At 41.7% G+C, this 144,179-nt stretch overlaps 4 protein-coding genes across 6 annotated transcripts; 1 reads left to right on the forward strand and 3 right to left on the reverse strand.

Moving 5' to 3' along the window:
• Positions 1 to 13,131: 13,131 nt before the first annotated feature.
• Positions 13,132 to 19,688, reverse strand: LOC106587839 (BTB/POZ domain-containing protein 1). 2 transcript variants are annotated; one of them, XM_014176492.3, is made up of 8 exons: positions 19,132 to 19,688; positions 18,275 to 18,431; positions 17,179 to 17,284; positions 16,055 to 16,252; positions 15,485 to 15,614; positions 14,638 to 14,725; positions 14,077 to 14,223; positions 13,132 to 13,637 (listed from the first exon to the last, which is right to left on the reverse strand). In XM_014176492.3, exons 1-8 carry the CDS (start codon positions 19,548 to 19,550, stop codon positions 13,479 to 13,481), a joined length of 1,404 nt encoding a protein of 467 aa, XP_014031967.1. In that variant the 5' UTR covers positions 19,551 to 19,688; the 3' UTR covers positions 13,132 to 13,478. The 2 variants fall into 2 exon arrangements, with proteins under 2 accessions (XP_014031967.1, XP_014031966.1); XM_014176491.3 differs by having other exon boundaries at positions 15,485 to 15,677.
• Positions 19,689 to 26,096: 6,408 nt separating this feature from the next.
• On the forward strand, positions 26,097 to 34,128 carry LOC106587710 (transmembrane 6 superfamily member 1-like; the record flags this gene model as incomplete). Its single annotated transcript, XM_082969898.1, has 3 exons — positions 26,097 to 26,243; positions 31,224 to 31,343; positions 33,292 to 34,128. Coding segments are annotated over 3 exons (462 nt in total), but the record flags the coding sequence as incomplete, so codon positions are not given.
• Positions 34,129 to 35,693: 1,565 nt separating this feature from the next.
• LOC106587711 (hepatoma-derived growth factor-related protein 3) lies at positions 35,694 to 76,499 on the reverse strand. Of its 2 annotated transcripts, none has more exons than XM_045708739.2 (6): positions 75,682 to 76,499; positions 74,724 to 74,800; positions 44,681 to 44,819; positions 43,984 to 44,151; positions 37,538 to 37,666; positions 35,694 to 36,913 (listed from the first exon to the last, which is right to left on the reverse strand). In XM_045708739.2, the coding sequence occupies exons 1-6, from the start codon at positions 75,763 to 75,765 to the stop codon at positions 36,887 to 36,889; spliced, it is 624 nt and encodes a 207-aa protein (XP_045564695.1). In that variant the 5' UTR covers positions 75,766 to 76,499; the 3' UTR covers positions 35,694 to 36,886. The 2 variants fall into 2 exon arrangements, with proteins under 2 accessions (XP_045564695.1, XP_082825801.1); XM_082969675.1 differs by having other exon boundaries at positions 37,538 to 37,669; positions 75,682 to 76,495.
• Positions 76,500 to 79,426: 2,927 nt separating this feature from the next.
• On the reverse strand, positions 79,427 to 113,737 carry LOC106592271 (zinc finger protein basonuclin-1). The gene is made up of 5 exons (XM_045708605.2): positions 113,339 to 113,737; positions 96,003 to 96,105; positions 93,333 to 93,568; positions 90,026 to 92,169; positions 79,427 to 88,241 (listed from the first exon to the last, which is right to left on the reverse strand). The coding sequence occupies exons 1-5, from the start codon at positions 113,351 to 113,353 to the stop codon at positions 87,443 to 87,445; spliced, it is 3,297 nt and encodes a 1,098-aa protein (XP_045564561.1). The 5' UTR covers positions 113,354 to 113,737; the 3' UTR covers positions 79,427 to 87,442.
• Positions 113,738 to 144,179: the final 30,442 nt, after the last annotated feature.

Genomic DNA, 144,179 nt, shown 5'->3' on the forward strand with positions numbered 1-144,179 from the left:
TTCTCTCACTAAAAAAGAAAGATGGAGAACTGAAGTGTGCGAGAGTAGGAAAGATACAGATTAAACCTGCGGTTTCTTATTTGTTCAAAAATCAAAGCATTTATTTCAGAAACAGGCACTTTTGTTATTTTTTTGTTAAGATGCAGCCTTGTTTTGCTTGAGACGAGAACATTTGTGATAGGCCTACTTTTATTTATGATTTGGCTGCATATTTATTTTACCTCATGTTTAATGTGTCTGCATTGAAAATGTGCAATAAATATTGTTGAAATGTTATTGAAATGTAATACTTTGTTTATTAGCTATACAGCTATAAGAACTACATATGTCCCCAAATCATAGCGCACGTTAGACATTTCAATGGTTTGGACCTTTGGGGGAGAAAATGTTAGGGTTCTGGTCAGTAGTTGGCCTAGTGCACTATATAGGGAATAGGGTCCTGGTCTAAAGTAGTGCACTATATAGGGAATAGGGTCCTGGTCTAAAGTAGTGCACTATATAGGGAATAGGGTCCTGGTCTAAAGTAGTGCACTATATAGACAATAGGTTGTCATTTCGTGATGGAGATAAAGGCCATGGGTTAAGCTCTGTTGGGAAAACCCTCAGTCCTCTCCCCCTCTGGAGCTCCAAACATGAAAGGGTACTTTAATCTTTCAGAGCACAAATTAATTGTCTGACCCCATTTGGCTTCTCTGACACTCCATCCTTACCCATCCTCCTTACAAGCCTATTTAGCCAGCGCTAACATCCAAGCATAGCACATGAATCATCACTCAGTGTGACTTTTATATCTTTTTCGAGCTACCCGTGCTCCTCAGCTCATTGTTTTCTCTGCACTGGAGACAGGTTACTCATGACTTCAATTGCCCAGAACCTTGTTCTTGATGTGGCTGTGTCGCTGTGTGGAGGTGATTACTGCTCTACAGCAACGGCAGTATGGCTCCGCGGTGACCCATTTCTCAGGCCGATAAGCGTGTATGATTAGGAATCTTTCCGAGGTGCAGCATCATTCTGGGTGTGAGTCGCAAATCCACTTCTACGGAGACGTCTCGCCCCATATAGGGAGGGAGGGAAGAAGGGGATAGACGTTTCCTTTTGATGGACCTCCCTGTCTTTCCAGAATAATAACAAAAGTGTAGAACAGTGTGATATCAGAGAAGATTGGTTTCTGTTGCAAAAGTGCTTTGTCTAGACATGAAAACCACTATATAGTTCAGAATCTGACTGATCACATCAGTTCTTTCTGTGTACTGACACCTTATGTACCAATCTGTTGAAGACTACCTGACTGCTAGTATGATGAATAGCTTAATTTGACCTCACACACTCTTAAAACAGTAAAACACTAAAAACACTCTCTTTGGACTTGATAAAGGCGTGATAGCCTTGTGCAGGGCTTTCTCCTATAGAGCTAAATATTTTTTTTTATGGAATGGTCTGCCGATCTATGTGACAGATCTATGTGACAGATTCAGATTCGGTCTCAAACTTTAAAGGGATACTTCAGGATTTTGGCAATTAAGCCCTTTATGTATACTTAACAAAAATATAGATGCAACATGTAAAGTGTTGGCGCCATGTTTCATGAGCTGAAATAAAAGACCCCAGATATTTTCCATACGCACCGAAAGCTTATTTCTCTCAAATGTTGTGCACACATTTGTTTACATCCCTGTTAGTGAGCATTTCTCCTTTGCCAAGATAATCAATTCACCTGATAGCTGTGGCATATCAAGAAGCTGATGAAACAGCATGATCATTACACAGGTGCACCTTGTGCTAGGGACAATAAAAGGCAACTCTAAAATGTATAGTTGTGTCACACAACACATTGCCACAGATGTCCCAAGTTTTGAGGGCGCCTGCAATTGGTATGCTGACTGCAGAAATGTCCACCAGAGCTGTTGCCAGAGAATTGAATGTTAATTTCTCTACCATAAGCCGTTTCCAATGTCGTTTTAGAGAATTTGGCAGTACGTCCAACCGGCCTCACAACCACAGACACGTGTAGCCACACCAGCTCAGGACCTTCACATCCTTCTTCTTCACCTGCAAGATCGTCTGAGACGAGTCACCTAGACAACTAATGAAACAGTTTGTTTGTACAACCGAGGTATTTCTGCACAAATTGTCAGAAACCGTCTCAGGGAAGGTCATCTGCATGCTCGTTGTCCTCACCAGGGTCTTGACCTGACTCCAGTTCGGCATTGTAAACCCACTTCAGTGGGCAAATGCTTACCTTCGATGGCTGCTGGCACGCTGGAGAAGTGTGCTCTTCACGGAGTAATTCCGGTTTCAACTGTACCAGGCAGATGACAGACAGTGTGTATGGTGTCGTGTGGGTGAGCGGTTTGCTGATGTCAACGTTGTGAACAGAGTGCCCCATGGTGGGGGTGGGGTTATGGTATGGGCAGGCATAAGCTACGACAAAGAACGCAATTGCATTTTATCAATGGCAATTTGAATGCACAGAGATACCGTGACGAGATCCTGAGGCCCATTGTTGTGCCGTTCATCCACAACCATCACCTTATGTTTCAGCATGATAATGCATGGCCCCATGTCGGAAATATCTGTACACAATTCCTGGAAGCTGAAAATGTCCCAGTTCTTTCATGTCCTGCATACTCACCAGAAATGTCACCCACAGAGCATGTTTGGGATGCTCTGGATCTATTTGTAGGACAGCGCGTTCCAGTTCCTGCCAAGATCCAGCAATTTTGCACAGCCATTGAAGAGAAGAGGGACAACATTTCACAGGCCACAATCAACAGCCTGATCAACTCTATGCGAAGGAGATGTGTCACACTGCATGAGGTAAATGGTGGTCACACCAGATACTGACTGGTTTTCTGATCCATGTCCCTACCTTATTTTTAAGGTATCTGTGCCCAACAGATGCATATCTCTATTCCCAGTCATGTGAAATCCATAGATTAGGGCCTCATTTATTTATTTAAATTGACTGATTTCCTTATATGAACTCTTAGAAAATGTTTCATGTTGCGTTTATATTTTCTTTCAGTGGACTTCCCCAGAGTCAGATGAACTCATGGATACCATTTATGTCTCTGCGTCCAGTATGAAAAAAGATAGAGGTAGTTTCTTGAACCAATGCTAACCAGCGTTAGCGCAATGACTGGAAGTCTATGGGAAACACTAGTTAGGAATTTCGCTAACACTAGTTAGCAACTTCCTTCAACCTGCTCGCAGAGACATAAAAATGTGTTCATATGACTATGGGGAAGTAGATGAAGGGCTTCATTGCCAAAATCCTGAAGTATCCCATTAAATCTTTAGTGAAGACTAATCTCTTCAGTAGGTCCTATGATTGAGTGTAGTCTGGCCCAGGGGTCTGAAGGTGAACGGAAAGCACGAACCACCCTTGCTGTCTCTGCCTGGTAGGCTCACCTCTCTCCACTGGGATTCTCTGCCTCTGACCCTATCACGGGGGCTGAATCACTGGTTTGCTCATGCTCTCCCATGCCGTCCTTAGGAGGGGTACATCACGTCTAGCCAGGCTTTTTTCACTATACTTGACCTGAGTGGGTTAAGTCACTGACGTGTCCTCAGGCTTGTGTAGTGGGGAAGATCTTTGTGGGCTATACACGGCCTTGTCTCAGGGTAGTAAGTTAGTGGTCTGTTGATATCCCTTTGGTGGTGTGGGTGCTGTGCTTTGGCATCGTTGGTGGGGTTATATCCTGCCTGGTTGGCCCTGTCCGTGAGTAACTTTGGACGGGGCCACAGCATCCCCCAACCCACCCTGTCTCAGTCCCCAGTATCTTTGCTTCAATAGTCTATGTGCCGAGGGGCTAGTGCCAGCCTGTTCTATCTGGTGTAACTCTGCTGTTTTATCTGGTGTCCTGTGTGATCTTAGGTATGCTAAATCTACCCCCCCCCCCCCTCTCTCTCTCTCTCTCTCTCTCTCTCTCTCTCTCTCTCTCTCTCTCTCTCTCTCTCTCTCTCTCTCTCCCTCCCTCCCTCCCTCCCTCTCAGAGGACCTGAGCCCCAAGACCATGCCTCAGAACTTCCTGGCCTGATGACTCCTGATGTCTCCAGTCCAGCTGGTCATGCTGCTGATCCAGTTTTTGCTGTTCTGCCTGCAGCTATGGAATCCTAACCTGTTCACCGGTCGTGCTACCCTGACCCGGGCCTGCTGTTTCGACTCTCTCTCGTCTCTCTCTCACTCTCTCTCTACCGCACATGCTGTCTCGGCCTTTGACTGCTTGGCTATGAAAAGCTAACTGACATTTACTACTGAGGTGTTGACCTGTTGCACCCTCTATAACCACTGTGATTATTATTTGACCCTGCTGGTCATCTATATGAACGTTTGAATATCTTGAAATATGATCCAGCCTTAATGGCCACCCAGCACAGCCATAACAGGACTGGCCACCCCACAGCCTAGTTCCACTCTAGGTTTCTTCCTAGGTTCCAGCCTTTCTAGGGAGTTTTTCCTAGCCACCGTGCTTCAATATCTGCGTTGCTTGCTCTCTGGGGTTTTAGGGTGGGTTTCTGTACAAGCACTTTGTGACAACTGCTGATAAATATAAATACATTTGATTGATTGATTGATTGATTGGTTCAGGTGCATCATTCAAGTCCCCCACATACACAAGGTAAGTAGCTTTGTAAGTTATGAGACTCTGCTATCTCTCTCTGAGATGTCCTCCTCTTCTTCACAGTCTGACTTTCCATTCCAGCCTCTTCTCTCGCTCACGTATGAATCAACTGGAACTTTCAAATCCCCCTCAGTGAACCCTCGGAAGCAGATAACCATTTGAAGGAAGAAAAAGACCAGCGATGTGGAGAGCTGTGCTGAATTCTACAGAGCTATAGCGTATATGCTGGAGACACACACTCACATGTACATGCTCACACCCACACACACACAGGTGGAATTAGATCCCCCCAAGCCAGACTGAGATCTGAGTCTGTGGGTACCTCAGGTTATCACCTACCAGCAGGAAGGGGTAGTTGGAGCTATCGCTCATGCTCCCAGGAGGGGAAGTACTCAAGACAAGTCGAACAAGGCAAACGTGGGCTTAGCCTGATAACAATAACTAAGGCGGTTAAGTTTTGAAGAATTAAACTTTGGAGAAAGTAACGTTATGTGACGTTATCTGGAGAGATGGATTCCAAAGTTGCTAAACAAGATAGCAGTGGTGTAGTAATAGTGTAATATGGTAATTTAGCAGATTATGCTATTCAAAGTGATTTACAGTTGACACATGGTATTCAGTACAGTATTTGTACGGCACCTGCCTGTGGGCATTGCTTGGAGATAGGGATGGGGAAATCTAGTCCTCAGGGTCTGAAGTACTGCTGTTTTTCTGACTGATTCGTGTCACTGATTGGCCAGAGAGTTTTCTCACCTGGGACATGTTCAGAAGGAAAACGTTGTTGAACGTTGCAGATAGAAATGTCATGAATAAGAGACAAAATGATTCATCATTCTACATGTCATAGTCAGGCATGTTTGTTCTACAGTATATATTTCTACCCGAACATTATGCCCCTGATGTCCCAGGTCTCTGACGCAATGGGAAGGGTGAACACCAGCAATGCTGGCAACTTCGACATCTAAATTAGTGTACCCCTGGCTTATGTGATAGCCTACCATACCTTTAGGCTCACCTCTATTTCCCTCCTACCGGCAAGTTGTAAAGATCCCATCCTCTTTTGTTCTGTCCAGTCTCACAGTCCCAAAGGAGGCGCGAAGACACTGTGCCTTCTGAAGCAATTCACAGAAAAACCACAGTGCAGAAAAACCCATTACCTTTGGAAAATAAGACGCCGCTGGTCCACAGAGCAGAAATTGCTTGAACAATCCGCCCTGATCTCAGCCCCAGAAAATAAGTAAAGACGATTCTGAAAGTCAAGAAGATCCATACCAGGTAAATAATAATGTGAGAAAAGGGCGAGGAGAATGCCAGCCAGGCAGTCCCCATGTGTCCATGGGCTTTAGACCTTACACACTCCAACAGGTCGGGGATTTAACTCATCCTGTCTGTGAGTGGCACAGTATTACAGGCTTTTGGGCCTGGAGAGAGAAACATGATTGAGCCTCACTCACAGCGAGAGACATCAAGTCTTTAAATATTTCAATAGCTGTTTGGTGAAAACGGCCCTTGGCTTTGGATTCCATGTGTATCTCAGTCGGAATAAACTGTCTCCCTGGGATCTAATAGTCTTACTGCAAGATGCCACCAAACATGAAAAGCAATATCCACCTGGTCTGTAAGCAATGTCAGCTTATGGAAATATCAATGTTTTAAAAGGGGGGGGGGGGGGCATGCAGAGATCAATGCATTTAATTTACAAATGTCCTGGATTTTTTCTGTATCTGGATATGTCTCAGTTATGGATAGCCAACATTCTCTACTAATATTCTTATTTGGATTGCTGAGAATTTGGTAATAAAAGGAATACAAAGGCTAATTACCTCATGCATAATCATCTTTCAAACCATAGGTGGCTGTTATTGTCTTCTGAATATAACAAGTGCAAACAAAAGGTCAGAAATACGCATACATTACTTCCTACATTTGGTTATTGCTTTTAATAGTCTTTGAAGACTCATCACAAACCCCAAATGTGCACACATCTGTTTCAAAATAGCTATTCAGGGAATCACTGTTCAACCATAGTGCTAACTTATTCAGAGATAGCACACTGAATATTCATTAGGAAGAACACAAGTTGGTTGGCTTTTGGTGGTTTTATCATTTTGATCAAATAAGTAATAGTTTGTCTATGGATATTTGTCTTCAATAAGTATACTGCTACTTACCTCTCTGCTACTGTCCATGTAGTGACAATTTGTTTGTAAAATAATTTATATTGATATTTAATAGGTCTACTATTCAACAATAGCTGCCTGGAATCAGTCTACTATAACTATTACTTATCTGCCTTATTCAAGAGCTATGTTGTGTTTAGATGTTTGTAAGAGACAGTAAGATGTTTTATCTTCGCAGATTCAGAGAATTCAGCATGGTGGAATGGGAACATTTCTTCACCAGCCCAGTCAAAACCCTCTCAAACCCAGCCCCAAGTATGATTCTGGAAAATATTGCATATTTTTACACCGTTTGGCAAATTATTTTTCACAACATTTATTTTGCACTAAATATATTTATTTCAATAAGATTATTTCCCGAGCTTGACAATTGAACACATATTTCTTCCCAGTAAACTATGCCTAATGTGAAAGGCCAATGTCCTTGCCGGAGTGGCATTCCGCATTTAACAACAACAAAAAACAGCCGCTGCATCTTTGAGTCTAGCAAGCAACCAAAGCAATTCAGCATATGAAACAAAAACAAGCATATACCTTTCTCTCTCCTCCATTATCTACAAGGCAGGCCAACTTGTCTAGCATGTTATCTGATGTATATTACCTTTGATATTGTAGAAAATCAAATAAGTGGACATTTGAAAAAAAACATATTTCCATAGCATGGACAAGAGACCAGGGGTGGTTGGTTTTAGATCTGTACCTCATGCGGATACAGAGTTATTTAAAAGTATGACTAGAAGCACAACACTTGTTTCAGCTAATCAACTATTAATCAAAGCCTTTGGTTGATTGAATCAAGTATTAATGCTGGGATGGAACAAAAGCCTGCAACACAGCGAGTGGGTCCAGGGTCCCTATGAACTGGTTTGAAGATAGGTTGGAGCAGGTGTTGTTGGAGCGCCATTGAGTTAACTTGGAGCTCCACCTAGAGGAACTATTGTAGTATTACAACTACTTATTACATTGCCATTCTCCCCCATCTTTCTGTATAGTCCTACATTATGTATGAGAGCATTACAGTTTTTCTCCATTGGTTTGGCTCATTTCTTGAAACAGAAATTACATTCTCAAAACTATAAGATCATTTGGCAAAACAGTCTTACAGTTCAGCACAACACTATAGCTCACTTGCAAAAGCTCATATCTCTCCTAAAACTGTTCACTCATGCTTCAAAACTAAATTCCTTTCCCATATAAAGAGTCAGTGCCACGAAAATGGCAAAGATCCTTCTCAATTGCTTTGGCTCATTTCTTGAAACAGACCGGACGTTCTCAACACTCTTGGTGCTTTAACCAAAACTACATTTCCTTCTCATTTAAACAGTCAGTGCCCCCAAAATGCTTCGTCCCTTTGGCATTGTGTAAGCACTGCAAGTCAAAATGTTTAGATGTTTTGTCACTATGGCAGAGGACCATTGAAATATCCCTCATGTCCACCTTTCAGTCTTAGCCCAGTCCTTCATTGACAATGGTTACTGTACTGTTTTTTGTCCAGCTAACAGAATACAATTGTGTATAAAACTGAAAAAAAGAAATAGGATTTTAGGCTAAGAGTAGCCTCCAAGGTTTGACATCACACATTGCACTCATACTGCCAAGGAAATTGTAACCATTATCATTCACACACAAAGTAACTTCCATACATCAGAGTAAAAAGAAAATGTATACAGCATAATATACTGTAATATAAACACACAAACAAAAAACAATGAAAATTATATGCAGCCTACAGTGCTGTAAATAAAGCTGGAGTTTCACAACTAACAGTTCTTCACTGGTCGCTGTCCTCACCCTCCCTCTCCTGGCCACCATCCTCACCCTCCTGGCCATCCACATGCTGCTGTCTGTCTGGCCACAGATTCTCGTCCACATCACAGCGTATATGCTCCCTTGCGATGCAACGAGGGAAGAAACGGCGTGCATGTCGCAACCATCCCCTACACTGATCTCCTGTAATATCCTCACACGCAGCGTCCATTGCATGGAGCAGGGACCTCTGATCTTGAGCCTGATGCTCATACACTCTCCACCTCCAAGCGGAGAAATACTCCTCAATAGGATTGAGGAAAGGAGAGTAAGGTGGTAGGAACACCATGACCATCCTTGGATGAGTAGTGAACCAGGCCCTGATGAGCGGGCCACGGTGGAAATTCACATTGTCCCATACAATGACATATTGTGGTAGGTGAGGCCCTACGAGACCTCTCTCATTTTCAGGGATCAAATCAAAATGAAGGCGGTCCAAGAAGATGAGGAGCTTCTGTGTATTGTATGGGCCAAGACTGGGGATGTGAGTGGCCACACCATTCTCAGATATGGCAGCACACATAGTTATATTGCCCCCTCGCTGGCCTGGGACATCCGCCGTGGCCCGGTGGCCAATAATATTACGGCCACGTCTTCGGCCCTTGGCCAGGTTGAAGCCAGCTTCATCCACAAACACGAGGATGTGATGGGTCTCGTTTCCTTCCAATGCCATTATTCTCTACAATAGCGTAAAAAAAGAAAACATCAAATCAGTCATACAGAAGAGTCATACACTACAGTTACAGACAATTACATAGGAATGGTCTATGTTCTCCACAAGTTCAATATACTACTGGCCACTACTGCAGTGGTGCCAAACCTGGGGTACATGTACCCCTATGCAGAGGTACTACAGGGGGTACTTGACAGAAAGGGGAGGGGGGAAATCATCAATGACTAGACTTACTGAAATGTTAAAGTAAAACCCACAGTATTAGATAGATTTACATGGGAGGCACTAATTGCAGCTCTTTGACCCCTTTTCTTATTGTATGTTATATTCTTCAAAATAAGGATTATAATGATAATTACATCATACAGTAAGCTGCAGTTTTTAGGCGAAATGTTGAAGTCAGATAAATCAAATACTTCCATACCTGGTTTACCTGGATACACAAATCAGGTAAAGTGGGTACTGAAGCCAAAAAGGTTTGGGAACCACTGCTTAATTGTAAAAAGGTTATAATGATGGACAACCAGTAACTGACTTACATGTACATACTGGTACCGCAGCTCTTTCACTCTATCAGAGTTCCTCTCAAATGGTACCCTGTAAATTTGCTTCATTGTCATCTGATGCTTCTTCAATATCCAGTCTATTGTGGAGTTGCTTATAGAGTTGACATTTTGGAATATGGCATTGTCTTGTAGGATTGCAGCGTGGATCTGTCTCAATGTGATGCCATTATTTGCCATCACCATGTTACAGATCTCTTGTTCTTGTTGTTCATTGAGAAGTTTTCCTCTGCCACCCGTGCAAGGTTGTCGTCCAATCCTAGATATAGAAGTCAAAGGACAACACTCCATTCGTAATGTATACCTTATGTATTCCTTACAGAATGAGTTACCTATGTAATTGCATTGTTGTTTTACTTACAGTAACTTTACCACAATTCTAATGCATCACTGCACAGTGACTGGAATACTACTGTAAACTGTATCATCAATACTGTAGAAAATAAACTATTCCATAGTTTATTTTCTCCAATGTTTTTCTTGTAATTTTTAGTATCATAACATCCCATTGAGGTAAGATATTACTGTAGGCCTATCACACACACACACACACACACACACACACACACACACACACACACACACACACACACACACACACACACACACACACACACACACACACACACACACACACACACACACACACACACACACTAAATGAATAGGTAAATGTGTAAATAAATATATTTCTTGCTCTATGCAGTGTCCTGTCCTATACAACATATAATTCCATCATTGACTGACTACATACCTGTTTTCCCTTCGAAAGGTTTGGATGATGGAGGAGACTGTTGAGCGAGGCACATTAGGCTGCACTCAGCGACCTGCCTCCGCCATTGTGAGGCCATGGTTGATGACATGGTCTATAATTGTGGCCCGAATTTCATCCGGGACAGCATGGTGTCTTCGTGCTCCTCGGCCTCTTCCCCCTATTCCACCACCACGCACCCTTACTCCTCCTCCTCCTCTTCTTCTTCCTCTTCCTCTTCCTCGAGCAGGCAGTTGCCCTTGTTCATTTACTTGGCCAGGTGCCTCCATGTTCAGAAATTGTACTGGTCCTGCATGGTCAAGCTCTTTACATACATGTTTGGCAGCATTCACAGTCATGGACAGCACCTGTCAGGTAACTAAACATACTGTTTGATTGGTCATCTGAGATGTGTGAAACTCCTCCTTCGTTAGTCTAGTTTCACCTGACTGTCAATTGCTGTAATACATTTATCAAATGTTCCAAGGGATTCATATATGGTATTCATGGTATTATGTTCTTGACTAATTTTGACAATTGAACAGACTATTGTGCATGTGATGACTTATACAATGAAATGACGCTGACACGTTTTGGAGCGAACAACCATTAGAATGAGAATCAACAATCAGTTTAGATCGATAAGATCTATTCACTTGGAAATTGTGCTAAATGTAGGCTACATGTACTTAATCATTTGCGAAGATGTACTTAGACATTTGCAATTTGATGAAATGAATGAGAAATTCAATTCTGTTGTGAACAATTGCCAAGTGGTTTGGAGGTTTGTCCATGTAGTTTTGAGAATGTAATTTCTGTTTCAAGAAATGAGCCAAACCAATGGAGAAAAACTGTAAATCTGTGATGGATTGTTGAAGTTTCCCAGATTATAGGTGTTTTTGAGAGAATTAAATCTGTGACGTATTGAACAGTTTCCCAGATTATGGTGTGTTTGAGAGAATTAAATCTGTGACGTATTGAACAGTTTCCCAGATTATGGTGTGTTTGAGAGAATTAAATCTGTGACGTATTGAACAGTTTCCCAGATTATGGTGTGTTTGAGAGAATTAAATCTGTGACGTATTGAACAGTTTCCCAGATTATGGTGTGTTTGAGAGAATTAAATCTGTGACGTATTGAACAGTTTCCCAGATTATGGTGTGTTTGAGAGAATTAAATCTGTGAGAGAATTAAATCTGTGATGTATTGTTGAACAGCTTCACAGATCCCAGACTGTAGCTTTAATGACACACTACACTGAATCATTTCAGAAGGTATCAGACAAATACATCATTGGTATCAACATACTTTATTGCCGAGAGATAAAAATATACATTTCCACTTGTTTCAGCAATTAACAGTCACAATATTATCTTGTCTTACTCTTAGATGACATGCTAAGGAAACAAATTAAAGCATGTAACGTACATTGGCAAACTTTCACATACGCACAAATACTCTGACGTCACTAGTTAAGATTGTATTTGCACATGAAAAATCCCACCTGCAAATATAATCAATGAAGGTTATGCACGAAAACGGTGGAACGTTTACCACGTCAGCATTCAAACTACGAAATTAAATTGATCGAACAGTGAAGGGCACTCTGCGATATTACACTACATGGGGTGTATTCATAAGTGCACACCATAGCTAAACGTTTTGCAACGAAAACGAGTTTCTTTCCGGACAAGTTCAGGTAGTCCCTTCTCATTTCAGTGTCTAGTGAATACACTCCAGACAACAGCACTGTAGTGGGTGATTCCCTGATGAAGGTACGGACCACAGAAAGCCAGTAGTAGAATATAAAACATTTCCAACTGTGTCATTGTCTACCATCACCCGGATTCCAGCCAGTCCACAGTCCTATTTATTATACATCTCTGCATGTAACAGTCCATTTAGAGTTCCAGTTCTATTACGTCAAATGTCTCACACAGTGGAGGCTGGTGGGAAGAGCTATAGGAGGACAGGCTCATTGCAATGGCTGGAATGGAATAAATTAAACAGTATCAAACATATGGAAACCACATCTGACTTCTTACCATTTATTCCATTCCAGCCATTACAATGAGCCTGTCCTCCTATAGTTCCTCCCACCAGCCTCCACTGGTCTCGCACACATCCGAGTTCACAAACCAGCAGACTAGACCTACACTACTCCACTCCTTTTGGTTTCCAAAAGTCTTTGTATCCACTCCTGAACAGCAGAAGGCACAATCCCTCTAGCCTGGGTGTCGGTCTGTTTCTGCCCTCTTGCCAACTCCTTATGGAATCGTCTTGGACAACAACGGCAATGGACTCAGCCAGAGCACAAACAGATCTGGGATCAGGCTACAATCCTTCCTGAAGTCCGCCATTCCATTCCACTCTCAGGCTTACCCAACCTTATAGGCAGTGCTCATTAGAGCACACCATAGCAAAACATTTTGTAACAGAAAAGAAGCGTTTCTTATTGGACAAGCTCAGGTAGTACCTCCCTGTTGCACTCCGCTTTCCTCCATTCTATGCCTACAAAACATGGCCCAATGTTTAGGTGTGGTAGATTGTGTCTACCTGATCCAGGGCATTGTTCAGCAGAGCACAACATTGTGGAACGTTTCGATAGATATACATTATCTAGAAAAAATATGCCGCAATGAGGCATCACGTCATCTCTATTCATGACGTTTCTAGCTGCAACATTCCAAGTTTGCCTACTGAACACAACCCAGTCGTGTTTACTAGGGAGTCATGTTTAATAGTGCAAGCAACGCAAAACATTTTTTTTTTTAAGTTCTGCAACAGAAACCAAAATGCAAAAATGCAAAAATGTTTCATGGACGAGTTGGGGTAGGACCGCCCCAGTTTCTACAGGACCCAGGTGTGGTGAGGAGTTGTCTAGGTGTAGTAGATGATCTCTGGTATCTGTCCGTCCTCCACTGACGTGCCGTTGTTGTTCCCAGGAGAGCTGAAAAAGAAAAAGGTGGTCTTGGTCCCCGTGGCGGACTCCTGGCTCACTTTCTTTAACCCTTTAGTGCCGTAGTGAGAGTCCGGGCCCTACAGGAGACAAGTGGATTGTTAGGAAGGAGAATTTATGCACAAAACTCCGTTTTTGCTATGTACTGAAATGATCCACTTTGAAAGCTTGACATAAAACATTCCCATTAAATTGTAACAGTGGACTAATAGACACAATATAAAAATACTTGTTTATAGTTTTGTTTTGTGTGAACAATCCCTTTAAGATGAGCTGACGATTAAAATGTTCATTACAAAGTCTCAACTGTGGTCACACACAGGGTTGATGATCTAGTAGAATACAGACCAAAACTAGTTGCAATAACAACAATTGATTCAAGTCTATAATAAACATGCTGCTGTTCGCAGCAGAGGCAAAGTTCAAACTCAGAAAAATAAAACACAATTGCCTATTTGTTTGTAAACATGCACTTGAGTAGTCAGTCTCATGTCTCATGTCGTTATGGGGTGAGCGTACCTTTAAGGTTGCACAAGCGGTGTAGCTAACGTTGGGTAAAATCTCCACAGGCTCCTTGAACATGACTCTGAACGTGTTGGCTGTTCCGTCACAGCTGAAGCCCGTGTCGTTTGTTGCTAGCGTTAGGCTTTTGTCACTCTCTATAATCTGAAAAAAATGATGGATACAATTATTGTCAATTACTGTTTGCACTATAGCTTAAAAAAATATGTATATGTAACCAACATTTTTTTTTTTTTTTTTTTTAAAAGGTTTTCTGAACAAATTCACTATAATGGCCTGGATCGTGTTCAGTTGGCACCAAACGGGAAAAAACATTTTGAAACAGAAAGGTACTACCTGAACTTGTCTAATAACAACCCAGGATTTTGGTTTTCCATTGCAAAACGTTTTGTTACCATGTGCCCTACTCGACACAACCCTGGTAACCAGATCTCTTAGTGCTTCATACACAGTAAGGAACATTGGAGAAGTTATCGTGTGGCTGAAGCACTAACAGGACACATTTGGTCTGGCTACCAGGCTGATAACATCCTTAGCTCATCATTATTAAATGCTTACCTGAATATTAACCTGATAGTCCGTAGGTCCGTGGATCGAGCCATACAGTCCGAACCCCACCACTGATATTCTTCTATTTACATTAAATCTACAGGAGATGGAAATTACAAGATACTTTTAAAAACCTCAAAGGAACGAACACAGCCTTTATTAAAACACATGCAATAGAATCTCCACCAATGGGGGTGTGGTGAAGAGGTATGAGGCTGGAGAAAGACCATCGTTCAAATTCAACTGGTTGACTCCTTTAACAGCACACGTTGCAACAGAAGAACCATCTCAAACTTTTTTGGGGTGTTGATTTGCATTCAAATGTTCCACCACTGTAAAACAGTGATGTGGCCGTTTTTTTATGGCTCTGCCAGAAGAAAACCCCCTCCAAAAATGTGTTGAACCGACTTATTTTTACATTTTGTCATTCATCAGACGCTCTTATCCAGAGCGACTTACAGGAGCAATTAGGGTTAGGTGCCATGCTCAAGGGCACATCGACAGAACCTTGTCTTCTCTGGGTTTCGAAACAGCAACCTTTGTTACTGGCCCAACGCTCTAACCACTAGGTCACCTGCCACTCATAAGTGTTCCTCTCCACCGAGGTCTGTAGAAAAAGGCTTATAGGTTATTGAAGGACAAACCAGAGTTGTACTGAGGCTGCTTTTGACACACCATCATCTGAATTAGAATTAATAGTTTATATTTTTCCGGCTGAATAATTTGTATGTCCAAAAAACAAATACGAGCCAAATACAAAGTCATTTCTGTGCAAGGGCTTTTAGTCATTCTAATTGTATAGTGTGGGGCCGGTAGGACATTGTCACGGTGTAGACAAGCAGGTACACAGTCTCACCTGATCCTGTCACTGGTGCCACTGTATCCCCAGCGACTTTCAACCTGCTGGAACCTACTAATGCTGCCCTCCTTTCCTCGGAGGCAGCAGCGCGGCCTGTCAATGTAGTCTACCCGCGGCTTGGGGTTTACTGTAAAGTGTAAAAACAGATTTACCACCTCCCGATCGAACAATATTCCAGACTGGGCAGGCCCTGTTGCACAAGAAAGAATATCAAACTGGTTTCAGACTGGGAAGGCCCTGTTGCACAATAATTAATATCAAACTGGTTTCTAGGGCTGGGTTCATTGGACAGCAGAAACACATTTATAAAATGATTATACACCGATATGTTCAATATGAATTCTAAGTTACAAGTATGTTCAAGTATTTACATTTTACAAAACTGAGCTTGATGAAAAGCAGTGCTTACTCGTATTAAAAAGTGATAATTTAGGATATGTGAAATCTGACAAAGCAGAGTCCTAACTTATTTAGCATTTTAAACTACAACTTTAGATAGTGTGTGTTTGTCTTTCTGTTTACGTGCGTCTGTCTCTGTGTGTATGTCTCAGACAGAGAGATGCCCACCCGCAGCAAACTCCTCCACAGTCATGAGTGGGAAGCGGATGAGGGTTAGGGCCTTGCCCAGAACCTTCTGTTTGTTCTCAGAGGTGAGGGGAAGCTGTTGCCTGTAACACTCGGCATCCGCCCAGCGCACCACCGCACCAAATAGACGGTTTTCGCGAATCCCCAGGGTGTCTCTCTCCAGCACAGCACACAGAGTATCTAAAAACACAGGCTCAGTGTTAGGCCTAGTCTACACAGTATGACAAAAAGGGAAGGGGTTAGGGTCAAAGGTTAAACTCAATTGCCTCCAGAATGCACCCAGAAACAAACATACACTTAAAGTAGTCCATTTGTTCTACTACCTCTATGATGGGGATCCTAATAAAATACTGATGGATTGTATTAAAACGTAACATGTTTCAAGTTAAACTGTAGTTTGTATCCTGTGTAGTGAATGATTACTGTGAGTATTAATGGAGTTTAGGTCATGAAACTGTGTGGATGCTCATTTAGAAACCATGACCTAATGAGCAGGGCCAGGCCCAGAACAGAAGATGGACGGGGTGTGATTCTGACATCTGGCTAAACAAAGAGGACCATGGACATTCCACAGGGGAGCCAGAGGGAAACTCATTGGGGTCAGAAAATGTATAGCTGGGGAGGTGACACCTACAAGGGAAGAGTATAAAATGTGTTGTGAGCTTTCTAAATGTATGCACTCAGCTGACTGTATCCTTGGTATTAAACACTTGAAACTTCCCTTGAGCTTTTGGTCTCAATTCCTTATTGCAAAGAGGTTGCAATAGCATTTTTCTTTTTAACAACACCATAAGTCTATTGGCGGTTCATAAATAAAGTGAAAAGGTGCATAGCACCACATACTGTGCTGAGTGTGTTGGTCTTAACAGGTATAAAGCCACGGTGGGTGACGTAGCTACTACCACCTGCAGTTATGGAATGTTTGCTCAGGAGTTGAATTAATTTGCTGACCCCTCCTGTTGTCCTGGAAGGAATTATGTTCTTCCCACCCAGTTGACTACATCAGAAGCACGCATGATGGTTAACCCTCATCGGTTACCCAAATCATCCACTGTATATCATTGGGATATGTTCCTGTGTGAATAATAAGCCATACTGATGCATACCTAGGTCAATGTCAGTGAATCCTTCTGCGTTTATGGCATCACCGGTGCTTTTGTCTATTGTTTCCAAACAGAGGCTGGCAAGCTGCGGCTCATCGAATAGTCTGGCCTGCAGAAAGAATGAGCAGAAAGATGACACATCAGCATGAGACACATGGGGAAGTTGTCTGTTCAAGCACCACCCCGGGAATTTCCACTTGATTTGATAAAGGCATAACTTGATATAGAACGTTCTAGGATCAAAGTTGCTCGCTAAACAGAACAAAAACAGGAAACGAGAACTCTTGAATATACCTTACACTTTTAAAAAACTTTGGACAGTGGACATGGGCAGTGTGGGATGTGACCTGTGTTTAAGCGAGTTATTCTGTAGTACTACCTAAATCATCTAGGCCAGTGGATTATCTTCAGTCATGCCTTAGTTTTTGTATACCCTGTTCTGAATTGTTACCCAAGAGGAATTGGCAGAGATGCCATCCTGGCTATTCTTTCTATGTGATGCACTACAGTAGTCTATTGTATTTAGTGAAGAGCTGGCATATTCTCTAGAACCCACATGAGGGTTTTATGTATTATAGCTAATGCTACCAGTTCTATATACTACCTGAGTGAGTAGTAGTATTATAGCTAATGCTACCAGTTCTATATACTACCTGAATGAGTAGTAGTATTATAGCTAATGCTACCAGTTCTATATACTACCTGAATGAGTAGTAGTATTATAGCTAATGCTACCAGTTCTATATACTACCTGAATGAGTAGTAGTATTATAGTTAATGCTACCAGTTCTATATACTACCTGAGTGAGTAGTAGTATTATAGTTAATGCTACCAGTTCTATATACTACCTGAATGAGTAGTAGTATTATAGCTAATGCTACCAGTTCTATATACTACCTGAGTGAGTAGTAGTATTAGGTAGAATAGTATATGCAATAGGAGTTATATTACCAGCCCTATATACCTGAGTGAGTAGTAGTATTAGGTAGAATAGTATATGCAATAGGAGTTATATTACCAGCCCTATATACCTGAGTGAGTAGTAGTATTAGGTAGAATAGTATATGCAATAGGAGTTATATTACCAGCCCTACATACCTGAGTGAGTAACATGAATGCGTTGTCTGCCCTGAGGTGTTTGGTAAGGAACTCCACACACTGAGTCTCTAGAGCAGGGACGGCATATTTCTTCGCCGTGTACAGAGTGGTCATCACCGTCTCTGGTCCTATGTGGACCTCGTCAGAGTACAGGAACCTGCAAGCGCGCACACACACACACACACACACACACACACACACACACTAAGTGGTCAAAGAAGGTGGGAGGGACAGGCTTCCAGAATACCAAAATGTCTGTCTTCTAAAACAAAGGCTTGACATTGCATATAGAAGATTTTTTTTAAGAAGAGGTCATTAGGAATAGCTCAGCAGGAGCCTTGTTTGATATCAGTTCCATCAACTCACATCAAATCAAATTTGATTGGTAACATACACGTAATTAGCAGATGTTATAGCAGGTGTCACAAAACGCTTGAGCTTCTAGCTCCAACAGCGCAGTAATATCTAACAAATTACACAACATATACCCAATACACGCAAATCTAAGTAGGAATCAATTAAGACTATATACATATGGATGAGCGATGACAGAGCAGAACGGACTAAGATACAGTAGAATAAATAGTATAGAATACTGTATATACATATGAGATGAGAAATGCCAGATATGTAAACATTATTAAAGTAACTAGTGTTCCATTCCTTAAAGTGGCCAGTGATTTCTAGTCTGTGTCTATAGGCAGCAGCCTCTAATGTGTTAATAATACATTAATATTATCATACAGCAAATGCAACTCATAATATAAGGGCAACAATATAACTAACGTACTAGGGTAACAACACCTCTCTATAAATATATTATATCGCAATGCAGTGCATTGGTCAATAGATGTTACCTTAGCAAGGCTAGGAAGGCTGCAGGTTCCACATCAGGTAACTCTATCTCGGCCGAGGTGGTGGCCATTCCCCCGTTGAACATGGCGTCAAATACTGCACTACCAGCAGCTAGGACGAATTTATGCGCTGGTATCCTCTGCGCCTGTCTACCTTTACCGACAATAAACCTAACGTCACTGAGCAGTTCGTTATTGAAGAGAAACGCGAAGCGCTCTTTTACTGAGCTCTTCGTGGCCTGCCAGTTGTACATAGGCTCCCGGTGAAGGCCACCCGACGGGGGTGAGATTGGTGCTGCGACCACGGGGACTGGCATATTCGAGGCCACTCCAGCATTTCTTCCCGCTCCAGAATGGGCGAAATTGGATGCTCGTCCTTCAAGATTGGACGGTGGGCCGATGCCACCACCCCCAGTCGCCATTTCGTAACGTTGTCCTTACTGGCTTTTACGATTGATAACCGTGGAAAATATCAATGACGCATATTTGCGTTTTATTGCGAATTTTTCACAGACGAATGGGCCAGTGTTTGTTACTGCTTTCTTTCTCGCTCTCCAGGAATGACGCACACTTCCGCGGTTTACGTCTCTTCCTGTGAATCCTTCTTGTTGTTTTCTTTTAACCCATTAGGTGGCACTGTTTTATGCTGTCACGTCAAGCAGACAGCATCGCTGAATACCTTTATTTTGGAATTACCACAAATCTGTCTGCACCATGCATATTAGACACTAGACACGAAACACGACAACACACAGTTGATCATTTCCACACAATCCGAATGCGGCAGAGCAAAACTGCTTTGCAACAAGCCAAGCATTCTTGAATAGTTTATATAGTCCTTTTTTTAGTTAATACTTTCCAGCTAACTTCTGGAGAATTGTCAAATCTTTGAAACAAAGCTCCACCCCCTCCTTGCCCCCGCGGGTTTTGACAGCCTCTGGTCCCATACTAGACAAAATGTAAATTTGTAGTGCTTTTAATAAGCGTTAGGCTTCAGCTGGTCACCTGCTTGAAAGGATAGTCTCTGAAAGAGATAGTCCTTTAGTCACATTAACCGATTGTAAAGAATATGCTCTAACAGACTCATATAGTTTATTTTCATTTCAACCATTTGATGTCTGTGATGTACTAAGTGACTTGCTAAAGATCGATGTAAAATACATCCACAGGGGCTGATTCACTTGACCCCTTCTTATTACAGCTCTCTGTCCATAGTCGAGAGAAGTAGGGTTGCTGAGGGTGTTGCAGCTCCCCCTGAAAAATCTGAACAAATATATATATATATATTCATGTAATATTCATCTCTCTCTCTCTCTCCCTCTCTCTCTCTCTCATATATATAGATTAATACATAAAGGCGGAGATCCTTATGCTAATTACCGCCAATCTCCAAGTTATCTTGCCTAGCCAAGGTACTAGAATCCCTGACCAACTCCCAGCTACACATTTTTTTTAACATCTCACTCTATTCTAAATATGCACTAGTCTGGTTTTAGAGCTGGACATAGAACTGTTTCAGCTACTATGCTTGTTTTAGATTATGGGATTGCCTAGATCATAAAAAGCATTGTGCTGCCTGATTTATAGACCTTTCTAAGGCATTCAACACCGTTGACATTCCCTACTCATTCAAAAACTGTCAGAAATGGGCCTGGACAATAAGTATTTCAAATGGTTTAAGAGCGATCTGACAGACAGTACACAATGTGTGCTTTGTGATGGTGTCAAGTCTCATTTTCTCAATATTACGAAAGGTGAACAGCAGGGGTCGGTATTGGGACCTGTTCTTTTTAATGTTTATATAAATAATATTGGTCTATGTATTAAATCCTGTAATATTCATCTGTATGCAGACGATATGGTTATGTATGCCATTGCACCGACTGTTGACCAGAGCTGCGATCTGATTTTGTTGCATTACAGAAAGCCCTTGTTGATTTAAAACTTGAACTTAATGCAGGCAAAACTAAATATATGTTGTTCTCTAATTCACTGAAAAATGGATTGATAAAGATTTAACGTTTTAAAGCATACTGAGGTTAGTTAAAAGCTAAGATTTAAAGTGGGCTTCTTTTTTAGAAATAGATCTTGCCTCTCCATGAACAGCAGGAAGCAGATTATACAGTCAACTTTCCTGACAGTTCTTGATTATGGTGACACCATTTACCTGATTGCAGCAGCCAATACTCTTAGTCTTAAACCTTTGGATGCCGTCTACCATAACGCCCTTCACTTTATTACAGGTGACAGTTTTAATACTCATCACTCCATCCTTTATCAGAAGGTCATCTAGACCTCACTAAAATCCCGTACATCACTTCATTACTCCCTTCTTGTTCACAAAGCTCTGCTTCATAAGCTTCCAACATACCTCACTTCCCTGTTGAAATATAAAATTATGAGATACCAAATCCATTTGCAACTCGAGGTCCCACTTGTCTCCGCAAAGTTTGGTAAATCTGCCTTTAATTTGAACGTACCACAGTTATGGAATAACTTACAAAACAAATTCCACTGCTGTTGGATTCCCTGCTACCAATAGGGCAGTTTAAAAGTCTGTTGTTAAATGAGTTCACTGAAGTGTGCGATTGTTTCAATTGACTATTATAAGTTGTTGTAATAACCTAATGTCATGTATTTATATCTGTCTTGTAGTTCATTTTTTTATTTTTTAAGTTGTGTTGATGGATATTTTGTCCTCAGGGCACCATTGCAAATGAGTCACTGGTCTCAATTGGGCTCTCCTGATTAAATAAAAGTTTTAAAAACATTGTAGGACATGGAAAAATGTTGTCTGATGGATTTATATTGTACTACATAGAGTAGGCCTATGGCATTTAAATAGCCTAAATTCAAGATGGCCTTATAGTTCATCATCACTTTGCTCAGTGGTTTCCAACCTTTTTCAGTTACTCTACCAACAACTGAATTTTGCTCTGCCAGGACCAGGGGTCCTAATACCCCTGGTTGGGAACCACTGATCTTTGTGTGACGTGGTGAGGTTGGACCCAGGTGCAGAGAAGAAACCAGACGAGGGATCAGGGGTTAAGGATAAACATATTACTTTACTGAGAAACGGTAGCCGCAGGATCACAGTACACTTGAAAAACAACAAACAATATATCTCGCAAACTCACTCAGGAAACAACCGCACATGGTAACCAATTCAAGCTTCTGCAAAGGGACAACAGAAAACACACCTCTTTTAACTCTTTAGGGATAGGGGGCAGCATTGGGAAGTTTGGATGAAAAGCGTGCCCAGGGTAAACTGCCTGTTACTCAGGCCCAGAAGCTAGAATATGCATATAATTAGTAGATTTGGATAGAAAACACTCTAAAGTTTCCAAAAATGTTAAAATAATGTCTGTGAGTATAACAGAACTCATATGGTAGGCAAAAACCTGAGAAAAATCCAACCAGGAAGTGGGAATTCTGAGGATTGTAGTTTTCAAATGAATGCCTATCGAATATTCAGTGTCTGTGGGATCAGATTGCACTTCCTAAGGCTTCCACTAGATGTCAACAGTCTTTAGAAGTTGTTTCAGGCTTCTATTGTGAAAGGGGAGCGATAAGACCAGTCAAAGTAGTGGCTCAGCTGAAAGCCTTTAGTTTAGTCACGAGCGTGGCCGTGAGCGTGAGCTCCGTTCCCTTTCCTTTCTAATGAAAACAATGTTGTCCGGTTGAAACATTATTGAATATTTATGATAAAAACACCCTAAGGATTGATTAGAAACATCGTTTGACATGTTTCTACAAACTCAAATGGAACCTTTTTGAGTTTTCATCTAGACTTTGTGCCCGCGATTTGTGCATTTGGATTACTGGACTAAACGCACGAACAAAAAGGAGGTATTTGGACATAAAGATGAACTTTATTGAACAAAACAAACATTTATTGTCTAACATGGAGACCTGGGAGTGCCATCAGATGAAGATCATCAAAGGTAAGTGATTCATTTTAACGCTATTTCTGACTTTTGTGACACCTCTCCTTGGTTGGAAAATGGTTGTATGGTTTTTGTGGCTAGGCGCTGACCTAACATAATCGCATGGTGTGCTTTAGCCGTAAAGCCTTTTTGAAGTTAAGGCCATTTTTCTGGGATTAAAGGTCAAAAACGAAAATAGAGCGCTAATTTGACCGCTTCACGTCAAAGTACATTGTTAAGCTCGTCGTTTGAATGAGGAGACCAAGGTGGAGCGTGGTAGGCGTACATCATTTCCTTTAACAGGGAAACATAACAAGTAAATAGGACACCCCTGAGTGTTGTTAATGTCTCTAGGATGGTCTCTGTCAGTGCTTATCAGCCATTGGACATAAACAAGTTGGAAATCGCAAATTCAACAATGAGAGGTTTGGAAGGAATCAGTGACAGTGGCTAACGTTAACTGCAAGCATTGCAAAGAAATCACTAGCCTGCTATTCAGTGGAGTGGCTGTGTGGTCCCAAATCTGGGATTAAGAGGCTCTTTTCCAAGTTTAAAATGATAAACATTCAACATTGGCCATGCTGTCAATGAAACATGATTTGTGCCACGCTCAAAACAAGAGTTAACTCGGAATTGCGAAAAACTTGACTTCAGTGAGTTCAAGACACCTGGGAAATCAGGAATAAATGAGCTCCGACTGGGAAAATACGTTTTGAACGGTCATCCAACTTGGAATTGTGAATCTGGCCTTTTTCTACAGCTACGACCTTAAGATCAATGACATCAACATGATTCAATCGTTTTTTTCAGAGTTCCCAGTTGTTTTGAAAGCACCATAAATCCAGAGAATGCCAGACTTTGATGACAAAATTTGCCCACGAAGGACCATCGCACCACCTTTCTGTTCAAGTGAGCACAGCACAACAAGGTGAGTCAAAAAATGTATTGTATGCTGCTGCATAAATGATGTAATATGCCAGGGAGATATGTATACTGTAGCTAAGAAAGTAATACTAAGTGTTTGTTGTGTAGTAAGATGTTAGTAGCCCCTGTGCCCCACCCTAATTATTTGGTCTATTTACCCCTCTTAATTTCGCCTACTGTTCTGACTTGGTGGTGCACATGTGGCCTATAACCTGTTTTAGAGAAATGTAATCATAGAATGTTGTAAGAGCTTTCATTGTCTGCTTATATGCCTCCTTTATTAATCCTAAGGTTCTGACTTGGTGTACAGGGAGAACACAGCATCCCACTTTCTTTTTTTTCTCCCCCCATCCAAGATTTACATGATAAAATCACCATTGATCACGTGTCATGTTCAGGGATGTGAACTCCACTTGTGGGATCACGCGTCAACGACAGCAGTCAGAATAGACACCTTAGCGCCATAGGAAAGGGGATCTCAATGCTCTGCAGTCGCTTCCTCTCCTTGCTTCCTTCTCTTCATCCATACTGACCTGTGACACCTGGACAGGTAAAAGCAGATAGCCTGAGCCTTGGTTTCCCGACTTCTGCATTGTCAGTTAGGGAGGGAGAGAAGTGAGCCTTATTTTACGATTGAGATGCGCACAGGGTGCTGGCAGAATAGTAGTTCGCACCCAAGAAAATATATATTTGCTAGTTCTCTGAACATTTTCCTATATTACATGGTCTGAATGGAGAAACATGTTCTAATGTTTTTTAACAGATATAATTTTGTGTTTTATTTTCAGAAACAAATAATTATTTATGCGCGTCGACAGTGTAAGTAGAGCAATGAACGCGTCTGCTGGGACGGGAGTTTTTATCTTGTCCTTGACATCAATACCCATTTCCTTGTTCTTCAACTCTCTGATCTACACTAACAGGTGAGTAGGGATATTGTCGATAATATAGTTGTCATGTGTTTTGTGTTTTATTGTAGCCGTTAATAAACCTTATTATGCTAGATAGTGGATGATGCTATAGCCTAGTAGTTTTGTATGCAGTCTTGTATGCAATCTAGTTTAAAGGCATTAGTAATGTGTATCCTAGTTGATTTGATTCTTAGCAGTTTAGGCCTAATTAATTGAGCATTTTTTATTTCTAGCATTGAGACAGTCTTTTCGCTGGATCTACAACTGTTCTTATCTTGGCTGTATCTGCATGCTTTTTATTCAAGAAGAAGGCACCCAAAGACCCTTTATTCTATGGTGAGAGTTTACACTGTTTTCCTATACATTCACCAGTGTTTTCCTATGCAGGTATTGTCTATTTTAACTTAGACTTGTAGGTTTAGGCTAGTTTTATATACATACAGTATATCCAAAGTGACTTACAGTAGTGTATGCATACATTTTGATATGGGTGGCCCCAGTGGGAATCGAAAACCGACGATCCTGGACCTGGTGTTACAGGCGCTATGCTCTACCAACTGAGCCACAACGGGCTCTAACTTCGCTGTTGTACTCTTTGCTACACACACTAGACCAATGATTTTGCTGATTTTTGAAGAAGGTTTTACTTTGCTATGATTTTGTTATGTGTTTGTTAATTGAAGGAACTGATTGTAAGAGCATCTGCTAAATGACTATAATAACTCAAATAAGTCAAAGTAAAATGTAACTGTATTATTCAGTGTTCTCTTGTTCTGCCAGTGTTTGCAGTGTATGCATTCTTGAGTGTGGTAAACCTGATCATTGGTCTGGAGCAGGACATTATCATCGATGGTTTCATCACCTTCTATCTCAAAAATGCAAGTAAACATCCCTGTGGCGCACGCACGGGCGGACGGACACACATGGACCTAATGGACGCATGTATGGACACACACACACACACACACACACACACACACACACACACACACCCACACACACACACACACACACACACACACACACACACACACACACACACACACACACACACACACACACACACACACACACACACACACACACACACACACACACTACCTACAGTCCATGCCAATGAATACAGAAATGAAAACTGAAAACTGACCCATGCACTGAAGAACCCAATGAAAGCAGACTTTAACAGTGTTATGATAATATATCTTAATCATGTTCATTACAGGCAGACCCCTACATTAACACGGCCCATGGACACATGATCTCCTATTGGGATGGATGTGTCCACTATCTCATGTACCTGCTCATGGTTGCAGCTATAACCTGGGGGTATGTGCTTTACATTGACTTTATAGCCGTTTAGGAGACACATCCAAAGAGGTTTAGAAAAATAACATTTAAGTGAGTTTGTTAAGACTGTATAAGTAAGTTCAATGGAGTCTATTAAGACCGTATAACTAACTAAGTTCAATGGAGTCTGTTAAGACTTATATGTAAATTCAATGGAATCTGTTAAGACTATATAAGTAAGTTCAATGGAGTCTATTAAGACCATATAACTAAGTTCAATGGAATTGTTAAGACTATATAAGTAAGTTCAATGGAGTTTGTTTAAGCAATAAGGCTTGAGGAGGTGTGGTATATGGCCAATATACCACGGCTAAGGGCTGTTCTTAAGCACAACGCATTGCAGAGTGCCTGGGCACAGCCCTTAGCCGTGGTATACTGGCCATATACCACAAACCCCCAAGGTGCCTTATTGCTTTTATAAACTGGTTACCAACGTAATTAGAGCAGTAAAAATAATTGTTTTGTCATACCCGTGGTATACGGTCTGATATACCACGGCTGTCAGTAGGTGGATAAACAGCGATGGGTTCAACATCAGTAGGTGGATTAACAGCGATGGGTTTAACATCATTAGGTGGATTAACAGCGATGGGTTTAACATCATTAGGTGGATTAACAGCGATGGGTTTAACATCAGTAGGTGGATTAACAGCGATGGGTTTAACATCAGTAGGTGGATAAACAACGTTGGGTCTATTATCAGTAGATGGATTAACAGCGATGGGTTTAACATCAGTAGGTGGATCAACAGCGATGGGTTTAACATCAGTAGGTGGATTAACAGCGATGGATTTAACATCAGTAGGTGGATTAACAGCGATGGGTTTAACATCAGTAGGTGGATTAACAGCGATGGGTTTAACATCAGTAGGTGGATTAACAGCGATGGGTTTAACATCAGTAGGTGGATTAACAGCGATGGGTTTAACATCAGAAGGTGGATTAACAGCGATGGGTTTAACATCAGTAGGTGGATTAACAGCGATAGGTTTAACATCAGTAGGTGGATTAACAGCGATGGGTTTAACATCAGTAGGTGGAATAACAGCGATGGGTTTAACATCAGTAGGTGGATTAACAGCGATGGGTTTAACATCAGTAGGTGGATTAACAGCGATAGGTTTAACATCAGTAGGTGGATTAACAGCGATGGGTTTAACATCAGTAGGTGGATTAACAGCGATAGGTTTAACATCAGTAGGTGGATTAACAGCGATAGGTTTAACATCAGTAGGTGGATCAACAGCGATGGGTTTAACATCAGTAGGTGGATTAACAGCGATGGGTTTAACATCAGTAGGTGGATTAACAGCGATGGGTTTAACATCAGTAGGTGGATTAACAGCGATGGGTTTAACATCAGTAGGTGGATTAACAGCGATGGGTTTAACATCAGTAGGTGGATTAACAGCGATGGGTTTAACATCAGTAGGTGGATTAACAGCGATAGGTTTAACATCAGTAGGTGGATTAACAGCGATGGGCTTAACATCAGTAGGTGGATTAACAGCGATGTGTGTAACATCATTAGGTGGATTAACAGCGATAGGTTTAACATCATTAGGTGGATTAACAGCGATAGGTTTAACATCAGTAGGTGGATTAACAGCGATGGGTTTAACATCAGTAGGTGGATTAACAGCGATGGGTTTAACATCAGTAGGTGGATTAACAGCGATGGGTTTAACATCATTAGGTGGATTAACAGCGATAGGTTTAACATCATTAGGTGGATTAACAGTGATGGGTTTAACATCAGTAGGTGGATTAACAGCGATGGGTTTAACATCATTAGGTGGATTAACAGCGATAGGTTTAACATCATTAGGTGGATTAACAGCGATAGGTTTAACATCAGTAGGTGGATTAACAGCGATGGGTTTAACATCATTAGGTGGATTAACAGCGATAGGTTTAACATCATTAGGTGGATTAACAGCGATAGGTTTAACATCATTAGGTGGATTAACAGCGATGGGTTTAACATCAGTAGGTGGATTAACAGCGATGGGTTTAACATCAGTAGGTGGATTAACAGCGATGGGTTTAACATCAGTAGGTGGATTAACAGCGATGGGTTTAACATCAGTAGGTGGATTAACAGCGATGGGTTTAACATCAGTAGGTGGAATAACAGCGATGGGTTTAACATCAGTAGGTGGATCAACAGCGATGGGTTTAACATCAGTAGGTGGATTAACAGCGATGCGTGTAACATCAGTAGGTGGATTAACAGCGATAGGTTTAACATTAGGTGGATTAACAGCGATGGGCTTAACATCAGTAGGTGGATTAACAGCGATGGTTTTAACATCAGTAGGTGGATTAACAGCGATAGGTTTAACATCAGTAGGTGGATTAACAGCGATGGGTTTAACATCAGTAGGTGGATTAACAGCGATGGGTTTAACATCAGTAGGTGGATTAACAGCGATAGGTTTAACATCAGTAGGTGGATTAACAGCGATAGGTTTAACATCAGTAGATGGATTAACAGCGATGGGTTTAACATCCGTAGGTGGATTAACAGCGATGGGCTTAACATCAGTAGGTGGATTAACAGCGATGGGTTTAACATCAGTAGGTGGATTAACAGCGATAGGTTTAACATCAGTAGGTGGATTAACAGCGATAGGTTTAACATCAGTAGGTGGATTAACAGCGATGGGCTTAACATCAGTAGGTGGATTAACAGCGATGTGTGTAACATCATTAGGTGGATTAACAGCGATAGGTTTAACATCATTAGGTGGATTAACAGCGATAGGTTTAACATTAGGTGGATTAACAGCGATGGGTTTAACATCAGTAGGTGGATTAACAGCGATGGGCTTAACATCAGTAGGTGGATTAACAGCGATGGGTTTAACATCATTAGGTGGATTAACAGCGATAGGTTTAACATCATTAGGTGGATTAACAGCGATGGGTTTAACATCAGTAGGTGGATTAACAGCGATGGGTTTAACATCATTAGGTGGATTAACAGCGATAGGTTTAACATCATTAGGTGGATTAACAGCGATAGGTTTAACATCAGTAGGTGGATTAACAGCGATGGGTTTAACATCATTAGGTGGATTAACAGCGATAGGTTTAACATCATTAGGTGGATTAACAGCGATAGGTTTAACATCATTAGGTGGATTAACAGCGATAGGTTTAACATCAGTAGGTGGATTAACAGCGATGGGTTTAACATCAGTAGGTGGATTAACAGCGATGGGTTTAACATCAGTAGGTGGATTAACAGCGATGGGTTTAACATCAGTAGGTGGATTAACAGCGATGGGTTTAACATCAGTAGGTGGATTAACAGCGATGGGTTTAACATCAGTAGGTGGAATAACAGCGATGGGTTTAACATCAGTAGGTGGATCAACAGCGATGGGTTTAACATCAGCAGGTGGATTAACAGCGATGCGTGTAACATCAGTAGGTGGATTAACAGCGATAGGTTTAACATTAGGTGGATTAACAGCGATAGGTTTAACATCAGTAGGTGGATTAACAGCGATAGGTTTAACATCAGTAGGTGGATTAACAGCGATGGGTTTAACATCAGTAGGTGGATTAACAGCGATGGATTTAACATCAGTAGGTGGATTAACAGCGATGCGTGTAACATCAGTAGGTGGATCAACAGCGATGGGTTTAACATCAGTAGGTGGATTAACAGCGATGGATTTAACATCAGTAGGTGGATTAACAGCGATGCATGTAACATCAGTGCTCCATTATCGGTTAGACCGGCCATAGCCAGGTGTACCGCGGGTCAGAGAACTAACGTAGCAGGTTAGGAGAATTAACATAGCAGGTTAGGATAATTAACCTAGCAAGTTAGGATAATTAACATAGCAGGTTAGGATAATTAACCTAGCAGGTTAGGATAATTAACATAGCAGGTTAGGATAATTAACATAGCAGGTTAGGATAAATAACCTAGGAGGTTAGGAGAATTAACATAGCAGGTTAGGATAAATAACCTAGCAGGTTAGAATAATTAACGTAGCAGGTTAGGAGAATTAATGTGGCAAATTAGGAGAATTAACGTGGCAGGTTAGGAGAATTAAAGTGGCAGGTTACGAGAATTAACGTAGCAGGTTAGGAGAATTAATGTGGCAGGTTAGGATAATTAACGTAGCAGGTTAGGATAACTAACGTGGCAGGTTAGGAGAATTAACGTGGCAGGTTATGAGAATTAATGTAGCAAATTAGGAGAATTAACGTGGTAGGTTAGGAGAATTAAAGTGGCAGGTTACGAGAATTAATGTAGCAGGTTAGGAGAATTAATGTGTCAGGTTAGGATAATTAATGTAGCAGGTTAGGATAATTAATGTGGCAGGTTAGGAGAATTAACGAAGCAGGTAAGGATAATTAACTTGGCAGATTAGCAGAATTAACGTGGCAGGTTAGGAGAATTAACGTAGCAGGTTAGGAGAATTAACGTGGCAGGTTAGGATAATTAACGTAGCAGGTTAGGAGAATGAATATAGTATGTTAGGATAATTAACGTGTCAGGTTAGGAGAATGAGGTTAAGGTTAGGAAAAGGGTTAGGTTTAGCTAAAATGCTACAGTTGTCAACAATCGACTCGTCGTGCCGCCCAATCAGCCACACAAAACGGTCTTGAGTGGCAACAAATCTACCCTATTTGCTGATTCGCTTTCCACACACCCACTTCTGTTAATCCTCCCACTTCTGTTGACACGCCCACTTTCAGACACGCCATGTATGCAGTTACCCATGACTCACTACTTACCTCAAACTATATAGTAGGACCCCTTTTAACCTCTATAGCTGCGTTTACACAGGCAGCCCAATTCTGATCTATTTTCCACTAATTGTTTTTTTTAACCATTCACATCAAATCTTTTCACATATTTTTCAGAGCTGATCTGATTGGTCAAAAGGCCAATTAGTGGAAAACAGATCAGAATTGTGCTGCCTGTGTAAACGCAGCCTATTATGTCTCTGCTGTGTCCTAGATGATAGTGAACATGCTTTACTCCGGTCCGTACTACATCATTGCGCTCTACGGGCTGCTCGTGCCTGGGTGTGAGTGGATGCCTGACCTCACTCTGGTCCACTCTGGGGCAATAGCACAGGTGAGTGGGGAGCATAGAAATATAACTGGAATGAAATTACTATTTTTATTCTAGTCATTCTATTTCTATGGTGGGGGAGTAGACCTGGTTTAAAACAGTATTTGTTTGCTTTTAAAATTGCTTTCAGAGTTTGATTGAGCCTACCTTGAGTGCTAGATGGGTGAGATTTGCACTTATGGGACTGTGGCATTGGTTTCATTGTCAGGGAAGTTCAATGAAGCTCAGTTTAAGTTTGACAGGTGATACAAATACTATTTGAACCCAGGTCCTATGGTAACTAATTGCAGCTTTGAATATTAGCCAGTTTTTCTCTCTCTGGCACAGAAAGCAGTGACAATTGCCCGCTGATTGCTATAAAAAGAAGTAAGGTGAAGTTCCCCTTCCTATATGCTGATCTTGGGTCAGTTGTGCATTTTCCCCACTATAGGTCAAAGTTAGGGTTGGGGGAGAGGATCCTAGATCTATACCTAGGGAATATTACAGCTATACAAATTCCAGTGTGGTTGTAGATAAATTATGTGAATGACTGTTGCTCTGCACATGGTTAACTCATCTGTATTCCTGTGGACAAGCTGTAGTACTGCAGAGGCCAGTGCGCGCGTGCACACACACACACACACACACACACACACACACACACACACACACACACACACACACACACACACACACACACACACACACACACACACACACACACACACACACACACACACACACACACACCACACACGCACACACGCACACACACACAAATACACACACAGTCTGATTAGTGCTATAAATACTTGGGTTTCTAAGGTACTCTCCCTAACAAGGGCTCAGGGAGCGCTCTGTGTATGGCCAGTATTGATGCATCCCCAAGGACCGGTGATATTTGCTAAAGCAACTGACCCACAGTGTGCAGGCTTTTGTTCCATTATTGTGCTAAACAACACACCTGATTCAACTGATCAACAAATCATCACACCGTGTCTTGATGAATTGAATCAGCTTTTAGTCACACACAGATAGACATTGGACTGACACATTCTTTCTCAGGTGGATTTACCTTGCTTGCAGACCTATTTCCCTTTGGGTACAATACATTTTGGTTGATTGATTGGTTGATCGGTCAAAATGTGTGTATGTGTACCACTAAAAGCTTATTTAAAGATCACGTGTGTAGTTGGAAGCAGCAAACGAAACAGTGAGCGGCTGCCTTTGCTTTGTTGTGAAGCCAGTAGGCTGTCCTGTGCCATCAGTCCCAAGAGAGACAAAAGCTGGGGCCATCTTTAGACACAGCAGGCACGTTGCCTAACCAGGCTAAATATAGAGGTAGAGAGAGGCCGAGTGGACGGACAGACAGACAGACAGACAGACAGACAGACAGACAGACAGACAGACAGACAGACAGACAGACAGACAGACAGACAGACAGACAGACAGACAGACAGACAGACAGACAAGCAGGAAAACAGGCATGTAGACAAGCAGGAAAACAGGCAGACAGACAGACAGGCAGACAGACAAGCAGACAGACAGACAGGCTCATACATCTTGTTTCAATGCCTCTCCATGCTAGGAATGACAGCAGTAGGCTACAGGGAAATAGGCCCAGTACAGAGATTGATAGTGTAGAGATATTCCACGCATGATACTGACAGAATATGACAGTGAACAGCTCAGGAGAGTGTAGGTCTATGCTATGGTACAGGGTTCATAGAAGACGTATGGTATGCTTGTACAGTATATAGAAGAAAAGTTTCTGAATTTATTCAACACCAGATGCGTACCAAGAAATCCAGCTATTCTAGTGTATCTTCCAGCTTTCATGTTGAGATTGTCAAAGCGGATCCTTCATTTTTTAAAATTCTTTCTCCTCCTCATCTTCTACCTCTTTCTTTCTCCCTCTCCACTTCTTGTTCTTATACTCTCTCTGTCTTATCTTGTCTTCTCTTCTCCTCAGGCCCAGTTGTCCCACATCGGTGCATCTCTCCACACGCGGACGTGGTTCTCCTACAGAGTACCAGTTGACAGCCAGATTGTCTTTCTATTAGTCAACGCCCTGTATGCCATCGTACCCCAAGCCCTCTGCTACCGCTGTGTCACTAGCCCTGCCTTCTTCCTCAGAGACCAACAAAATGACAAGAAGACTGACTGAAGGAACTGGTGGACTGACCGACTGGCTGGCTGGCTGACCGACTCAGGCCCTGACTACACAGAAACCAGTCCAAAAGTATCTCTCTGCCTAGCATAATCTGGTGGCCAGTCTGTTTCATGTTCTGCACTGGCCAACTCCAAGTGTAGTATATTCAATACTCACAACTGTACTCTTTAGTGTATACTACTGTAGTCTCACTGCTGTACTCTACTGGCAGCAACACAACAGTAATGAGACTTAAAAACAGCATCCAAGCATATCTTGCTCAGTGGTACATTCCTTTACATAGAAAGAAAACTTGATACCTTTACTCTTCATTTCTGTTTGTCAGTGACTAGTCTTAGCCTATTATGGGACTGATTTAGGATCAGTGTAGCCTTTTAGATTGCAATGAATAACAGGTTTGTTGTCATAAAATGCGATATGGTGAATCAAAATAGATTGTGTTATGTTTAAAGGTGTTTGGAGAGGATTCAAGGACTAGTTTTGTGGACGCAATATTTGGATATTTGTGTCTAATTTATATTTTCAAGTGTTAAAAACCTGAAATAAATCTTGATTTGTAGAATCTGATTTGTGTTTTCTGGCTCTGTTGGTGCTCTTGCATGTGAGATGTCCGTGTTATCCAAATAATACGTGTTTGCAAACACTGAGTGCATTCCAATGAGTTTATTCTGTAAAAGTCTTGTCCATAAACAGCAAAAAACAGTTTACTATAAACTACAAACCTTTAAAATGTAAAACATGTTCTAATTCCGAGCATTAACAAAGATTGAAATGTTTAAATAAAAAAAATGAAAATGTAGGAGTTTACATTTCACACAGTATTATAATCAACTATCATCAAAAAAATAAATAGAATATATTTTTCATAAAGACATAGGAAGGAGAGCAGGCTACTGGCATACCATTGATGGGAGTGTGTAACAGTAAGTTTGGAAGCTGAACCAAGGCAGAAAACACAATTTTCCAGTATGCCAGACGCCAACTTTACACCAAACACTAAAGCTGCATTCATGACAAGTCGGAAACTCTGAAAATATGACTTGTGAACTCGGAGCAACGAGTTGTGTGCATTTACGTGCCTTGAACTCGTTGAGAACGCTGATAGCTTAATGGCAAACAAGCTGCGTCAATAATTTTGTAAACAAATTATAGTGTTAAAAAAAACATAAATAGCCCGTTTTTTAATAATAATTAGTGGTTTGTTGTTGCATTTAACTGCCAAAAATGTCATTATCGAGGTACTTTCCTTAGTAGGTGATGTCAGAGGTCAGCACAGGAATGATACCCGAATTTCCCACTTGTAAATAGTTCGAGGGCAGTTCAAATGTTTTTTTCACTCGGAAGCTTGTATTTCTGAGTTTCCAACATGTCATAAATGCCTCAGGATGAAAACCAATATATCGTCTGAGAAAGGTGCTTGCAAACATGGTTGTGTTATGTCTTTTTTTCTCCTTCACTGCACTGTGGAAGAAGTGTGAATGGAAAAACAGCAGGTATACTGAACAAATATATAAACGCAACATGCAACAATTTCAAAGATTTTACTGAGTTTATATAAACGCAACATGCAACAATTTCAAAGATGTTACTGAGTTACAGTTCATATAAGGAAATCAGTCAATTTAAATGCATTAATTAGGCCCTAATCTATGGATTTCACATGAGTGGGCAGGGGCGCAGCCATGAGACCAGCCACCTGGACAGCCAATCAGAATGAGTTTTTCCCCACAAAAGGGCTTTTTTACAGACAGAAATACACCTCAGTTTCATCAGCTGTCCAGGTGGCTGGTCTCAGATGATCCCGCAGGTGAAGAAGCTGGATGTGGAGGTCCTGGGCTGGTGTGGTTACACACGGTCTGCGGTTGTGAGGCTGGTTGGACGTACTGCCAAATTCTCTAAAATGACGTTGGAGGCGGCTTATGGTAGAGAAATTAACATTCAATTCTCTGGCAACAGCTCTGTGGACATTCCTGCAGTCAGCATGCCAATTGCACGCTCCCTCAAAACTTGCGACATCTGTGACATTGTGTTGTGTGACAAACTTTTATTGTCCCTAGCACAAGGAGCACCTGTGTAACGCTAATTTAATCAGCTTCTTGATATGCCACACCTGTCAGGTGGATGGATTATCTTGGCAATGGAGAAATGCTCACTAACAGGGATGTAAACAAATTTGTGCACCAAATTTGAGAGAAATAATGTTTTTGTGCGTATGAAACATTTCTGGGATCTTTTATTTCAGCTCATGAAACATTTTACATGTTGCGCTTACCTTTTTGTTCAGTATAATTGAAAACGTTAAGAAAATAACTAGGTAGTTGTGTACAACAGTTAAGCATGCCACTATAGAAAGCTTTTAAAATATACCATAACCCATTCTACTGACACACGTTAAAACCGATTCATCACTTCCCATAGAAAGATGAAGGCAGTGTAGTGCACTACAGTATGTAGGTGGTATGGTTCCATTTGGGATGCGGACGAGTAGTTAGCTAGATCAGTCAGGTAGAATACTGGCCCTATACTCTACAGCCAAAGTCAAATATATAGATAGAGAGTCGGTTTGTGCACAACACTTCCTACATTTATCTATGTCTTTTTCCATTCATCTTTTGCGGGTTACATAAAAGAGCAACATACAGTGCTGAGTGATATGGATATGTTATACAGTCAGTTAAACACACATTTCAAATTTCCAGTAACTTTCCCCAAATTCTCAGGTTTCCCATGAATTCCAGTCGTATGACCACCGGATTTCCTGCTTATTCCCTCCTGAATTTAGGAATATTCCAACCAGGATTTCTGGAAAACTGGACATTTTTGAAAATGTTCTGGAATTTTGCAACCCTAAGCTAGTCCCTCCCCTTAAACCATTGTTTTATAAAAGCAAATCCAAGATACAACTATTATGATCAGAACACTGCAATACCCAACATATATCAATCATCATAGACCACAAGGGAGTATATTATACTGTATATTCATACAAGTTTTATCAAACATTAGCTAACATGTTTACCTATATGACATCATTGATGGATTAATCAGAGAGTGGAGGCTAAGGGTCAATATAAATATCAATTGATGCTTATTTTACACTGTTTAGATATGAAATGTGGTGTTCTGATTTTGAAAGAGACGGGGACACAAGTGTGTGTGTATGTTGTTTTGAAGCTAGTTACTTTGGCTCTAGTCTAGCCTGGGCGTCTACTGGCTGAAGCATAGTTGTACACATGTAGTGATATACTGTAGTGTTGTTTCTACATAGAGATAGACGTGAATCGCCCATTACAGGTAGTGCTAGAGGTGGTGATTATGGGAGTTTGACCATTCCAATATGACGTGACAGCAATATATATATACCTTCCCTTCCCTCTGCAGCTGTCCTCAGCACCTAATGTTCTTCTCTCAGCAACTGGTTCTGGAACAGAAGACATACAAATATTCTAATTGAAAAATATCCTATTAAACAATTAGAATACACATCAGAAACATAAGTATCTGACAGTGACACAGGACACAATGCAGTGATATAATAATGCTGTTTGAATGATACAACAGAATCAGAACAATTATTTAGCTACCATGCCCCCTGGTGTCAGTATTTATGCATTGAATGAACAATATCTGCAACATTTTCACCTCCATTTTAATCTTTGCTAAATCAAATAAATTAGTAATCAAGTGTTGATCTTGCAACACTAACACTTTGCGGTACTAAGGAAGGAATAAACATACCTGTGACTGAAATGTGTCAGCAATGTCCTGTCAACTAGGTCAATGTCACGCCAAGCTTACAAACAGATCTGGGATCAGGCTACATCCACCATGGTTGGGGTCAATTCAAATTGAAGACAGTCAATTCAAGAAGTAGACCGAAATTCTGACTTAATTGTTGTAAAAATGATATATTTTCAATAAACTGAAAAGGAGAACCTATTTATTTTAAATAAATAAAATGTTATTTTAAATTGAAATCCTTTCCTGATTTAACTGACTTTAATTAGAATTGTCCCCAACCCTGACCCCCCCCCGGGCAGCTCACCTTGCTGTCGGCAGTGTTCTGGATGATGCCGTTATCGGGGTCTCCCCCCTCCGATCCGCTCTTCTGATCCTCCTCTTTCCCGTCCTCCAGATCCTCCTCTCCAGACGAGATCCTGGACAGCTTGGACGACTTCTGGGGACAACACACACAGATCAGCACTATTTATTCATTCAGTGAATGCAAAAAAATGTGGTGCATTGTTTTCTCCACCCCACAGGCCATAGGGGGCTTGCTTTTATGCCCCATCGCTGGAGGTTGGCGGGGCATGGGCCGTGGCCAGTTATGAACCTATTGAGGACCGCTACTTCCTGAGGACGTTGAAACCAGGAAGTTGTTGTGTGCAGGTAGTGATGAGGTGCTTATTTGTCAGAACAGCACTCATGCAACACTAAATGGACGTGCTTGTCATTGCTACGCAGACGACACAATTAATCTTCTCCTTTCCCCCTTCTGATAACCAGACATGCAGAGATGCGAATCGCATCTCTGCATGTCTGGCAGACATATCAGTGTGGATGACGGATCACCACCTCAAGCTGAACCTCAGCAAGACGGAGCTGCTCTTCCTCCCGGGGAAGGACTGCCCTTTCCATGATCTCGCCATCACGGTGGACAACTCCATTGTGTCCTCCTCCCAGAGTGCTAAGAGCCTTGGCGTGACCCTGGACAACACCCTGTTGTTCTCCGCTAACATCAAGGCAGTGACCTGGTCCTGTAGGTTCATGCTCTACAACATTCGCAGAGTACGACCCTGTTTTACACACGAAGCGGCGCAGGTCCTAATCCAGGCACTTGTCATCTCCCGTCTGGATTACTGCAACTCGCTGCTGGCGGGGCCCCCTGCCTGTGCCATTAAACCCCTACAACTCATCCAGAACGCCGCAGCCCGTCTGGTGTTCAACCTTCCCAAGTTCTCTCACGTCACCCCGCTCCTCCGCACACTCCACTGGCTTCCAGTTGAAGCTCGCATCTGCTACAAGACCATGGTGCTTGCCTACGGAGCTGTGAGGGGAACGGCACCTCTGTACCTTCAGGCTCTGATCAGTCCCTACACCCAAAGAAGGGCACTGCGTTCATCCACCTCTGGCCTGCTCGCCTCCCTACCTCTGCGGAAGCACAGTTCCCGCTCAGCCCAGTCAAAACTGTTCACTGCTCTGGCACCCCAATGGTGGAACAAGCTCCTTCACGACGCCAGGACAGCGGAGTCAATCACCACCTTCCGGAGACACCTGAAATCCCACCTCTTTAAGGAATACCTGGGATAGGATTAAGTAATCCTTCTAACCCCCCCCCCCCAAAAAAATAGATATAGATGTACTATTGTAAAGTGGTTGTTCCACTGGATATCATAAGGTGAATGCACCAATTTATAAGTCGCTCTGGATAAGAGCGTCTGCTAAATGATGTAAATGTAAATGTAAATGTGCTTTGCTAGTGGATAGCTAGAGTCCATGATACTGTATCAATAAGTATTTCATAAAATTTCACAGATATGATTTGCTGTCTTGCAATATGTGGGAAACATAGACCCTCATTGAACAATAAAGTAAGTACTTAATGAAGTTTAATGAATGCATCCATTATTCTTTGAACTGGACAATTTTTAAAATAATTTCTGGCCCCAAAATGTTCTGTAGGTATCTGAAAAAGTGAGCATGGCTAATGATGTTTCAACCAATCCCCAGTCAGGCTTCATCAGATCTGCTCCCTGTTAGAGTATCATAATGTATTAACATCCTGTTAGAGTATCATAATGTATTAACATCCCTGTTAGAGTATCATAATGTATTAACATCCCTGTTAGAGTATCATAATGTATTAACATCCCTGTTAGAGTATCATAATGTATTAACATCCCTGTTAGAATATCATAATGTATTAACATCCTGTTAGAGTATCATAATGTATTAACATCCCTGTTAGAGTATCATAATGTATTAACATCCTGTTAGAATATCATACTGTATTAACATCCCTGTTAGAGTATCATAATGTATTAACATCCCTGTTAGAGTATCATAATGTATTAACATCCCTGTTAGAGTATCATAATGTATTAACATCCCTGTTAGAGTATCATAATGTATTAACATCCCTGTTAGAGTATCATAATGTATTAACATAACATCCCTGTTAGAGTATCATAATGTATTAACATAACATCCCTGTTAGAGTATCATAATGTATTAACATAACATCCCTGTTAGAGTATCATAATGTATTAACATCCCTGTTAGAGTATCATAATGTATTAACATCCTGTTAGAGTATCATAATGTATTAACATCCCTGTTAGAGTATCATAATGTATTAACATCCCTGTTAGAGTATCATAATGTATTAACATCCCTGTTAGAGTATCATAATGTATTAACATCCCTGTTAGAGTATCATAATGTATTAACATCCCTGTTAGAGTATCATAATGTATTAACATCCCTGTTAGAGTATCATAATGTATTAACATAACATCCCTGTTAGAGTATCATAATGTATTAACATCCTGTTAGAGTATCATAATGTATTAACATCCCTGTTAGAGTATCATAATGTATTAATATCCTGTTAGAGTATCATAATGTATTAACATCCTGTTAGAGTATCATAATCTATTAACATTCCTGTTAGAGTATCATAATGTATTAACATCCTGTTAGAGTATCATAATGTATTAACATCCCTGTTAGAGTATCATAATGTATTAACATCCCTGTTAGAGTCTCATAATGTATTAACATCCTGTTAGAGTATCATAATGTATTACCATCCTGTTAGAGTATCATAATGTATTAACATCCCTGTTAGAGTATCATAATGTATTAACATCCCTGTTAGAGTATCATAATGTATTAACATCCCTGTTAGAGTATCATAATGTATTAACATCCTGTTAGAGTATCATAATGTATTAAATCCCTGTTAGAATATCATAATGTATTAACATCCTGTTAGAGTATCATAATGTATTAACATCCTGTTAGAATATCATAATGTATTAACATCCTGTTAGAGTATCATAATGTATTAAAATCCTGTTAGAATATCATAATGTATTAACATCCTGTTAGAGTATCATAATGTATTAATATCCTGTTAGAGTATCATAATGTATTAACATCCTGTTAGAGTATCATAATGTATTAACATCCCTGTTAGAATATCATAATGTATTAACATCCTGTTAGAGTATCATAATGTATTAACATTCCTGTTAGAGTATCATAATGTATTAACATCCTGTTAGAGTATCATAATGTATTAACATCCCTGTTAGAGTATCATAATGTATTAACATCCCTGTTAGAGTCTCATAATGTATTAACATCCTGTTAGAGTATCATAATGTATTAACATCCTGTTAGAGTATCATAATGTATTAACATCCCTGTTAGAGTATCATAATGTATTAACATCCCTGTTAGAGTATCATAATGTATTAACATCCCTGTTAGAGTATCATAATGTATTAACATCCTGTTAGAGTATCATAATGTATTAAATCCCTGTTAGAATATCATAATGTATTAACATCCTGTTAGAGTATCATAATGTATTAACATAACATCCCTGTTAGAGTATCATAATGTATTAACATAACATCCCTGTTAGAGTATCATAATGTATTAACATCCCTGTTAGAGTATCATAATGTATTAACATCCTGTTAGAGTATCATAATGTATTAACATCCCTGTTAGAGTATCATAATGTATTAACATAACATCCCTGTTAGAGTATCATAATGTATTAACATCCTGTTAGAGTATCATAATGTATTAACATAACATCCCTGTTAGAGTATCATAATGTATTAACATAACATCCCTGTTAAAGTATCATAATGTATTAACATCCCTGTTAGAGTATCATAATGTATTAACATCCCTGTTAGAGTATCATAATGTATTAACATCCCTGTTAGAGTATCATAATGTATTGACATCCTGTTAGAGTATCATAATGTATTAACATCCCTGTTAGAGTATCATAATGTATTAACATCCCTGTTAGAGTATCATAATGTATTAACATCCTGTTAGAGTATCATAATGTATTAAATCCCTGTTAGAATATCATAATGTATTAACATCCTGTTAGAGTATCATAATGTATTAACATCCTGTTAGAATATCATAATGTATTAACATCCTGTTAGAGTATCATAATGTATTAAATCCCTGTTAGAATATCATAATGTATTAACATCCTGTTAGAGTATCATAATGTATTAATATCCTGTTAGAGTATCATAATGTATTAACATCCTGTTAGAGTATCATAATGTATTAACATAACATCCCTGTTAGAGTATCATAATGTATTAACATCCCTGTTAGAGTATCATAATGTATTAACATCCTGTTAGAGTACCATAATGTATTAACATCCCTGTTAGAGTATCATAATGTATTAACATCCCTGTTAGAGTATCATAATGTATTAACATCCCTGTTAGAGTATCATAATGTATTAACATCCCTGTTAGAGTATCATAATGTATTAACATAACATCCCTGTTAGAGTATCATAATGTATTAACATCCTGTTAGAGTATCATAATGTATTAACATCCCTGTTAGAGTATCATAATGTATTAACATCCCTGTTAGAGTATCATAATGTATTAACATCCCTGTTAGAGTATCATAATGTATTAACATCCTGTTAGAGTATCATAATGTATTAAATCCCTGTTAGAATATCATAATGTATTAACATCCTGTTAGAGTATCATAATGTATTAACATCCTGTTAGAATATCATAATGTATTAACATCCTGTTAGAGTATCATAATGTATTAAATCCCTGTTAGAATATCATAATGTATTAACATCCTGTTAGAGTATCATAATGTATTAATATCCTGTTAGAGTATCATAATGTATTAACATCCTGTTAGAGTATCATAATCTATTAACATTCCTGTTAGAGTATCATAATGTATTAACATCCTGTTAGAGTATCATAATGTATTAACATCCCTGTTAGAGTATCATAATGTATTAACATCCCTGTTAGAGTATCATAATGTATTAACATCCCTGTTAGAGTCTCATAATGTATTAACATCCTGTTAGAGTATCATAATGTATTAACATCCTGTTAGAGTATCATAATGTATTAACATCCCTGTTAGAGTATCATAATGTATTAACATCCCTGTTAGAGTATCATAATGTATTAACATCCCTGTTAGAGTATCATAATGTATTAACATCCCTGTTAGAGTATCATAATGTATTAACATAACATCTGCTCTGCATAGCTCAGTTCAACTCTGTGTGTGATGCTGATCTGTTCAACTTTCACTACACCACACTACACGTATAAAGAACACAGGTCAAATGCTATGTGCGCTTAAACAAAACAGCTGTATTTGCACTGAGAAACAAAACAGTAAAAGTATAGCCAGCACTTTGAAGGACAAAAGCAAGAAAATGTTAATCTGTGTAATGCAAGCATGAGTTAGACTATTCCAATTTGAGAGGCTGAGGTCGGTCTTCTGGAATGCTACATTCCATCGAATAGATGTGCGTAATAGAGCCCAGTTGCTAGGCAACAGTGGTTGCTAAGCGAGGACGGGGTGGAGGGGGCTGTGGGTGACTTTTTTCAGCCCAGGCCTCAATGGACACCACAGTAACATTACCTATAACCCCCCTGCCTCTGTATGGGCCCATAGGCTTTGTGTTGTCCTGATGAAGGAAATACCATTCAAATTGAACTATCCGGGTTTCTCAACCCTCCTAGTTCACTTCATAATCATTCTTTTTCAAGATATGCTGACGACCTGGAATGTAATGTATCAGTAGGCTTGTGATAGCCCCTCCCCATTGCTCCCCTGAACATACGCACCTGCACTCTGACCTCTCACCTTTAACCTATAGGTTAGCTATAGCTCCGGAGAGACTTGAGATAGATCTCAATAGTCTCACGTGGCTTCCTCTCATCTTATCGTTTGCTTCATTTAGCTGACATTGCTAAACAGGGGAAGACAGATACCTGGTTGGAAGGCATCCGTCATATTGCTTTCACCTTGTCCGGTCAGTGCAGATGAAGGAGAGGAGGCAAGGAGAGGAAGCCTCTTGAAAGTTTTTAGACGCACTTTAGAGATGCCCCTGAAATGACCCTGTTGGCAACCATCTCATACAAAAAAATCAAAAAACACACCCAAGACCATTGTGACACTTATGTTAAGCCAGTTTTCTTCAACCCTGTTCCTGGGTTCCCACAGGCTGTGCAGGCTTTTTTTAATAGCCCAGCAGTAACACAACTGACCAAACTAATCATTTATCAAGTCTTTGAACCAGGTGCGTTAATGCTGGGTTGGAACAAACATCTGCACACCCTGTGGGTCTCCAGGACTATGGTTGAGTTCTACAGGTTTACAGTGTGATAGAGTGTAATAACAGGTTGAGTCTGATAACTAGTTTGTGATAACCTGTACCTTAGAGGAGGCGGTCTTTTTCCGTTTGGACCCGGCCCTGTCTTCCTTCAGTTTGCCTTTGTCATCTTCCACCTCCTCTATGGAATCTCTCTCCTCTCCTTCACTGCTCCCGTCTGCCACGTCTCCTCCTTCTCCCGCCGTCTTGGAAAAGCTCTGCTGCTGGATGGCCTGAGAACATAGGATAGAGTAGAATAGAATAGAGTACAACTTTATTATCCACACAGAGTGGCAAATCTACCTTTGGCTTCATAGTGACATGAGAAAAATCTACAGAACAGTACAGTGAGCAGACACTATTCACTGATGTGCTATTGAGATCAACTGAGAAAATATTGAGAGCAAAACAAATAAAATAGAAGTCTCTTCTATAAGGAACTCTCCAGGAGAGGACTGCACCAAGGTCAAGCAGCAGCCCATAATATGTGGACACTGGACTATGACAAGCAGTTATGAGACATCAGCAACTAAGATACAACTCTCGTGTGTGTGTGTGTGTGTGTGTGTGTGTGTGTGTGTGTGTGTGTATGTGTGTGTGTGTGTGTCCTTGTTGCTCATGGCTTAGAAGTTATTAGTTATGAGTTTGGCTTATAAGTTATAACTGCTATTCAGAATGCCCTGTCCACATATCTTGATTACTTTTGTATACTTCTGTATGTGCCGACCAATCCACAAAAATGGACTGAGGAGCACGACGGACCTGATAGCCGGTGAATTTGACGCCTGCATTGTTCTCGATCTCCCACAGACCCTCGTTGAAACCTTTCCTCTTGTTGGACTTGCCAAACTTGTCCTTGTACTCCTTGTATGGTAGGAGATCCCTGGGGCCCAGGAAGGCACTGTGGTGGGACAGAGATGGTGAGCAGTACTGCCAACATGACCAGAACCAAATCACTAACATTCATCTGTCATCACAAAAATGTAACTTACACTGAGTGTACAAAACATTAAGAAAAGCTTCCTAATAATATGTACAACACAACACGGAGTGCCTGGGCACAGCCCTTAGCCGTGGCATATTGGCCATATACCACAAACCCCTGAGGTGCCTTATTGCTATTATAAACTGCTTAACAATGTAATTAGTTAGAGCAGTAAAAATAAATATGTTGTCATACCCGTGGTATACGGTTTGATATACCATGGCTGTCAATCAGCATTCAGGGCTCAAACCTTCCAGTTTATAATAGGCCTATATTATCTGCTGATCACTATAATACAGTGTTATAACGAGCTCCCGAGTGGCGCAGTGGTCTAAGGCACTGAATCGCAGTGCTAGCTGTGCCACTAGGGATTCTGGGTCTGAGTCCAGGCTCTGCCACAGCTGGCCGCAACCAGGAAACGTGGTGCACAATTGGCCCAGCGTTGTCCAGGTTAGGGGAGGGTTTGGCCGGCAGGGATTTCCTTGTCTCATCGCGCACTAGCGACTCCTGTGGCAGACCGAGCACAGTGCACGCTGTCACAGTCGCCAGGTGCATGGTGTTTTCTCCGACACATTGGTGCTGCTGGCTTCTGGGTTAAGTTGGCATTGTGTCAAGAAGCAGTGCGGCTTGGTTGGGTTGCGTTTCGGAGGACGCACGCTCTCGACCTTCGCCTCTCCCGAGTCTGTACGGGAGTTGCAGCGATGAGACAAGACCTTAACTACCAATTGGATACCATGAAATTGGGGAGAGAAAGGAGTAAAAGTAACAAAAAAAAAGCAACAAAAAAAAAGCAGGGCTATAACAGTGTAATACCATAGACCTCAGTGTAATAACATAGACCTCAGTGTAATACCATAGGTCTCAGTGTAATAACATAGACCTCAGTGTAATACCATAGGTCTCAGTGTAATAACATAGACCTCAGTGTAATAACATAGGTCTCAGTGTAATAACATAGACCTCAGTGTAATAACATAGGTCTCAGTGTAATATCATAGGTCTCAGTGTAATACCATAGACCTCAGTGTAATACCATAGACCTCAGTGTAATAACATAGACCTCAGTGTAATACCATAGGTCTCAGTGTAATAACATAGACCTCAGTGTAATACCATAGGTCTCAGTGTAATAACATAGACCTCAGTGTAATAACATAGGTCTCAGTGTAATATCATAGACCACAGTGTAATAACATGGGTCTCAGTGTAATAACATAGACCTCAGTGTAATAACATAGGTCTCAGTGTAATAACATAGGTCTCAGTGTAATACCATAGACCTCAGTGTAATAACATAGACCTCAGTGTAATACCATAGGTCTCAGTGTAATAACATAGACCTCAGTGTAATACCATAGGCCTCAGTGTAATAACATAGACCTCAGTGTAATAACATAGGTCTCAGTGTAATAACATAGACCTCAGTGTAATAACATAGGTCTCAGTGTAATATCATAGACCTCAGTGTAATAACATAGGTCTCAGTGTAATAACATAGACCTCAGTGTAATAACATAGGTCTCAGTGTAATACCATAGGTCTCAGTGTAATAACATAGACCTCAGTGTAATAACATAGGTCTCAGTGTAATATCATAGACCTCAGTGTAATAACATAGGTCTCAGTGTAATAACATAGGTCTCAGTGTAATAACATAGGTCTCAGTGTAATACCATAGACCTCAGTGTAATAACATAGACCTCAGTGTAATATCATAGGTCTCAGTGTAATAACATAGGTCTCAGTGTAATACCATAGACCTCAGTGTAATAACATAGACCTCAGTGTAATAACATAGGTCTCAGTGTAATACCATAGACCTCAGTGTAATAACATAGACCTCAGTGTAATAACATAGGTCTCAGTGTAATATCATAGGTCTCAGTGTAATACCATAGACCTCAGTGTAATATCATAGGTCTCAGTGTAATAACATAGACCTCAGTGTAATAACATAGACCTCAGTGTAATACCATAGACCTCAGTGTAATAACATAGGTCTCAGTGTAATAACATAGACCTCAGTGTAATATCATAGGTCTCAGTGTAATAACATAGACCTCAGTGTAATAACATAGGTCTCAGTGTAATACCATAGACCTCAGTGTAATACCATAGACCTCAGTGTAATACCATAGACCTCAGTGTAATAACATAGACCTCAGTGTAATAACATAGACCTCAGTGTAATAACATAGACCTCAGTGTAATAACATAGACCTCAGTGTAATAACATAGACCTCAGTGTAATACCATAGACCTCAGTGTAATAACATAGACCTCAGTGTAATAACATAGACCTCAGTGTAATAACATAGGTCTCAGTGTAATAACATAGACCTCAGTGTAATAACATAGGTCTCAGTGTAATAACATAGGTCTCAGTGTAATAACATAGGTCTCAGTGTAATAACACTCAGTGTAATAACATAGACCTCAGTGTAATAACATAGGTCTCAGTGTAATACCATAGACCTCAGTGTAATATCATAGGTCTCAGTGTAATAACATAGGTCTCAGTGTAATAACATAGGTCTCAGTGTAATAACATAGACCTCAGTGTAATAACATAGGCCTCAGTGTAATAACATAGACCTCAGTGTAATAACATAGACCTCAGTGTAATAACATAGACCTCAGTGTAATAACATAGGTCTCAGTGTAATAACATAGGTCTCAGTGTAATAACATAGACCTCAGTGTAATAACATAGGTCTCAGTGTAATAACATAGACCTCAGTGTAATAACATAGACCTCAGTGTAATACCATAGACCTCAGTGTAATACCATAGACCTCAGTGTAATAACATAGACCTCAGTGTAATAACATAGACCTCAGTGTAATAACATAGACCTCAGTGTAATAACATAGACCTCAGTGTAATAACATAGACCTCAGTGTAATATCATAGATCTCAGTGTAATAACATAGGTCTCAGTGTAATACCATAGACCTCAGTGTAATAACATAGACCTCAGTGTAATACCATAGACCTCAGTGTAATATCATAGATCTCAGTGTAATAACATAGGTCTCAGTGTAATATCATAGGTCTCAGTGTAATAACATAGGTCTCAGTGTAATAACATAGGTCTCAGTGTAATAACATAGGTCTCAGTGTAATAACATAGGTCTCAGTGTAATAACATAGGTCTCAGTGTAATAACATAGACCTCAGTGTAATATCATAGGTCTCAGTGTAATAACATAGGTCTCAGTGTAATAACATAGACCTCAGTGTAATATCATAGGTCTCAGTGTAATAACATAGGTCTCAGTGTAATAACATAGACCTCAGTGTAATAACATAGACCTCAGTGTAATAACATAGGTCTCAGTGTAATAACATAGACCTCAGTGTAATAACATAGGTCTCAGTGTAATATCATAGACCTCAGTGTAATATCATAGGTCTCAGTGTAATAACATAGACCTCAGTGTAATAACATAGACCTCAGTGTAATAACATAGGTCTCAGTGTAATAACATAGGTCTCAGTGTAATACCATAGACCTCAGTGTAATAACATAGACCTCAGTGTAATAACATAGGTCTCAGTGTAATAACATAGACCTCAGTGTAATATCATAGGTCTCAGTGTAATAACATAGGCCTCAGTGTAATACCATAGACCTCAGTGTAATAACATAGACCTCAGTGTAATAACATAGGCCTCAGTGTAATAACATAGACCTCAGTGTAATAACATAGACCTCAGTGTAATAACATAGACCTCAGTGTAATACCATAGACCTCAGTGTAATACCATAGACCTCAGTGTAATAACATAGGTCTCAGTGTAATAACATAGACCTCAGTGTAATAACATAGGTCTCAGTGTAATACCATAGACCTCAGTGTAATATCATAGGTCTCAGTGTAATAACATAGGTCTCAGTGTAATAACATAGACCTCAGTGTAATAACATAGACCTCAGTGTAATAACATAGGTCTCAGTGTAATAACATAGACCTCAGTGTAATAACATAGACCTCAGTGTAATACCATAGACCTCAGTGTAATACCATAGACCTCAGTGTAATAACATAGACCTCAGTGTAATAACATAGACCTCAGTGTAATAACATAGACCTCAGTGTAATAACATAGACCTCAGTGTAATAACATAGGTCTCAGTGTAATACCATAGACCTCAGTGTAATAACATAGACCTCAGTGTAATAACATAGACCTCAGTGTAATACCATAGACCTCAGTGTAATACCATAGACCTCAGTGTAATAACATAGGTCTCAGTGTAATAACATAGACCTCAGTGTAATAACATAGGTCTCAGTGTAATACCATAGACCTCAGTGTAATATCATAGGTCTCAGTGTAATAACATAGGTCTCAGTGTAATAACATAGACCTCAGTGTAATAACATAGACCTCAGTGTAATAACATAGACCTCAGTGTAATAACATAGACCTCAGTGTAATACCATAGACCTCAGTGTAATAACATAGACCTCAGTGTAATAACATAGACCTCAGTGTAATAACATAGACCTCAGTGTAATAACATAGACCTCAGTGTAATAACATAGACCTCAGTGTAATACCATAGACCTCAGTGTAATAACATAGACCTCAGTGTAATAACATAGGTCTCAGTGTAATAACATAGACCTCAGTGTAATAACATAGGTCTCAGTGTAATACCATAGACCTCAGTGTAATATCATAGGTCTCAGTGTAATAACATAGGTCTCAGTGTAATAACATAGACCTCAGTGTAATATCATAGGTCTCAGTGTAATAACATAGGTCTCAGTGTAATAACATAGGTCTCAGTGTAATACCATAGACCTCAGTGTAATATCATAGGTCTCAGTGTAATAACATAGGTCTCAGTGTAATACCATAGACCTCAGTGTAATATCATAGGTCTCAGTGTAATAACATAGGTCTCAGTGTAATAACATAGACCTCAGTGTAATAACATAGGTCTCAGTGTAATAACATAGGTCTCAGTGTAATACCATAGACCTCAGTGTAATAACATAGACCTCAGTGTAATAACATAGGTCTCAGTGTAATACCATAGACCTCAGTGTAATATCATAGGTCTCAGTGTAATACCATAGGCCTCAGTGTAATAACATAGACCTCAGTGTAATACCATAGACCTCAGTGTAATAACATAGACCTCAGTGTAATAACATAGGTCTCAGTGTAATACCATAGGCCTCAGTGTAATAACATAGGTCTCAGTGTAATAACATAGGTCTCAGTGTAATACCATAGACCTCAGTGTAATAACATAGACCTCAGTGTAATAACATAGGTCTCAGTGTAATACCATAGACCTCAGTGTAATACCATAGGTCTCAGTGTAATAACATAGACCTCAGTGTAATACCATAGACCTCAGTGTAATACCATAGACCTCAGTGTAATAACATAGACCTCAGTGTAATAACATAGACCTCAGTGTAATAACATAGACCTCAGTGTAATAACATAGACCTCAGTGTAATACCATAGACCTCAGTGTAATACCATAGACCTCAGTGTAATAACATAGACCTCAGTGTAATAACATAGACCTCAGTGTAATAACATCGGTCTCAGTGTAATACCATAGACCTCAGTGTAATATCATAGGTCTCAGTGTAATAACATAGGTCTCAGTGTAATAACATAGACCTCAGTGTAATAACATAGACCTCAGTGTAATAACATAGGTCTCAGTGTAATACCATAGACCTCAGTGTAATAACATAGACCTCAGTGTAATACCATAGACCTCAGTGTAATACCATAGACCTCAGTGTAATAACATAGACCTCAGTGTAATAACATAGACCTCAGTGTAATAACATAGACCTCAGTGTAATAACATAGACCTCAGTGTAATACCATAGACCTCAGTGTAATACCATAGACCTCAGTGTAATAACATAGACCTCAGTGTAATAACATAGACCTCAGTGTAATAACATCGGTCTCAGTGTAATACCATAGACCTCAGTGTAATATCATAGGTCTCAGTGTAATAACATAGGCCTCAGTGTAATAACATAGACCTCAGTGTAATACCATAGACCTCAGTGTAATAACATAGACCTCAGTGTAATAACATAGGTCTCAGTGTAATACCATAGACCTCAGTGTAATATCATAGGTCTCAGTGTAATAACATAGACCTCAGTGTAATAACATAGGTCTCAGTGTAATACCATAGACCTCAGTGTAATAACATAGGTCTCAGTGTAATAACATAGGTCTCAGTGTAATACCATAGACCTCAGTGTAATAACATAGACCTCAGTGTAATAACATAGGTCTCAGTGTAATAACATAGACCTCAGTGTAATATCATAGGTCTCAGTGTAATAACATAGACCTCAGTGTAATAACATAGACCTCAGTGTAATAACATAGACCTCAGTGTAATACCATAGACCTCAGTGTAATATCATAGGTCTCAGTGTAATAACATAGACCTCAGTGTAATAACATAGGTCTCAGTGTAATAACATAGACCTCAGTGTAATAACATAGGTCTCAGTGTAATAACATAGGTCTCAGTGTAATAACATAGACCTCAGTGTAATAACATAGGTCTCAGTGTAATAACATAGACCTCAGTGTAATAACATAGGTCTCAGTGTAATAACATAGACCTCAGTGTAATATCATAGGTCTCAGTGTAATAACATAGACCTCAGTGTAATAACATAGGTCTCAGTGTAATAACATAGACCTCAGTGTAATAACATAGGTCTCAGTGTAATACCATAGACCTCAGTGTAATATCATAGGTCTCAGTGTAATAACATAGACCTCAGTGTAATAACATAGACCTCAGTGTAATACCATAGACCTCAGTGTAATACCATAGACCTCAGTGTAATAACATAGGTCTCAGTGTAATACCATAGACCTCAGTGTAATAACATAGGTCTCAGTGTAATAACATAGACCTCAGTGTAATACCATAGACCTCAGTGTAATAACATAGACCTCAGTGTAATACCATAGACCTCAGTGTAATACCATAGACCTCAGTGTAATACCATAGACCTCAGTGTAATAACATAGACCTCAGTGTAATAACATAGACCTCAGTGTAATAACATAGGTCTCAGTGTAATACCATAGACCTCAGTGTAATATCATAGGTCTCAGTGTAATAACATAGGTCTCAGTGTAATAACATAGACCTCAGTGTAATAACATAGACCTCAGTGTAATAACATAGGTCTCAGTGTAATACCATAGACCTCAGTGTAATATCATAGGTCTCAGTGTAATATCATAGACCTCAGTGTAATATCATAGACCTCAGTGTAATACCATAGACCTCAGTGTAATAACATAGACCTCAGTGTAATAACATAGGTCTCAGTGTAATACCATAGACCTCAGTGTAATATCATAGGTCTCAGTGTAATAACATAGGTCTCAGTGTAATACCATAGACCTCAGTGTAATAACATAGACCTCAGTGTAATAACATAGGTCTCAGTGTAATACCATAGACCTCAGTGTAATATCATAGGTCTCAGTGTAATAACATAGGTCTCAGTGTAATAACATAGACCTCAGTGTAATAACATAGACCTCAGTGTAATAACATAGGTCTCAGTGTAATAACATAGGTCTCAGTGTAATAACATAGACCTCAGTGTAATAACATAGGTCTCAGTGTAATAACATAGGTCTCAGTGTAATACCATAGTCTCAGTGTAATAACATAGGTCTCAGTGTAATATCATAGGTCTCAGTGTAATAACATAGGTCTCAGTGTAATAACATAGGTCTCAGTGTAATACCATAGACCTCAGTGTAATATCATAGGTCTCAGTGTAATATCATAGACCTCAGTGTAATAACATAGACCTCAGTGTAATACCATAGACCTCAGTGTAATAACATAGACCTCAGTGTAATAACATAGGTCTCAGTGTAATACCATAGACCTCAGTGTAATATCATAGGTCTCAGTGTAATAACATAGGTCTCAGTGTAATACCATAGACCTCAGTGTAATAACATAGACCTCAGTGTAATAACATAGGTCTCAGTGTAATACCATAGACCTCAGTGTAATATCATAGGTCTCAGTGTAATAACATAGGTCTCAGTGTAATACCATAGACCTCAGTGTAATAACATAGACCTCAGTGTAATAACATGGTCTCAGTGTAATACCATAGACCTCAGTGTAATATCATAGGTCTCAGTGTAATAACATAGGTCTCAGTGTAATAACATAGACCTCAGTGTAATAACATAGACCTCAGTGTAATAACATAGACCTCAGTGTAATAACATAGGTCTCAGTGTAATACCATAGACCTCAGTGTAATATCATAGACCTCAGTGTAATAACATAGACCTCAGTGTAATAACATAGGTCTCAGTGTAATACCATAGACCTCAGTGTAATATCATAGACCTCAGTGTAATAACATAGGTCTCAGTGTAATACCATAGACCTCAGTGTAATAACATAGACCTCAGTGTAATAACATAGGTCTCAGTGTAATACCATAGACCTCAGTGTAATAACATAGACCTCAGTGTAATAACATAGACCTCAGTGTAATAACATAGACCTCAGTGTAATAACATAGGTCTCAGTGTAATACCATAGACCTCAGTGTAATATCATAGGTCTCAGTGTAATAACATAGGTCTCAGTGTAATACCATAGACCTCAGTGTAATATCATAGGTCTCAGTGTAATAACATAGGTCTCAGTGTAATAACATAGGTCTCAGTGTAATACCATAGACCTCAGTGTAATATCATAGGTCTCAGTGTAATAACATAGGTCTCAGTGTAATACCATAGACCTCAGTGTAATATCATATGTCTCAGTGTAATAACATAGGTCTCAGTGTAATAACATAGACCTCAGTGTAATAACATAGGTCTCAGTGTAATAACATAGGTCTCAGTGTAATACCATAGACCTCAGTGTAATAACATAGACCTCAGTGTAATACCATAGACCTCAGTGTAATACCATAGACCTCAGTGTAATAACATAGACCTCAGTGTAATAACATAGACCTCAGTGTAATAACATCGGTCTCAGTGTAATACCATAGACCTCAGTGTAATATCATAGGTCTCAGTGTAATAACATAGGTCTCAGTGTAATAACATAGACCTCAGTGTAATAACATAGACCTCAGTGTAATAACATAGGTCTCAGTGTAATACCATAGACCTCAGTGTAATATCATAGGTCTCAGTGTAATATCATAGACCTCAGTGTAATATCATAGACCTCAGTGTAATACCATAGACCTCAGTGTAATAACATAGACCTCAGTGTAATAACATAGGTCTCAGTGTAATACCATAGACCTCAGTGTAATATCATAGGTCTCAGTGTAATAACATAGGTCTCAGTGTAATACCATAGACCTCAGTGTAATAACATAGACCTCAGTGTAATAACATAGGTCTCAGTGTAATACCATAGACCTCAGTGTAATATCATAGGTCTCAGTGTAATAACATAGGTCTCAGTGTAATACCATAGACCTCAGTGTAATAACATAGACCTCAGTGTAATACCATAGACCTCAGTGTAATACCATAGACCTCAGTGTAATAACATAGACCTCAGTGTAATAACATAGACCTCAGTGTAATAACATCGGTCTCAGTGTAATAACATAGACCTCAGTGTAATAACATAGGTCTCAGTGTAATACCATAGACCTCAGTGTAATATCATAGGTCTCAGTGTAATATCATAGACCTCAGTGTAATACATAGACCTCAGTGTAATACCATAGACCTCAGTGTAATAACATAGACCTCAGTGTAATAACATAGACCTCAGTGTAATATCATAGGTCTCAGTGTAATAACATAGGTCTCAGTGTAATACCATAGACCTCAGTGTAATAACATAGACCTCAGTGTAATAACATAGGTCTCAGTGTAATACCATAGACCTCAGTGTAATATCATAGGTCTCAGTGTAATAACATAGGTCTCAGTGTAATACCATAGACCTCAGTGTAATAACATAGACCTCAGTGTAATAACATCGGTCTCAGTGTAATACCATAGACCTCAGTGTAATATCATAGGTCTCAGTGTAATAACATAGACCTCAGTGTAATACCATAGACCTCAGTGTAATAACATAGACCTCAGTGTAATAACATAGGTCTCAGTGTAATACCATAGACCTCAGTGTAATATCATAGGTCTCAGTGTAATAACATAGGTCTCAGTGTAATACCATAGACCTCAGTGTAATAACATAGACCTCAGTGTAATACCATAGACCTCAGTGTAATACCATAGACCTCAGTGTAATACCATAGACCTCAGTGTAATATCATAGGTCTCAGTGTAATAACATAGGTCTCAGTGTAATACCATAGACCTCAGTGTAATATCATAGGTCTCAGTGTAATAACATAGGTCTCAGTGTAATAACATAGACCTCAGTGTAATAACATAGACCTCAGTGTAATAACATAGGTCTCAGTGTAATACCATAGACCTCAGTGTAATAACATAGACCTCAGTGTAATAACATAGACCTCAGTGTAATAACATAGACCTCAGTGTAATAACATAGACCTCAGTGTAATAACATAGGTCTCAGTGTAATACCATAGACCTCAGTGTAATATCATAGGTCTCAGTGTAATAACATAGGTCTCAGTGTAATACCATAGACCTCAGTGTAATAACATAGACCTCAGTGTAATAACATAGGTCTCAGTGTAATACCATAGACCTCAGTGTAATATCATAGGTCTCAGTGTAATAACATAGGTCTCAGTGTAATACCATAGACCTCAGTGTAATAACATAGACCTCAGTGTAATAACATCGGTCTCAGTGTAATACCATAGACCTCAGTGTAATATCATAGGTCTCAGTGTAATAACATAGGTCTCAGTGTAATAACATAGACCTCAGTGTAATAACATAGGTCTCAGTGTAATAACATAGACCTCAGTGTAATAACATAGGTCTCAGTGTAATACCATAGACCTCAGTGTAATATCATAGGTCTCAGTGTAATAACATAGGTCTCAGTGTAATACCATAGACCTCAGTGTAATATCATAGGTCTCAGTGTAATAACATAGGTCTCAGTGTAATAACATAGGTCTCAGTGTAATACCATAGACCTCAGTGTAATATCATAGGTCTCAGTGTAATATCATAGACCTCAGTGTAATATCATAGACCTCAGTGTAATACCATAGACCTCAGTGTAATAACATAGACCTCAGTGTAATAACATAGGTCTCAGTGTAATACCATAGACCTCAGTGTAATATCATAGGTCTCAGTGTAATAACATAGGTCTCAGTGTAATACCATAGACCTCAGTGTAATAACATAGACCTCAGTGTAATAACATAGGTCTCAGTGTAATACCATAGACCTCAGTGTAATATCATAGGTCTCAGTGTAATAACATAGGTCTCAGTGTAATACCATAGACCTCAGTGTAATAACATAGACCTCAGTGTAATAACATCGGTCTCAGTGTAATACCATAGACCTCAGTGTAATATCATAGGTCTCAGTGTAATAACATAGGTCTCAGTGTAATAACATAGACCTCAGTGTAATAACATAGGTCTCAGTGTAATAACATAGACCTCAGTGTAATAACATAGGTCTCAGTGTAATACCATAGACCTCAGTGTAATAACATAGGTCTCAGTGTAATACCATAGACCTCAGTGTAATAACATAGGTCTCAGTGTAATACCATAGACCTCAGTGTAATAACATAGACCTCAGTGTAATAACATAGGTCTCAGTGTAATACCATAGACCTCAGTGTAATATCATAGGTCTCAGTGTAATAACATAGGTCTCAGTGTAATACCATAGACCTCAGTGTAATAACATAGACCTCAGTGTAATAACATAGGTCTCAGTGTAATACCATAGACCTCAGTGTAATATCATAGGTCTCAGTGTAATAACATAGACCTCAGTGTAATAACATAGGTCTCAGTGTAATAACATAGACCTCAGTGTAATAACATAGGTCTCAGTGTAATACCATAGACCTCAGTGTAATATCATAGGTCTCAGTGTAATAACATAGGTCTCAGTGTAATACCATAGACCTCAGTGTAATATCATAGGTCTCAGTGTAATAACATAGGTCTCAGTGTAATAACATAGGTCTCAGTGTAATACCATAGACCTCAGTGTAATATCATAGGTCTCAGTGTAATAACATAGGTCTCAGTGTAATACCATAGACCTCAGTGTAATAACATAGACCTCAGTGTAATAACATAGACCTCAGTGTAATAACATAGGTCTCAGTGTAATAACATAGGTCTCAGTGTAATACCATAGACCTCAGTGTAATAACATAGACCTCAGTGTAATACCATAGACCTCAGTGTAATACCATAGACCTCAGTGTAATAACATAGACCTCAGTGTAATAACATAGACCTCAGTGTAATAACATCGGTCTCAGTGTAATACCATAGACCTCAGTGTAATATCATAGGTCTCAGTGTAATAACATAGGTCTCAGTGTAATAACATAGACCTCAGTGTAATAACATAGACCTCAGTGTAATAACATAGGTCTCAGTGTAATACCATAGACCTCAGTGTAATATCATAGGTCTCAGTGTAATACCATAGACCTCAGTGTAATAACATAGACCTCAGTGTAATACCATAGACCTCAGTGTAATATCATAGGTCTCAGTGTAATAACATAGGTCTCAGTGTAATACCATAGACCTCAGTGTAATAACATAGACCTCAGTGTAATAACATAGGTCTCAGTGTAATACCATAGACCTCAGTGTAATATCATAGGTCTCAGTGTAATAACATAGGTCTCAGTGTAATACCATAGACCTCAGTGTAATAACATAGACCTCAGTGTAATAACATAGGTCTCAGTGTAATACCATAGACCTCAGTGTAATATCATAGGTCTCAGTGTAATAACATAGGTCTCAGTGTAATAACATAGACCTCAGTGTAATAACATAGGTCTCAGTGTAATAACATAGACCTCAGTGTAATAACATAGGTCTCAGTGTAATACCATAGACCTCAGTGTAATATCATAGGTCTCAGTGTAATAACATAGGTCTCAGTGTAATACCATAGACCTCAGTGTAATATCATAGGTCTCAGTGTAATAACATAGGTCTCAGTGTAATAACATAGGTCTCAGTGTAATACCATAGACCTCAGTGTAATATCATAGGTCTCAGTGTAATATCATAGACCTCAGTGTAATATCATAGACCTCAGTGTAATACCATAGACCTCAGTGTAATAACATAGACCTCAGTGTAATAACATAGGTCTCAGTGTAATACCATAGACCTCAGTGTAATATCATAGGTCTCAGTGTAATAACATAGGTCTCAGTGTAATACCATAGACCTCAGTGTAATAACATAGACCTCAGTGTAATAACATAGGTCTCAGTGTAATACCATAGACCTCAGTGTAATATCATAGGTCTCAGTGTAATAACATAGGTCTCAGTGTAATACCATAGACCTCAGTGTAATAACATAGACCTCAGTGTAATAACATCGGTCTCAGTGTAATACCATAGACCTCAGTGTAATATCATAGGTCTCAGTGTAATAACATAGGTCTCAGTGTAATAACATAGACCTCAGTGTAATAACATAGGTCTCAGTGTAATAACATAGACCTCAGTGTAATAACATAGGTCTCAGTGTAATAACATAGACCTCAGTGTAATAACATAGGTCTCAGTGTAATACCATAGACCTCAGTGTAATATCATAGGTCTCAGTGTAATAACATAGGTCTCAGTGTAATACCATAGACCTCAGTGTAATATCATAGGTCTCAGTGTAATAACATAGGTCTCAGTGTAATAACATAGGTCTCAGTGTAATACCATAGACCTCAGTGTAATATCATAGGTCTCAGTGTAATAACATAGGTCTCAGTGTAATAACATAGGTCTCAGTGTAATACCATAGACCTCAGTGTAATATCATAGGTCTCAGTGTAATAACATAGGTCTCAGTGTAATACATAGGTCTCAGTGTAATACATAGACCTCAGTGTAATATCATAGGTCTCAGTGTAATAACATAGGTCTCAGTGTAATAACATAGACCTCAGTGTAATAACATAGACCTCAGTGTAATAACATAGGTCTCAGTGTAATAACATAGACCTCAGTGTAATAACATAGGTCTCAGTGTAATAACATAGACCTCAGTGTAATAACATAGACCTCAGTGTAATAACATAGACCTCAGTGTAATATCATAGACCTCAGTGTAATAACATAGGTCTCAGTGTAATAACATAGGTCTCAGTGTAATAACATAGACCTCAGTGTAATAACATAGGTCTCAGTGTAATAACATAGACCTCAGTGTAATAACATAGGTCTCAGTGTAATATCATAGGTCTCAGTGTAATAACATAGGTCTCAGTGTAATAACATAGGTCTCAGTGTAATAACATAGGTCTCAGTGTAATAACATAGGTCTCAGTGTAATAACATAGGTCTCAGTGTAATACATAGACCTCAGTGTAATAACATAGGTCTCAGTGTAATAACATAGGTCTCAGTGTAATAACATAGGTCTCAGTGTAATAACATAGGTCTCAGTGTAATAACATAGGCTCAGTGTAATAACATAGGTCTCAGTGTAATAACATAGGTCTCAGTGTAATAACATAGGTCTCAGTGTAATAACATAGACCTCAGTGTAATAACATAGGTCTCAGTGTAATACCATAGGCCTCAGTGTAATAACATAGGTCTCAGTGTAATATCATAGGTCTCAGTGTAATAACATAGACCTCAGTGTAATAACATAGGTCTCAGTGTAATACCATAGACCTCAGTGTAATAACATAGGTCTCAGTGTAATATCATAGGTCTCAGTGTAATAACATAGGTCTCAGTGTAATAACATAGGTCTCAGTGTAATACCATAGACCTCAGTGTAATAACATAGACCTCAGTGTAATAACATAGGTCTCAGTGTAATACCATAGACCTCAGTGTAATAACATAGGTCTCAGTGTAATAACATAGGTCTCAGTGTAATAACATAGACCTCAGTGTAATACCATAGACCTCAGTGTAATAACATAGGTCTCAGTGTAATATCATAGGTCTCAGTGTAATAACATAGGTCTCAGTGTAATACCATAGACCTCAGTGTAATAACATAGGTCTCAGTGTAATACATAGACCTCAGTGTAATAACATAGACCTCAGTGTAATACCATAGACCTCAGTGTAATAACATAGACCTCAGTGTAATAACATAGACCTCAGTGTAATAACATAGACCTCAGTGTAATAACATAGGCCTCAGTGTAATAACATAGACCTCAGTGTAATAACATAGGTCTCAGTGTAATAACATAGGTCTCAGTGTAATAACATAGACCTCAGTGTAATAACATAGACCTCAGTGTAATAACATAGGTCTCAGTGTAATAACATAGGTCTCAGTGTAATAACATAGGTCTCAGTGTAATAACATAGGTCTCAGTGTAATAACATAGGTCTCAGTGTAATAACATAGACCTCAGTGTAATAACATAGGTCTCAGTGTAATAACATAGACCTCAGTGTAATAACATAGGTCTCAGTGTAATACCATAGACCTCAGTGTAATAACATAGGTCTCAGTGTAATAACATAGACCTCAGTGTAATAACATAGGTCTCAGTGTAATATCATAGGTCTCAGTGTAATAACATAGGTCTCAGTGTAATAACATAGGTCTCAGTGTAATACCATAGACCTCAGTGTAATAACATAGACCTCAGTGTAATAACATAGGTCTCAGTGTAATACCATAGACCTCAGTGTAATATCATAGGTCTCAGTGTAATAACATAGGTCTCAGTGTAATAACATAGGTCTCAGTGTAATACCATAGACCTCAGTGTAATAACATAGGTCTCAGTGTAATAACATAGGTCTCAGTGTAATAACATAGGTCTCAGTGTAATAACATAGACCTCAGTGTAATATCATAGGTCTCAGTGTAATAACATAGGCCTCAGTGTAATAACATAGGTCTCAGTGTAATATCATAGGTCTCAGTGTAATAACATAGGTCTCAGTGTAATATCATAGGTCTCAGTGTAATAACATAGGTCTCAGTGTAATAACATAGGCCTCAGTGTAATAACATAGGCCTCAGTGTAATAACATAGACCTCAGTGTAATAACATAGGTCTCAGTGTAATACCATAGGACTCTCAGTGTAATAACATAGACCTCAGTGTAATAACATAGACCTCAGTGTAATAACATAGGTCTCAGTGTAATACCATAGACCTCAGTGTAATAACATAGACCTCAGTGTAATAACATAGACCTCAGTGTAATAACATAGGTCTCAGTGTAATACCATAGACCTCAGTGTAATAACATAGGTCTCAGTGTAATAACATAGGTCTCAGTGTAATAACATAGGTCTCAGTGTAATACCATAGACCTCAGTGTAATAACATAGGTCTCAGTGTAATAACATAGACCTCAGTGTAATAACATAGGTCTCAGTGTAATACCATAGACCTCAGTGTAATAACATAGGTCTCAGTGTAATAACATAGGTCTCAGTGTAATAACATAGGTCTCAGTGTAATAACATAGACCTCAGTGTAATAACATAGGTCTCAGTGTAATACCATAGGTCTCAGTGTAATAACATAGGTCTCAGTGTAATATCATAGGTCTCAGTGTAATATCATAGACCTCAGTGTAATAACATAGGTCTCAGTGTAATATCATAGACCTCAGTGTAATAACATAGGTCTCAGTGTAATAACATAGGCCTCAGTGTAATAACATAGGTCTCAGTGTAATATCATAGGTCTCAGTGTAATAACATAGACCTCAGTGTAATAACATAGGCCTCAGTGTAATAACATAGGCCTCAGTGTAATAACATAGACCTCAGTGTAATATCATAGGTCTCAGTGTAATAACATAGGTCTCAGTGTAATACCATAGACCTCAGTGTAATAACATAGACCTCAGTGTAATAACATAGGTCTCAGTGTAATACCATAGACCTCAGTGTAATAACATAGGTCTCAGTGTAATAACATAGGTCTCAGTGTAATAACATAGGTCTCAGTGTAATACCATAGACCTCAGTGTAATAACATAGGTCTCAGTGTAATAACATAGGTCTCAGTGTAATAACATAGGTCTCAGTGTAATACCATAGACCTCAGTGTAATATCATAGGTCTCAGTGTAATAACATAGGTCTCAGTGTAATACCATAGAGCTCTCAGTGTAATACATAGACCTCAGTGTAATACATAGCTCAGTGTAATAACATAGGTCTCAGTGTAATACCATAGACCTCAGTGTAATATCATAGGTCTCAGTGTAATAACATAGGTCTCAGTGTAATAACATAGCTCAGTGTAATACATAGACCTCAGTGTAATATCATAGGCCTCAGTGTAATAACATAGGCCTCAGTGTAATAACATAGGTCTCAGTGTAATAACATAGGTCTCAGTGTAATAACATAGGACTCAGTGTAATACCATAGGTCTCAGTGTAATACCATAGGTCTCAGTGTAATAACATAGGTCTCAGTGTAATATCATAGACCTCAGTGTAATAACATAGGTCTCAGTGGAATATCATAGGTCTCAGTGTAATAACATAGGTCTCAGTGTAATAACATAGGCCTCAGTGTAATAACATAGGTCTCAGTGTAATATCATAGGTCTCAGTGTAATAACATAAGACTCAGTGTAATAACATAGGTCTCAGTGTAATAACATAGGTCTCAGTGTAATAACATAGACCTCAGTGTAATAACATCGGTCTCAGTGTAATATCATAGGTCTCAGTGTAATATCATAGGTCTCAGTGTAATAACATAGGTCTCAGTGTAATAACATAGGTCTCAGTGTAATAACATAGGTCTCAGTGTAATAGCATAGACCTCAGTGTAATAACATAGGTCTCAGTGTAATAACATAGGTCTCAGTGTAATAACATAGGTCTCAGTGTAATAACATAGGTCTCAGTGTAATAACATAGACCTCAGTGTAATACCATAGGTCTCAGTGTAATACCATAGGCCTCAGTGTAATAACATAGGTCTCAGTGTAATAACATAGACCTCAGTGTAATAACATAGGTCTCAGTGTAATAACATAGGTCTCAGTGTAATAACATAGACCTCAGTGTAATAACATAGACCTCAGTGTAATAACATAGACCTCAGTGTAATAACATAGGTCTCAGTGTAATATCATAGGTCTCAGTGTAATAACATAGGTCTCAGTGTAATAACATAGGTCTCAGTGTAATACCATAGACCTCAGTGTAATAACATAGACCTCAGTGTAATAACATCAGTCTCAGTGTAATATCATAGGTCTCAGTGTAATAACATAGGTCTCAGTGTAATAACATAGGTCTCAGTGTAATAACATAGGTCTCAGTGTAATATCATAGACCTCAGTGTAATAACATAGACCTCAGTGTAATAACATAGGTCTCAGTGTAATATCATAGACCTCAGTGTAATAACATAGGTCTCAGTGTAATATCATAGACCTCAGTGTAATAACATAGGTCTCAGTGTAATATCATAGGTCTCAGTGTAATAACATCGGTCTCAGTGTAATATTATAGGTCTCAGTGTAATAACATAGGTCTCAGTGTAATAACATAGGCCTCAGTGTAATATCATAGGCCTCAGTGTAATAACATAGGCCTCAGTGTAATAACATAGGTCTCAGTGTAATAACATAGGTCTCAGTGTAATACCATAGACCTCAGTGTAATAACATAGACCTCAGTGTAATAACATCGGTCTCAGTGTAATATCATAGGTCTCAGTGTAATAACATAGGTCTCAGTGTAATAACATAGGTCTCAGTGTAATAACATAGGTCTCAGTGTAATAACATAGACCTCAGTGTAATAACATAGGTCTCAGTGTAATAACATAGACCTCAGTGTAATAACATAGACCTCAGTGTAATAGCATAGACCTCAGTGTAATATCATAGACCTCAGTGTAATAACATAGGTCTCAGTGTAATACCATAGACCTCAGTGTAATATCATAGGTCTCAGTGTAATAACATAGGTCTCAGTGTAATAACATAGGTCTCAGTGTAATACCATAGACCTCAGTGTAATATCATAGGTCTCAGTGTAATAACATAGGTCTCAGTGTAATAACATAGGTCTCAGTGTAATACCATAGACCTCAGTGTAATATCATAGGTCTCAGTGTAATAACATAGGTCTCAGTGTAATATCATAGGTCTCAGTGTAATAACATAGACCTCAGTGTAATATCATAGGTCTCAGTGTAATAACATAGGTCTCAGTGTAATAACATAGACCTCAGTGTAATAACATCGGTCTCAGTGTAATATCATAGGTCTCAGTGTAATATCATAGACCTCAGTGTAATAACATAGGTCTCAGTGTAATAACATAGACCTCAGTGTAATAACATCGGTCTCAGTGTAATATCATAGGTCTCAGTGTAATATCATAGACCTCAGTGTAATAACATCGGTCTCAGTGTAATATCATAGGTCTCAGTGTAATATCATAGACCTCAGTGTAATAACATAGGTCTCAGTGTAATAACATAGACCTCAGTGTAATAACATCGGTCTCAGTGTAATATCATAGGTCTCAGTGTAATATCATAGGTCTCAGTGTAATAACATAGGTCTCAGTGAAATAACATAGGTCTCAGTGTAATAACATAGGTCTCAGTGTAATAACATAGGTCTCATTGTAATAGCATAGACCTCAGTGTAGTAACATAGGTCTCAGTGTAATAACATAGGTCTCAGTGTAATAACATAGGACTCAGTGTAATACCATAGGTCTCAGTGTAATACCATAGGTCTCAGTGTAATAACATAGGTCTCAGTGTAATATCATAGACCTCAGTGTAATAACATAGGTCTCAGTGGAATATCATAGGTCTCAGTGTAATAACATAGGTCTCAGTGTAATAACATAGGCCTCAGTGTAATAACATAGGTCTCAGTGTAATATCATAGGTCTCAGTGTAATAACATAGACCTCAGTGTAATAACATAGGTCTCAGTGTAATATCATAGACCTCAGTGTAATAACATAGGTCTCAGTGTAATATCATAGGTCTCAGTGTAATAACATAAGACTCAGTGTAATTACATAGGTCTCAGTGTAATACCATAGACCTCAGTGTAATAACATAGACCTCAGTGTAATAACATCGGTCTCAGTGTAATATCATAGGTCTCAGTGTAATAACATAGGTCTCAGTGTAATACCATAGACCTCAGTGTAATATCATAGGCCTCAGTGTAATAACATAGGCCTCAGTGTAATACATAGACCTCAGTGTAATACATAGGTCTCAGTGTAATAACATAGACCTCAGTGTAATAACATAGGTCTCAGTGTAATACCATAGACCTCAGTGTAATACCATAGGTCTCAGTGTAATAACATAGGTCTCAGTGTAATACCATAGACCTCAGTGTAATAACATAGGTCTCAGTGTAATATCATAGGTCTCAGTGTAATAACATAGACCTCAGTGTAATAACATAGGCCTCAGTGTAATAACATAGGTCTCAGTGTAATACATAGGTCTCAGTGTAATAACATAGACCTCAGTGTAATAACATAGGTCTCAGTGTAATAACATAGGTCTCAGTGTAATAACATAGACCTCAGTGTAATAACATAGGTCTCAGTGTAATATCATAGGTCTCAGTGTAATAACATAGGTCTCAGTGTAATAACATAGGTCTCAGTGTAATAACATAGACCTCAGTGTAATATCATAGGTCTCAGTGTAATACATAGACCTCAGTGTAATAACATAGGTCTCAGTGTAATAACATAGACCTCAGTGTAATAACATAGACCTCAGTGTAATACCATAGACCTCAGTGTAATAACATAGGTCTCAGTGTAATATCATAGACCTCAGTGTAATAACATAGGTCTCAGTGTAATATCATAGGTCTCAGTGTAATAACATAGGTCTCAGTGTAATATCATAGGTCTCAGTGTAATAACATAGACCTCAGTGTAATAACATAGGTCTCAGTGTAATATCATAGACCTCAGTGTAATAACATAGGTCTCAGTGTAATATCATAGGTCTCAGTGTAATAACATAGGTCTCAGTGTAATAACATAGGTCTCAGTGTAATAACATAGACCTCAGTGTAATAACATAGGTCTCAGTGTAATAACATAGGCCTCAGTGTAATAACATAGGTCTCAGTGTAATATCATAGGTCTCAGTGTAATAACATAGGTCTCAGTGTAATAACATAGGTCTCAGTGTAATAACATAGGTCTCAGTGTAATAACATAGGCCTCAGTGTAATAACATAGACCTCAGTGTAATAACATAGGTCTCAGTGTAATATCATAGGCCTCAGTGTAATAACATAGGTCTCAGTGTAATATCATAGGTCTCAGTGTAATAACATAGGACTCAGTGTAATAACATAGGTCTCAGTGTAATAACATAGGTCTCAGTGTAATAACATAGACCTCAGTGTAATAACATAGGTCTCAGTGTAATATCATAGGTCTCAGTGTAATAACATAGGTCTCAGTGTAATATCATAGGTCTCAGTGTAATAACATAGGTCTCAGTGTAATAACATAGGCCTCAGTGTAATATCATAGGCCTCAGTGTAATAACATAGGCCTCAGTGTAATAACATAGGTCTCAGTGTAATAACATAGGTCTCAGTGTAATAACATAGGCCTCAGTGTAATAACATAGACCTCAGTGTAATAACATAGGTCTCAGTGTAATATCATAGGTCTCAGTGTAATAACATAGGTCTCAGTGTAATAACATAGGTCTCAGTGTAATAACATAGGTCTCAGTGTAATAACATAGGCCTCAGTGTAATAACATAGGCCTCAGTGTAATAACATAGGCCTCAGTGTAATAACATAGGTCTCAGTGTAATAACATAGGTCTCAGTGTAATACCATAGACCTCAGTGTAATAACATAGACCTCAGTGTAATAACATAGGTCTCAGTGTAATATCATAGGTCTCAGTGTAATAACATAGGTCTCAGTGTAATAACATAGGTCTCAGTGTAATAACATAGGTCTCAGTGTAATAACATAGGTCTCAGTGTAATAACATAGGTCTCAGTGTAATAACATAGACCTCAGTGTAATATCATAGGTCTCAGTGTAATAACATAGGTCTCAGTGTAATATCATAGGTCTCAGTGTAATAACATAGGTCTCAGTGTAATAACATAGGTCTCAGTGTAATAACATAGGTCTCAGTGTAATAACATAGACCTCAGTGTAATATCATAGGTCTCAGTGTAATAACATAGGTCTCAGTGTAATATCATAGACCTCAGTGTAATAACATAGGTCTCAGTGTAATATCATAGGCCTCAGTGTAATAACATAGGTCTCAGTGTAATAACATAGGTCTCAGTGTAATAACATAGACCTCAGTGTAATAACATCGGTCTCAGTGTAATATCATAGGTCTCAGTGTAATATCATAGACCTCAGTGTAATAACATAGGTCTCAGTGTAATAACATAGACCTCAGTGTAATAACATAGGTCTCAGTGTAATAACATAGACCTCAGTGTAATAACATCGGTCTCAGTGTAATATCATAGGTCTCAGTGTAATAACATAGGTCTCAGTGAAATAACATAGGTCTCAGTGTAATAACATAGGTCTCAGTGTAATAACATAGGTCTCATTGTAATAGCATAGACCTCAGTGTAGTAACATAGGTCTCAGTGTAATAACATAGGTCTCAGTGTAATAACATAGGACTCAGTGTAATACCATAGGTCTCAGTGTAATACCATAGGTCTCAGTGTAATAACATAGGTCTCAGTGTAATATCATAGACCTCAGTGTAATAACATAGGTCTCAGTGGAATATCATAGGTCTCAGTGTAATAACATAGGTCTCAGTGTAATAACATAGGCCTCAGTGTAATAACATAGGTCTCAGTGTAATATCATAGGTCTCAGTGTAATAACATAGACCTCAGTGTAATAACATAGGTCTCAGTGTAATATCATAGACCTCAGTGTAATAACATAGGTCTCAGTGTAATATCATAGGTCTCAGTGTAATAACATAAGACTCAGTGTAATTACATAGGTCTCAGTGTAATACCATAGACCTCAGTGTAATAACATAGACCTCAGTGTAATAACATCGGTCTCAGTGTAATATCATAGGTCTCAGTGTAATAACATAGGTCTCAGTGTAATAACATAGGTCTCAGTGTAATAACATAGGTCTCAGTGTAATATCATAGACCTCAGTGTAATAACATAGGTCTCAGTGTAATATCATAGGTCTCAGTGTAATAACATAGGTCTCAGTGTAATATCATAGACCTCAGTGTAATAACATAGGTCTCAGTGTAATATCATAGGTCTCAGTGTAATAACATCGGTCTCAGTGTAATATCATAGGTCTCAGTGTAATATCATAGACCTCAGTGTAATAACATAGGTCTCAGTGTAATATCATAGACCTCAGTGTAATAACATAGGTCTCAGTGTAATATCATAGGTCTCAGTGTAATAACATCGGTCTCAGTGTAATATCATAGGTCTCAGTGTAATAACATAGGTCTCAGTGTAATATCATAGGCCTCAGTGTAATAACATAGGTCTCAGTGTAATATCATAGGTCTCAGTGTAATAACATAAGACTCAGTGTAATAACATAGGTCTCAGTGTAATAACATAGGTCTCAGTATAATAACATAGACCTCAGTGTAATAACATCGGTCAAGTGTAATAACATAGGTCTCAGTGTAATATCATAGGCCTCAGTGTAATAACATAGGTCTCAGTGTAATATCATAGGTCTCAGTGTAATAACATAAGACTCAGTGTAATAACATAGGTCTCAGTGTAATAACATAGGTCTCAGTATAATAACATAGACCTCAGTGTAATAACATCGGTCTCAGTGTAATATCATAGGTCTCAGTGTAATAACATAGGTCTCAGTGTAATAACATAGGTCTCAGTGTAATAACATAGGTCTCATTGTAATAGCATAGACCTCAGTGTAGTAACATAGGTCTCAGTGTAATAACGTAGGTCTCAGTGTAATAACGTAGGACTCAGTGTAATACCATAGCTCTCAGTGTAATACCATAGGTCTCAGTGTAATAACATAGGTCTCAGTGTAATATCATAGACCTCAGTGTAATAACATAGGTCTCAGTGGAATATCATAGGTCTCAGTGTAATAACATAGGTCTCAGTGTAATAACATAGGCCTCAGTGTAATAACATAGGTCTCAGTGTAATATCATAGGTCTCAGTGTAATAACATAGACCTCAGTGTAATAACATAGGTCTCAGTGTAATAACATAGGTCTCAGTGTAATATCATAGGTCTCAGTGTAATAACATAAGACTCAGTGTAATAACATAGGTCTCAGTGTAATAACATAGGTCTCAGTATAATAACATAGACCTCAGTGTAATAACATCGGTCTCAGTGTAATATCATAGGTCTCAGTGTAATAACATAGGTCTCAGTGTAATAACATAGGTCTCAGTGTAATAACATAGGTCTCATTGTAATAGCATAGACCTCAGTGTAGTAACATAGGTCTCAGTGTAATAACGTAGGTCTCAGTGTAATAACGTAGGACTCAGTGTAATACCATAGGTCTCAGTGTAATACCATAGGTCTCAGTGTAATAACATAGGTCTCAGTGTAATATCATAGACCTCAGTGTAATAACATAGGTCTCAGTGGAATATCATAGGTCTCAGTGTAATAACATGGGTCTCAGTGTAATAACATAGGCCTCAGTGTAATAACATAGGTCTCAGTGTAATATCATAGGTCTCAGTGTAATAACATAGACCTCAGTGTAATAACATAGGTCTCAGTGTAATATCATAGACCTCAGTGTAATAACATAGGTCTCAGTGTAATATCATAGGTCTCAGTGTAATAACATAGGTCTCAGTGTAATAACATAGGTCTCAGTGTAATACCATAGACCTCAGTGTAATAACATAGACCTCAGTGTAATAACATCGGTCTCAGTGTAATATCATAGGTCTCAGTGTAATAACATAGGTCTCAGTGTAATAACATAGGTCTCAGTGTAATAACATAGGTCTCAGTGTAATATCATAGACCTCAGTGTAATAACATAGGTCTCAGTGTAATATCATAGGTCTCAGTGTAATAACATAGGTCTCAGTGTAATATCATAGACCTCAGTGTAATAACATAGGTCTCAGTGTAATATCATAGGTCTCAGTGTAATAACATCGGTCTCAGTGTAATATCATAGGTCTCAGTGTAATATCACAGACCTCAGTGTAATAACATAGGTCTCAGTGTAATATCATAGACCTCAGTGTAATAACATAGGTCTCAGTGTAATATCATAGGTCTCAGTGTAATAACATCGGTCTCAGTGTAATATCATAGGTCTCAGTGTAATAACATAGGTCTCAGTGTAATAACATAGGCCTCAGTGTAATATCATAGGCCTCAGTGTAATAACATAGGCCTCAGTGTAATAACATAGGTCTCAGTGTAATAACATAGGTCTCAGTGTAATACCATAGACCTCAGTTTAATAACATAGACCTCAGTGTAATAACATCGGTCTCAGTGTAATATCATAGGTCTCAGTGTAATAACATAGGTCTCAGTGTAATAACATAGGTCTCAGTGTAATAACATAGGTCTCAGTGTAATAACATAGACCTCAGTGTAGTAACATAGGTCTCAGTGTAATAACATAGGTCTCATTGTAATAGCATAGACCTCAGTGTAGTAACATAGGTCTCAGTGTAATAACATAGGTCTCAGTGTAATAACATAGGACTCAGTGTAATACCATAGGTCTCAGTGTAATACCATAGGTCTCAGTGTAATAACATAGGTCTCAGTGTAATATCATAGACCTCAGTGTAATAACATAGGTCTCAGTGGAATATCATAGGTCTCAGTGTAATAACATAGGTCTCAGTGTAATAACATAGGCCTCAGTGTAATAACATAGGTCTCAGTGTAATATCATAGGTCTCAGTGTAATAACATAGACCTCAGTGTAATAACATAGGTCTCAGTGTAATATCATAGACCTCAGTGTAATAACATAGGTCTCAGTGTAATATCATAGGTCTCAGTGTAATAACATAAGACTCAGTGTAATTACATAGGTCTCAGTGTAATAACATAGACCTCAGTGTAATAACATCGGTCTCAGTGTAATATCATAGGTCTCAGTGTAATATCATAGGTCTCAGTGTAATAACATAGGTCTCAGTGTAATAACATAGGTCTCAGTGTAATAACATAGGTCTCATTGTAATAGCATAGACCTCAGTGTAGTAACATAGGTCTCAGTGTAATAACATAGGTCTCAGTGTAATAACATAGGACTCAGTGTAATAACATAGGTCTCAGTGGAATATCATAGGTCTCAGTGTAATAACATAGGTCTCAGTGTAATAACATAGGCCTCAGTGTAATAACATAGGTCTCAGTGTAATATCATAGGTCTCAGTGTAATAACATAGACCTCAGTGTAATAACATAGGTCTCAGTGTAATATCATAGACCTCAGTGTAATAACATAGGTCTCAGTGTAATATCATAGGTCTCAGTGTAATAACATAGGTCTCAGTGTAATAACATAGGTCTCAGAGTAATACCATAGACCTCAGTGTAATAACATAGACCTCAGTGTAATAACATCGGTCTCAGTGTAATATCATAGGTCTCAGTGTAATAACATAGGTCTCAGTGTAATAACATAGGTCTCAGTGTAATAACATAGGTCTCAGTGTAATATCATAGACCTCAGTGTAATAACATAGGTCTCAGTGTAATATCATAGGTCTCAGTGTAATAACATAGGTCTCAGTGTAATATCATAGACCTCAGTGTAATAACATAGGTCTCAGTGTAATATCATAGGTCTCAGTGTAATAACATCGGTCTCAGTGTAATATCATAGGTCTCAGTGTAATATCATAGACCTCAGTGTAATAACATAGGTCTCAGTGTAATATCATAGACCTCAGTGTAATAACATAGGTCTCAGTGTAATATCATAGGTCTCAGTGTAATAACATCGGTCTCAGTGTAATATCATAGGTCTCAGTGTAATAACATAGGTCTCAGTGTAATATCATAGGCCTCAGTGTAATAACATAGGTCTCAGTGTTATATCATAGGTCTCAGTGTAATAACATAAGACTCAGTGTAATAACATAGGTCTCAGTGTAATAACATAGGTCTCAGTGTAATAACATAGACCTCAGTGTAATAACATCGGTCTCAGTGTAATATCATAGGTCTCAGTGTAATATCATAGGTCTCAGTGTAATAACATAGGTCTCAGTGTAATAACATAGGTCTCAGTGTAATAACATAGGTCTCATTGTAATAGCATAGACCTCAGTGTAGTAACATAGGTCTCAGTGTAATAACATAGGTCTCAGTGTAATAACATAGGACTCAGTGTAATAACATAGGTCTCAGTGGAATATCATAGGTCTCAGTGTAATAACATAGGTCTCAGTGTAATAACATAGGCCTCAGTGTAATAACATAGGTCTCAGTGTAATATCATAGGTCTCAGTGTAATAACATAGACCTCAGTGTAATAACATAGGTCTCAGTGTAATATCATAGACCTCAGTGTAATAACATAGGTCTCAGTGTAATATCATAGGTCTCAGTGTAATAACATAGGTCTCAGTGTAATAACATAGGTCTCAGAGTAATACCATAGACCTCAGTGTAATAACATAGACCTCAGTGTAATAACATCGGTCTCAGTGTAATATCATAGGTCTCAGTGTAATAACATAGGTCTCAGTGTAATAACATAGGTCTCAGTGTAATAACATAGGTCTCAGTGTAATATCATAGACCTCAGTGTAATAACATAGGTCTCAGTGTAATATCATAGGTCTCAGTGTAATAACATAGGTCTCAGTGTAATATCATAGACCTCAGTGTAATAACATAGGTCTCAGTGTAATATCATAGGTCTCAGTGTAATAACATCGGTCTCAGTGTAATATCATAGGTCTCAGTGTAATATCATAGACCTCAGTGTAATAACATAGGTCTCAGTGTAATATCATAGGTCTCAGTGTAATAACATAGGTCTCAGTGTAATAACATAGGCCTCAGTGTAATAACATAGGTCTCAGTGTAATAACATAGACCTCAGTGTAATATCATAGGTCTCAGTGTAATAACATAGGTCTCAGTGTAATACCATAGGTCTCAGTGTAATAACATAGACCTCAGTGTAATAACATAGGTCTCAGTGTAATAACATAGGACTCAGTGTAATACCATAGGACTCAATGTAATAACATAGACCTCAGTGTAATAACATAGGTCTCAGTGTAATATCATAGGACTCAGTGTAATAACATAGGTCTCAATGTAATATCATAGACCTCAGTGTAATAACATAGGTCTCAGTGTAATACCATAGACCTCAGTGTAATATCATAGGTCTCAGTGTAATAACATAGGACTCAGTGTAATATCATAGGTCTCAGTGTAATATCATAGGACTCAGTGTAATAACATAGACCTCAGTGTAATAACATAGGTCTCAGTGTAATAACATAGGTCTCAGTGTAATATCATAGGCCTCAGTGTAATACCATAGACCTCAGTGTAATAACATAGGTCTCAGTGTAATAACATAGACCTCAGTGTAATAACATAGGTCTCAGTGTAATAACATAGGTCTCAGTGTAATACCATAGACCTCAGTGTAATAACATAGGTCTCAGTGTAATAACATAGACCTCAGTGTAATACCATAGACCTCAGTGTAATAACATAGGTCTCAATTTCAATAACATAGACCTCAGTGTAATAACATAGGTCTCAGTGTAATAACATAGGTCTCAGTGTAATAACATAGGCCTCAGTGTAATATCATAGGCCTCAGTGTAATACCATAGACCTCAGTGTAATAACATAGGTCTCAGTGTAATAACATAGACCTCAGTGTAATAACATAGACCTCAGTGTAATAACATAGGTCTCAGTGTAATAACATAGGTCTCAGTGTAATACCATAGGACTCAGTGTAATACCATAGACCTCAGTGTAATAACATAGGTCTCAGTGTAATAACATAGACCTCAGTGTAATACCATAGACCTCCGTGTAATAACATAGACCTCAGTGTAATAACATAGACCTCAGTGTAATAACATAGGTCTCAGTGTAATAACATAGACCTCAGTGTAATAACATAGGTCTCAGTGTAATAACATAGGTCTCAGTGTAATATCATAGGCCTCAGTGTAATACCATAGACCTCAGTGTAATAACATAGGTCTCAGTGTAATAACATAGACCTCAGTGTAATAACATAGACCTCAGTGTAATAACATAGGTCTCAGTGTAATAACATAGGTCTCAGTGTAATAACATAGGACTCAGTGTAATACCATAGACCTCAGTGTAATAACATAGGTCTCAGTGTAATAACATAGACCTCAGTGTAATACCATAGACCGCAGTGTAATAACATAGGTCTCAGTGTAATAACATAGACCTCAGTGTAATAACATAGGTCTCAGTGTAATAACATAGGTCTCAGTGTAACATCATAGACCTCAGTGTAATACGATAGACCTCAGTGTAATACCATAGACCTCAGTGTAATAACATAGGTCTCAGTGTAATAACATAGACCTCAGTGTAATAACATAGGTCTCAGTGTAACATCATAGACCTCAGTGTAATACCACACATAATAGTAGTGTGTTGCTTACGTTTCATGCGTGCCGAAGAAAAATATGGGATATTTATTAGCAGGTGGCTTGACAGCTCCCTCTGGAAGTTCATCAATCTAATGAGGGGGGATGTAGAGAATGAGTGTGAGAGAGAGAGAGAGAGAGAGAGAGAGAGAGAGAGAGAGAGAGAGAGAGAGAGAGAGACTGTTATAACACTCAAGTCAGATGTATCTGTTCATGGGATCTCAAAAACGAACCCATAATACAAACTGCAACAGTGTATGTGAACTGCATTGTTAACACACTTTAATATTTCAGTAAACAGTAATATCATATCTTCAATGTTGTATGTTGGCTACATATTCCAAACAACAGAAATAAGAGTGTAAAGTGTCAGTATCTTGAAACAATGTTGCAGATGCTAGAACACTTGAGGCCAACAGCGTAATCAGAAGCTTACAATGTAACATTGTTGTTGGAAAGGGCTCACACTCACCCGGTTACCTCAGGTCAAGTCTGACTGACTGTAAAGGCTAGCTCTAGTAGGCTACACCAAATCGGCGAGTTGCTACAGTAGCTAATTACTCTATAGGCCTATACAATTACAACCGCTTTGCATTCAAGGGAATTTGTGGAATGTGGAAAATGAATAGTAAAAACAGTACGTAAGGAAGAGACGGATTCAAAAATAGACGTAGTAGCACACCATTCAATAGCGCCCTCATTTCCTGACTGGGAAACACAGGGAAAATGTAAAGGATGGTAAACATAACAATGACTTGTTATTGTGGTTTGCAGCGTATAAAATAGCGAGCAGCAATAGCTGTGTATGTGATGAAGGTAGGCACACTGTGAACTGAGCACTTTGCTGCGAAAGACAGACACGCAAGGTGAAGGTGGCGGCAAGAGCCCATCGCATATATCCCAAAGCATCGGCGGTATTGTCTCAGGCAACCCCGCCTCCCTGCTTTTCAGCTCGGCTGCATCACCTACTCACCCTCGCTGGCCAGTGTGGGTATCCCTTCATCTTCGCAAAAACCAAATCTCCTGCCTTGTACTCCCGTGGCCGTGGACGAGCCATAATGACTGTGTGCCAGCCTACTCCAATTTGAGATGAAAATAAATGAAGGTGTTTTAGTTCGGCCCTCAACAGAGATGGGAATTATCGACCATCAATGTTTTGATAGCAAGACTGCAGTTTACACGTAAATAAATAATTAAAGCAAAGGATAAGGCCTGGAAACGGTGCCTCATGCACAAAAATGTGTAGATCAGCGCAAGAATACAGGTACAAAACCTAAATCCCAACGTCGAGAAGCTGTCACTGTAGTCTTTAGAGAGTGTTAATAATAATAATAATTTTAAAAAACGTCCTCAATAGTGGATGTATTAATTTAAAAAGGACAGCGGCATGGAGAACATGGACTCTCACCAAAATTAGGCTACTCCTCAAATAGAGACAGAAAATATGGGTAATTCCTAGACTACATGACCAATTTCTTGCCTGTCCTTGCAAAGAGGCACAATTTAAAATGCAGTATTGTTTTCAATTACAGCCTACATTTTGAGTAGCCTGCAGGCTACTTAAATATGCTAAATAAATTATGGCAGAAAATAGGTCTGCCAGTGCCATAGGTGTCAAACTAACCCTAATACTGCCAAAGTATATGCAGCAATATACTACCTTGTGCAAAGAACACCGCGATTAAAGAGTCTGTAAGGAACTTTTGCTTCTGGGGGAGCTATTGATCCAAAAGGGGCCACTTAAAGAAATTCTGCCCAGATTATCTCATTGGATAGAAAGGGGCACACCTTCCCATGAACATGAGCAAAAGATACAGTATATAGAGTGCCACAGTATGAGTCATAATACCCATAAAACCTAGCGGTCAAACAGGGAAATGGCTCCAATAATTTCCCCGCCATTTCTTTTTCCCTTGGGGGTATTTAGAAACATTTAAAATAAGGGCTGTGTAAATCTCTCTAGGACAAGGTATATGTGCCTGTATTTACCCCCCACAAATGAAACGCTAATTAGCTTATCATAAAGAACTACAAATGCCAAAAAGGTACGAATCTCTGGATGAACTATCTAATGTTAGCTAAGTGTAGTAATGGCTAATTTAGCTGCATTTCTTTAAATGGACAATTCTTTGAACTGTCTTGTGCAAGTTTTAAATTGACACAATACCTGTTAGCAAAGGTGTCAGCTAGAGATGACGTGCTGGAGCTTGCAGGGATTTGTAATCTTGCATGACATCTACTTTGATGCTAATTAGCATGTTCAAATCTGAGAGGAAATAGAGCCGAATAAATATATTTATAAAAGTCACCTTGTAAGCCTACACAAAACACAACCCTTATTTTTAAGTGTTTCTAACATCCCCTATGGAAAAAATGAATGGTGGAAAAACGATGTTTATTTTTATTTATTTTTTATTCCAGATTAAAATGATCCTGTGATCAGGTTGGGTTTTTGGTTAAAGCATATATTGTGTTTCGGATTTAGGCCTATTCTGAATGGTTTAAGTGCTAGAAAGAAAAGTGTTTATATGTAGAGTTTACAATGAACTATAACATATGTCCACATAGGTTGTGTTTAATGGGGAAGGCACATGTACATCTAGCCATATAAAGATTAAGAGAGGAAGTCCCACTCATCGAAAGATGTTCACTACAATCCAAGGTTGCATAAATTCATGTTCAAACTCAAGAGGCAAATCTGAATCATGTGCATATATGTTTCAACCAGCAGATGGTAGTAAAACCTAAGCAATGCCAGAGAACCAAACCCTCAAGGATCAGCCAGGGCAGGTTCCCAGGGGTGTTTCAGTTCGATTCAACATTTGTTACGTTGCGTGACGGTTTGTACTGAACGACACGTTTCCCCAAAATGTTCGTCAACTTTCTTGAACAGACTTTGAGGTATATTTGCTCAGTTTGGTGGGTGTGTCGGAGTGTGGCTTGAAACAATGAGTGACGTTTGCCTATTTAAAGGGCAGCCGTGCATTTTGAACCCACAATCCAACCACGCCCGTTTTTTAACTGGCCATACAGAACAGCACCGTTTCCGTTTAATTGAACAGTTGCACTCCGTTTTTTTGTACTGAACGCAGCCCAAATGATAACGGTGCGGTTCCCGGACACAGATTAAGCACAGTCAAAGATTGTCTATCATATTGACAAGATAGTTGATTGACCACTCTAACAATGGAAATACATGTCCTCAAATATGGAAGGCAGGTAGGCAGGAGGCGAGATCTGGTGGGACCATTCTAGCCAATGAGAGGGCAGATACGTGTGCACAGTCAATAGAGATAGAGGAAACTGAGCTGCACTTCCTAACCTCCTGCCCAATGTATGACCATATTAGAGACACATATTTCCCTCAGATTACACAGATCCACAAAGAATTCGAAAAACAAAACCGATTTTGATAAACTTCCATATCTACTGGGTGAAATACCACAGTGCGCCATCACAGCAGCAAGATTTGTGACCTGTTGCCTCAAGAAAAGGTCAACCAGTGAAGAACAAACACCATTGTAAATACAACCCATATTTATGCTTATTTATTTTCCCTTTTGTACTTTAACCATATGTACATTGTTACAACACTGTATATATACATAATATGACATTTGTAATGTCTTTATTCTTTTGGAACTTCTGTGAGTGTAATGTTTACTGTTCATTTTTATTGTTTATTTCACTTGTGTATATTATCTACTTCACTTGCTTTGGCAATGTTAACACATGTTTCCCATGCCAATAAAGCCCCTTGAATTGAATTGAGAGATAGAGGACTCATCGTTGTATCTGTGCCATTAAAGCGTCTGTGACAGCATGGGCAGCATCATTGAGGCTGTTTTCTTCTTCTTCATTGGCTGATTGCTCCCCACTCATAGGTATCCCCACCCATTTGACTAATTCAAAATGGTCGAAGCCCTCAATGGCAATGGCCATGTTAAAACAAGTTATATCTATGACGAGTCCTCTATCTATCTCTATGACAACAGACACAATTCTGATAAAAAGTTGTTTTTCTTAAAGTTGCCGAAATTCCACGTGCGTCCACTTATATCAGTGCATTCCTTGTAACAACCTAACCATTACAAAACGTATATTCGATCAAATAAGCCATACATAGCTAAATATATATATTTTAACCAAATTCGGCACTCTCTCATTGACCCCCATACAAAATTGTCTCACTTCGTGGGTTTATTTTTCGTGGACAGATTTTGGACAGAGTAAAACCTCCTCTTCCTCTCTGGCATAGTCCTGGACCCACCCTGGAAGTGTTGTTTAGTCCATAACTAGGTGTAAACTGTGACTGTGAAAACTCCTCCAAATGTTTAGCTTTATATTGAACAAAAATATTTACGTAACATGCAACAATTTCCACGATTTTACTGAGTTACAGTTCATATAAGGACATCAGTCAATTGAAATCAATTCATTAGGCCCTAATCTATGAATTTCACATGACTGGGTAGGGGCACAGCCAGTCAGAATGAGTTCTTCCCCACAAAAGGGCTTTATTACAGACAGAAATACTCCTCAGATTCATCAGCTGTCCGGGGGGCTGGTCTCAGACGATCATGCTGTTTAATCAGCTTCTTGATATGCCACACCTGTCAGGTGGATGGATTATCTTGGTAAAGGAGAAATGCTCACTAACAGGGATGTAAACAAATTTGTTCACAAAAATATAGAGAAATAAGATTTTTGCGCGTATGGAACATTTCTGGGATCTTTTATTTCAGCTCATGATACATGGGACCAACACTTTACATGTTGCGTTTATATTTTTGTTCAGTATAGTTATCACATTAAGCCTAACACATATACTGTATACCACATTCAATATTTTTTTTAATGGTTTATACTTGATAATTTAATCAAATATTTTGTTTCATGTTGTGTATGGTACATATATTTACATTTTCATACATATATGAAGACTTAAGTTAGTAAAATATTTAGGTAAGGCTCTTGGTAGGCTATAAACTGGTTAAGGTACTGGAAAGTGGAAATAATAAAATATAAAAATAAAAAAATAACATCAAAGGTGTTTTAATCTATTTGGGTTCAAAATGACTTTCCTCAAAATACGTGTTAACATGTGGATCCTTTGGATCAGGTGTTGTTACATAATAATACATTGAATTATAGGACCTCTATAGTGACAGTCTGATAAGGGTTGTCATTATAAAAAATAATACAACATAATGTAATTTGTTGATTATCAATGTAAAGCCATTTTCACAAAGAAGACAGTATTTTACCTTTAAAAAGGTTATTACTTTATGACCTCTATTCAAACAGATCGTTATTCGTTTGTTTTTCGCAGCTATACCCCTTTTTATACATATTAGTGCATACTGGCACACTGGGAGGGGTGGGAAGTGGGGTTGTTGTTCATCCAGAAGGGCTGTTTGCAATTCATACTAGGTTGGTGCTAAACCATATGGAGTTGTTAAAGGTCAATATCAAATCATTTCTGGGTAACAATTAAGTACCTTACTGTGATTGTCTTCAATTAAAATGATAAAAAAAGAAACAAAAATAGCTTCTTAGGAAAGAGCAATTTCTCAAGCATGAATTTTGATAGGACTGTCTGGAGTGGTCTGAGTGGAGAGGGGAAAACTGAAAACGATCTGTTATTGGCAGAGATGTTTGGAACTCTCTTCATTGCTGGTCTATTAACTAATTTACTGCCTGGTGATGTCACCAGGCAGGTCAAAACACCATCCCACCAAAACAGGCAGAAATTTCAGGCGGTCTTTTCAAACAGCTTTTACACTACCAGCGCATTATCACCATTTCACAGTATTATTCCAATCTTATAGTGTGGAAATATCTCAAACTGTCTTTTTAGTGGTCAAAATGTGCCATGTTTTTTACCCCCTACCCCTTTCAAATATACTAAAAAGGTTACATAATTTTTTTTATTTTGTTGTCATTACATATTTTTATTTCCTACATACAAAAGTGGCCTACTTACTCCTAATACACAAGTTTTAGAATCCTTTATCTAAAAACACTATCAATGTCTGACATTGAATTGCTGTCTTTTTACTCTCACTGTTCTGCTGGAGGTCTTGACTAGAGGACAGAGAATATGGTGCTATCCCTGAGACAGAGTGGGTGATGTAAGTTGTCCAGCACTCCAAAATGTTCCTTCTTCCTGTCTCCCCCCTCCTCCCACGCCTCCCCAGACTAGAGTATTAGTAGGAACAAAAGTCATCTGCTGTCCATCTGGCTGCAGTGCCGGGGCGGTAATACCCCCTCATATTCAACAGCTTCCCAAGCCCCTGTGGACAATCAATTTTACCCTCCTCCTTTCTCCCCCTCTCCCTCTCCCTGTCCTCCTCCTTTCTCCCCCTCTCCCTTCCCTCCTCCATCTCCCGTCTCCCCTTCTCCCTGCACTCCTCCATAGCTCAAGACTGTGAGGTGGGATCTAATGTCAGTGCCCCCAGAAAATCTCTCTCCCCCTGCTCCCCCCCCCCTCTCTCTGTGGAACATCTGAGGCTCAAAAGCAGCAGCAGTGCTCATGAGGGTCTGTTGTTACAGTGGTTGGACTCATAGTGGTGTAGTAGGCTATAGAGCTGAAGAGAGAAGGGAGAAGACTATAATCTAATCACAGGAGGCTGCTGAACGGCTCATAATACTGTCCGGAACATAGAAACCACGTGTTTGATGTATTCGATACCTTTTCACTTATTCCCGCTCCAGCCATTACCACGAGCCTGTCCTCCCCATTTAAGATGCCACCAACCTCCTATGAATCTCATGTAGAAAAAATATGTTGATTTGGTAAACAACAGTTATCTGTAGTTGTCAGTCATGCATACTATTAACTTTTCTTCTAACAAATCATTATTTGGGAACATACGTCTCTTTGTGGATATGGTTTCTGCTGCAGTGGTTCCTAAACTTATTTTGTGCCATGATTCATCACCTGAAGCTGATGCATAATTTTCATTCCAACCTCAAGATAAACAGAACAATGTTTCTAGCTATACCGCCTAACCTTCGGTTGCGACTCAGTAGGAATTGGCTACGATCCACCAGTGGGTTACATCCCACCAGTTGGGAACACAGGATACCAGAAACAAAGATTCCTCCTCAGGCTATGTAGCCAAAGAATATTACTCCATCACCACTTAAAAAGTTGGATACAAATGTTTAAATTCTGCTGTGAACAGTGTGTGGAGGGAAATAAACAAGTGATCCACCTCCTACAAGGTTTTCTATGGTTACTGTCGCCTACATACAGTGCACTGAGGGGACGGAAATAACCGTCGCACCCCCTTTGAGTGGTACTACATTCCCACACCAGCAATAAAGGATCGAGGCACTTGTCAGAACTGGGCTTTTCAGCAGCAGCCAAGTGGTAATGGCCAGCTCTGTGTAAAACATGTAAATGGAAGCTGTGGGTTGACTGAAAATGAAAAGTTACGCAATCAGCGCTTTCATCCTCGGTTTTGCAGCATTAGTTTTAACGTACACTTTGTTTCGTTGCGCAACAGATTCATCCTCCTCACCTGGGGGTGTGGACGTACCGGAACTACTCCTACCACCAGAACTACTCCTACCACCAGAACTACTCCTACCACCAGCACTACTCATACAATCAGAATTACTCCTACCACCAGAACTACTCCTACAATCAGAACTACTCCTACAATCAGAACTACTCCTACCACCAGAACTACTCCTGCCATCAGAACTACTCCTACCACCAGAACTACTCCTGCCATCAGAACTATTCCTACAATCAGAACTACTCCTACCATCAGAACTACTCCTACCATCAGAACTATTACTCCTACCACGGGGGTTACTCCTACCATCAGAACTACTACTCCTACCACCGGAACTACTCCTACTGTACCACCGGAACTACTCCTACTGTACCACCAGAACTACTCCTACCACCAGAACTACTCCGACAAACAGAACTACTCCTACCATGGGGATTACTCCTACTGTACCACCAGAACTACTTCTCCTACCACCAGAATTACTCCTACCACCAGATCTACTCCTACCACCAGAACTACTACTACCATCAGAACTACTCCTACCATCAGAACTACTCCTACCATCAGAACTACTCCTACCACGGGGATTACTCCTACTGTACCACCAGAACTACTACTCCTACCACCAGATCTACTCTTACCACCAGAACTACTCCTACCATCAGCACGACTCCTACAATCAGCACTATTCCTACCACCAGAACAAACCTCTACCAACAGAACTACTCCTACCATCAGAACTACTCCTACATCAGAAATACCGCCACCATCAGTACTACTCCTACCACCAGAACTATTACTCCTACCATCGCTGGTCCATTTCTATGTCTATACCCTCTGACAATGACGCTACACTATGGCAACACTTATCCATCTCAACATCTCTTGAATGATTAGCCTCAAGGCCTACTTGGTTACTACTGGCCCTCAGTGCTTTTTAGTTGGATTCATGTGAATGACTTGTGAGACAAGGCTCATATATACAACTCATATATTTATTGTTGTTGATGTGTGCTGCGTGTGTGTGCGAGCATGTGTGTGTGTCCAGGCTTATGCAGCTTTATATGTGTAGACTCCTCGAAAAAAAGGTGCTATCTAGAACCTAAAAAGGTTCTTTGCCTGTCCCCATAGGAGAACCCTTTGAAGAACCCTTTCTGGTTCCAGGTAGAACCCTTTTGAGTTCCATGTGGAACCATTTCCATAGAGGGTTCTACATGGAACCCGAAAGAGTTCTACCTGGTATCAAAAAGGGTTCTCTTATGGGGACAGCCGAGAGCGTGTATGCACTTGTGTCTGCCTCAGTGGTTCTGTGGTTGTTTTGTCTGGGTGGTGGGGACAGACAGCAGGCATAAGGTTAGTAGGGAAGTTTTATTTATTTAACTAGGCAAGTCAATTAAGAACAAATTCTTATTTTCAATGACGGCCTAGGAACAGTGGGTTAACTGCCTTGTTCAGGGGCAGAACGACAGATTTTTACCTTGTCAGCTCAGAGATTGGATCTTGCAACCTTTCAGTTACTAGTTCAATGCTCTAACCACTAGGCTACCTGCCACCCCAAGTTAAGGTCAGGGTTAGGTTAAAAATCCCATTTTAAGAAGATCAATTGTAGAAATAGGCGGGGTTTATGACTTTGTGGCTGTGGTAACTAGTGACGAGCCCTCAGAATCAATAACAACACACTGCACGGTGACCTCACAACAGTGATATTTTTTTTACTTTACCTTTTATTTAACTAGGCAAGTCAGTGAAGAACAAAAAGGGTGCCATTATATCCCAAATGGCACCCTATTCCCTATATAGTGCACTACTTTTGACCAGGGCCCATAGGGCTCTACTCAAAGTAGTGCACTACGTAGGGAAAATAATGCTATTTTGGACACATTCAGTGTTCTACCTGGTATGGAACACTAGTAGGCCTTAGGAGATAGACGGGGGCACAAAACGAGAGAAAATGCTTCGATTCAGAAGAGGTCCAACAAGAACACTCATTTCATTTGTACCGTTTAAAAGCTTTTTCTGTTTCTTGCCTACTGAACATGATTCTATTATGCAGTAATTTCCATTTTGTAGTTATTTATAAAACAAATACTCCTGTAAGTGTAGCTTTTATATAATTGAGGATGAAGTCGTGTTTTTAAATTCCCAGCACCACAAAGAGAAGACAATGTAATAACTGTGTGTTAATATTAGTCGAAATTGGCACTGAAAATATTGTGGCTAAAGCAGATTCATATTTTGTTACAGGTGGCTAATCGTATGATAGTATTTACTTTAAGAAAACGAAATAGATAAATATTATATATGAAATGAGACCAAAGTGTGCTAACAGATATGGCTTTTTATTGAGTAGGAACGAATATTGTAACATTAAATCAAAAAACACAGTTTATTTTTACAAATCCATACAACTTCACAAAGAAATTGATATTTTATCTAGCTCAATGTAATTAAATACATAAGGTCAAATACACACTGAGTGTACAAAACATTATGACAGACTGACCAGGTGAATCCAGGTGAAAGCTATGATCCCTTATTGATGTCACCTGTTAAATCCACTTCAAATCAGTGTTGATGAAGGGGAGGAGACAGGTTAAAGAAGGATTTTTAAGCCTTGAGACAATTGAGACATGGGTTGTGCATGTGTGCCATTCAGAGAGTGAATGGACGAGACAATACATTTAAGTGCCTTTGAGCGGTGTATGGTGGTAGGTGCTAGGCACACCGGTTTGAGAGTGTCAAGAACTGCAACGCTGATGGGTTTTTCACGCTCAACAGTTTCCCGTGTGTATCAAGGGTCCATCACCCAAAAGACATCCAGCCAACTTGACACAACTGTGGGAAGAATTGGAGTCAACATGGGCCAGCATCCCTGTGGAATGCTTTCGACACCTTGTAAAGTCCATGCCCGACAGATTGAGGCTGTTCTGAGGGCAAAAGAGGGGGGTGAAACTCAATATTAGGAAGGTTTTTTAATGTTTGTACACTCAGTGTATATGCAGAATACCTAAACCAAAAAACTATTGTGAAATAATACAAGAACGTAACTTTGGACATCTTTTTCCTCCCAATAAACATCTCTTAGGATGCAGAATGAGTCCAGTAAAATTAGCATATTTGATACAGTATACGTGTTTTGGTTTCTTTTAGATTACAAATGACTCTATTCACAAAATATACAATTCAATAATTATTTAGGTACCATATGTTTTGAAGGGTGTGCGTGGACATTGGGCCCTGGCTACTTATCTTTCAGTTAGGTTTTGTTTTTCTCAGTGTTTGACTTGTTCACAGTACAATATCATATGATCCAACTCTTGGAGACAATGACCGTCTGTATGTCTAGAATGATGCCCTCACCCACTCTAGTGCACAAGATGTGATCAGATTTGATTACAAAAGACCATGAAAATATATAAAAGTTCTTCCAATAAATGTTTTCTTCCAAGAGTTGTAATAGCTTTTTAAGAGCCCAAGTCTGAATACTGCTTTTTCTATGATGTGTTTTCAGATAAGAGCGTCAAGAGAAGGCTGTTTTAATACTGCAAGCCTCAACTATACGGTGTCCATATTAGGACAGCCTCAATCTTGGCCCAAGACTGAGGCAATCCTAATAGGGACACCGTACTGCATGAGACGGTTGGATTCGTATGCACCTCGGGACTGAGAAATCTTTGGTCAACGTTATCACAGTAGCATAATGCAACATCCAGAAACAGCAACGATAGGAGAGGAACAGAACCACACATACAACATCAAACAATAACTTATATCGATCAAGTTCACAATACTTATAAAACTATTTTTTTTTTAAACAAAGATCTTTACAGACCACAGTCCAAAGAAACTAACGTACGCCACACTTCTAGAATGTCACAGATGCTTTTGATTGGAACAATACGTGTAAACTCACAAGGAAAGTCGACGATAACTACCAAGAAGAACACCGAAAATATTGAACTTGTTATAGTTGATAACCAGTGGTGTAAAGTACTTACGTAAAAATACTTTAAAGTACTACTTAAGTCGTTTTTTGGGGGGGGGGATCTGTACCTTACTATTTATATTTTTGACAACTTTTACTTTACTACATTCCTAAAGAAAATAATGTACTTTTTACTCCATACATTTTCCCTGACACCCAAAAGTACTTGTTCAATTTTGAATGCTTAGCAGGACAGGAAAATGGTCCAATTCACGCACTTATCAAGAGAACATCCCTGGTCATCCCTACTGCCTCTGATCTGGCGGACTCACTAAACACAAATGCTTAGTTTGCAAATTATGTCTGAGCTTTGGAGTGTGCCCCTGGCTATCTGTAAATTTAAAAATCAAATGGTGCACCCTGGTTTGCTTAATATAAGGAATTTGAAATTATTTATACTTTTACATTTACTTTTGATATTTAAGTATATTTAAACCCAAATACTTTTACTCAAGTAGTATTTTCCTGGGTGACTTTCACTTTTACTCGAGTCATTTTCTATGAAGGTATCTTTACTTTTTCCAACACTGTTGATGATTGGAGATAAGTGTCACTTGAACAGTATGTGATTTAGAAACTAGCAGGTGATCCTAAACTGGATGTGAGTGAATTATACTAGACTGTAAGGCTAACTATTTAGAATTAGTGCATAGAAATAAAAGAGCTAGAGAGAGGGGTTGAGATGCACAACGTTTTAAAAGATGATGCATGATTAAGTGTTTTAAATCAAGACAAAAATACATGATAGGAAAATGACTTGTCAATTTCGTGTCCAAAATAAATTGCTGTTTTTCTACATGTACCATCAATAAATATCAATTTAAAAGAACATATTTCAAAAATGTTGGCAGGGGGAAGGAAACATAATTAGTCTAAAATGAGTGTCCAAGGAATGGAATGCAGAAGGTCTTCATGTGTACCTCAGAACAATTTGAGGTTGCTGAACTTGATGTACCTGGAGAAATCCACTCAACATTCAGGGAGATATACTGTCCTGTAACATTTGCACAAAAAAAGCAGATACAATCTGCCATAACAAAGAAAAATGCAGCTGGATTCCACAATCCCAAGCTCACTACAGACATTGCCCCCCCAAAAACAATGGATTTTTTTTCAAAAAGTGCTAACCTGCAAGCCTGTTCTGGTGTGAAATAAACAAACACTAAAGAATACAGTGAGAGTGAATCAGGGTCTGTGTGAGCTGAAGCTTGGGCAAGGCCCTACTCCTGGTCTAGAGTGGTGCCGCCGCCACTGCCAGTCAGGTTGCGGTGCAGGTTGGGGTTCTGGCTGTGTCTATTGCGGCTCCGTACTGACGAGAATGTGGTGTCACAGCCTGGGACTTTACACTTGTGCAGCAGGCGCAGGTGGACAGTCTTGTAGTGGGCTCTGAACGTCCCCTTGTTGCTGTATACCTTCTGGCACACGTGGCAGGTAATGGGTGAGCCACCTCCGCCCCCCTGCGGCCCCACCTGTCCTCCCCCCACACAGCCCAGGGTCCTCTCCCCGCCCGAACCTAATCCTTCCCCACTGGGGCCTCCAAGACCAATCCCATCGCAGCTCTCCCCATCGCTGTCCTCCTCCATTGGCAGAGGCTCCTCCTCTAGCCCTTCCCCTTCCTCACTGCCTGCCCCATCCGAGTCCCAGGAGGAACGGGCGCTGCTGCCACCACGAGGAGGTACAGACGATGACGTACTTAGGTCCAGTACCGTCCCCTCCTCCACCCCTCCTCCTCCTCCCAGCTCCTCTCCTGCATTCTCCCCTGTCCTTTCATCGGCCATCTTGCTCATGGGGAAGACCAGGCCCATGCGGTTGTGTCCTCTGAAGATGACGGACGTCTGGCTGCCTGGGTCTCTCTGGAGCTCTCTATCCCTCTGGAGGTCTCTCAGGTCCTGGCGGTAGTCCAGGCTGACAGGGTCTTTGTCCCTGCAGAGGGAGGCTGGGGAGTATAGGGAGCGGGGTGATGGGCTGTACAGGTCTTTGGTCAACAGCTTGTGGTGGAGGTTGAGGTTGGAGCTGTGCCTGGAAGACACAAAATGTAGGAAAGGTTGTTTCTTGGTTGGTGTTTTTTCAAAGGTACCTTTAGCAATTGTTCTATCTTTAATTGACCATTCATCTCTGTTAAATAAGTCTGTAACTGACGTATTTGTGGTTGCTGCCAGTTTTGTGTGGTTTTATTAGATCATTTGAAAAGACATACTAACCATATCACTTCAACAGAACCTCTGACATCATATCCTATATTGTGCTAGAGAATGACAAATCCCTTTCATAAATCACTGACAGACTATACAACTAAATGACAGACTATTAACTTATATACTTGGGATAGGGGGCAGTATTTTCACGGCCGGATAAAAAACGTACCCGATTTAATCTGGTTACTCCTCCTGCCCAGAAACTAGAATATGCATATAATTAGTAGATTTGGATAGAAAACACTCTAAAGTTCCTAAAACTGTTTGAATGGTGTCTGTGAGTATAACAGAACTCATATGGCAGGCCAAAACCTGAGAAGATTCCATATAGGAAGTGCCCTGTCTGACAATTTGTTGTCCTTCTGTTTCATCTCTATCGAAAATACAGCATCTGAGCTGTAACGTGACATTTTCTAAGGCTTCCATTGGCTCTCTAAAGCCGCCAGGAAGCGGAATGGGGTGTCTGCTGTCTCTGGGCAAAGTATAGGAGCAGAGTTTGTAAGTGGTCAGCCTGAGGACAGTGAGACTGGAGATGAGCATTCACGAGACTTCTCCATTTTTTTTCTTTCAGTCTTTGAATGAATACAACGTTGCCCGGTTGGAATATTATCGCTATTTTACGAGAAAAATAGCATAAAAATGGATTTTAAACAGCGTTTGACATGCTTCTAAGTACGGTAATGGAATATTTCGATTTTTTTTGTCACCAAATGCACTCACGCGTTACCATTCGGATAGTGACCTGAACGCACGAACAAAATGGAGGTATTTGGATATAACTATGGATTATTTGGAACCAAAACAACATTTGTTGTTGAAGTAGAAGTCCTGGGAGTGCATTCTGACGAAGAACAGCAAAGGTAATCCAATTTTTCTAATAGTAATTCTGAGTTTAGGTGACCCCGAAGTTGGCGGATGTCAAAATAGCTAGCCGTGATGGCCGAGCTATGTACTCAGAATATTGCAAAATGTGCTTTCGCCGAAAAGCTATTTTAAAATCGGACATAGCGATTGCATAAAGGAGTTCTGTATCTATAATTCTTAAAATAATTGTTATGTATTTTGTCAACGTTTATCATGAGTAATTTAGTAAATTCACCAGAAGTTTTCGGTGGGTATGCTAGTTCTGAACATCACATGCTAATGTAAAAAGCTGGTTTTTGATATAAATGTGAACTTGATTGAACAAAACATGCATGTATTGTATAACATAATGTCCTAGGAGTGTCATCTGATGAAGATCAAAGGTTAGTGCTGCATTTAGTTGTGGTTTGGGTCTATGTGACATATATGCTTGCTTGGAAAATGGCTGTGTGATTATTTGTGTCTATGTACTCTCCTAACATAATCTAATGTTTTGCTTTTGCTGTAAAGCCTTTTTGAAATCGGACAATGTGGTTAGATTAATGAGAGTCTTGTCTTTAAAATGGTGTAAAATAGTTGATTGTTTGAGAAAATTGAATTGTGGTATTTTAGTTGGTTTTGTATTTCGCGCCGTGCGATGCCATTGGCTGTTGGCTAGGGGTTCCGCAGGCGGAACGGGGTTCCGCTAGCGGAACGTCTGTCCTCAACAGGTTAACTGACTGATGTGTGTTCGTTCTCTCTCACCTGTCTCTGCTCCTGCGGGAGGGGAAGGCAGCGTTGCAGCCAGCCACCGTGCACATGTGCATCTCCTTCAGGTGCACGTTGCGGTAGTGCATCTTCACACTGTACTGGTTGTTGAACGTCTTGCTGCAGATCTCACAGTGGTGTGGAAGGTCATCCCTGTCCAGTGGCCCCTCAGAGTCCATACGAGACTGCAGGAGGCTAGAGTCGGTGTAGTCTTCCATACAGCCCTCTGGTCCATCCTTCCCTCTGTCACCTAGTCTGAACAAACCGCCGTTGGTCAGTCGGTGGTCCATGTCGTCGCACAGCTTGTCTTGGTGCCGGGAGGTTGGTTGGTCGCCCTCCTCTCCCTCTGTCTCTGTGTGGTCTCTGCTCAGAGAGAGGCTGTGGTTCTCTCTGTGGTTGAGTTTTCCATCATAGGGGGATGAGGCGCAGGTGATCATACCTGTCTCTGCCTGCTGGGATCCCTCTTCTTTTTCGTCTTTGTCCTCCTCTTGTTCCCTGCTTCCACACATCTCTCTCTCCGGGCTGTGGGACCTTTGCCGCTTCACCCCCTCCCTCTCGCCTCTCTCCCCAGCTAGAATGACTCCTCTCTCCTCTCTTTCCCTCTCCCTCTCTACACCCATCTGTCTCGTACACAAATCCCCCCCTCCTCCTACCCCTCTCTCACACTCCTCCTTGTCCCTACCCTGTATAGGGCTCATGTCCTCTGAACCGCTGTCCTCCCCCATCCCTCCCTCCCTCTCTACCACTTCCTTCTCGATCTTGATGGGCATGCTCGACTTCCGCGACTTCTTCTTGGGCACAGGGTCGATGATGGCACCGCAGGCGTCTGGGGCGGTGATGGAGGTAGGTTTGAGGGGAAGCGAGGAGGAGAGGACGGGGAGGGATGGGAGGTGTTGGCCGGGGCTGTTGGCCAGCTCGGCAGGGGTCACCAGGCTCCGGTAGAAAGGCAGCACAGGCTGCACTGTCTTCAGGTTGGGGAAGAGGATGCCGTGGCCCAGGTGCCCCATGCTGGGGAAGGAGCTGCTGTGGTGCAGCTTGGTGCTGCTGGTGGTGGAGTCCACATGGCTCACCATGTAGCTGGCAACCGACTTCTGGCTGTCGGGGGACGAGGTCAGGGACACCGGGATGGATGAGTGGGGGTACTCAGACTGCGGTTTGTCGCTTGCTTCGGAGTCTTCGTCGGCCGAAAGGCTCCCGCCGCCTCGCAGGTCCTTGTCGCGGTTGTTGCGGTTCATGGGCATGTGCAGGCGCGGGTTGGGGTTGGCGCTGTGGCGGTTGCGGCTGCGCAGCGAGCTGAACACCATGTTGCAGCCGTCGATGGTGCACTTGTGCTTGATCTTCAGGTGCACAGCGTTGTAGTGGATTTTCAGCGTGCCCTTGTCGTAGAAGGTCTTGTCACACGCACTGCAGTACACACGCCCCTTCTTGAGACTTCCTCCCCCGCCTCCCCCATTCCGGTCCATGGAGCGTTGGAGCTTGCTATCCGGGGACATCTGGGTAAAGTCAGAGTTCATCATGGAGGGGGTGCAGGGTGTGGAGCGGCCGTCTGAGTAGTTGTCGCTGGTGGGGAAGTCCTCAGCCTCCATCTTGGGCGTGGCCGAGAGGCCGTCCATAGGGTTGTCTCCACCCCTGTCCAGGTCAGAGGTGAATGAGGCGGAGCTAGAGCCCACCAGGCTGCTCTCGGTGGGAGGCGGCCCGGGGAGGGGGAGGGCGTTGGGGTTCTCGTCCCCCCGTCTCTGCCCCTGCTCCATCTGCCCCCCTTGCTGCTGCTGCAGCGCCCCCGGTGGTGACCCCAGGAGAGGCGCTGGCACGGAGCCCAACAATTGAAATGGTAGCATAAACGCCATACTATTAATAAAGTTCTCAAAGTGGTGCGCTTTGGACGAGCTCAGTTTCTCCACCTTGGGGGTCAGGACGTTGTTGGTGGTGGCAGTGCGCGGGGTGCTGCGCTCGATGAAGGTGCGGATGTCTGAGTTGGTGCGGGTGCTGGGGACCAGCACGGCCTGGCCCTCCTTGTCCTGCAGCGCCATCAGCTCCACAATGGACTTGGTCTCGCCGAAGCGGAGGAACTGCTGCAGCGTAGCAATCTCCTCCTCGAACGTCATGATGGCCCAGCGGTCCAACACCTTCCCTGCTATGTCCTGGAGAGGGTGTGAGGGAGGGAGAGGGGGGAGAGGGAGGAAAGGATAGGGGGTCGGTGGAGAGCGGGAAGGGGGGAAAGCGAGAGAGAGAGCGAAAGTGATTTATATGCAGAGAGAAAGAGAGAGAGAGCATTTCATCATTAGTATATTCACACACCAAGAAAGATATGAAGTCATCTAAAACACAGACTGACTGTGTCTAAACAGGTGTAGGGTGAACTTGCCCTTAGACACTGATCTTGGGTCAAATGAGCATTTTCCCCACTAATGGCTAAGGTGAGGATTGGGGAGTGGAAGTTGATCCTAGATCTGTACTTAGGGGAACTTCAGCCCAGAGCGTCTTAATAAAGGGTTCAGTTGTAAAGTTAATGCAGAGAGGAGGGAGTCCTCATTACAGCGCTGCCTTTCATCTTGCCTGTCATTTCTCTTCATTTAAATCACGTGGATTTTCCCTCTCTCCATCAGCATCAGAGAGGACATGTGCACACACACACATACCAATGAACGAACACACACACACACACACACACACACACACACACACACACACACCACACACACACACACACACACACACACACACACACACACACACACACACGCACACACACACGCACACACACACGCACACACACACACACACACGTCAGGGTGGAGTGAGATCAGAGAGGAAGGAGAGAGGAGAATGAGGTTCCTCCACCCGGCCCCGTAGTAATTACATAGGAGTTGTGGTGTCTGTGAAAGTCAGACCGCAGCCTCTTCATACAGTAACCATGATCAATATTTCATCACACAGCATTCGCTTGGCTCTGACTGTCGAGGATTCTGACTATGTGTTCACCATTAGAGGAGCTAACATTAAATGCAGAAAGAAAGCTGAATAGTTGATGACGGACTAATCGAAGTGAGCAGCGGCTGGCTGACAATGACTGTGTGCCGGGTGGTTCAGCCTAGCTCAAGTTTGAGAGGGAAATCATGGAACTAAATAATATTTACAAATCTCCCCTCCATCAGTCTGGAGACGTCCAGAGAGGAGGATGAGGAGAAAAGGAGCGTTCCTATAGAGAAGCTTTGTTTCTCCCCCTCTCTCCTGTGTTCCTCTCTCCTGTCCTCCTTTCTCTCCCCTCTCCTCGTACTAAAGTAAGAAAGAAGAGCCCCCCCACCTGTAGGACGTATCCTCGGATGTAGTCCTGTAGGGTCCAGTCCAATGCATTGAGGATCTGGATGACCTCCTCCTGTTTCAGGACACTGAACAGCCGGTCCAGCAGGATCTTTAGTCTGACCGGGATTGCCTGGGTCCCGTAGAGCATCAGGCTGCAGATGTCAAAGACCACGTTGGAGTGGACGATCTCCACCTGGCTGCCCTGGTACATGTGGTGCAGCTTCAGCTTGCTCAGAGCTGCAGGAAGACGGAGGGGTGGAGGACGCACAGGAGTGAGTAGAGAAAACACAGGCGAACCCACACACACACAGACATGAATATAGAAAACAGCCCCCCCCACACACAGACATGAATATAGAAAACAGCCCCCCCCCCACACACACAGACATGAATATAGAAAACAGCCCCCCCCCCACACACACAGACATGAATATAGAAAACAGCCCCCCCCACACACACAGACATGAATATAGAAAACAGCCCCCCCCCACACACAGACATGAATATAGAAAACAGCCCCCCCACACACACACAGACATGAATATAGAAAACAGCCCCCCCCACACACACACAGACATGAATATAGAAAACAGCCCCCCCCCCACACACAGACATGAATATAGAAAACAGCCCCCCCCCCACACACAGACATGAATATAGAAAACAGCCCCCCCCACACACAGATATGAATATAGAAAACAGCCCCCCCCCACACACAGACATGAATATAGAAAACAGCCCCCCCCCACACACAGACATGAATATAGAAAACAGCCCCCCCCACACACAGACATGAATATAGAAAACAGCCCCCCCCCCACACACAGACATGAATATAGAAAACAGCCCCCCCCACACACAGACATGAATATAGAAAACAGCCCCCCCCACACACAGACATGAATATAGAAAACAGCCCCCCCCACACACAGACATGAATATAGAAAACAGCCCCCCCCACACACAGACATGAATATAGAAAACAGCCCCCCCCCACACACAGACATGAATATAGAAAACAGCCCCCCCCCCACACACAGACATGAATATAGAAAACAGCCCCCCCCCACACACAGACATGAATATAGAAAACAGCCCCCCCCACACACAGATATGAATATAGAAAACAGCCCCCCCCCCACACACAGACATGAATATAGAAAACAGCCCCCCCCCCACACACAGACATGAATATAGAAAACAGCCCCCCCCCACACACACAGACATGAATATAGAAAACAGCCCCCCCCCCCCACACACACAGACATGAATATAGAAAACAGCCCCCCCCACACACACAGACATGAATATAGAAAACAGCCCCCCCCCACACACAGACATGAATATAGAAAACAGCCCCCCCCCCCCACACACACACAGACATGAATATAGAAAACAGCCCCCCCCACACACACAGACATGAATATAGAAAACAGCCCCCCCCCCACACACAGACATGAATATAGAAAACAGCCCCCCCCCACACACACAGACATGAATACAGAAAACAGCCCCCCCCACACACACAGACATGAATATAGAAAACAGCCCCCCCCCCACACACAGACATGAATATAGAAAACAGCCCCCCCCCCACACACAGACATGAATATAGAAAACAGCCCCCCCCCACACACACAGACATGAATATAGAAAACAGCCCCCCCCCCACACACAGACATGAATATAGAAAACAGCCCCCCCCCCACACACAGACATGAATATAGAAAACAGCCCCCCCCCCACACACAGACATGAATATAGAAAACAGCCCCCCCCCCACACACAGACATGAATATAGAAAACAGCCCCCCCCCCACACACAGACATGAATATAGAAAACAGCCCCCCCCCCACACACAGACATGAATATAGAAAACAGCCCCCCCCCCACACACAGACATGAATATAGAAAACAGCCCCCCCCCACACACACAGACATGAATATAGAAAACAGCCCCCCCCCCACACACACAGACATGAATATAGAAAACAGCCCCCCCCCCACACACACAGACATGAATATAGAAAACAGCCCCCCCCACACACACACAGACATGAATATAGAAAACAGCCCCCCCCACACACACAGACATGAATATAGAAAACAGCCCCCCCCCACACACAGACATGAATATAGAAAACAGCCCCCCCCCACACACACAGACATGAATATAGAAAACAGCCCCCCCCACACACACACAGACATGAATATAGAAAACAGCCCCCCCCACACACACAGACATGAATATAGAAAACAGCCCCCCCCCACACACAGATATGAATATAGAAAACAGCCCCCCCCCCCCCACACAGACATGAATATAGTAAACAGCCCCCCCCCACACACACAGACATGAATATAGAAAACAGCCCCCCCCCCACACACAGACAGGAATATAGAAAACAGACCCCCCCCACACACACAGACATGAATATAGAAAACAGCCCCCCCACACACACAGACATGAATACAGAAAACAGCCCCCCCCACACACAGACATGAATATAGAAAACAGCCCCCCCCCCACACACACAGACATGAATATAGAAAACAGCCCCCCCCCCACACACACAGACATGAATAATGACACACCTACCCCCCCACCCCCATTCCCACCCCCTGATAGAAATGTACACTGAGTAAAGTAACAATTGAATCTGTGCTTACCGTGCGCTACCCATCCATGCTTGCAGTGCTCACACAGTCTTTTCTTCAGTTTCCCAGGTTTGAAACTATCACAGGTACAGTTCACCAAGGTGCAGCAGATCGCCTGGCAGAGAGACACAGAAGTTCAGAAGGTCCAGAAACATTTAGAAGCTATATGAGGCAGGATTCGCAAATGGAATGATCGGAATACCTGGTGTTGGTAAAGTAGGGGTATAGCTTTAAAACACTGAAGTGCATTGTGGGTAACGTAGTAAGTTAACTTTTGCTTTTGATGCAAATGTGTGGAGGAGATGTAGGGAAACTGTGAGCCACGCTCTTTTTGCTCCATTAGCCTGCTATTTTATTTAGTCATTCAGACTACCTCACAAGTTTAATAAATGTCAACTACTTCAGTGGAATTCCAGACTAACTCGTCATTAGCAGCGGATAAGATCCCCAAATGGGGGAATTACCCCAGAGCATCTGTACATTTCTCTGGCCTTAGAGCTAGCAAGTGAAGGCTCCCCTGAGCCGTCCTGACTACGTTCTGGAGGTGAGGAAGTAAAGGCAACACTGGGTTCCATTATAGAGCCACACAGAACAAAATAAAACATTGTTAACTCAACTTTGATTTTCAAGTACCACTAACAACACACATTTCTGTTCAAGCTCCTCACTAGCACACCTGATTCAACAACTCAACTAATCATCACGTCCTTTAGTTAGTTGAATCAAGTGTGCTGGACTAGAACTGTTCAGGGTTCTTTCTCAACCAGAAGTTGCCAGTTGAGAAACACTGACATAAAACACAGCTCTACTCAGGAGAAAGGGAAAGTATAACAATAGATTAATCAGGAGAAGAAACCAATATGCAGTTTGATCACATGGATAACACTTCCTATCATTCACTTCTATAGTGAAATACACATTCAGCCACAACCAACGGAAACAGCTTCTCTTCCCACTTAGAGCTGAGGGAAACAGATCCACTATGTTTCACAGGGAGGGAGTTATCTTTTGTACATTAATAAATGCACAGCCTTACACCTCTCTCTCTTCTGGATGTATAGCTGCAGAGACAGAGATTGCCTGCAGTCATCTGTTCTCCCATTGTGAATAAATCATCCCTGCCCTGGGATGAGCAGTGCATGTGAGAGAGATCAGGCAAGCTTCTCACACTAACACACAGCAGTGCTGCGGGCCTGTTCTCCCCATGCAAGGATCATCTACAGCAGGCCTGCCCTGTTCTCCCCATGCTAGGATCATTATAGATCCAAGATGGCGTAGTAGTCAGACATCTTCGTCTTGTCGTGTCCCATGTATATATCTTTTTCTATATTTTTCTTCGCATATCCTTTTTTATATTTTTCTAAGCCTCAACTTCAAAATACTCTTCTGCAACCCACATCACCCAATGTGGTGTGGATCTGCATTTTCTAAAGTATTTTTCTTTACTTTGGAACTGGAATCCCCCAACAGAAGCTAGCCAGCTAACTTGCTACTAGCTAGTAGTCAGCTAACCACCGCTAGCGGTCATCAGCTAACCTTTAGCTCGGAAAACTCTCGCCAATTTGCACAACGCGATTCAAACCAGAGCATACCGGACCTATTTTCTCTCCATATCCCCAGATTCCTATCGCAAGCTCTGAACCTTTTCACCTGGATCATCGCAGCTAGCTAGCTGCAATCCGAGTGGCTACTCCCGGCTAACGTCTCTGTCCTGAAGCAAGCACCAATTAGCCTGGAGCTAACCCATGCTAGGTCCATCTCCTGACTAACTGAAGAGGTCCATCAGCCACTCTACAATACCTATTTTGCCAATTGGCCCGGACCCTTTTACTGCCGGAACGGAGGTCCTTCACAACTGGACCACCGACGTAATCTGCCCGAGGGGGTTATTCAACTGGCTCCTACGTCGCGACGTCCCCTGAATGCCCATCTGCTAGCCTGCTAGCCGCGGCCCGCTAGCTGTCTAGAGCATATCGGACTGTTAGCTGAATAGGTCCAGCGGCCAATTTCTTGGGCCACTATACCTATTTTGACAATTGTCTTGGACACCTTTTACTACAGAAAGCCCTGCTTATCCATCACAACTGGACAACCGACGTAATCTGCCTGAGGGTTTTTTTTTCCTTCTTTTTTTTCCCAACAGGCCCCTCCATCGCGACATCCCCTGAATGCCCATCTGCTAGCCTGCTAGCCGTGGCCCGCTAGCTGTCTAGAGCATATTGGACTGTTAGCTGAAGAGATCCATCGGACAATTTCTTGGGCCACTATACCTATTTTGCCAATTGGACTCAACCCCTTTGCTACACAGAACCCGAATACTCCATCACGACTGGTCTATTCGACGTAACTGCATGTGGAGGCTATAACAGACTGCCTCCATCGCAACGTCCATCTAAGGCCATTCTGCTAACTTGCTATCCCCGGCCTGCTAGCTGTCTGAATTGCTGTGTCTCCAGCCAGCCTAACTGCTCACTGGACTCCTATGATCACTCGGCAACGAATGCCTCTCCCTAATGTCAATATGCCTTGTCCATTGCGTTCTGGTTAGTGATTATTGTCTTATTTCACTGTAGAGCCTCTAGCCCTGCTCAATATGGCTTAGCCAACCCTTTAGTTCCACCTCCCACACATGCGGTGACATCAGCTGGTTTAAATGTTTCTAGAGACAATATCTCTGTCATCATCACACAATGCCTAGGTTTACCTCCAATGTATTCACATCCTACCATACATTTGTCTGTACATTTTGCCTTGAATCTATTCTATCGCGCCCATAAACCTGCTCCTTTTACTCTGTGTTCCGAACGTACTAGACGACCAGTTCTTATAGCCTTTAGCCATACCCTTATCCTACTTCTCCTCTGTTCCTTAAATGATGTGGAGGTTAATCCAGGCCCTGCAGTGCCTAGCTCCACTCCTATTCCCCAGGTGCTCTCATTTGTTGACTTCTATAATCATAAAAGCCTTGGTTCCATGCATGTTACCATTAGAAGCCTCCTCAAGTTTGTTTTAGTTACTGCTTTAGCACACTCTGCCAACCCGGATGTCCTAGCGGTGTCTGAATCCTGGCTTAGGAAGACCACCAAAAACCCTGAAATTTCCATCCCTAACTATAAAATTTTCCGACAACATAGAACTGCCAAAGGGGACGGAGTTACAATCTACTGCAGAGATAGCCTGCAAAGTTCTGTCTTACTATCCAGGTCTGTACCCAAACAATTAGAGCTTCTACTTTTTAAAATCCACCTTTCCTGAAACAAGTCTCTCACCGTTGCCGCTTGCTATAGACCACCCTCTGCCCCCAGCTGTGCCCTGGACATCATATGTGAATTTATTGTCCCCCATCTATCTTCAGAGCTCGTGCTGCTTGGTGACCTAAACTGGGACATGCTTAACACCCCGGCCATCCTACAATCTAAGCTTGATGCCCTCAATCTTACACAAATTATCAATGAACCTACCAGGTTCAACCCCAAATCCGTAAACACGGGCACCCTCATAGATATCATCCTAACCAACTTTCCCTCCAAATACACCTCTGCTGTTTTCAACCAAGATCTCAGCGATCACTGCCTCATTGCCTGCATCTGTAATGAGTCTGCGGTCAAACGACCACCCCTCATCACAGTCAAACACTCCCTAAAATACTTCAGCGAACAGGCCTTTCTAATCAACCTGGCCCGGGTATCCTGGAAGGATATTGACCTCATCCTGTCAGTAGAGGATGCCTGGTTATTCTTTAAAAGTGAGCATGCCTTTTAAGCATGCCTCAATCAAAAAATGTTGAACTAAGAACAGATATAGCCCTTGCTTCACTCCAGACCTGACTGCCCTTGACCAGCACAAAAACATCCTGTGGCGTACTGCGTTAGCATCGAATAGCCATTTTCAGGGAAGTTAGGAAACAATATACACAGGTAGTTAGGAATGCAAAGGCTAGCTTTTTCAAACAGAAATTTGCATCCTGTAGCACAAACTCAAAAACGTTCTGGGACACTGTAAAGTCCATGGAGAATAAAAGCACCTCCTCCCAGCTGCCCACTGCACTGAGGCTAGGAAACATTGTCACCACCGATAAATCCACTATAATTGAGAATTTCAATAAGCATTTTTCTACGGCTGGCCATGATTTCCACCTGGCTACCCCTACCTCGGTAAACTGCCCTGCAGCCCCCACAGCAACTCGCCCAAGCCTCCCCCATTTCTCCTTCACTCAAATCCAGATAGCTGATGTTCTGAAAGAGCTGCAAAATCTGGACCCCTACAAATCAGCCAGGCTAGACAATCTGGACCCTCTCTTTCTAAAATGATCTGCAGAAATTGTTGTAACCTCTCTTTCGTATCGTCTGAGATTCCCAAAGATTGGAAAGATGCCGCGATCATCCCCCTCTTCAAAGGGGGAGACACTCTAGACCCAAACTGCTACAGACCTATATCTATCCTACCCTGCCTTTCTAAGGTTCTTCGAAAGCCAAACAGATTACTGACCATTTCGAATCCCACCGTACCTTCTCCGCTATGCAATCTGGTTTCAGAGCTGGTCATGAGGGCACCTCAGCCACGCTCAAGGTCCTAAACGATATCATAACCTCCATCGATAAGAGACATTGCTGTGCAGCCGTATTCATTGACCTGGCCAAGGCTTTTGACTCTGTCAATCACCACATTCTTATCGGCAGACTCAACAGCCTTGGTTTCTCAAATGACTGCCTCGCCTGGTTCACCAACTACTTCTCTGATAGAGTTCAGTGTGTCAAATCGAAGGGCCTGTTGTCCGGACCTCTGGCAGTCTCTATGGGGGTGCCACAGGGTTCAATTCTCAGGCTGTATACATCAATGCTTTTGCTGCTGGTGATTCTCTGATCCACCTCTACGCAGACGACACCATTCTGTATACTTTTGGCCCTTCTTCGGACACTGTTAACTAACCTCCAGACGAGCTTCAATGCCATACAACTCTCCTTCCGTGGCCTCCAACTGCTCTTAAATGCAAGTTAAACTAAATGCATGCTCTAATACCGATCGCTGCCCGCACCGGCCCGCCCGTCCAGCATCACTACTCTGGATGGTTCTGACTTAGAATATGTGGACAACTACAAATACCTAGGTGTCTGGTTAGACTGTAAACTCTCCTTCCAGACTCACATTAAGCATCTCCAATCCAAAATTAAATCTAGAATCGGCTTCCTATTTCGCAACAAAGCATCCTTCACTCATGCTGCCAAACATACCCTCGTAAAACTGACTATCCTACCGATCCTCGACTTCGGCGATGTCGTCTACAAAATAGCCTCCAACACGCTACTCAACAGATTGGATGCAGTCTATCACAATGCCATCCGTTTTGTCACCAAAGCCCCATATACTACCCACCCCTGCGACCTGTACGCTCTCGTTGACTGGCCCTCGCGTCATACTCGTTGCCAAACCCACTGGCTCCAGGTCATCTACAAGTATTTGCTAGGTAAAGCCTCGCCTTATCTCAGCTCACTTGTCACCATAGCAGCACCCACCCATAGCACGCGCTCCAGCAGGTATATCTCACTAGTCACCCCCAAAGCCAATTCCTACTTTGGTCGCCTTTCCTTCCAGTTCTTTGCTGCCAATGACTGGAATGAACTGCAAAAATCACTGAAGCTGGAGACTCATATCTCCCTCACTAGCTTTAAGCACCAGCTGTCAGAGCAGCTAACAGATCACTGCACCTGTACATAGCCCATCTGTACATAGCCCATCCAATCTACCTCATCCCCATACGGTACTTATTTATCATGCTCCTTTGCACCTCAGTATCTCTACTTGCACATTCATCTTCTGCACATCTATTCACTCCAGTGTTTAATTGGTATATTTTAATTACTTCGCCACTATGGCCTATTTATTGCCTTACCTCCCTTATCTTACCTCATTTGCACACACTGTATATGGACTTTTTTTTACTGTATTATTGACTGTATGTTTGTTTATTCCATCTGTAACTCTGTGTTGTTGTATGTGTCGAACTGCTTTGCTTTATCTTGGCCAGGTCGCAGTTGTAAATGAGAACTTGTTCTCAACTAGCCTACCTGGTTAAATAAAGGAAAAACATTAAAAAAAAAAAATTAAATATACAGCAGGCCTGCCATGTTCGCCCCATGTTAGGATCATCTACAACAGGCCTGCCCTGTTCTCCCCATGCCAGGATAATCTACAGCAGGCGTGCCCTGTTCTCCCCATGCCAGGATAATCTACAGCAGGCTTGCCATGTTCTCCCCATGCTATGATCATCTACAGCAGGCCTGCCCTGTTCTCCCCATGTTAGGATAATCTACAGCAGGCCTGCCCTGTTTGCCCCATGTTAGGATCATCTACAACAGGCCTGCCCTGTTCTCCCCATGCCAGGATAATCTACAGCAGGCTTGCCATGTTCTCCCCATGCCAGGATCATCTACAGCAGGCCTGCCCTGTTCTCCCCACTGCCTCCACCGCCCGCCCCCCATCATCTACAGCACCAAAGAGGTGTCCTCCACACCTGGCCCACCAACTCCATGTCAGCCACTCCATGTCAGTGTAAAGGCCATAAGACCCTTTACACAACACAAAGATGATGCCTCTGTCTCTGGTTGTGGCCCAAATGGCACCATATTCCCTTTATAGTGCACTACTTTTGACCAGGGCCCATTGGAAATAAGGTGTAATTTGGGATGCAACCTCTGTTTCCCACTAATGGTCCTTATCTCTCAGGACAAGCACTCAGCAGCGAGTGTGTGTGTGTGAGAGATTCTAGTCACTGATGCTACTAGTGCTGTTGCCCTGTGTGTGTGTACAGTGTGTGATGATATCTGATGCTTTGTGTTTCCTGCTCGCTGTACAGTGCTGTGTTAAGTGGTTGGGGTGAGAGAGAGCAGTAGAGTGACTGGGCTGAAACAGAGCTCTCCAGACCACCACTACACAACACTGAGTCAATCACAGCTCTCCAGACCACCACTACACAACACTGAGTCAATCACAGCTCTCCAGACCACCACTACACAACACTGAGTCAATCACAGCTCTCCAGACCACCACTACACAACACTGAGTCAATCACAGCTCTCCAGACCACCACTACACAACACTGAGTCAATCACAGCTCTCCAGACCACCACTACACAACACTGAGTCAATCACAGCTCTCCAGACCACCACTACACAACACTGAGTCAATCACAGCTCTCCAGACCACCACTACACAACACTGAGTCAATCACAGCTCTCCAGACCAGAGTCAATCAGAGGCCCAAAACAACACTTCACACACTTTCATTCTCTGAACGAAGCATATTGTATTCCAGGGTTCTAGGGTTCCAGGGTTTTATATACAAAAGTGTGTGTGTGTGTGTGTGTGTGTGTGTACGTGCTTGTGTTGATGCTCATTAGATTGCGTTGAGAAGTTATTGTGAAAGTGATTAATTAGATTCTGTTTCACCTGACAGGAAGAATCAACATTTTATGTGTCAGAAAATAAGAGTATAAATCACAACAACAAACAGGGTTTCCGTAACATCAACAAGAACAGTATGCATGCCATTTACCACTAGCCGATGACTAACTAGCATCCCTTGAGAAGTCATCAGATTTGTGATCAAAGCAACTTGTGTTAGCACTACATGCTACCCCCCCGTGCTGCGCTAGCACCCTCTCTCTCTCTCTCTCTCTCTCTCCTGCCATCTATAATATATCAACAGCATGTGTTAGCATACATGAGTAGCATGCTTAATGGTTAGCAATTACTGCTGCTGTAGCACTAACCCCCTCAACGGGGGGGAGGAGGAGACTCTCTCTCTCTCTCAGTTAATCACACAGTCAACTCCTCCCACTGGTTTGTTAGCTGGATCTCTCTCTCTCTCGTTAGCAGGGCAGGGTTCCATTCCAAAAATATGTCCCCTTGTTCTCTTCCCTTCGGTCTGACAGGACAGGATATGCTAGAGTAAAATGGAGGAAACCGGGTAAAACATGCTTGAACTACTCAGTTATTTCAGATGTACAACGGGGAGTGAACATGGACAGATGGGAGACCACAACTTTCTGGAATGAAATACAGCCAATTAACGCTCCAATGCATCCTTCCTGTTATCTGTCCTCTTTCCATTTCTTTCCTTCTGTCTCTGTCTTTTATCGTCTCCTCCATCTCCCTCTCCTCCGTCTCCCTCTCCTCCCTCTCCCTCTCCTCCGTCGCCGTCTCCCTCTCCCCCCTCTCTCCATCTCCCTCTCCTCCCTCTCTCCGTCTCCCTCTCCTCCCTCTCTCCGTCTCCCTCTCCCCGTCCCTCTCTCCCTCTCCGCCTCCTCTGTCGCCGTCTCCCTCTCCCCCGTCTCCCTCTCCTCCTCAGTCTCCCTCGTCTCCCCCGTCTCCCTCTCCCTCTCCTCCGTCTCCATCTCCTCATCTCCTCTCCTCCTCATCTTCAGCTGATCTTCTCCTGTGGGACTGAGGTGATGTGGAAGAAACTCTTGGTCACCTCCGACCACCATAATCCCATCATTACAGGGCCCAACCAACACGGCCCAATTACACTAATCCCATCACACACAGGCACACACACACACTCTTATGTGCTCGCACACACTCAAATGAACGAAGGCACGCCTGCACACACACAAAGACAGACAACTGCACAGACACAAATGTGCACACACACACACACACACAGACACATAGCCCTTTGATGTTTCCTCTAGTGTACAACTCAATCTGTTCCTCTGGACAATCAAAGGACACACACACTTGTGCACACACACAGAAGCACACACAGCAGGCATTGCGGCGCTCAGTCCTCCCTGTCGTTCGTTTGTCTTAATTAGCTATTCATTTTATCATTAGTCCCTGAGATTAAGAAAAAAAAATGTAACTTTCACAGAACACCGCTGGGCTGGCTAAGTCTGCTGCTGTGACCATGACCGAACAGACAGACAGACCAGCGCTGGGCTGGCTAAGTCTGCTGCTGTGACCATGACCGAACAGACAGACAGACCAGCGCTGGGCTGGCTAAGTCTGCTGCTGTGACCATGACCGAACGGACAGACAGACCAGCGCTGGGCTGGCTAAGTCTGCTGCTGTGACCATGACCGAATGGACAGACAGACCACCGCTGGGCTGGCTAAGTCTGCTGCTGTGACCATGACCGAATGGACAGACAGACCACCGCTGGGCTGGCTAAGTCTGCTGCCGTGACCATGACCGAACGGAATAACAGACGGACAGACGGAGTTAATGAGTTGTTAGATCAAGGCTGATCAAGGGTGATATAGTCATTGAACACAGATGCCTCTATTATTCTTAAATGGAAGATGATTGGAACCACCAAGACTCTTCCTAGAGCTGGCCGCCCAACCAAACTGAACTATCGGGGGAAAGGGCCTTGGTCAGGGAGGTGACCAAGAACCTGATGGTCACCCTGACAGCGCTCTAGAGTTCCTCTGTGGAGATGGGAGAAACTTCCAGAAGAACAACCATCTCTGCAGCACTCCACCAATCAGGCCTTTATGGTAGAGTGGCCAGACAGAAGTCACTCCACAGTAAAAGGCACCTGACAGGTTGCTTGGAGTTTCCCAAAAGGCACCTAAAGACTCTCAGACCACGAGAAACAAGATTCTCTGGATAAAACCAAGATTGAACTCTTTGGCCTGGATGCCAAGTGTCACGTCTGGAAGAAACCTGGCACCATCCCTACGGTGAAGCACGGTGGTGGCAGCATCATGCTGTGGGGATGTTTTTCAGTGGCAGGGATTGGGAGACTAGTCAGGATTGAGGCAGAGATGATTGGAGCAAAGTACAGACAGATCCTTGATGAAAACCTGCTACAGAGCCCTCAGGACCTCAGACGGGGGCGAAGGTTTGTCTTCCAACAGGACAACGACCTTAAGCACACAGACAATGCAGGAGTGGCGTCGGGAATAAGTCTCTGAATTTCCTTGAATGGCCCAGCCAGAGCCTGGACTTGAACCTGATCAACCATCTCTGGAGAGACCTGAACATAGCTGTGCAGCGATGCTCCCCATCCAACCTGACAGAGCTAGAGAGGATCTGCAGAGAAGAATGGTGTGGGCCACTCGTCATACCAAAGAAGACTCAATGCTGTTATCGCTGCAAAGGTGCTTCAACAAAGTACTGAGTAAAGGGTCTGAATACTTATGTAAATGTGAAAATTCAGTTTTTTTATTTGGATAAAATTAGCAAACATTTCTATAAACCTGTTTTTACTTTGTCATTATGGGGTATTAATTCAGACCTATGCAGGCCAGAGTGTTAAATCCTCCAGTATGTCAGTTATTCACTATATTCAGACCCATGCAGGCCAGAGTGTTAAATCCTCCAGTATGTCAGTTATTCACTATATTCAGACCCATGCAGGCCAGAGTGTTAAATCATCCAGTATGTCAGTTATTCACTATATTCATTGTCTGGGAGTTCAGGGTCTATGTCCCTAGTGGAACCTTATTCCTAATGTAGTGCACAGGGCCCTGTTCAAAAGTAGAGCTCGATCTAGGGCCCTGTTCAAAAGTAGTGCACGATCTAGGGACTCAGAAATGGTCTCCAGTCACTTCTGCGTCACAGCCATAACATCCCTGACAAACATTTAAATTGTTCCTCTCCGGCTCGTAAAATAAATCCTGCCATATGTCCATAATATCCACACTGGTTTGGTTTATAGAGTCAACAGCAGTCAGTGGTTCAGAGCAAGACGGGAGGGAAGGGAACAGCTGGGGGGTGTGACAGTGTGTATTGACTGGGCCACGTTGGAATCATTTAGTGGAAAGCAAATCAATTAGGAGAGGATTGGTGCAGATTGCCACACAATGTGAAACTAGCTGTGCCTGTGCCAAGATGGTAAAGACTGGAATGGGATAAGAAATTCAACTGGCTGGCAAGGAACTGAGTGTACTAAACATTAGGAACTTTCTTGATATTGAGTTGCACCACTTTTTGCCCTCAGAACAACCTCAATTCCTTTGTGTGGTGGACCATTCATGATACACACGGGAAACTGTTGAGCGTAAAAAAATCCAGCAGCGCTGTAGATCTTGACACACTCAAACCGGTGCGCCTGGCACCTACTACCATACCCTGTTCAAAGGCACTTCTTTAACCTGTCTCCTTCCCTTCATCTACACTGATTGAAGCGACATCAATAAGGGATCATACTGTAGCTTTTACCTGGTCAGTCTGTCATAGAAAGAGCAGTGTTCCTAATGTTTTGTACACTCAGTATATGTATGTAGTATATTTATGGAGGATCTCTCTCTCCCTCTCTCATTTCAAAAGTGATAATGCACACAGACCTAATGCCCCTTGTTGACCTTATTTATTTTTTATCTCAAATGTGCAGAATTGTTTTTAAAGTTACAAGTAAACATGAAACAACCTATATGTGTTCAGTAATAGAAATGCAGAGAGTATTAGGCAAAAACAATTAAGCAAAACTACTGCTAAAAATGAGTGTAATATTTCTGTTCAAATCTCTTCATATCATTTAATGCTTGACACCATAAAAAAATGGATAAACCACCACCTATCTGCATTAAATAAGACACACTTTTAATTTGAAAGAAATTTATTCAGATAAGATAGAAACATTGTTCTAATCTATCACGTTTATTTATACGGTGCAAAATAATCTATAAAAACTCAAGATATAGCACAGTGAAACCATCTGTAACAAACACTGACACACATTTTCCTCATATCTTCATTCCAGGCCAAAACTGCAGCCAAAATACAGAGCAGCCTGGTAGTACCAGGAACTAAGAAAGTCCTGCAGAATTCCTCTAATAAAACCACACAGACTAGCACGGAGCAGCTACAGGAAATAGGATTTAGGAATACAGCAGTCTAGGAGGTCGCTGCGTGTAAAAAAAAAACTACCTGCAGCATTAAAACAAGTTGTCAAAATCCAGGAGCTAAAACCAGAAGCTAAAACCAGGAGCTAAAACCAGGAGCTAAAACCAGGAGCTAATGGTTCACAGACAGAGGACTTCCTGCTTCTGAACATCTCAGTGTGTGTGAGTGTGTGTTACACATGCACAGAACATGGCCACATTCATAAATCATACGCCACTGAAACACATGTACGGCTGTGTGGCAGTTATAACGCTAAGCTAATTGATGACAAGTGTTGAGCTACTTAAAACAGACTGATATAAAGCTGTTATGTATGTAACACGACCCAGTGTGAACTTGAACACGAACGTCATCCCCTCTAAAATAAAAATAGCAGTAGTATTTCCGTGGAGTGTTTTTAAAGGAATGACCCTATATCACAAAGTGACTGGGAAAACTGGGAAAGTCACCCAGTTAAAGGACATCTCCTAGACATGTTCACCAGCCATTCTATCTGACACACAACTCACTTGGTACAAAATCCAATAGCCCCATTTAAAAAAAGAATTATAATAATAAAAAACATATATTTTTTTTTTTACAGGATTCTGCTGTAAAAATAGGTTCAAAGATGAAAAGTGAGAGTTTGAACTCCTGTCCTGAGAGTGAAATGCGAGAGCAAAGCATGAGAAGCTAAGGCTCTGCTTGTGCAAGTAGTGACAGGCTGTGCTTTAGCCTATTACGAGTCAATGGAGACCAAAGACAGCGTGAAAAACTCATTATTCCTCCTAATTCAGCAGTCAATCACAGAGCAAACACACACACACACACACACACACACACACACACACACACACACACACACACACACACACACACACACACACACACACACACAGCCAGTTTCAACACAATACCTGAAAACAAAAAGTTACCTGAATCTCCATGAAAAGTGGGTTAGTCTCGTCTACGTAAAAAACACAAATCACAGATGAAGAAAAAGAAAAGCCACAACTTTTATTACTGGCTCCCCAGCAGTTCTAGCCACCCGTTAGAGGAGAGGAGAGAGAGACAGCGAGAGAGAGAGAGAGAGAGAGAGAGAGAGAGAGAGAGAGAGCGAGCGAGCGAGGGAGTGTATAGTAAATGAGAGGAACATGTTAGTACACTGCGTCGGAGAGAGTTTAGCTCCCAGCTACGCTCTGATTAATATCATATCTCCCCTCTCTCTCTCGCCTGCCTCTTGACAATCTTGTCACATCTGGCTGACAAATCCTCACAAGCCTCTCGGTGGCAGCGCAGGGCTGGGGTGGAGAGGGGCTCAAGGGGGCTATAGGAGGGGGGAGGCTGGGGCGCAGAGGGGCGGATCACGCCCTGGGACTGGCTGGAGGGGGTGCAGGCTGCAGCAGAAGCCCCTCGCTGACGGACCATCATGAAGCTAATGAAGCTGACTGGGCTGGCAGGCTGCAACCGCTGCACACACACACACACACACAGCAGCCCCGCTCAGAGGAGCCCAGCCCTGCTCTGTTCTGCCCCGGGGCCCTACAGCACAGACACACACTCACACCCAGAGAGAGCGAGAGAGAGAGCGCGAGAAAGCGAGAGAGAGAGTTAAGGAGAATGGGAACCAAGGGAAGAGAGGGAGAAAGAAATAAGAGTATGAGAGACAAAGAAGGAATAGAGAGAGAGAGAGAGAGAGAGAGAGAGAGATACAGAGAGAGAAAGAGAAACAGAGAGAGACACAGAGAGAGACACAGAGAGAGAAACACAGAGAAAGAGTGAGAAATAGAGAGACAGAGAGACACAGAGAGAGACAGAGAGAAAGAGACACACGGAGAGAGGGAGAGATACAAAGAGAGAGAGTCACATTATCATCCCACTCAGTTCAGAGGGTGAGGTGGAGCCAGTTCAGAGAGAGATAAGTCAACAGCCAGCTCACTAACACAGAACCAGAAATCTGATTTCAATGGTTCCACTGAACATGTCAAGGAAACAAAAGGCATTTTCAAATACCATGGAGAGTAACTTGGTTGGTCTTGTTTTGTAATGATTAGATATGAACTCTGTTTAGAAACTATGTCTGTTTGCATACATGCCTTATTAATGCACATCCAAACATCTTATTCTGTAGACTGGAAGCATCTACCTGTGTCTACCTGGTAGTTGTACAGTATTCAGCAGTTTTATTCAAGCACATTAATTTGATGTTTTTTATTATTTATTTTACCTTTATTTAAACAGGGAGTCACCATTGAGACCAGGGTCTCTTTCACAAGGGAGCCCCGTATATACAATTCATAAGACACAATCAAATCAAAATCAGATACAATGTAAAACAAGTCATTAACATAGAGCACAACACAAATATTCAAGAAAAACAGTTACATTCCTCAGTATGAATATTCAATATTTTCAATTGCCTGAGTAGCACCAGAACATTGTAATATATTTTGTACTTGGTTCCAGCAATGAGGTGCTTTAAAACTAAAAGCGGATTTACCGAATTCGGTGGAGACCCGAGGAACCTCAACAGTTCACCAACTCTGTATCTCATGTTTTATACTTTAAAAACAAAGTTAGGTAAGTTGGAAGCTTGTGCACGAAACCTTTCTAAACAAAAAGAGAGTAATGACGTGCTCTAGGGGACTTTAATGAGGAGCAGCCAACCTTTTGATACAGGATGCAGTGGCGAGTATTAAAACTGTCACCTGTAATCAAAAATGGTATATGCTTCTATGTCGCGGCTTCAATATCATTTAGAGCAGTGATGTTTTTAATGAATAACCCATTCTTCTCTATTTAAAGTAATGTCAAACATTTCTAACAGCCAAAGGATTCTCATAGCTTTTGTGTCCTGAGTGAGTCGTATTATTAAGTTATTTTCCTCGATTTACATCAGATATGACAGGTAAAAAACTGTTACCAAAACAGGTAAATGAAAGGACGTGCCACTGTAATTGCTATGTAAATGTGGTAGCACTTAACTGTCACTTTACAAGTTGATCTAATACATTTGTTGTATAATTATGCTAGTAACAACTATGTGTTAATAACATGTTTTAGACATGTTTTATAACAAAAACGGCTCATGTTCAACAGAACACTGTACCAGTTGCAGCAACATGCTGAATTCTGGGTACAACATACATTTGAATATTAAAATGAGAAATTTTAACATAAATACAATAAACAGGCCAAAAAAATTATGTTAATCACAAAGAACTGTGGTAATGATACAATGCTGTTACTGTACAAACCAGTCTTGGATCAGGTGGGACATATTTTGTGTTAAAGAAGTCTATTGGAGAGTTAATTCTCGATCACAAAAACAACGAGGAGATAAAAAAAACACTAAGCAAGGCCATGTGAGTCAATAACAAAGATGGTTTTAAATCTGCCGAGAAGCTTGAAGGACCTCTGTTTTCAGTTCTATATTCACCTGAAAGAAGTTAATATAATCAAGATTCTATTAAATACCTGTCACCTAGATTTAAAAGGTCAGAACACAACACACACACACACACACTCTGCAGAACAAGATGTGGTTGTGGTGTGTTGTTCACACCGACAAACACAGAGAGATAGAGAGAAAGAGAGTAAGTGTTTGCTCCTAACAGCACCACACAGACACTTGTGCTAATTGTTACATTATGGCTGCAACAAAACATTAGGCTGCTCTTAAATTACATTCCACTAGTGAGTGGCCAGAAGCCAGCACACATAGAGAGGCAGACGGGGCTAAAGCAAGCATGCCTAAGCAGTCTTCTATACAGGGCTACACAGCAACAGACTGAGCATGCCTTAGCAGTCTTCTATACAGGGCTACACAGCAACAGACTGAGCATGCCTTAGCAGTCTTCTATACAGGGCTACACAGCAACAGACTGAGCATGCCTTAGCAGTCTTCTATACAGGGCTACACAGCAACAGACTGAGCATGCCTTAGCAGTCTTCTATACAGGGCTACACAGCAACAGACTGAGCATGCCTTAGCAGTCTTCTATACAGGGCTACACAGCAGCAGACTGAGCATGCCTTAGCAGTCTTCTATACAGGGCTACACAGCAACAGACTGAGCATGCCTTAGCAGTCTTCTATACAAGGCTACACAGCAACAGACTGAGCATGCCTTAGCAGTCTTCTATACAAGGCTACACAGCAACAGACTGAGCATGCCTTAGCAGTCTTCTATACAAGGCTACACAGCAACAGACTGAGCATGCCTTAGCAGTCTTCTATACAGGGCTACACAGCAACAGACTGAGCATGCCTTGGCAGTCTTCTATACAAGGCTACACAGCAACAGACTGAGCATGCCTTAGCAGTCTTCTATACAAGGCTACACAGCAACAGACTGAGCATGCCTTAGCAGTCTTCTATACAAGGCTACACAGCAACAGACTGAGCATGCCTTGGCAGTCTTCTATACAAGGCTACACAGCAACAGACTGAGCATGCCTTGGCAGTCATTCTTCTATACAGGGCTACACAGGAACAGACTGAGGGAGAGAGAGTGCTGGGAAACTCACAGTAGTAATGAAACAAATGACAGGACCACTAAATAAACCCTCCACTGGAATAGACCAAATTCCAAGCAGCACCCAGTTAGAATAGATCAGAATGGAAACGTCTGTATAAACCAGCACTAACTTGGAAAGGAATAGAAGCATCTGTATAAATCAGCAATTCATTCAAATGGAACAGAATAGCTTAGACAAATACACACAGGTCCCGTGTGGCTTAGTTGCGGGTTGTGGGTTCGATTCCAACGGGGGACCAGTATGAAAATGTACGAAAATGTATGCACTCACTACTGTAAGTTGGTCTGGGTAAGAGCATCTGCTAAATGACTAAAATGTAAAATTGAGTTTGAATAGAATAGAACCATGTGGATAACTAGCCCTGAGTTGGAATATAATAGAAACATGTGGATAACTAGCCCTGAGTTGGAATATAATAGAAACATGTGGATAACTAGCCCTGAGTTGGAATATAAGAGAAACATGTGGATAACTAGCCCTGAGTTGGAATATAATAGAACCATGTGGATAACTAGCCCTGAGTTGGAATTGAATTGAATATATAACAGAGGAGGGCCTGTAGTCATATTGTCAGGTTAAAACAACTTCCTGTCTGGTTGGCTGCTTTAAAGTTCCTCCTTTTGTTTTAAGGGAGTTGCCGCAGTAAGTAAGCAGCGTCTTATGGCAGGTAAGGACAACCTCTACCTCCCTCAGCAAGCATGGACACAGCCCGGCCAGGACGCATACATCAATCACCAAATGATTCACGTGGAAAAAAAGAGACGAGAAATGATCTAGAAGTTACTGAATGCAAACCAGGCGTATTCTGTGAATAAACATGAATAATGACGGCATCAGCAAACGCTGGGAAACGACAGCGCTACAACGATACATGTTTTTCTAATTTCTACCTCAGGAGCATGTAGCAAGATTTGGCGAAAGGAGAGAAAAGAGGAGAAGAATGTGGAAAAGAAATAAGACAAGATGTTTCTCACCTCAGCCATTGTCATTAGAGATAGGTTTCCAGGGTTACCGTGTAGTTTGCCATTCCCTGCGAGTCCTACAAAAGAACTGCCTCCAACTCTCCCGTCTGAACAAGTACTAACGCAAAAGAGCCATCACACGCCAGCACTCTGTCACACACACTCATACACACACTGTGACACACTGTCACACACATACACACACGCACAGAGACACACACACACACACACACACACACACACACTGTCCTCAACGCTCACACCACATAAAAAAAAACAATAAACGTACTACTCTTACACACACCTTTTTTCCACTCTCTCTTCCTATGTTGCTGAGGACTGTCTCTAAACTACTCAAGATGTGCTCTGTAGAGTGTGTGTGTAAGTGTGTGTGTTGAAACCGGGCACAGGGGATTGGAATGAGATCCTCCCACTCGGCATTCTCACCTCAGCTGCCTGCTCCCTCCCCAGCCAGCAGAGCAATCGCACAAACACACACACACACACACACTCCCACCCCCATAGTCACAGGGCAGCCCCCCTCACAGCTGGCTAGAAGAGGGCATGACACTCATCTTTCACAGAGATTTGATCAAAAGGAATCACAAAGGCTGGAGGCACTCCTAATGCAGTCAGGAGAGACTCTACCTCTCCCTCTCTCTTTCCTTTCCTCTCCCTCTCTCTCAGCCTGAGTAATGCTTTAAATCAATGCTGCCCCTCTCAGAGCAGAGAGCTCAGTCCAGCATGGTTGTGTGTGTTCACCTTAATGGAGCTCTGTGAACAGCCTCCATAACAAGTTGTGCCTTGTGCCGTCTGGAATGTGTCAGTCTCTGTGTTAAGTATTTCTTTAGGACAAAGTACATTCACAATACTTCTGAAACATTATTGTCCCTACTCACTGACACATTTCTTCACACACCTTTCTGACAGAACACAAGGTAGAATAACTCCAAGTATTGTTATGAAGTCTTAGTCAGTTATCAATGATACAATTGACTCGCATGCACACACAGACCTTTGTTTTGACAGCGTATTGGACCTTAAGTCCACCTTATTCAAGAACATGATCATCCAAATAAATGTGCAGGAGTAAATTTACCTTTGTGTGAATAATCAATTGCCTTTCTTTTTCCAATCATCATAATGATAAAAATAGGGACAAAATGTGTGTTCACTCATTCAGAAATGGTCCACAGTGACTGTTTCACATCAGTGTTTAGGGCTATTGTCTCATGGTGACACACTTAAACCATGTCAGAAAAAAATGCTAATGAAGCGTCGGACTGCTTCTTTTTTTGTTGCTTCAATTATGAGCCACTCACAGGGGTTAGAGGTCAGAGCACCCTGCAAAGTCTGCTATGAGCAGAGTAGCCTAATACTCTCTCTCTATCGCTCTCTCCTGTTTTTACACGTCTCTAATTCGCTCTTCCTCATTAACTCCTTCACCGTTTCAAATGTTCTCTCTCTCCTTTCTGTCTATCTCCTTTCATCTCTTTGTTCTCCTTTGCCAATGTATTTTATTTTACTTTGTCTCTCTGTCTGTGTCTCTCTGTCTCTCTCTCTCTCCCTCTCTCTGAGAAAGCTCTCTCTTCTGCAGATCTTAGCCATTAGGGGCGTCTGCTAATCCACAAATTACACAGCAAGTTTAAACAGGTATGCTGTTGCTGCGTCTGTCTGTGTGTCTGTGTGTGTGTGTGTGTGTGTGTGTGTCTGTGTGTCCTACCTGTGCTTTGTTAGCTACCAGTGGAGGAGAGGAGAGGGTTTCCACCAGGAAAATAAATCACTCAAATGCTAAACATCTCAGGCTGCATTTTTTTTTTTACAAGCATTAAGTATAAATCTAAGTATTTACAGAATTTGCAGAGAGCGTCTGGGACGGTAACTGATTAAACCTATCTAATAACCCTTGAAGTTGGATATTAACCCTCCATTACTTTCACACATGACATCAAAGCTTTTCTGATTTGTGAATAAGCCCAAATGTTATGAGGTTATTACACATGGATCAGGAGAGATAGTCAATCAGGCATGCAACGCAGGGTGGAGGCGCTTCAGTCCTTCTTCCCCATCAGGGAGATGCATATGCCTGGAACTCTTCATTTATTCCTTACCTAGGGGATGCATACCAAACAGACAGACAGACAGACAGACGGACGGATGGACACAGAGACCTGGGTTGGATTATGAGGTCCTGCTGGTTGGTTAGATTGCTGTTCTACGGTAGGCTAGAACCGCTGTTGCCGTATGCACGCCCCAAGGGCGGCGGAACAGAGGAGGCTCCCGCTAAAACCACAGTAAATAAACACCATGTGCAGAGAAAGAGGTCACGCTGTTATTTATATGTTGGCGTTTTGGTTTCCGAAAAGAATCATAATAATGCTTGAGGATGAGTTGTGTTGGTATGAATGTTTGGCTTGGACTTGGAAATATCAATGGTTTATTTGAGACAACTTGACCATAGCCTTGTTTTTGTACAAATAAAATAAAATAAACCCATAAACATTTAAATCAGTATTAGATTTAGTTTGTTAAGGTGACAGAATCTTTTTACATTTTTTCAGCGCTGGTTTTATAAACAATATTTATTTTGTTTCTCCTCATAGTGAAACATTGAAGTGGATTACCTAAGTGGCATCTTACTGTGAAAAGTTAACAAAACGTCATTTTTTTACATGGCAAAAATAGAACTAATTCGACATGAAATGTGAGGTGAAATAATCCACGTGTATGATTCAATGAAACAATGATTACTGATTATTCTCTCTGCTGTATCATAATGAACCAAAACAGAAAGGAAGTGCCTATCAGAAGACTTCTGTCTCAGGTTTTGGTCAGCTGTGCTATAGAAAGTCTACGTTGTCTGTCTCAGATGTTGAAAATCTTTCTCTTTCTCTCTGTGAAGCGCCTGCTTATGGGGCGGTCAAAACAACAACATCAGCTTGTGGGAGCTGTGTATAGAATGTATTTCCTGTCTGATTTTTACTTTTTTTATTTAACTAGGTAAGTCAGTTAACAACAAATTCTTATTTACAATGACAGTCTAGGAACAATGGGTTAACTGCCTTGTTCAGGGGCAGAACAACAGATTTTAACCTTGTCAGCTCGGGGATTCGATCTAGCAACCTTTCAGTTACTGGCCCATCACTCTAACCACTAGGCTACCTTTCCTGTCTGATTATGGGAGCTATGTATAGAATGTGTTCCCTGTCTGATTATGGGAGCTGTGTATAGAATGTGTTTCCTGTCTGATTATGGGAGCTGTGTATAGAATGTGTTTCCTGTCTGATTATGGGAGCTGTGTATAGAATGTGTTTCCTGTCTGATTATGGGAGCTGTGTATAGAATGTGTTTCCTGTCTGATTATGGGAGCTGTGTATAGAATGTGTTTCCTGTCTGATTATGGGAGCTGTGTATAGAATGTGTTTCCTGTCTGATTATGGGAGCTGTGTATAGAATATGTTTCCTGTCTGATTATGGGAGCTGTGTATAGAATGTGTTTTCTGTCTGATTATGGGAGCTGTGTATAGAATGTGTTTCCTGTCTGATTATGGGAGCTGTGTATAGAATGTGTTTCCTGTCTGATTATGGGAGCTATGTATAGAATGTGTTTCCTGTCTGATTATGGGAGCTGTGGATAGAATGTGTTTCCTGTCTAATTATGGGAGCTGTGTATAGAATTTGTTTCCTGTCTGATTATGGGCTCTGTATGTTATAAAAGGCAGGTTGTGTCCTCCAGGTAGTCACTAGATGACCATGTCTGAAGGAACTAAAACGTCAGTAGTCGTTCTATAAAAGACAAAAGTGACAATACATGAGCTACTTATACCTAAACTAGGGTTAGACTTCGGATTATTAGTAGGATGAAGGTAAATACTAGAGGAAGGGTTCTTTCATATTTGTGGTTATAAAGTGCCAAAGTACTTCCCTCCTCTCTGGAATGACCAGGTAGTGACGACCGTGTCGTCCTGACCCAGGCTGGACCTGTCCAGACACAGCCAGGTGGAACGAACTGGAGTGGCTTGTTGTGAAGAGCTGTGTGTCTGGGTTGTGTGTGTGTCCTTGTGTGTGTCTGCAGCTAACGTATCTACCTGTGTGTGTGTGCGCGTCTGCCTTTACTTTAGCTGACAGTAAAAAGGGTAGAGGAGAAGCCATTACCCACAGACACTCAGCCGGACTGGCCTCTGGCTACATCCAGCAGCCTCTGTGGTACCAGGCCCCGACCGTCACCTCCCCAAATGGCAGGCGTTTACCTGTCATGCCCGGTCATTACTCAATAAACACTCTCGCATCCACGGTCACTTTAAAATCACATTACAGAGGACAGAGAGAGGCTAAGAGAGCCTGGATGTCTCCCAAATGGCACCCTATTCCTATGGGCCCTGGTCGAAAGTAGTGCACTATATAGGGAATAGGGTGCCATTTGAGCCGCAGCCTAAGAGAGCCTGAGTTCACTTCAAATTAGGCTTTAAACAGACGTGTCAGTGGTTGGGCTGGAAGATATTTAGTGGGGAAACAGGGCATGTGTATGAGCGTGTCCAATACAGCTTAGTTTGTTGAATGTTCGGTGAGTGATAAGATGGGTTTAGTCGTTAACAATGACTCCATGTATGCAAAAGAAACAACGCAGAATTATTTTTTAGAGGGCCATTTTGACTCAAGGTAAATTATGCTAGCGCAACACACTGGTGTAGGTGTGTGTGGACGGTTTTAAAGTGTGCTTGTGTACGTGTGTGTGTGTGTGTGTGTGTGTGTGTGTGTGTGTGTGTGTGTGTGTGTGTGTGTGTGTGTGTGTTCGTTCATGGTGGTTTAATGAAGACCAGTTTAATCTAAAGCAGTGAGAGTAAAAGCATGGATGGTCTCTAAGTGCACTTCAAATGTAGGTTTAGAGCACCTGTTTTAACATTCAACTAGAGAAATATATCAACTACGTGAGTTGCTTCAGTGAAAGGGAAGAACATTCTGATAAATATTGAAATAAGTATCAGATCTTAGACTAAATGCAGCCCATTAAAACTCTCTTAAGATAAATAATACTATTGATTACTGTCAAAATGTAATTGTAACAGAAACGTAAATTACTATTAAACACTTGCTATTTAGCATCTATTCTATAGTGTCAACCACCTTGTTCACCTCGCTGCCAATCAAGGTTTTGGACTGGAACCCTCAGAGAGCTGTGGACAGCGGTCTGGCTCATATGTGAGGGTGACTGATGCAAACCATGTGTCTGTCTGTTCTATCGGCCGTTGAGAGTGTGAAGGGATCCTAACATGGGGCTCACCTGCAGGAAAACACATTAGCAGAAACAAAAACAACTCACACGCAGAGAGAGAGAAAGACAGAGTGAAGGGATATAGAGAGAGCAAGAGAGAGAAGGGATATAGAGAGAGAAAGAGAGAGAAGGGATATAGAGAGAAAGACAGAAGAGATAGAGTGTGTGTGAGAGAGAGAGAGAGAGAAAGAAAGAAAGAAGAGAGAGAGGGCTGGCTTCACTGTCTATTATTGTGTCAGATTAAAAAGCATTACTTGGCTGAAGTGGAACCATTGCGCTCCAAACCTACTGTTGCGAGAGGTAAATGGAAACTGGAGTCAGCGCTCACATTTCTCTAACATTTTATTCTAAGCATCGTTGTTTCTTTGTTTGGGGGTAATACTCACATGTGAGTGATGCCCGATCCGAAATGTAGCCCTATACCACCGATGCACCCAATGCAGTTGTTGTGATTGTTGGCTGTATGGCTGCACCTTATGTTGTTTGAAGTGCTTCCTACTCCTCTCCTCTATAGTTAGTTTGTTGTCCCATGTTAGAATCAATCTCACAGACCCCCCCCCCGATCAGATCACGAAGGAGAATAGAGAGAGATTAATAAAACTACTCCCATCCTTCTCATCCCTAATCTCTCCATCCTTCTATTTCTCCATCCCGTGAGTCTAGTATTGATCAGGCTTGTGGGGCATTAGAGGCAGGGGGAAGATGCTTTTATGATAATCTCTGTCAGGCGCAGCGAGCACCGGACAGTAATGGCTGCATTAGACCCCCATCCCCTTTCCACCCGACACCTTGCCGGTTCTCCTAGGACCGGCTGTTTGCATTACAACACTGTGTTAATGGGCTCTTTAGTGGCCGGGGGGTGGGGGGTGGTTGGACTTGTTGAGAGACATAGGAAACTTTACAGGAGTTTCCAGTACAGGAGAAGAGCAGAGAGCAAGGAGCCATTGGGAGCGTCCAGAGAGATAATGAGTGAAGTGCATTATGGGAGGGAATGTTTTGCCTGCGATGCCATTGGTTGATGGGGAAACTGGGAAGTGGATGAGTGGAGAGGGGAGGATATGTCTGGATCAGTGCAGACCCAGACAAACGGCTGATCAATATTTCCCTCCCTCCCTCCGTTCATTGCTTTCTCACTCTGCCCCATCTCTCTCTCCCACACTTTCTCTCTGTCTCTCTTGCACTCCCCCTCTCAATGCTGTCCACTCAAGACATTCCTGACTCTTTGCAATGGGGCTTTGTTTGAAGCGTTTAGAATCTGAAGGTAAAGCTAAATGGTGTCTGTGGTGGACTGTTAATAGATGAAGAATAGTCATTCTTGCTGGCTTGTTTAGTGGATTAACTTAAGATCAATAGGAGTATGAAACCTGGATGTTTGCATAAACCAATCAGAGAATTTTGGAGAAGAAAAAGGAAGTTACCCAAAAAATACAAGTTAGGAACTGGCCCTAAAAGATCTGGGCCCGATTTCATAAAGCATCGCAGAGTAGGAGAGCTGATCTAGGATCAGGTCCCCCCTGCCCATATAATCATATTCATTATGACCTAAAAGGGGAAACCGATGCTACATCAGCATTCCTACTCTGCGACTTTGAGAATACGGGCCCTGGGGATTTTTTTCTCCTTTTCACCCTCACATATTTCACCAGGCAGTTCTTAGGGGGTGAAGCCTGGGGAAACCTTCCCTGCCCTACCCTGCCTGACTGCCTGCCTGCTTGGCTGGAGGGAAAACAGACTACTGGGGGAAAAGAACGAGAGAAAAAAGACAGAAGAGAGAGACACCTGGACACCATCAGTCTCAGCCAAGGTAAACATCTCTGACATTCCTCCTGGCACACTGGCCTGCTGGGGTTAAAGGTCATGATGACAAACGAGTGACCCAGGAGCCCTGAGAGGCCGACAGAGGGGAGAGGCAGGAGAGGGGAGCCTCTGGAATCTCTCAGTAGGGGACGGCCAGGGAGGGGACGGGGGACAACAAGTAGCATTCATAGGGCCAGGGATTTAGGGGTTAGGAGCCAGGGTTAGGAACCAGGACAGGGCGACAGTCTATAGGGGCCAGCACTCAGGGGCTTAGCCTGTGACCTTCACACCTCAGACTGCCTTAGCCACCTTTATATATCTCTTTCTTCCTTACACTCTCTACTGTAAGGGCCTGTGGCCCTCAGAAAGTCTTTTTCTTTCTTTCTCTCTCTCTCTCTCTCTCTCTCACATACACACATCTCCATCTCTTTCTACCTCTGTCCTTTTTTCCTTATGTCCCAACCTTCCTCTCTCTTTCTACATCCCACACAGTGATGTGGACCTCCAGGCAGGGATGGCTCTCCCCTTGTGACATCACATACGGCCTGAGGACTGCAATGGCAAGTAGTTTAACGATGCTGGTTTCCTGCAACTTCACGTTAGGGCTCCAATTTGAACCAACGAGACACATTTCAGCCCGAGTGCTGATCTAATATGAAGTCAGCTACAGCTTGGCAGCGTGTAACGACAATATCTAATGAGAAAGGAATGGTGAATATGTGCAGGAAGGCAGGGTGGTGATAAGAACCAACTGGAAACAGACAGGCTTTCCTCCACAGCTAGCTAATCACATCTGTTAGCGTAAAGCTAAGATACAGTACTGGAATGGCTAACGGTATGAGGCTCGCATAAAGCACATGATACTGTAATAATAACTAATAGCATAAGGTTAAGGTACTGACACTTCGCATAAAACTAAGATACTGCAATTACTTTTAGCCTAAAGCTAAAAATTACTGTAGCCTAATTACTGTTAGCATGAAGCGAAGATACTGTAATAAGTGTTAGCATAAAGTGTAGCTACTATAATAACTGTTAACTTAAAGCTAAGATACTGGCAAGACTATTAGCATAAAGCTAAGATTCCGCAATTACAATTAGCATAAAGCTAAGGTCAGTGGTGTAAAGAAACTTAAGTCGTTTCTTTGTGGTATCTGTACTAGGGTTGTCACAATACCAGTCTCGTGGCAAGGAAACAAAACATGAAGTGAACTGAATTTCCTGAGGAAAACAGTCATAATGTTGGAAACAAGCAGCCTTATGTTGTCACCCAGAACCACATTTATTTTCCAAGCTGTAGCACACAATATTGTAGGAAAATCAGGCATTGTAGTATTGTGATACTGGTATCGTGACAACCCTAATCTGTACTTTACTATTTATATTTTTTTTTTTAACTTTTACTCAACTACATTCCTAAAGAAAAATTGTATTTTTTACTCAGATACATTTTCCATGACATCCAAAAGTACTTGTTGCATTTCAAATGCTTAGCAGGACAGGAAAATGGTACGCACTTATCAAGAGAACACGTGGTCATCCCTATTGCCTCTGATCTGGCAGACTCACTAAACGCCAATGCTTTGTTTGTAAATTATGTCTGAGTGTTGGAGTGTGTCCCTGGCTATCTGTAAAAATAAGAAAAATATCAAATTAATATAAGGACTATTAAATGATTTATACCATTTACTTCTACTTTTGATACTTAAATATATTTTTGAAATCACTATTACCCTTGACACTTAAGTATATTTAATACCAGATAGCAACTTTAACTCTGAGAAAGTTGCTGAGGATTTATGATATTGTAGGCAAACCCCCCCCCCCCCCCCCCCCCAATCGCAGTGACAGGAACATGGCAGGGACTAGCAGTAGTATTATCTGAATAATTTAGCCCAGATGTTCTGTAGACAGTAAAGATAAGGTATTATCAGTGAAGATGAGGTGAACAGTCCAGCTGAGTGATGAGTCAGTTGTTTAGAGTGCTCTGTGGTGAGGTATGCCCACTGACTTACAGCAGGAGTAGCGGGTGTACTGTGACCTCCCAACTTTACCCTCACGCTGAACCACACCCTGCCTCACCGCACGTACACACAGTTTCATGTATACACATTTTCCAACAAACTCTCCCCACTCATTGATATAGTTACTCACAAAGGGGCATCTGCAGCTTCTCACACACCCTCTCTCTACCTCCCTTTCCCTCATAAGATCTCTCTCTCTCTCTCTCTTCATCCATTTATTTCTCTAATCCCTCTCCCCCTTTAAACCATTCTATTACAGTATCTCTCTCTCTCAAATTGATTTATTGGAATGAGAAACATTGCATAAATACTAAAAACATGATAAAAAAAACAACAATAGAATGACAACAGTGGATAGTAATAGAAAAATAGAATAGATAATGGGGACAATACTAGACAACCTACTACTACCACCACCACCACCACCACCCCTACTATTACTACCACCATCATTAAGCTACTACCGTTACCACCACCATTAAACTACTACAGCTACCATTTTTTATTTTTATTTTTTTAATTTTTTTTTTGTATATTTTTTTAAATTATTATTTCACCTTTATTTAACCAGGTAGGCAAGTTGAGAACAAGTTCTCATTTACAATTGCGACCTGGCCAAGATAAAGCAAAGCAGTTCGACAACATACAAAAACACAGAGTTACACATGGAGTAAAACAACATACAATCAATGATACAGTAGAAAAAATTAAGATTATAAAGGCGGTAAAGGCAAAAAAGGCCATGGTGGAGAAGTAAATAAAGTATAGCAAGTAAAACACTGGAATGGTAGATTTGTTATTTGAAGAAAGTTCAAAAGTTAAAATATAAATAATATGGTACAAAGGAGCAAAATAAATAAAATAAATAAATACAGTAGGGGAAGAGGTAGTAGTTTGGGCTAAATTATAGATGGGCTATGTACAGGTGCAGTGATCTGGGAGCTGCTCTGATAGCTGGTGCTTAAAGCTAGTGAGGGAGATAAGTGTTTCCAGTTTCAGAGATTTTTGTAGTTCGTTCCAGTCATTGGCAGCAGAGAACTGGAAGGAGAGACGACCAAAGGAGGAGTTGGCTTTAGGGGTGACCAGAGAGATATACCTGCTGGAGCGCGTGCTACAGGTGGGTGCTGCTATGGTGACCAGTGAGCGGAGATAGGGAGGGACTTTACCTAGCAGGGTCTTGTAGATGACCTGGAGCCAATGTGTTTGGCGACGATTATGAAGCGAAGGCCAGCCAACGAGAGCGTACAGGTCGCAGTGGTGGGTAGTATATGGGGCTTTGGTGACAAAACGGATGGCACTGTGATAGACTGCATCCAGCTTGTTGAGTAGGGTATTGGAGGCTATTTTATAAATGACATCGCCGAAGTCGAGGATTGGTAGGATGGTCAGTTTTACGAGGGTATGTTTGGCAGCATGAGTGAAGGATGCTTTGTTGCGAAATAGGAAGCCAATTCTAGATTTAACTTTGGATTGGAGATGATTGATGTGAGTCTGGAAGGAGAGTTTACAGTCTAACCAGACACCTAGGTATTTGTAGTTGTCCACAAATTCAAATTCCATTACCCCTACTACCACTATTAAACTACTACCACTACCCCTAGCACCATTAAACTACTATCGCTGCCATTACTTCTACCACCATTAAACTACTACCACTACCCCTACTACCGCTACCATTACCCCTACTACAATCATTACCCCTACTACCACTACCCCCATTAAACTACTAACCCTACCACCATTACTGCTACTACTGCTACCATTACCCCTACTACCACCATTAAACTACTACCACTACCACTACCCCCACTACCATTACCCCCATTAAACTACTACCACTACCCCTACTACGGCTACCATTGCCCCTACTACAACCATTACCCCTACTACCACTACCCCCATTAAACTACTAACCCTACCACCATTACCACTACTACCGCTACCATTACCCATACTACCACTACCACCATTACCCCTACTACCACCATTAAACTACTACCACTACCCCTACTACCGCTACCATTACCCCCACTACCACCATTAAACTACTACCACTACCTTTACCCCCACTACCATTATCCCTACTACCTCTACCCCATTAAACTACTAACCCTACCACCATTACCCCTACCATTACCCCTACTACCATTACCCCCACTACCATTACCCCTACTACCACTTCTACCATTACCCCTACTACCACTTCTACCATTACCCCTACTACCATTACCCCTCCTGCCACTACCCCCATTCAAATACTAACCCTACCACCATTACCCCCACTACCACCACTAAACTATTACCACTATCTTTACCCCCACTACCACTACCCCTACTACCACTACTGCCATTATCCCTACTACCTCTACCCCATTAAACTACTAACCCTACCACCATTACCCCTACCATTACCCCTACTACCACTACCATTACCCCCACTACCACATTAATCTACCCTTACTGCCATTACCCCTACTACCACTACCCCCATTAAACTACTAACCCTACCACCATTACCCCTACTACTACCCCTACTACCATTACCCCTACTACTACCACCACTATCTTTACCCCACTACCACCATTAAACTACTATCACTACCCATGCTACCTTTATCCCCACTACCACTACCCCCACTACCATTACTACCACTATCACCATTAAACTACTACCACTACCCCTACTATCACTACCTTTACCCCCACTACCACTAACCCTACTACCATTACCCCTACTACCACTACCCCATTAAACTACTAACTTTACAAGCATTACCCCTACTACTGCTACCATTGCCCCATTACCCCCTACCATTACCCCTACCATTACCTCCACTACCCTTACCATTACTCCCACTACCCCTATCACCATTACACTACTACCATTACACCTACCAATACCCCAAATACCACTACCACCATTATCCCTACTACCACCATTACCCCAATACCGCTACCATTACCCCCACCATTACCCCTACTACCCCTACCATTACCCCCACTACCCTTACCATTACCCCCACTACCACAACCACTACCCCATTAAACTACCACCGCTACCATTATCCCTACTACCACCACCGTACTACCCCATTAAACTACTACCGCTACCATTATCCCTACTACCACCACCACTACCCCATTAAACTACTACCGTTACCATTATCTCTACTACCACGCCCACTACTATTTTGAGTAATCAGTAATAACAACAACAATAAAAACTACTACCATTACCCCTACTACCACTACCTTTACCCCCAATACCGCTACCCCTACTACCATTACCCCTACTACCGCTACCATTACCCCCACTAACACTACCACTACCCCTACCATTACCCCTACTACCACTACCTTTACCCCCAATACCGCTACCACTACTACCATTACCCCTACTACCGCTACCATTACCCCCACTACCATCACCCCGACTAACACTACCACTACCCCTACCATTACCCCTACTACCACTACCTTTACCCCCAATACCGCTACCCCTACTACCACTTCTACCATTACCCCTACTACCGCTACCATTACCCCCACTACTGCTACCATCACTACCATTACCCCCACTACCCCTACCATTACCCCCATCAACACTACCATTATCCCTACTACCACTACCACATTAAACTACTACCGTTACCGCTACTACCACGACCTTTACCCCCACTACCGCTACCATTACCCCTACTACCACCATTAAACTACCACCTCTACCATTATCCCTACTACCACAACCCCATTAAACTACTACCACTACCATTATCCCTACTATCACATCCACCACCCAATTAAACTACCACTGCCACCATCACCACTACCCCATTAAACTACTACCACTACCATTACCCACTTCCACGGCCACTACTATTTTGAATAATAATCACAGTAATAATAACAACAATAAAAACATTAATCTCTTCCTCTAAACAACAATAAAATTAAAAACAGTAATAACAAATCTCTCTCCCTAGACTTGATTCCCTCCATTTCTCTATCTCCTGTCTCCACCCCCATCTGATGCTGGGTTACATTCATCTACTCCCGTCTTCACCCCCATCTGATGCTGGGTTACATTCATCGACCCCCGTCTCCACCCCATCCGATACTGGGTTACATTCATCTACCCCCCTGTCTCCACCCCTATCTGATGCTGAGTTACATTCATCGACCCCCGTCTCCACCCCCATCTGATGCTGGGTTACATTCATCTACCCCCCCGTCTCCACCCCCATCTGATGCTGGGTTACATTCATCTACCCCCCCGTCTCCACCCCCATCTGATGCTGGGTTACATTAATCTACTCCCCTGTCTCCACCACCATCTGATGCTGGGTTACATTCATCTACCCCCCTGTCTCCACCCCCATCTGATGCTGGGTTACATTCATCTACCCCCCCGTCTCCACCACCATCTGATGCTGAGTTGCATTCATCTACCCCCCTGTCTCCACCCCCATCTGATGCTGGGTTACATTCATCTACCCCCCTGTCTTCACCCCCATCTGATGCTGGGTTACATTCATCTACCCCCCTGTCTCCACCCCCATCTGATGCTGGGTTACATTCATCTACCCCCCTGTCTTCACCCCCATCCGATGCTGGGTTACATTCATCTACCCCCCCGTCTCCACCACCATCTGATGCTGGGTTACATTCATCTACCCCCCTGTCTCCAACCCCATCTGATGCTGAGTTACATTCATCTACCCCCCTGTCTCCACCACCATCTGATGCTGGGTTACATTCATCTACCCCCCCGTCTCCACCACCATCTGATGCTGAGTTACATTCATCTACCCCCCTGTCTCCACCCCCATCTGATGCTGAGTTACATTCATCTACCCCCCTGTCTCCAACCCCATCTGATGCTGGGTTACATTAATCTACCCCCCTGTCTTCACCCCTATCTGATGCTGGGTTACATTCATCTACCCCCCCCCCCCCCCCTGTCTCCACCCCCATCTGATGCTGGGTTACATTCATCTACCCCCCCGTCTCCACCACCATCTGATGCTGGGTTACATTCATCTACCCCCCTGTCTCCAACCCCATCTGATGCTGAGTTACATTCATCTTTGTCCCCCCATCTGATGCTGCGTTACATTCATCTCTGTCCCTCCATCTGACAGCCATGTGATCTGCTCAGTGAAATCTAAATGTCACTACACCTGCACCTGGCAGCACTGGGCTGAGAGAAACACACAAAGGGAATAATTCAATCCCTGGAGAGCAACTTCCATATGCTCCCTCCTGTTCCATGTCATCACATCAAACCACAGCAGGGTGTTACTTCATGGGACAGCAGACCGCTCGTTTTTGCCTGAGCCTACATGGAGCGGTGAAGTATTATATATTCTTTTTTTTTTTTTTAAAAACCTTTATTGAACTTACCGTTACCGGCAAACCAGTAAAGCAACAAACCAGTAAACAATGAAGCAATGAACCAGTGAAGAAATGAAGTAAACATTGGTGAAGGCTAAAAATGGACACCTTTACTAAATTCTAGTGCTGCACACTGCAACAGCCCGTATCACAGAACCATGGCCTTGAATGAGCACAACACAAATTGTTCCATTACATTATCTAAAAAGCAAACCATTTTGTTCACTTCAAAAGGTAACTGAAAAAGAAATCAAGATTTTGGCCAAATAGTCTTATTTTGTTCCAAACCACTGCCAGTTGTTTTGAGTTCCAGCTCGTTGTCCTGTGGGGCCGTCTCTCTCTCGCCCCTCAGGTGGTGGCAGCGGTGAGGCACTGAGACTTGAGGGGTTATTTACCCAGAGGACTTTGCTGTGGTGACACAACGTGACCTCCTCTGGGCTGGGTTAGGGGTGGGCTCTGGGCGCAGGAGGAAGAGAGCAGGAACAGAGGGAATAAGTGAGGGGACAGATTAAAGAGATGAGGGCCTGGAGATTGTTGTGGGTCTGTGCGTGTCTTGGCTGTGTTTAGGTGTCATTAAGACCAACACAAACACTCACTCTGGTGGCTCTTACTCTATAGGACTCTCAGGGGTGGGTTTGTCCTCCTGTGTCCACCCTCTGACCCTGCACTGGAACACACACACACACACACACACACACACACACACACACACACACACACACACATTTAGTTGATGATGTTATTCAAAACGACTTACATTAGTGCAGTCACACAAACACCCTACTTTGAGACACTCTGACACACTCGGACACACACATTGAGACACTGACACACTCAGAGACACACATTGAGACACACTGAGACATCCACAGCGTGGCCCAGGGCTGTGTTAGGGCTTGTAGGGGCTGAGTGAGGCTTGGCTGTGGCACTACAGTAGTCTGTTTGTGGACAAACATCACTGGGTGAAAGCTCCAGTCGTCACATGTTTAAAGGAAGAGAGAGTCAAAGCTGTCTGGGTCAAACACCTGGGTCATGGTTTAACACACACACACACACACACACACACAATAGCATTTTAAAACAGAGAAGCTATTAACTGAACAAGAAATCTCATTTTTATTTTCCTTTTCAGAAGATTTTGAGCTGCACTTCGTGTTTCCTAGTAAACATAGCCTACAACCCAGCCAGGTGATTTGGAAGGAGTTTTTTATTAAATAACATCTAAAGGAAAACCTCTCTGAAAGATGTTATTCAAGTCTGATCAATGCTCACACCGCACAAAAAGCCTTCTCTGGGGCTATCCTTTTATTAACATGAGAGAAAGGTGATTCAGACATGCTTCATCTTAAAACACATTGGCTTACAACACAAAACTACACCCATCACCCAGTGGAACCTTATTCCCTATGTAGTGCACTATGTAGAGAATAGGGTACAATTTGGGACGGACCCACTGATACAAGCCCATTCAAAGCCAGTCAAATGAGAGACCTAACCCAGCCCAGTTTTCTGCCCAGTCAGCCACGGCCCAGAAACAGCACCAGCAGCCAGAAACTGTAATGTAATGAGTGTTTTCTTTCTTAAAATGGTCTTCTGTAGACAAGCCCTATCAGACAGTAATAATCACCACAGTGGTGTGTGTTGTGTGTGTGTGTGTGTGTGTTGTATGTGTGTGTGTGTGTGTGTGTGTGTGTGTGTGAGACACTCACAGCTAATAAAATACGCAATTTATTAGGCTTCCAGATGATCCACTAAACTCTTGCTGGTCGTCACACACACACAACACACACAAAATACACACACACACACACACACACAGCGCAGCACTAAAGCTGTTCAATATTTAAACAAAACAAGCATGACACGGTGTCTCACACGATCACAGACAACATGGGCCTCAACCACTGGGGTGACTTGTTTTTCCCCCCTCTCGCTTTCGCACTCTTTCTCTCCATTTCTGCCTCTTTAGTGAAATGTGAGACCCCAGCAGCGACATTCCTTTGTGAAGAGCAGGGGAGAGAAATGCTCTCTGTCTCTGTCGACTCCAACCACACAAATAAAGTTTGTTTCCAAACTGGTGAGAGAAAAAAAAAACTATTCTATTCCAGAACACTAGAACGAACACTAGAACAAACACTAGAACAAAGAGCGACATGGCTGTGTGTTGTAGTACTAGGCTAAATGACAATGTACCATCATCCACCGGCACAATGTAACGACAGGGACACAGGATTATGTCAAACAGAGTCACAAAGAAAGTACTAGGCTAGCTGACAATGTACTGTCAATGACAAGTATTTATACACAGGGACACAGATTTATGTCAAACGAAGATACACGTGTACAGGATCGGTGCTGTCTCTGAGCTACTTGACATCTCCTTGGGGACTTAGTAGTTAATCAGAGCAAGATGTTGATTTTCAGTTTTAATGATGAGAATGGGCCGATTCCACACAGACACAGACATGTTTCCTCCCCACATACATCTGTTTGTGTCACAATCAATCAGCGCTGACACACACACACACACACCACTTCCACCGGTCGGCCCGGACACACACACCGGGGCCTTCCCATCAGGCATGGGGACATAATTACCCAGCCTGCCCATGACATTCCTGTTTAAGGGTCACAGAGAATACCCTCCCACCTCCCACACACACACACTTCATCCATGGCTGGATTAACCACGTCACCAGGAGTGAGTAGTGAGTAGAGAGGGGTAACAGGGTTGGGTAGAGAGGGGCAAGGGGGGCATGGTGGGGGAGTGAGGGCGGATGAAATTGGAAAAGCATGTGGGAGATGGAGCTTTGTGTGTGAGACGGATCCAGACACTTCCAGATGCCCGTGCTGGGAGGCAGGCTGAAGCCAGGGTTGAAGGGGGGTTGAGGGGGGCTGACTGAGAGCCACCTTCCCCAGGGTCGTGATTCACCTGGAAGGAGGGCCAAGCACTGCCAGATGTGGAGGAAGCTGCCTGGGACCCACACGCTAACACTGGCCCGATTGTGCGGCAGCATATGCTTCCAGTCAAGGGTGAAAAATGCAGGCACCAGCACATGCCAGAAGTCTTTCAAGCATGGCCCAGCAGTCAGCCCCGAGCTCTAGCACACTGATCCATACACACACACAGAGATCCTCCCAGTCATCCAGTCAGTGCAGGCATGTCACCACACAGCAAGTCAAGGCTGGTTAAACTATAAAATAGCTAAGGGACCTGGTCCAGACACCCAACCCGGGCTATAGCACCACACACACACACACACACACACACACGTTGAGGGAGAGTGAGCATGAAAAGTAGAAAGACAAAGACGGATAAAGAAATAAAAGAGAGAGAGAGAGAAAGCGACAGAGCGAGGGAAGGAGTGACAGAACCACAGCTCAGAGGAGTGCAGTTTGAGGTAAAACAAGTCAAGGTGCTGATCCAAACAAACCCAGATGCCCACGGTTCAGATGCTGACTCTGAGAGATGACTTCATTTGAGAAAAACACACATCGTCTCTTTTAACACTAAAGTACATGTTCTACCAGGAGACTGGCCCCATTCACATTACCCCGGAGACTGGCCCCATTCACATTACCCCGGAGACTGGCCCCATTCACATTACCCAGGAGACTGGCCCCATTCACATTGCCCAGGAGACTGGCCCCATTCACATTACCCAGGAGACTGGCCCCATTCACATTACCCAGGAGACTGGCCCCATTCACATTACCCAGGAGACTGGCCCCATTCACATTACCCAGGAGACTGGCCCCATTCACATTACCCAGGAGACTGGCCCCATTTATATTACCCAGGAGACTGGCCCCATTCACATTACCCAGGAGACTGGCCCCATTCACATTACCCAGGAGACTGGCCCCATTTATATTACCCAGGAGACTGGCCCCATTTATATTACCCAGGAGACTGGCCCCATTTATATTACCCAGGAGACTGGCCCCATTCACATTACCCAGGAGACTGGCCCCATTCACATTACCCAGGAGACTGGCTCCATTCACATTACCCAGGAGACTGGCTCCATTCACATTACAAGAGGTTTCTTCACAGTCCCCAAGTTGATTTAAAAAAACATTAAAAAAAACACCTTATGGAACAGCGAGGACTGTGAAGCAACACAAACATAGACACAGACACATGCATACACACACGATAACATTTGCACTATACACACATATATTTAGTACTGTAGATATGTGGTAGTGGTGGAGTTGGGGCCTGAGGGCACACAGTGTTGTGAAATCTGTGAATGTATTGTCATGTTTTCAAAATTGTATTAACTGCCTTAATTCTGCCTTCGCAGCAGCTAAATGGGGATTCATAATAAATACAAATACAAGATATTACCCCGGAGACTTGTTCCATTCACATTACCCACGAGACTTGTTCCATTCACATTAGCCAAGAGACTTGTTCCATTCACATTAGCCAAGAGACTTGTTCCATTCACATTAGCCAAGAGACTTGTTCCATTCACATTAGCCAAGAGACTTGTTCCATTCACATTAGCCAAGAGACTTGTTCCATTCACATTAGCCAAGAGACTTGTTCCATTCACATTAGCCAAGAGACTTGTTCCATTCACATTACCCAAGAGACTTGTTCCATTCACATTACCCAAGAGACTTGTTCCATTCACATTACCCAAGAGACTTGTTCCATTCACATTACCCAGGAGACTTGTTCCATTCACATTACCCAGGAGACTTGTTCCATTCACATTACCCAGGAGACTTGTTCCATTCACATTACCCAGGAGACTTGTTCCATTCACATTACCCAGGAGACTTGTTCCATTCACATTACCCAGGAGACTTGTTCCATTCACATTACCCAGGAGACTTGTTCCATTCACATTACCCAGGAGACTTGTTCCATTCACATTACCCAGGAGACTTGTTCCATTCACATTACCCAGGAGACTTGTTCCATTCACAGTACCCGAGAAGACTGGCCCCATTCACAGTACCCGAGAAGACTGGCCCCATTCACATTACCCGAGAAGACTTGCTCCATTCCCACTTGGAAAAGGAATAACGTTGTAGACAAGGCCATGACATGTTCCAAAATCATTAGACTACTGAGCACTCCCATTAGCTGAGCACCATTCACTTTAGTCACAAGATGAACATTTTAAGTGTGTGTGTGTGTGTGTGTGTGTGTGTGTGTGTGTGTGTGTGTGTGTGTGTGTGAAAGAGAGAGAGAGTGAACAGGGACACACAACTGGCGAGCACACATCCCCTGTCATACTGTAAATCTCATCCAAATCCTCCTAACCTGGACACACATACACACGGACAAACACAAACAGACACACACACACACACACACACAACACACACGGACACCCACACATGCAGATGGCCACCTCCAGCCCTGTAACAGTCTGAGGCCCTTGCTGAGTGAGGAATGTGTGTGTTCCACAATGACCTCATTGTACCGTGATATGGCTTGTCTGAGCCGAGCTCTCTGTGGCAGAGTCACACCTGTTCCACCTTTGCCAAAGAGCTGACAAAGCCAGAGCTACATCAATCAGCATTTAAACACAGGCCCACACACACACACACAGAGGCACAAAACCACACGCACACACACGCATAGATACAGAGACAGACAGAGACACACACAGACACGCAGGACGGACACATAGGCACGGGCAAGCACCCACACACTCACACACTGCTAATGTGGCTGTCTGTCTGTAGCCCCAGCCCTCCTGACAGGGTGGCTCCATGACTGCAGGCAGGTATGTTGTTAACCCTTTGTGAGCACAGAGATGAAGACCGTCATTCCACTGCTCCTCTCTTCAGAGTTGTGTCCTCTCTCAGTGTTTTAATCTACACCAATGTTTCTCGACATCACTCCTAGGTACCTAGGCATCATTAACGCATCATTAAATGGGGCGGCAGCGTAGCCTAGTGGTTAGAGCGTTGGACTAGTAACTGAAAGGTTGTAAGTTCAAATGCCCGAGCTGACAAGGTACAAATCTGTCGTTCAGCCCCTGAACAAGGCAGTTAACCCACTGTTCCTAGGCCGTCATTGAAAATAAGAATTTGTTCTTAACTGACATGCCTAGTTAAATAAAGGTAAAATTAATGACAGATTTTTACTGATAAGGTGCATGTAATATGTACAGTTGAAGTCAGAAGTGTACATAAACAGTTGGGTGAATTTTGGCCCATTCCTCCTGACAGAGCTGGTGTAACTGAATCAGGATTGTAGGCCTCCTTGCTAACGGTATAAGCGGTATGACACACTTTTTCAGTTCTGCCCATAAATTTTCTATAGGATTGAGGTAAGGGCTTTGTGATGGCCACTCCAATACCTTGACTTTGTTGTCCTTAAGCCATTTTGCCACAACTTTGGAAGTATGCTTGGGTATGCATTGTCCATTTGGAAGACCCATTTGCGACCAAGCTTTAACTTCCTGACTGATGTCTTGAGATGCTACTTCAATATATCCACATAATTTTCCTTCTCATGATGCCATCTATTTTGTGAAGTGCACCAGTCCCCCCTGCAGCAAAGCACCCCCACAACATGATGCTGCCATCCCCGTGCTTCACGGTTGGGATGGTGTTCTTCGGCTTGCAAGCATCCCCCTTTATCCTCCAGACATAACGATGGTCATTATGGCCAAACAGTTCTATTTTTGTTTCATCGTGTTTCATTCTTTCATTTCTCCAAAAAGTACGAACTTTGTCCCCATGTGCAGTTGCAAACCATAGTCTGGCTTTTTTTATGGCGGATTTGGAGCAGTGGCATCTTTCTTGCTGAGCAGCCTTTCAGGTTTTGGTGATATAGGACTCGTTTTACTGTGGATATAGATACTTTTGTACCTGTTTCCTCCAGCATCTTCACAAGGTCCTTTGCTGCTGTTCTGGGATTGATTGGCACTTTTCGCATCAAAGTATGTTCATCTCTAGGAGACAGAACGCGTCTCCTTCCTGAGCGGTATGACAGCTGCGTTGTCCCATGGTGTTTATACTTGCGTACTATTGTTTGTACAGATGAACGTGGCACCTTCAGGCATTTGGAAATTGCTCCCAAGGATGAACCAGACTTGTGGAGGCCTACAATTGTTTTCTGTTTTCTGAGGTCTTGATTTCTTTAGATTTTCCCATGATGTCAAGCAAAGAGGCACTGAGTTTGAAGGTAGGCCTTGAAATACATCCACAGGTACACCTCCAATTGACTCAAATTATGTCAATTAGCCTATCAGAAGCTTCTAAAGCCATGACATAATTTTCTGGAATTTTCCAAGCTGTTTAAAGGTACAGTCAACTTAGTGTATGTAAACTTCTGACCTACTGGAATTGAGATACAGTGAAATAATCTGTCTGTAAACAGTTGTTGGAAAAATGACTTGTGTCATGCACAAAGTAGATGTCCTAACCGACTTGCCAAAACTATAGTTTGTTAACAAGAGATTTGATGAGTGGTTGAAACACTAAGGTTGGAGTCATTTAAACTCCAACCTAATGAAACAACACGATGAAACAAAAATAGAACTGTTTGGCCATAATGACCATCGGCCAGGTCTCTGACCTCCCTCCCAGGTCTCTGACCTCCTCCCATCGACCAGGTCTCTGACCTCCTCCCATCGACCAGGTCTCTGACCTCCTCCCATCGACCAGGTCTCTGACCTCCTCCCTATAGGCTGTCTCGTCGTTGTCGGTGATCAGGCCTACCACTGTTGTGTCGTCTGCAAACTTAATGATGGTGTTGGAGTCTTGCCTGACCATGCAGTTGTGGGTGAACAGGGAGTACAGGAGGGGACTGAGCACGCACCCCTGGGGAGCTCCAGTGTTGAGGGTCAGCGTGGCAGATGTGTGTGTTGCTAGTAGAGGTCGACCGATTAATCGGAATGGCCGATTAATTAGGGCCGATTTCAAGTTTTCATAACAATCGGTAATCGGTATTTTTGGCCACCGATTTGCAGATTTGTTTTTATTTATTATTATTATTATTTTTACACCTTTATTTAACTAGGCAAGTGAGATTAAGAACACATTTTTTTCAATGACGGCCTCTGAACGGGGGTTAACTGCCTTGTTCAGGGGGGATTCGTTTTTGCAACCTTCGGTTACTAGTCCAATGCTCTAACCACCTGCCTTACATTGCACTCCACGAGGAGCCTGCATGTTACGCGAGGGCAGCAAGAAGCCAAGGTACGTTGCTAGCTAGCATTAAACTTATCTTATAAAAAACTATCAAACATAATCACTAGTTAACTGCACATGGTTGATGATATTACTAGTTTATCTAACGTGTCCTGCGTTGCATATAATCGATGCGGTGCCTATTAATTTCTCCTTGAATCAGAGCCTACTTCGACAAACGGGTGTTGATTTAACAAGCGCATTTGCGAAAAAAGTAGTCGTTGCACCAATGTACCTAACCATAAACATCAATGCCTTTCTTTAAAATCAATACACAAGTATATATTTTTAAACCTGCATATTTAGTTAATATTGCCTGCTAACATGAAATTGTGTCACATCTCTAGCGGTCATTGCACGCAGAGTCAGGGTAGATGGAACAGTTTGGGCCGCCTGGCTCGTTGCGAACTAATTTGCCAGAATATTACGTAATTATGACATAACATCGAAGGTTGTGCAATGTAACAGGAATATTTAGACTTAGGGATGCCACCCGTTAGATAAAATACGGAACGGTTCCGTATTTCACTGAAAGAAAAAAACTTTTGTTTTTGAGATGATAGTTTCCGGATTCGAACATATTAATGACCTAAGGCTCGTATTTCTGTGTGTTTATTATATTATAATTAAGTCTATGATTTGATATTTGATAGAGCAGTCTGACTGAGCTGTGGTAGGCAGCAGCAGACTCGTAAGCATTCATTCAAACAGCACTTTCGTGCGTTTTGCCAGCAGCTCTTCGCTGTGCTTCAAGCATTGCGTTGTTTATGACTAAGCCGGGTGGGTATAATTTGTGGAACGTTCCAACAGGAATCATCTATTCCAAAAACTTCGTAAATAACAAGGTTGCCAAAAAACAACGCATACAAAGTTGTATTGCGGCAGAATAAGATACTGAGTAGGGAGTGGTCTATTTCATTGCGTTTTTCACTCGTCACATTTATTCCGAAAAATGTCTGTCCTCACTCTGGTTGCCTATGGACAAATATTAAGAATAAGCTACGTGGTGAGTTGACGCTAATAGCGTTTCAAACGTCACTCGAGACTTGGAGTAGTTGTTCCACTTGCTCTGCATGGGTAACGCTGCTTCGAAGGTGGCTGTTGACGATGTGTTCCTGGTTTGAGCCCAGGTAGGAGCGTGGAGAGGGACGGAAGCTATACTGTTACACTGGCAATACTAAAGTGCCTATAAGAACATCCAATAGTCAAAGGTATATGAAATACAAATCATATAGAGAAATAGTCCTATAATTCCTTTAATAACTACAACCTAAAACTTCTTACCTGGGAATATTGAAGACTCATGTTAAAAGGAACCACCAGCTTTCATATGTTCTCATGTTCTGAGCAAGGAACTTAAATGTTAGCTTTTTTACATGGCACATATTGCACTTTTACTTTCTCCTCCAACACTTTGTTTTTGCATTATTTAATTAAACCAAATTGAACGTTTCATTATTTATTTGAGGCTAAATTGATTTTATTGATGTATTATATTAAGTTAAAATAAGTGTTCATTCAGTATTGTTGTAATTGTCATTATTACAAAAAATAAAAATAATAATAATAAAAAAATATATATCATAATAATCAGCCGATTAAATCGGTATTGTTTTTTTTTGGTCCTCCAATAATCGGCATTGAAAAAGCATAATCGGCAGACCTCTAGTTGCTACCTACCCTCCCCACTAGGAGGTTTTATTTTTTTATTTTACCTTTAATTAACTAGGCATGTCAGTTAAGAACAAATTCTTATTTTCAATGACAGCCTAGGAACAGTGGGTTAACTGTCTGTTCAGGGGCAGAATGACAGATTTGTACCTTGTCAGCTCGGGGATTTAAACTTGCAACCTTTCAGTTACTAGTCCAACGCTCTAACCACTAGGCTACCCTGCCGTCAGGAAGTCGAGGATCCAGTTGCAGAGGGAGGTGTTTAGTCCCACGATCCTTAGCTCAGTTATGAGCTTTGAGGGTACTATGGTGTTGAATGCTGAGCTGTAGTCAATGAATAGCATTCTCACATAAGTGTTCCTTTTGTCCAGGTGGGAAAGGGCAGTGTGGAGTGCAATAGAGATTGCATCATCTGTGGATCTGTTTGGGCGGTATGCAAATTGGAGTGGGTTTCTGGGATAATGATGTTGATGTGAGCCATTACCAGCCTTTCAAAGCACTTCATGGCTACGGACGTGAGTGCTACGGGTCTGTAGTCATTTAGGCAGGTTGCCTACGTGTTCTTGGGCACAGGGACTATGGTGGTCTGCTTGAAACATGTTGGTATTACAGACTCAATCAAGGACATGTTGAAAATGTCAGTGAAGACACCTGCCAGTTGGTCAGCACATGCCCGGAGCACACGTCCTGGTAATCCATCTGGCCCCGCAGCCTTGTGAATGTTGACCTGTTTAAAGGTCTTACTCACGTCGGAGAGCATGATCACACAGTCGTCCGGAACAGCTGATGCTCTCATGCATGCCTCAGTGTTGCTTGCCTCGAAGCGAGCATAGAAGTCATTTAGCTCATCTGGTAGGCTCGTGTCACTGGGCAGCTCCCAGCTGTGCTTCCCTTTGTAGTCTAACAGTGAAAAATCTAAATCTTTCTCCATTTGTGTACACCCATTTGTGTATAGATTCAATACATGACGTATTCAGGTACAGAGTAAAAAAGTGTGTAAACAGCATTTACATGTACTCCACTACATACAGTGGGGCAAAAAAGTATTTAGTCAGCCACCAATTGTGCAAGTTCTCCCACTTAAAAAGATGAGAGGGGCCTGTAATTTTCATCATAGGTACACGTCAACTATGACAGACAAAATGAGAAAAAAAATCCAGAAAATCACATTGTAGGATTTTTTATGAATTTATTTGCAAATTATGGTGGAAAATAAGTATTTGGTCACCTACAAACAAGCAAGATTTCTGGCTCTCACAGACCTGTAACTTCTTCTTTAAGAGGCTCCTCTGTCTTCCACTCGTTACCTGTATTAGTGTCACCTGTTTGAACTTGTTATCAGTATAAAAGACACCTGTCCACAACCTCAAACAGTCACACTCCAAACTCCACTATGGCCAAGACCAAAGAGCTGTCAAAGGACACCAGAAACAAAATTGTAGACCTGCACCAGGCTGGGAAGACTGAATCTGCAATAGGTTTGCAGCTTGGTTTGAAGAAATCAACTGTGGGAGCAATTATTAGGAAATGGAAGACATACAAGACCACTGATAATCTCCCTCGATCTGGGGCTCCACGCAAGATCTCACCCCGTGGGGTCAAAATGATCACAAGAACAGTGAGCAGAAATCCCAGAACCACACGGGGGGACCTAGTGAATGACCTGCAGAGAGCTGGGACCAAAGTAACAAAGCCTACCATCAGTAACACACTACGCCGCCAGGGACTCAAATCCTGCAGTGCCAGACGTGTCCCCCTGCTTAAGCCAGTACATGTCCAGGCCCGTCTGAAGTTTGCTAGAGAGCATTTGGATGATCCAGAAGAGGATTGGGAGAATGTCATATGGTCAGATGAAACCAAAATCTAACTTTTTGGTAAAAACTCAACTCGTCGTGTTTGGAGGACAAAGAATGCCGAGTTGCATTCAAAGAACACCAAACCTACTGTGAAGCATGGGGGTGGAAACATCATGCTTTGGGGCTGTTTTTCTGCAAAGGGACCAGGACGACTGATCCGTGTAAAGGAAATAATGAATGGGGCCATGTATCGTGAGATTTTGAGTGAAAACCTCCTTCCATCAGCAAGGGCATTGAAGATTAAACGTGGCTGGGTCTTTCAGCATGACAATGATCCCAAACACACCGCCCGGGCAACGAAGGAGTGGCTTCGTAAGAAGCATTTCAAGGTCCTGGAGTGGCCTAGCCAGTCTCCAGATCTCAACCCATAGAAAATCTTTGGAGGGAGTTGAAAGTCCGTGTTGCCCAGCGACAGCCCCAAAACATCACTGCTCTAGAGGAGATCTGCATGGAGGAATGGGCCAAAATACCAGCAACAGTGTGTGAAAACCTTGTGAAGACTTACAGAAAACGTTTGACCTGTGTCATTGCCAACAAAGGGTATATAAGAAAGTATTGAGAAACTTTTGTTATTGACCAAATACTTATTTTCCACCATAATTTGCAAATAAATTCATAAAAAATCCTACAATGTGATTTTCTGGATTTTTTTTCTCATTTTGTCTGTCATAGTTGACGTGTACCTATGATGAAAATTACAGGCCTCTCTCATCTTTTTAAGTGGGAGAACTTGCACAATTGGTGGCTGACTAAATACTTTTTTGCCCCACTGTATGTAGTGGGGTACATGTAAATGCTGTTTACACACTTTTTTACTCTGCATATAGTTTGTTTTTCCCATATTAGAATAGTTAGCATTAAAGAAAAAAACATGCATAGCTATAGGTACAAGTAGCTGTTCAGTTCTGGGACAGGGAAGGGCAACTCCAGTCCTCAGGGGCCTGATTGGTGATACACTTTTGTCCCAGGCCTAGCTAACACACACCGGACACCAATAATTAACTTATCAAAGTCTCCAGTTTAGAATATAATAAGTTTAATCAGACGTATTAGTTAGGGCTGGGGAAAATGTATGACACCAATCAGGCCCCCTAGGATGCAGAATCACGTTATTGGAAACGAAGGCTGTTCTGATGGCAGGCCTGGTTGTGGCTAGATATGTTTGAGTTGTGTCAGAGACAATTGTAGAATTTTAGTTTAACCCTAACCCTTTTCCTAATCTTAACCTAATTCTCCTAACCTGCTACGTTAATCCTCCTAACCGGCTACGCTAATCATCCTAACCGGCTACGCTAATCATCCTAACCTGCTACGCTAATCATCCTAACCTGCTACGCTAATCATCCTAACCTGCTACGCTAATCATCCTAACCTGCTACTTTAATCATCCTAACCTGCTACTTTAATCATCCTAACCTGCTACGTCAATTCTCCTAATCTGTTACGTTAATTCTCCTAATCTGTTACGAAAAATCACTTCAGCTGTACTCCATCTAGTCAGAACCGGCAGGTCTGCCCGCAGAACAACGTGTTTCCAATAAAGCGATTCCCCCCAAGGACTCGAGTTGCCAATCCTGTTCTAGGATGTTTTGCTGAAGTCCATTTCAGTGGGCATGTCCTAAAGTCTTTAGGTGGCACCCTATTCCCTATATAGTGCACTACTTTTGACAGAGCCCTATGGGGAATAGTGTGCCATTTGGGATGCAGGCATTGTCATACGATCCATTATCCATCAGTCCCCAGGCCAGAAGAGTGAAGAGTGCACTGATGAAGGCGCCGATGGTTGTGTGTGCTTGTGGCTAAAGTGATGTTTGGGAGTGCAGTGAGGAAATGGCCGTCTGTTTGTCACATTAACAGGGTCATCCCACTGAGACTTAATCAATATCCCCATACACTGTCTGACACTATACTGGGGCCCTATAAAATCTGTGATGCGGAGAATGCGGACAGAATCATGGAATCCAGACATTAAGACATAATTTCAACAATATTCAAAAATGTATTGAACTTAGTAGGAAATCAACTAAATGTATTAAACTAGTAAGAACATTTATTAATATGCCCAAAATTATCATAAAATATGAACAAAATTCAATGATTCGTATTTTCCTTTAACTTTCTGAAGAGGCAATGCAGGAATGCCCCTGTCTGTGTGTGAGTGTTTGTCTACCACTTGTAGCCATTAGTGATGACGCTAACAATGATAACCTTCTTCTGGTAGATGGAAAGGCTTTCTCAAAAACCTTCTCAATTAAATGTTAACTACAGTATGTCTATCTGGTATCATAATATCATGATTATTTGTGTCAATCCAATGGCGATTTGTTTAGCAAACTCTGCAATGACATGTGTGCTACAAAAATAACCAAATTAGTCTCTTGTCGGTGCACAGTTGAATTAAAGGGCATCTTAGATTTTTCCCAGACCTCAAAAGTGGTCTCCTGATGCGGTTTAAGCATTGTTGTGGACTTAAAACATCCAATGTTGTTGTTATTCAATTAAAAACGTGCGATTTTGAGAGCAAAAATCTGAGGGAAAAGAACTGAAAACGGAGAAAATTGAATTTTGGAAAAAAACGGAATTAGGCTAAAAATAAAATGTATATGGGCCCAACTAATAGCTACAGGTAATTGCCAAAATAATGGAAACACTTGAGTAAAATCAGGGATACAAAGTATAATGAAAGGAGGTGCTTCCACACAGGTGTGTTTTCTGCGTTAATTAGGAAATTAACATCCCATCATGTGTAACAGTATAGCTTCCGTCCCTCTCCTCGCCCCAACCTGGGCTCGAACCAGGGACCCTCTGCACACATCAACAACTGACACCCACGAAGCATCGTTACCCATCGCGCCACAAAAATCGCGGCCCTTGCAGCGCAAAGGGAACAACTACTTAAGGTCGCAGAGCGAGTGACGTCACCTGATTGAAACGCTACTAGCGCGCACCACCGCTAACTAGCTAGCCATTTCACATCGGTTACACATGCTTAGGTTCATGAATAAAAATGCTGAGCAGGCCATTATTTTGGCTACCATGTCTATGCCCCCATAGGATGACAATGCCCCCATCCACAGAGCACAAGTGGTCACTGAATGGTTTGATGAGCATGAAAACGATGTAAACCATATGCCGTGGCCGTCTCAGTCCCCAGATCTCAACCCAATTGAACACTTATAGGAGATTCTGGAGCGGCGCCTGAGAGTGTGTTTTCCACCACCATCAACAAAACACCAAATGATGGAATATCTCGTGGAAGAATGGTGTCGCATACCGCCAACAGAGTTCCAGACACTTGTAGAATCTATGCCTAGGTGCACTGAAGCTGCCTCTGCATCTCATCTCTGGGGTTTTAGGCTGGGTTTCTGTATAAGCACTTTGTGACAACTGCTGTTGTAAAAAGGGCTCTATAAATAAATGTGATTGATTGATTGTTCTGGATCGTGGTGGCACAACGCCCCATTAAGACACTTTATGTTGATGTTTATTTTATTTTGGCAGTTACCTGTATTAGGCTATTATCTGGAGGCCAGTGGTGTACCGTTTTCATCCGTGTTTCAAATCACTGTGGAAAAAGACACCAAAGCAACAGTGAAAAAACATTTAAATCTGCGAAAGCAATTCGAAAATTTGCCATGTCCTATCTGACAAATTTGAGCAGTCGGATATTTCAAGCTTTTATTCTCCGACAAATATACATTACCATCACTAAACACTGACAAATGAGAAGTGTTTAAACAGTAAAGAATTGGTTGTATACAGACACATTGACACGAGTGTGTGTATGGTACCACAGCATCTTGGCTGTGGAGCTATGAGGCACAGAGCCAGGGGCTGGATGGAGGATTGTGTCCGGGCTGAAAGGGATCCAGAGAAAGGGCTGGATAGGCTCACACCGACCCCCTCACTCCTGGAACACACCACTAACACACTGCCAAGTTCTCAGGATCCCACACACGCACAAGCACACATGCACAAACACGCACACACATGGACGCATACACAAGGCTCTGCTGACACAGAGAGCACACCAGATACCATTCTAGTCTTCCGTTTTCTTCTGTGATATTCCTTTTTTTCCAGAGGGAATGAGAAAGAGAGAGAAACTAAAACAGAGAGAGAACACACTACTAACTGCCAAGTGCAGAGTATTTATTTGTGTCAGATCTGTCTTGTCCTTCTCCCTATGGTTCAAGGAACATAGGTCTCTGTTGCTCCACTATGAAGAAGAATACTGAATTAATCCATACGAGACATAAATGTGTCTTCTGCTGTATCCAACCCCTCCGATACACACACTCACACAAAGTTGGAGAGGCTGGAGCAGAGGGCAGCCACCCTGCGGCGCCTACAATGTACAGCTAGCAGATTTTACTTTTAGATTTTGCCTAATAAAATGCAGGTTCTGATTCCGGGCTCCTGGTGTCCAGCTTCAGAGCATATCTAGCTGTGGGAAACACTGGTTTGAGAACGACTGGAGAGTGGTTAAAAGGAATCCATCAAGCGTGCCATCACCCCCACCCCACTGTCCTAGTGATGGGATCCAGACTGGTTCCAGACCCCCATCCCAGGTCTACCACCCCTTCTCCCCACCCATCATCAATACCCCTCAAACCCTCGGTCACCCCATGCACACACACACACACACACACACAACCCTACTCAACCCC

Source organism: Salmo salar, chromosome 26 (assembly GCF_965601325.2).
Source record: "Salmo salar chromosome 26, fSalSal1, whole genome shotgun sequence".
Lineage (NCBI taxonomy): Eukaryota > Metazoa > Chordata > Actinopteri > Salmoniformes > Salmonidae > Salmo > Salmo salar.

Excerpts from the sequence above, each read along its gene's own strand:
- LOC106592271 (XM_045708605.2), bottom strand. Across the intron at positions 93,569-96,002 it reads GCATGGATGGGTAGCGCACG|CTCTGAGCAAGCTGAAGCTG; the intron begins GTAAGCACAGAT and ends GTCTTCCTGCAG. Across the intron at positions 92,170-93,332 it reads TCCGAGGATACGTCCTACAG|GACATAGCAGGGAAGGTGTT; the intron begins GTGGGGGGGCTC and ends CACCCTCTCCAG.
- LOC106587839 (XM_014176491.3), bottom strand. The coding sequence starts at position 19,550 with ATGGCGACTGGGGGTGGTGGCATCGGCCCACCGTCCAATCTTGAAGGA. Across the intron at positions 17,285-18,274 it reads CATTCATGTTACTCACTCAG|GCCAGACTATTCGATGAGCC; the intron begins GTATGTAGGGCT and ends TTCTTTCTGCAG. Across the intron at positions 13,638-14,076 it reads CCGCTTGTGCAACCTTAAAG|GGCCCGGACTCTCACTACGG; the intron begins GTACGCTCACCC and ends TGTCTCCTGTAG.
- LOC106587711 (XM_082969675.1), bottom strand. The coding sequence starts at position 75,765 with ATGGCTCGTCCACGGCCACGGGAGTACAAGGCAGGAGATTTGGTTTTT. Across the intron at positions 74,801-75,681 it reads ACCCACACTGGCCAGCGAGG|ATTGATGAACTTCCAGAGGG; the intron begins GTGAGTAGGTGA and ends CCCCCTCATTAG. Across the intron at positions 44,152-44,680 it reads TCAAATTCACCGGCTATCAG|GCCATCCAGCAGCAGAGCTT; the intron begins GTCCGTCGTGCT and ends CTATGTTCTCAG.